Consider the following 144,179-nt stretch of genomic DNA (forward strand, 5'->3'; position numbering starts at 1 on the left):
CTGCTTACTATGAGCTACATAATGAAAAGGCAGCATTATCACAAACAAGGGAAAGTTGTGCTCACCATTAATTTTCAAAACGTTAATCGGGGGTGTAATGAGGCTGTGACCACAAAATTGATACAGACAAAGACAAGAAGTCCTCTAGACTCAACCCATCAACAATATATTTAAGAAAATTTGGACGCCGATTGATTTTAATGTGGAAGTCAAAATTCGCGTTTCATGAATTTCGCAGGTATTTTGCTAATTTTTCAGCGAAGCAAAGTGGACAAATTTGCCCATCACTCATTGTTTGTCCATATATTGCACTTTATTTAAGCTGGCTAACTACATCAAAGTCATCCCTGGCAGCATTTATCCCAATCCCTGTCTCTCCAGGCAAAACTACTGAGAAACTGAAGTTTTCCTTTATTTTAATTTTTATTGTTGAATCATCAGGTAGTGCCCCAGTGGTGTGCTATATGTTTTAAAGCTTGAGAGTATACAAAGTACCTAGAGCAGTAATCCATAACCAGTGGCTTATGAGCAAAATGTTGCTCATCTGCCCCTTGGACCCCTCCTAGGGGCCTCAAAGAAGGTGCTAATTTTTGAAATCCTGGTTTGGTGGACAAGTTTTGGTTGCATAAAAACAGGTGTACTGCAAAACTTAGCCTCATCTAGGCATGCTAGTCTATGTAGGGACTAACAAAACACCAATCACAGCCTTTATTTGGCATCCCAAGGGAGGTTTTTTCATGCTTGTGTTGCTCCTCAACTCTTTTTATATTTGAACATGGCTTATAAGTAATAAAAAATTATGGGGATCCCCAACCTATAGGAAATCAATTCATGAACAAGTACAACATAAAAAATTCATGCCAGAGGTCTACTGGTTGGAACTGAACCCAGTGGTGAAAGCAGAAGTGTTAACCACACTGCCACTTGCCGTTCAGGTTCACCAGCATATGAGCTTGATAGATTATATAGCTTCCTATTAGGCCAACACTGAACCCTGTCTTCTCTAAGGGTAACAAACAGCACAAGTATGAAGCATCAAATTGTACTGGTACTCCAACTGAATAATGCTATAGTTAGCTGCATGGTTTTAAAATGATACCTTATTCAAAAATAATTTCTTTATCAGTCTCATGCTTGTGTATTTATTTTTATATTAGATTTATTCGAAAATGCCTAATTGACTATATTTCGAATTCAGCACTATTGCTTACACATGACTCCTTTGTGAAAGTTCTGTCCTGTGTTACACTTGACATATGGCATACCCTCCAGTGAATAGCAAAAGCTTTAAACAAAGATCCAGCATTACGTATTCAACCAGCAGCTAGCCACTCATCCAAAAATCAATGCTTGCTCATTTACACGTTTACTAGAGTTTTAGTGATTTTATTTTTAAAACAGTCCTTAATAGTTCTCTGTTTTGAAACTTTAGTTTAAACATCTTTTAAGCACTGGAAAAAAAGCCAAATGTATATAGTTTGAGCTGATATTTGCTTGTTTTCCACTCTCCCTTTCTTTCAGTTCTGCAATAAAATTGTCAAGTTTTCTGGTTGCCTACCTGCTGTGTAATATCCCATGTGCAGTTACTGAAATCATTAGTGACATACATTCTGTAAATCTCTTTTACACATTTGCTTTCAATTTGAAGTTTTGCATAATGATCGTTTTCTTAAAATAAAAGCCTATTTGGGAGTGGAAGTCTTTTGTGTCGTTTTTGTCTGCCTCTGTGCCTGAACTGACATCCTGATTCACATCCTTAGTGGTGTCAAGACGTTAGCCGTGAACAATACCTGGATAAGGTAATCCTTGCAATTAAAGCTGTACATAGAGGGGAAAAGCATTTGTTTTAAACGGACACATCTGTAACTAATTTCTTTCTGGATGCTTAAGAAATGAAAGTGGATATTTGAACAGAAAAATACAATTATGTTTTGTGCTAATAGATTAATCTGTACATTTCACACTTTTTTGATTACCAATCTCTCTAGCTATATAAGGCACAATATAAGGCACAAAAAGGACAGTGTTAAGAATCTAAGAACAAATGTGGGGTCATAAAATTAAAAACAACCACACAAATTAGTGGTTACAGTGATTGCAGATATGGAACATAAGGCTTGATAGAGACTGATGATCTATTCACAAATGCCTGCACCTACAGATGTATAGGAGCAGGGGGAATCATAGTTTACAACTATGGTCAAGTGGTGACAGATAGTGATGGGCGAATCTGACCCATTTCGCTTTGCAGAAAATTCATAAGCAGCGAAAAATTCTCCAAATGCATTGAAGTCACAATTTTTTCTCATGCATTGGCGTCCAATGAGCATTTTTTTCGCAGTGAAACCTGGGGGAAAATTTTGCTCATTTCTACAGAGTATCATTTTTGTCTGAGGGAATTCAAGAAAGTGCTGATGCTGATCTCTTGCAGTGCTGGAATCCTACACTCTACTCAACCCACTAGAAGAAGTTGGAATGTTCTTCCATACTTGTGTGGGTTTCTACTGGCTACTTCGTTAACCTCCCACATCCCATAAACAGGAAGGTTTATTGTCAATAATATCCAATATCCTATATAGATTACGGTAACACCACCCTTAGTCTAACCTATCCCCATCCTAATCCATGATAAGCATTGCCACTAACACAAATTGGATGCAATGTTCCTGGTCCGACTGGCGACATTCCAGCTTTCAGAGTAAATATGACACCTGTGCCCAATTCTTCACTGTGCAACTGCATTCATTTTATACATGGGCCACATCAGGAGCATCATCCATTGAGACCTCAGCGGTGCTGGAATTATAGGCACAATACTGCATTGTTGGCAAAAAACATGCAGTTGTATCCAAAATTGCACTTTGCACACTGCAGTTGCAATAAGCAAGGGACCCATTCAGGTCCCTCCCATCAAACGGAACATTTGCACAACTTTTTGAATGAACAAGTGGAAAATTAAAGTGGGTAGTGTAACCACAGGGCTCTGCCTCCCCCCAGCAAAGAAATCCTTGGAAGGGCATGAGCCCCAGTGTGCAAGGAGACCTATCCTGCACCCACGCCCTTTTGGCAGTAGAGTGGCTATTTTGGAAGTAGACACTACAGTCCTGGTCACCCCATTATTTCTAAGTAAAGTGCAGCTTTATACACAAATACCTTTACTTTTTTTTGTACAATGAATGCATTTGTTTTGTGCAACCACAACTGCACATGTGGATTGTAAAGGGCACCTATAATGCTGTCTCTATATATTCCTGAATCTGCCTCATCTTGAGTATACAGTGCAGTTTTGAACCCAGTTGGGTTTATTTTTTCTGGAGAAAGGGAACTTGTGAGGGGACATGATTACTATTTATAAAGATAATATAGACAGAAAGTGGTGAATCTTTTCTCCCATAAAAAAGAATTAAGAACAAGAGACCATCCATTTAGATTTAAGGATCAGAACTTTTGCTTGAAGTTCTTTACAGTGAGAGTAGGGAGGGTGTGAAATGTCCTCACTACAAGCATTTCAAAGGACTAATTGTTTTATGTACTGCCTCTCATAGTTTAACCCTAATCTTTCCCAATATCATGCGTCAAAGCAAATGATATAAACTGTTCAACTAAATACAGATTTTTTTATGGATATTTAGTAAGTATGTAAACCCCTGTTGGATAAAATGTAAGAACAACAGTTATACTATTACAAGTACATTTCGAATAGATTTTAGTAAGTGGCTTAGTCAGTGTTTTTAATCCATTTTTTTTTTAAAATGCTTGATTATATCACATAACATTTTGCAGCAGAAAGGGATTTATATGGTACCAGATATATATATATATATATATATATATATATATATAGACAAATACAAGATTCCTCTGCTCTCAACCCATTATCAATATATTTAAGACAGAGACATTTTGTGCATACTGCTACTGAAAAATGCCTTACCCTTTAAACAAAACAGGGATTGTTTGTCCATATATTGCAATATATTTAAGCTGGCCAACTACGTCAAAGTCATCCCATATCTGGCCAGTCCTATGCTCAATTTTCATCTGATTCATTAAGAATTCTATGGTTTAATTATACATTTTATAAAATATATATATATGCTAATCTGCATTTCCATGCAGTAGTAGTACCATGGCTGGTATGTAGCCAGAGAGGTAGCAGGAAGATTACAATAATGCTTATTTTTAAATTTTTTGGAAAGCAGTTTTTATTCCTTATATGTCTTCCGTATAAATATAAAGCAGAAAACAATATAAAGCAGAAAACAATATAAAGCAAAAAGTGCCCAGTGGTCAACCTTATCCCTTTACTACAATTTGTAGGATAAATGCCAAGGTTGTTACACTTATACAATAAATACAACTAAATACAATTTAGAGTAGATTTTAACCTGCAAATAGAAAGACAAAGTGACACAGATCATAGATTCTGCTATCTGTAACACTTTTTTTAAAGATACTGATCTACTTCTTCTTTGTTACCCGCTCTGAGTAAAAAATAATAGAATGAGAAGGAGTGGCCCAAGGATTGAGCTCATGCTAGGTGTTTAGAACAAAAACAGACATGTGGAAATTTGGTTTCTATTGTCCTGTAGTGATGGACAAATTTATTCGCCAGGCGCGAATTCACAGCGAATTTGCCCGTTTCATTGCAGACGAATAAATTAGTGAATTTGCCGCAAAAATTCACTGGCAAAAATTTGCCGGCGTCACATCTTCCGACACCGGTGCCAATTTAAACGCAGACGACGATAAACGGACGCCCATTGACTTTAATGACTTTTTATGGCAAGGACTTGTCTTGCATCCATATGCTCTCATTACACAGTGAAACTAGTGAAACTGGGATTTGCAATACCAATCCTTGTCTAATCAAAGCCTTAACTCACCTATTTAATCTTTCGCTCTCAACTGGACTGTTTCCTTCTCAACTAATACATGCTCTTGTCACCCCCATTCTGAAAAAAACCCTCTCTTGATCCCTCCAATCTTGACAACCTCCGAACTATCTCTCTGCTACCTTTCATCTCTAAACTACTTGAGCGCCTAGTCTACAACCGACTAACCTCATTCCTCTCTGACAATAACCTGCTGGACCTCCTACAATCTGGTTTTAAGCCACAACACTCCACGAAAACTGCCCTGACTTGACTAACTAATGACCTTTTAACTGCTAAAGCCAACAATAATTTCTCACTACTAATACTGCTTTATCTCTCAGCCGCATTTGACGCTGTAGATCACCCTCTCCTCCTCCAGTCCCTCCATTCGCTTGGCCTTCGTGACACAGCCCTGTCCTGGTTCTCTTCTTACATCACCAATCGTTCCTTCAGTGTCTCCTACAACAGAGTAGCATCTTCTCCCCTACCTCTTTCTGTTGGAGTTCCTCAAGGCTCTGTCCTGGGACCATTACTATTCTCCCTCTATACTTCCTCCCTCTGCAAATTAATCAACTCGTAAGGTTTCCACTACCACCTCTATGCTGACGATACTCAGATCTATCTCTCATCTCCTGATCTCAACCCAGAACTCCTAACTCGCGTCTCCTCCTGCCTGTCTGCTATCTCTACCTGGATGTCGCAACGCTACCTTAAATTAAACCTCTCTAAAACTGAAATGGTTCTCTTTCCTCCAACTAACACCAGTAATATCCCGGAAGTATCCATCATAGATAACAATTCCATTATCACCCCCTCTGCCCAGGCCCGGAGCCTTGGGGTTATCCTAGATTTTGCCCTGTCCTTCACTCCTCATATCCAGTCACTTATTAAATTATGTCATTTCCACCTAAGGAACATATCCAAAATACGATCATTTATCACCCAAAATGCTGCCAAAATTCTTATTCACTCTCTCATCATATCACGTCTAGACTACTGTAACTCTCTTTTTATTGGCCTTCCCCTCCAGAGACTGTCACCTCTCCAGTCCATAATGAACACTGCTGCAAGGCTCATACACCTCAGCAACCGCTCCTCCTCTGCCATGCCACTCTGCCAATCCCTACACTACCTTTCAGAATCAAATTTAAATTAATGACACTGACTTTCAAAGCACTTCATAACTCTGCCCCACCCTACATCTCTGAACTCATCTCTATATACTCACCCAACCGCTTACTACGCTTCTCTACTAACCTGCTACTCAACTCTTCTCTCATTACGTCCTCACATGCTCGCATTCAAGACTTTGCAAGGGCTGCACCTCTCCTCTGCAACTCTCTCCCACGGTCTGTCCGACTTTCTCCCAACCTTTCTGCTTTCAAGAAATCTCTGAAAACGCACTTCTTTCGAGAAGCCTACCCTCACTCTGCTTAACTACCAAACGCAACACCACATACAGTACCACATTTCTCACTTAATTCCACTTAATTCAATCTTGCCCACTCCCACACCTTGTGTATTACTCCCTTCCCTTTAGAGTGTATGCCTATGCATAGGGCCTTCCTCACCTTTTGTACCGATATTGACTGTGATGTATGTAACTCCATATGTTCTATGTATATAATTCATGTGATTTAGTTGTATAATCAAATTTACTTTACAGGGCTCCGCAATGTTGGCACTATATAAATACATGTTAATAATAATAATTTGGACTAATCTTATTGTATGAGTTTATTTTTTCATGTTTTAATAATTTTATTCAATTTGGCATTCATTTGTATTTTGTACAATTTTTTTCAATCAGTGTCTTAATCGGCCACGTAATTAAGTCTATGCACATTGGCCATAAATATGTTCAGAAGGTCCCTGTCATGCAAATGTATGATGTTTTATCTTTGTATCTAAGGATTGGCAGGAGGCTGTAAATGCAAGGTATGTGGGTATTTTTAGAAATTTCATAACACAGCTCATTTTATATACATATTCAATTATTTTGAATTTGCCAGAATATGTACTTTCCTCATAATATTTGCTTTTCTAGAGTTAAAGGGCATTTAAAGTCTAAAATAGAATAAGGCTAGAAATGATGTATTTTTTACTAAATATAAACATGAACTTACTGCACCACAAGCCTAATCAAACAAATAATTTATGCTTTCAAAGTTGGCTACAGGGGGTCACCATCTTGTTACTTTGTTAAACATCTTTGCAAGACTAAGACTGTGCACATGCTCAGTGTGGTCTGGGCTGCTTAGGGATTGTCATAAACAAAGCTGCTTGAGTTCTGCATGGCTGGTAAGTAAGGCGGGGGCTCCCCCTGCTGTTCATAAGTATGATTGTTTCCCTGCTCAGCAGTTAGGGTCCATCTGACAATTCCTATCCACAGCAGTAAATGAAGGGAGAATTTCACTGCATACAGTCAGGTTTCTGATAAAAACGGTACACATTTTTTAATTAAAGTATAATGGAGATAGGCTTCTTTTTCATTAAAGAAAGTAAAAATGGGATTTTATTTTTTTGCCTTGCCTTTACATGCCCTTTAAGTTACTGTTCGGGGCTCTTATGACCATTACATGCTGGCAGTGTTCATTTTGCAGCAGACTTCAGACTTTGTATTATTTGTATGCACTATTTTCATTTGATGTCTCCACATGCCACACACTTTTGTAACACTATGCATATTGGACATGGCATTGCTCAGAGGGCTCTTTGCATTCAAATTTATTTTGTTTGATAAGGACATGTAAGGAAATCCCCATTTTTACAGTTTGGTAATTTAAGTTTGAGTTCATCAGAATGTGCACTATAGAGTTTTCAGGAGAAAACTCGCTCTTGGGGGCATTTTTGGCCTTAAAATATAAAAAAGTACTTAATTCCGGTTTGGCGATTTTGAAAATTCCATATGTTCTACTGTACCATGTGTCTTTCATCTGTAGAAGTCATGAATCTCTATAAAAAAAATTATGTGGTATTAATGGTCACAGGAGGCATGAGGCTTTCCAAGCAGTTGTATTTCCATATATATTATAAAATATGTTTCTGTTTTGCAAAAATGATGAAATTAAAAAAATATATATATACATCCATTTTGCTTAAAAAGCTGAAATACACAAACATTATACAGCATATATTGGGTATGCACAAAAAAAAGGTTGTATAGAAAAAAATCTCTTTTATATAGATTATAGCAATAAAATATACATCAAATTAACTGATATCTTATACAGAACAGTTTACACAGCAGTATTGACAAATATATACATACCACCTACCGTATATACTCGAGTATAAGCCGACCCGAGTATAAGCCGAGGTACCTAATTTTACCTACAAAAACTGGGAAAACTTATTGACTCGAGTATAAGCCTAGGGTGAGAAATGCAGCAGCTACTGGTAAGATTCCCTAAATTTGGCTCTTCTAGCTCAGAGAGCACAATTGTGCCTCTCTGGGCTAGATCTACCTATTCCAGGTAGATCAATGATCTAATGAGCAGTGATAGATCCTCACTCAACCTACAGCTGTGCAATAACGAGCTCACGTGATGCGGCACATGTAGCATGTGATTGTGATTGCCATATAGCACAAAGTATCTCCTGTTGCAGTAGCATTCCATACAGAACATGTCAAAATAATATACAGTAAGTATATTATTTTGACATGTTCTGTATGGAATGCTACTGCAACAGACCACTTTATACTGCACACACCTGCCTTCCTGCTGCCTCTGTATCTGTAACAGTTCCTTATGGTTCTCATTATGCGGTCAGAGGGTTACTGATGGAGCTGCTGACGAAGGGAACTAAAGTAGTTCTTTATGCAATACTGCCCCGGGTACCGGAAATAAACAACTTGTTTTAGACAACACATCAGTTTCCTGACATTAATTACGCCTTCTACAGAACCAATAATCGTCACGTGATAAAGTAACCCAGTAAAGGTTCCGTACCACATAACTTAGTAGACTCACGATTCAATTCCGATTCCCACAATAACCTTGCGCATTCTCCAGAATAGACGGTTGCTAACCTCGCGCATTCTCCCGGTTAGCATGGAACTAAAACGAATACTTCAGCGCATCGAACATAGGAAGAAAACGCTAGTGGGTTTGCGCACAGTCATGACATCACCAGCTTGGGGGCAGGGCAACTTTTCAACCTTGTTCCGGCTCTGCCGGTTCTTGTGGGAGACATCGCTCAGTAGTCTGCGTGCAAGTGGTGGGCAGTGTGGCTGCAGCTAGTGGTGCAGGTAACGTCCCGTGTCGTAGCATTGCTTCATCATGCGCCAGCTGACTTGGCCAATCCTTATGTGCGCAGCCTGCGCAAGCATGGACTGTATATACATTGAGACAGACCATGTTAAAATGTGAGAGGCAGGATAGCATTAGCCCGTCTGCTGATAATTCTGCGCATTGGCTTTATCGCTCGCTTGCAGGAACTGACTCGAGTATAAGCCGAGGTAGACTTTTTCAGCACATTTTGGGTGCTGAAAAACTCGGCTTATACTCGAGTATATACGGTAATTGTAAGTTCAAGCAAAAAAAGAGACAAACCACAAGGGATGGATACACTTGCCAGTGATGAGAATAGCCCAATGTTTCAGCACTATAGCCTTTGAAGAATTCCCCTTTACAAAGGCTATAGTGCCAAAACGTTGGGGCACTTGGTGTCTGTTCTTGGCTTTGGTAGTAATGGCAGGAGATGGACAAAGTGAGCTGTAGGGGTCAGGGCTTGGACAAATAACAACACCATGTAGTTATGTATACATATTTATATATCCTATATCATATCACAGAGATTAAAAAATAAAATAATTTTCTGAGGCACAGGCTGGCTGAGCCTTCTTACCTTCTGTATCTGCCATTATCTGTATGTGATTTGAATGGTTCATATGTACATAATAATAATTATCATCATCATTATCATAAAAAAAATAGTTCAGTTGCAGCCCAATGGAAAACGCTTCCTTTAGCTCAATGCTGATGGGAAAGGATATTGCAGCTGGGGAAGTAGGTCATATAACAAACTGATTGTTTTCACACATTGGGACAGATTCAGTTTCATGAGAAAACGTTATTTTATGGTTCATCACGTAAAAACGTATAGGCAAGATTCAATTTGAGGAGTAAACACTTTTCTCCTTATTCAGTTTCGCATAGACTTCAATCTAGTTTTCATATAATAAACTGCAAGTTTTTCCCATTAGAATTGCATTTTTAGCTACAAAGATAGATAGATAAATAGATACATAGATACATAGATAAATGAAATAACCTGTGTTTCATTTAAGAAATGGAACAAGGCATCTGTACTCTTTTTTTAAAGAAATCTTTCTGTATACAGCAGATGGGCTTTAACTTATCTTCCGTGTTCTAAAAGCCAAAATGCATATGGCTAGAGGTGACCCAAAACCGGTGCATATTATCATTAGATTTTTGGACATCAGCCTTATAGAATGGTGCCAAGTATTTAATCGTTTTCACTTGTGCCAGCCAGGCTATGCAAATACCCATTACGTTCATTTCCTTTTATTTGAAAATATGTTCCAGATTTTAATAGTTGAGCTGAAGGGTTTCAAAATGAATCAGTACAAACAGCTGAAATAAAATACAAACAAAGTTGTATTGTGAATATTTGGGAAATACTCTTTATAAAATACTTTAATAAAATAAAAACGATGGCTAGGTGTAATATTAAAAATAGCCATTAATGTACTAGCTTCAAAGGTTTCAAAGATATTCTAAGATTGTCATAGTCAAATGAAATTTAATTTCAGAGTTTGAGTGCTTTTTCATGCTACTGCCATGGCCCTGCCAATCAACTACTGTAAATTATTAACAAATTTCAGTTTTGACATATTAGAGCATGATGTTTTAAACTTTAATCATTTCAGTGTCTTAAAATTATACCCACAAATATGAATATGGCAAAGAGTCAATATATATCCTAACAACTTTAGATCTAAATAAATTATGAAATTGAGATACACTGGAAAGCAAAGTTCTTACTTTTCCAAAAATGGGCTGTGAAGAGAAAGAATCCCTAGACTATTGTGATGGTTACTAATACTGTATGCTTGAGTATGCAGCATTAAAATATTTTATATTCAGTTATAGTTTTGACTAGAGATCTCCTGCTTCTTTATAAGTCCAGCCATACTACTCTCAGAGCAGAATTTAGTGGACAGATTCAATTCTCATACTTGCCTACTCTGGTTAACCCCTTAGAGTTTGGGCAAAAACAGCAGTAATTAAATCTGCCTATGTTTAATTAAAAGGGTTTGATATTTTCTTGCTACATCTGCCACCAAGTTTTCTATCAAGATTAGGTCCATTTGTAGCATTGTATAACAATTAATGCATCCTCTGTCTCCATGGTCACCAAACAAATCACATCTGCCCAGGGAGAGATTATTTTCCTTTCTAATCAGCACAGGAAGGCCTCCTCCTGTGACACATATGCCCTTTTAAGAAGAGACCTTCCCAGCACAGTTAGTCCTGTGGCCAGACTGGTGAGAAATTGAGTACTGACGAGACTGAAAAGAGCTGCTGCATACACTCAGACACAAAGGGGCAGATGTAAGAAGGGTCGAATATCGAGGGTTAATTAACCCTCGATATTCGACTAGGAACTAAAATCGTTCGACTTCGAATATCGAAGTCGAACGATTTAGCGCAAATCCTGCGATCGAACGATCGAAGGATTATTCGTTCGATCGAACGATTAAATCCTTCGAATCGAACAATTCGAAGGATTTTAATACAACGATCGAAGGAATATCCTTCGATCAAAAAATCTCAGGCAAGCCTATGGGGACCTTCCCCATAGGCTAACATTGACTTCGGTATCTTTTAGCTGCCGAAGTAGGGGGTCGAAGTTTTTCTTAAAGAGACAGTACTTCGACTATCGAATGGTCGAATAGTCGAACGATTTTTAGTTTGAATCGTTCGATTCGAAGTCGAAGTAGTAGTCGAAGGTCGAAGTAGCCCATTCGATGGTCAAAGTAGCCCAAAAAACACTTCGAAACTCGAAGTTTTTTTAATTCGAATCCTTCACTCGAGCTTTGTAAATGTGCCCCAAACTGTTTTAAGTAAAGACAAGTGGTTTACACACCACCTTAACAAACCTTCTTCACCTACATTTTACCCATACTGCCTTTGTGCAGATAGGTAACACATTGTGTTGTACTGGCCAGCTTTTTAGTCTTCTTGGTGGTGCACACTATTTGCCTATATGGTATCTCTTCATTTGTGGACCCTGGATACATTTTAAAAATATGTTCACATTTAGCTTAATAATATAGGTATCTAAAATCTTTTCATAAATTACATTTTGGGATTGAGACTTGGTGTTACATACAATAACCAAATATCCATGATTTGCATCAGTCAAAAGCCTTCACAGTAGAAAAACTCTGTATTGTACTTATTATAGGGTTAATGCAAAACTTCACAGGCATAAAAGGACCATTTACTGTGACCAATAGTGATGAGTAGTGATGAGCAAATTTATTCACCAGCCATGGATTTGTGGCGAAATTCCAAATTTCCCCATATGCAAATTTTTTTGAGAAATTGCGGCAAAAATTTGCCATGAAAAAATTTGCAGAGAAAAAACTGCCATAAGAAAAAACACCTATTGACTTTAATGCATTAGGACAAAAAAGTTGCCATAAGAAAATGCCCATTGACTTTAATGCATTTGAACAAAAAAAGTCACCATAAGAAAAAAATGTCCATTGACTTTAATGCATTTGGACAAAAAAAGTCACCATAAGAAAAAACTCCCTTTGACTTTAATGCATTATGACATAAAAGTCTCCATACGAAAAAATACCCATTGACTTTAATGCTTTTAGACAAAAAAGTCGCCATAAGTAAAAAAGCCCATTGACTTCACTGCGGTTCACACATTTTTTCGCAGTTTCACAGATTTTTTGGTGATGAGCGAGTCTGTCACTTTTGCCAAAAAACTCCCTAAACTCCTAAAACAATTTGTGAAGCTGCAAAAAATTTAGCAAAATGCATTGACGTCAATAGGTGTCAAAATTTCTTTTACCCGCAACAATTTTTTATGCAACTTTTTTTCTCACTCAAAATGTCAATGGGTCAATTTTTGTCTCTGTGACTTTTTTGCCTTGGTGACTTCCTTGTGCATAGAATCCATGTCTGGTGGAAAGAATTCACTCATCACTAGTGACCAACAAGTCACCTTTCACAACTCCAATCTGTTCTAAACGCGGCCGCTAGACTCATTCATTTAGCTCGCCGCTCAACATCAGCTGCTCCCATATGTACAGTATGTCCCTTTACTGGCTCCCAATCTCTTCTAGAATCAAATTCAAATTACTTACACTCACATTCAAGGCCCTTAATAATGAAACCCTCCCTATATTTCATTTCTAATCTCCAAATACACTCCTTCACGAAACCTACGCTCTGCTTCTGATCTTCGCCTCACTTCTCCTCTGATCACTTCTGCACATTCTCATCTATAAGACTTCTCTCGGGCTTCTGCTTTTCTCTGGAACTCGAGCTGTCAGACTTTCTCCTTCTTTCCAAACTTTCAAGCGCTCCTTAAAGACCCACCTGTTTAAAGAGGCTTATTCGATGTACCTTAATTAATCATTGCTGTATCAAAAATGACAAAGTGTTTATATAATCCTAATGTCTCAATTGTACACTAACCTTTTAGTTTGTAAACTCTAATCTCTAGGTCCTTCTAACCCTATGTTTGTTATCCACCATTTATTCCCTGTTTGCTATAACTGCAGTAAAGCACTGTCTATCTTGACAGCGCTATATAAATAAATGATGATGATGATGATGACCAATGCAAAAGTGTAAAACAATAAAAGTGCAAGAGTGCACTAAGATATTCAGATAGACCTTCTGCCCTGAGCTTGGCTACCCACTGTGCCAGATAAAAAAAATCAGCACACGGTGCAGAGTGCTCAATCAGTTGGTACAGGCCATATATGTTCTTAATACTTGCCATAGGATAGACTATACAATTAAGTCTGAATGGCATGCCAGATGGAATACAGGTTGGGAGAAGGATGGGGTTACTGACTTGCAGGGCCGGAACTAGGGGTAGGCAGAGTAGGCACGTGCCTAGGGCGCAAAGCTAGAGGGGCGCCAGGCACGTGTACCTGCTCAGTCGCCTACCCCATGTCAGGTCCCGTCTCTACCCGACTGCCGCTTCTATTCATCGTGGAAATGTGTTTCTGCGCATGCGCGCTAGAACGCAGCTTCGCGCATGCGTGGTGGAACACAGCTTTGCGCATGCGCGGTGGAACACAGCTTCGCGCTGGAGCGCAGTTTTGCACACACTCAGCCGGCGCCGTGGCCGGCCAGGTTGCCTAGGGCACCTGGCCGGGTTGGCCCGGCTCTGCTGACTTGCCTCCATTTCCAGCCGCCCATGGATACTGTGCTGCCAAAGTTAACAATGTATTCATGTAGGAGGTCAGAGGTCCCTGGGCTCTAAAATAAAGCCAATTTATTTTATTCAATAATTTTAATTATTGAAGGTGGAAGATAGAGTTCAGAGTGCAAAAAAATGCACTGTATGTCTGTTTTATGCACTTTGATTGATGTTACCCCATTTGTAAATTAGCCCTAAAGATTGTCTGAGTTCAAAATAGCCTAGTGGTTCTTGCCTGGAAATGTAGGATTTAACAGAAGTTGTTAAAATATTCAAGTTGCTCAATCTTAAAAAATGTCATACTTTTTTACACAGATATATCTTCATTAAAAGTGTCTTAAAAGCATCCTCACTGGTCTCAAAAGAGTTTCTGAGCAAAGGGTAAGTGAACATGGTTCCACGGCTCAGTTGCCCATAATCACATTGTTGCTGGGGGTTTAAAAGTTGTAAATGTTTCGAAAGCTTTTGAATTAAAGGGGACCCATCACCCAAAAAAATATTCAAAATCCTATATTATCACATTAGTCAAGCAAAATGAACTTTAATTACACAATATACATTATTTGAATCTTGTTTCCTTCAGTCTTGAATTCATAATTATAACAAGCAGGCAGGAACCATTTTGTGGACACTGTTATTAAGGCAAGCCTTGCATCATCTCAGAATCTTGTTTGTGCACCAGAATGGGGAACCTGATGTCCATCCCCATACACTGGTTACACAATTAAATGGTGATGAGAACGAGGGAATGTGTGGAGAGCAGGAATGTGTTGACATCTAGGAAGTGCTAAATGGAAAGTGAAAGTAATTTCCTACCCCGCCTCTATGCCTTAGGGCAGACAATATTTGATTGACAGTTGAGATTTTTAAATTATCTAACAATAGCTATGAATGCTTAATAAAAAAATAGAAATTGGATTTCATGTTTAATTTGAAAAGGACTTTTATTATATAGATTTTTGTGTCTGGGTGACAGGTCCACTTTAAAGGGTGAGTGAACAAGCTTTTACTGTACTGTCACACAATATGCACATTGTTGCTAGGGGTTTAATGTTTTTACTTGTACCTTAATATTTATTACACAGTAGGCAGTGTTGGACTTTAAATAAAGGTCCTTGATGGGGCTCATTAATTTATATATTATATTCATAGTTTGGTACTAACACGTTTTTTGTAATGTTTGCTTAAAGAAATGTGCACAGCCTGAACTTACACTCTTACCCTCTAATAGCTACTTTATCTTCTGCATGTAATAATGGCTGTATATGATAAAATAAACAGTTCTTAGACCCTTGTTGATTGAGTCGGAAGAGTCTGTGCAGAGCAGGTACAGTACATTATATCAACAGGATCATTTATGGTTGAAAGGGAAGATGAGATGGTCCCTCCATCACCCCTCCACACTTATCTCTACTGTTTTTAAATGAGTGAGGGAGGACCATCACCATTGCACTCAAAAAAGCCACATTTCCATTAAAAAAATACATGAAAATTTTTCTAATTCGCCACGAGAGGCTTATTTGATGAATAAGAGAACACCAGTTTATAGAAGGTTCACTTTATGAAATTTAATCTAGCATTTCAGTGGTATAAACAAAAACAAAGAAATGAGTAGCAGTTCTTTATTAAATCCCAAATGTGATAAATTAGAAAAATGTATTATTAACTAAATTGAAAACATATATTAATCTATTTAATCTGATTATAAAACTGTGTTTGTTCACTTACTGGTTATGTCTTTTGGGACATATATTTTACCTACAATACCATTTATTAAATAAGTGTCAATAAGGTTATTAAGTGATATACGATTAAAAATTATAGCAGGACAAAATAAATACAAAATAAATATTAGAATTACATAAAGCATGCCATTTAAAATGTAGAAGTACTGCATCAGGATTAAAATTACAAAAAAAAAAGAAAAACAAGGTTTTTAATAATACCTTCCTTCATTCATTCATAGATTTCCTAGTGATCCAACACAGTAGTTTGCTTTCATTATGGAAATATTGATCATATGCATCATTTTAACTATTCGTCCAGCTGTTTAGTCATCCTAAATAGAGTTTGTGAATTTCTTTATGTGTTAAAATGCCTGATTGTATGGTAGAGCTGAGTTAAGTATGTCTCAGTTAGAGTGCTGCATTGTTTGACAGCTGGCAATAGAATTTTAAACACAACAGCTGTTACTCGTGAGCAAAATTACCTTCTCTACTTCATTCTTAAGTTTTTACATATAGAATGCCAAGTATAACTGGATACATATGTGAAATGCTACAATGCAGAAACTCTTGAAAATCTTGTGGTTGGCTTTTGCCACTAAATATACTTGATATGAATAATTTGCAATGCTTTGCATTATAATATTTATACTGTTTATTTTCTCTTAATACTGGGCTGGGGAATGGTGCAAGGTTTTTATAGGCTGATGATACTGTTTGCATCAATACTCAAGCTAATTTTGCTGTCCCCGGGATAATGAATTGATCATAAAATTGTAACACAATATTCAAACAGAAAAAAGAGAATGAAAGCTAAATGTGGAAAAAGAATTAGGTAAAATGCATTTAGCAATTCAGATAAAAGTTGGTAAAAGATAAAGAAGTTATGGACAAAGATATTGGGAAGATACATTTGATACAATTTAATGTTGTGTTTCACTTAAACTGATAACTGAAGAGGAATGTCTTCAGGGGACAATTAAATCTGAATATGGACTAATTCAATAATTTGGGTAAATCATCCTCGAATTGAAGCTAAACAAAAGAATACTTGGACATGGGTAAAGGTAAAGCAGTATGATGTAGATTTGGTAGGTTATAGGAAGTTTGTACAGGTACGGAACCTGTTATCCAGAATGTTCAGGACCTGGAGTTTTGCAGATGGGGGTCTTTATGTAATTTGGCTCTCTTTCTTTAATAAAATGTAATTTGAATACATTTTAAATAAAACCAATAGGATTGTTTTGCCTCTACTAAAAATAAATTATACCTTATCTGGGCTTGTGACAAATATACTTTTTGCTTATTGTTCAAATCACAAAAAAAATATGTTTTTGGTTATTACTAAACAGGGCAAATGGGGAAACTAAAGCTACTCCAAGTTTGTTCCTTATGAAGTAGATACGTTGATTACTAGTACACAGAAAATCCCCCTGAATAATGGACTAAAAAAGTCACAACAATTGGTGAAGGTAGAGACATTTTATCAAATATAATTAGGGATGAGCATCAAAAATGATGCTCATAGACTCCAATGGGTGAAAAATTTGTCATGAGGAGAGAATTTGTCCTGCAATTTGTCACGTTTCAAAAAAATTTTGTCGCCCATAGACTTCAATGCATTCGCCCATCATAATAACTGCTGTTCTTTAAATTGTACTCCTTCAATGTTCTTTTTGAGTACTAGATGTGATAACTGTACTGGTTAGGACCTCTCTGCATAATGTATATATTTTTAGCCATTGCAAGACTTTGGTTTGAGTACAAGCATTTGTAAAAAAGTTCAAGCTACAAAAGCAATTTAAGTAAACACATTTTGCAGTGAATTTATATATCAGGTTGGTCATGCAGTATGTTTTTTTATAGTTTGTCCCATCAGCCTTTATTTCCCATACCTATTGATACCACCCCAACTCCATGCCTATTATTTTTCATCTGACAATTATTTAATTAATATTTTGACATATACATTGATATATAGTGAGGTAAAGGGCAGTTATACCACTACATGAGTTCAATGAAACACACATTTTGCTTTTTGTTCTAAATGTATTGTTTCTTTTTATAATCTAAGTGGTTTAATTTTCCATCTTCCTGCTTCTTGTGAGCAATTGCGGGTAGAGGAAAAGGTATCTAATCAGATTTACAGCGCACCAGTATTTTCCTGCATAATAAAATGATTCATATCAGAAAACCATAGACAAGCACAACAAAGTGGGGAAGAGATTGGGGTTTTCTATTCAGAGCTCATTATATATATTTAAGATAACCCACTTGATTATAGGGTGAGTGAGGAGAGTGAAAAACAAAACAATTATTAATTTGTTAATAAGATAATAAAGTACAATTGAAATAGTATAAGATAAATTAAGTTATTTTTTAAAGGCTCAGAGGTTTAGATGTTTACACCAATACATTATGGTGCAATGGTAATAAAATTAATTTGAGTGAGAAATAAACAAATACTAATTGAAATGAAAAATGTCTAAACCTAAATGATTTTATCTGCTGAAATGGGATATATAATTTGGATTAGAAAAGTTGGAGCCTTGTGTTTTTTGTATAAGGAATCTCAATGATCTCTGATTTCCTAGCATGTGATTGGGAAATAGCATGCTCCTGTACAGAAAGTGCAAGCATGGAGGGGCAGGTTTGCTAAGGAGTGGAATCAATCAATCTATAACTATTCTGGAACTGATGAAAGCAAATAATGAATCAGAATAAGTCATTCTTGGCCTTCTCCTTGGAAAGAACATTCACATTTCTGTTAGATAAACACTGATCATTACTGATAATAATCACATCAAGTGGAAAAAAACAAACAACAATTACCTATAGCATTTAATGGAATTTGGTATCTCAGACCACTCATTATATTGGGGGCCCAAGATAATGATGATCTAAACACTTTGGCAATGATAATTATTAATTTTGTTTAAATCAATCAGATGTTTGTGCATATGCAGCCTAACATTTATAATTGCTGATTACTTGAAAATGTAGTCAGGCAAATCAGCCCTATATTAGTAAATTAGTAAATTAGTATATTAGTAAATTGCAGACTTATTAAAGGTTAAGATGGAAAAAAATTTGGGTTGGTGGTGAAATTCAACTCAATGAACATTCATAACCTTCAGCATTAGGAAAGGTTGCATTCCATAGGAAGATACTGGGGGTTAATTTATAAACACTGCTTTTGAGTAGTAACCCATAACAACCAATCAGTGGCAGGCTTTTTACAGCCAGCTGCAGCTTGAACAGTGGAGCATGCGCACATTGCCTTAGATGCCCCTAACTTGTATGCTGTTTTTTGGGCACCCCGTTCATTACAGTAGATTGGGATCTACCAGTAGAACTTAAGCTGATGACCAGTAGATCTCAAGACATTGCCAAAAAACAGCTTCAATAAGTTACCCTCCTGTTTCACTCTTTTCTTTCAGATGTTTATTACATTAAGATTACATAAGATATGGTTATCTGTTAAATATACAATATTCTGTAAATTTTCTTAAAAGTCAATATAATATTTGAGTAATATTTACCATGAAACAAAATGCTAACAATACTTTTATGGATGTAGATCATAATGGGACAACATCACTAAAGTCGATCTCGCATTAGAAAAGTATGGCCGCTCCTGAATTATTATACTGTATGCTTGGTATAGTCTAACCACTAGTCAATGTAATTGCTGTAAAATACTTTTAATAATTTGAAATTTTTTATTTTTATTTTCAGAAGGCAGATACACTAATCTTTTAACATTGATTCATACTTCCCCAATCCCTGATCAAAATGACCTTACCATTTCAGTCCTAAAATGTCGCATAGTTGAAATATTTGGAAGATGTTAGATCTCAGCTATGCAACTTATAGTTGAAACATTTTGTATGACTGAAAAAGTTCTATGAAAGCTTTTTAAGAAATGGGCTGTGTTAAACCCAAGCATCTGAATAGTTCTCTTACAGGTCACAGATTCCATTCAGTCTTTCGGCATTGTTATTATGTAACATAAATAGATGGGTCTAATTAATATTCTAGACATACCAAGGGAAACATTCTTAAATAAATCTTTCTTTGGTGACTTGATTTTATAGGCAGCATACAATTTTTAAATGTATTTACATTTATAACATATAAAAAGTGAATATTTAACTATTCACATGCAGTTTTCTTTTCATAAAGGAGCTCTAACCTTCCTCCTAAGAAAGTTAAAGTTTAAATAGGGTGTTAGGGAAGACCTAAAGCTGTGAAGAGGTTAAGAAGCAAAGGAAGTCTGGATGAATTTTGTAAATGAAAATCTGTGTTCATCAAAGGATTACATTCATTGTTTCTGCAGATGGCTCTGCAATTCAAGGGTTTCAGAATTGACTGGTAATGACTGGTGTCTACCAACATTGTTAAGTCATTTTCCAAAGGTTCAGGAAGAGATACTGAGGCAGTGAAGCTGAAAGAAAGTAGCTGGATCTGCTATTATGATCATCTTAGAGGAACTATTAAGAACAATATAAACCTACACAGCAGTGCAAATTAAACTGCTTTAAAGGGAAATATCAAAAAAGGAATGTAAGCTTCATCACACTGAAATAGAAAACTTTCAAAACCTAAAAATTCTGTACTATTTCTAAAATATTCAAGTCTATCTTCAATATCCCTTTGTTTCTATTCATTATGCCTTCATGCAGTAGTTGGGTGTCACTGACAATTAGATCCAATATCTTTTAGGGGGAGCTCCCTTTCTTAGCAAATGTATTAGAACTAACTTAAATATCCTACTCCAGCACAAACAAAATAAAATAACTGACTTTGGCACAAAGCCTGAATGTAGAGAAACAATATTTCTGGTGATTAAAAAAAGTAAGCTCTAAAACATCTTTGTAACGGTTGGCACCCTAAATCTAGAACCGATGCCAAGCACCCTGGTCTCGGCTCGTGCTTCTGCCTGTAGCAGCCGCCTTTGGCCTCGGGAGGAGCCATCAGCTACTCAGATGCAGCCAGTTCTTAAAACGAGAGGTGCAAGGTGAGGGGTTCTAAACAGGCTGAGGGGCACAACTGTAAGGCAAAGTCTTTGGGCTGAAGGCCACAATACAAGGTGTTAGGGAGAATCGTAGTCAGATCAGGCCGGGTCAGGGCAGGCGGAGAATAATCGTTGTCAGGCAGGCAAGGGTCAAACCAGGTAGTCAATCAGAGGGTTAAGCAGACTCAGAGTCGGTAATGAGGCAAGGGTCAGGTTTCAGAAGGTAGAATAGTCAAAGCCAGGCAGGGTCAAAAAACAGATATCAAACAGGAACAGGGTCAGAATCAAATAGTTTACGCTCAAAACACCACAAGGATAAACCTATAATGTGCACAGTACTGAAGCCAGAATGAGCCTTATATAGGGGTTTGAATTTCACACCAAAACGTGCCTTTGTGCATCTGCGTCATAATGCCCGCGCGTCCATAAATAGAATGAGATGCGGGCGCAGGCACCCTAGGAATCCAAAATGGAGGAGGAAGTAGAACGGTGTGGTGGGCATCCCCGCCGCACCACTGGACCACCAGGGCAAGTAGTTTTTTTACAATCTTGTAGACAAAATGAACCCAAAGACTTTATTAGAATCAAAATCAGACTCCCAACTCTTGAATGAAGACAAAATGAAGAGAAACAAATGCTGAGAGGGGGCGAAGAGTTACTTGATCAGTAACTTTGGTCAGAAATTGAGTAAACCAATTTTCTGGTGCAAGGAACTTCCTGTGGACCAACACAGGCAAAGTTGCATATATAGGTTTAACATGCTAAGGGAACCCTGGAGTACCACTTTCTTTTTTTTTTTGTTAACATATTTTTATTTGTATTTAAAGTCATGAAAGCAATAAACAGTGCAAATTAAACACTCAACATTGCATAATATCAGAATTACAGAGAGATCTATTTCGTGAGTGTTTTGCGATTTGTATCATAATAAATTATATAGGCAAATATAAAAACCTAACATAAAGAAAAAGAAAAAATTTAACTGAAACATTGCACATTACTTGGATGCTTACAGGGTGGATGCTCGTATCTACAGTTTATGTAAATCGACAATCATTTGTTATTTGTATTGTGGTTCTATAAGGCGAGTGGCAGCTGGGTGTTCCCAATCTAAACTTCTACTAGCGGGCAATGTAGTTCCCACAGGTCCCATGTTGCCCTGTACTGTTCCAATCTGTTATGTAGAGTGGCAATGCCATATTCAAACACTTTATTGGAAATTTCCCTTAGGGTAGGTGCAGCTACAGTTTTCCATTTGCTTGCCACAGCTATCCGTGTTGCTGTGAGAATCTGGTTAACCAGATTTTGGCCAGGTTTTTGTAGATTTTCCATAGGTTTCCCCAAAAACATCGTTGTGGGATCCATTTGAAACTATCGAGAGAAAATTCGGCCTAAGAGGTTTGTTATTTCCATCCATAGGGGCTGGATGAATGGACCGGTGATCCCTGAGCTCCGCAGACTCTCCAACAAGCCGGAGATGAGTCTGGAAAGAGTCTGTGAAGTTTATCTGGAGTGTGGTACCAGAACATCATAATCTTAAAAATGTGTTCCTTTTGCTTGACACACGTGCTCATTCTTCTAGCACTCTCCCAGATTTTAACCCAGTCTGCTTCCGACAGGGAGCACGTGGTAAAACGGAAGTACTGTACCACCTTCTTAAGCCAGGTGTTAATTTTAGGGCTCCATTAGGTCTGTATACACTGTAGTGATAAGCAAAAATTTTCACCAAGTTGTTACGTTAATGCTTTTCAAAAATCACTCCCTTAGTCATAGGCGTACAGACAAAGCAAAAAGTTTATATACAAGATATAACAGCAGCCCCTGCTGGGCTCCCAGTGAAAATACTCTTAAAAGTCTCTGTTTTTTATTATTATTATTATTATTATTATTATTATTATTACAAAGTTCTTACATATACCTTATGAAATAGGAGAATTCACTTGTAAACCATATATTTCATGGGGGGAAAAAAATCAATGACTCATTCAATACATCGTATACCATGGTATGTCCTAACCTAATACTGGATTAATAGCTGACTCACAACATTTCCTAATCATCCCTTCTGGACTAATTATCAACATAAACAGCTAACACTATATGGTCAGTATATTCATCCCCTGTGTGCTGATATGGGGATTTACAGGTACAGGTATAGGATCCCTTATCCGGAAACCCGATATCCAGAAAGCTCCGAATTACGGAATGGCTGTCTCCCATAGACTCCATTTTATCCAAATAATCAAAATTTTTAAAAATGATTTCCTTTTTCTCTGTAATAATAAAACAGTAGCTTGTACTTCATCCCAACTAAGATATAATTAATCCTTATTGGAAGCAAAACCAGCCTATTGGGTTGATTTAATGTTTAAATTAATTTCTAGTAGACTTAAGGCATGAAGACCCAAATTACAGAAAGATCCATTATCCAGAAAACCCCAGGTACCGAGCATTCTGGATAACAGGTCCCATACCTGTACTATCATTCACTGTCAGTAGAAGATTTTATTAATAATAATAATAACAATAATAATAATAATAATAATAATAATAATAAAAAGAGACTTTTTTGAGTTTTTTCACTTCAGCTAATGACTGACAGCAGAGTATATGCCTGTGTGCCATAATACATTGTTTTACATTTGATACTTTTCTAGTATCCCATAGCTAGCAATCAGATGGTAGCATTTACTGGCATTTACGGGTTAACTGTTTGAAAACATCTTGTTGGTTACTATGGTTACTAGCAGGGATGGGCGAATTTGACCAGTTTCGCTTGGCAAAAAATTCGCCGCCGGCGAAATGTTGCAGACGGCCATTAAAGTCTATGGGCGTCAAAAAAAATTTGTCGTGCGGCGAAATTATTTTGTCGCGCGTCTTTTTTTTTTGACGCCCGTCTCCATACAAGTCTATGGGCATCATTTTTTCGGTGAAACGAGGCGAAAAAATTCGCCCATCCCTAGACTAGATGTGGGCAGAGGGTTTTTATGACATTACCCTGTATGTGTCTCTTGTATATTCATTTTTCTTATCAGTAATCCCGGTCATCTGCAAACTCATTTAGTTTAATGTTTTCCACCAAAATGTTTTCTCTGTTTCCAAATTTTCTGCCATATTTCCCTTCTGAGCTTTGATGAATCCCACTGGAACCCTGTTTTGCTTGTAAATTAACCTTCTGTACTCTATTTTAGCTGAATTATTATGCAAGCTACAGTATATCATTCCAATTCCCAATTAGACCATAAAGTACAAATCAAAGAATAAATGTGTACTCAAATTAATTACAGCAGTGGTAAATTGAGTTTCTTGAATAAAACAAACAACAGCTGAAATCGTGTTAAAGGTAACATCCAACCAGATCAAAGCTTGTCTTGTAAAGTAGAAAAGTAGCCTGAAATAATGATTTTACTCCTCACAAAAAACATAAGACAGGAATCAAAAAGAGAAACCAAATATGACCCATTTCGGTGGCGATTGCATTCAGTTGGTTATGACTGTGAGCGTCAGCCTGCAGCTATTTGCTCTATGCTCATGCAAGTAATTAGCAGAATGTTTAATATAATATGGAAGCAATTAGGAGGTGATAACATGCAATTAAGATGTGTTTTTTAGATTAGAGACTTTATAGAGCTCTTTTTCTTAAAAAGATAAAGTGCCTATCTCAAAATGTCAAACAGCAGTGATTTAATCTGAATTATTTTCAATTAATATGCATGTATTCTTGCACTGTGTTCACTGTTGTTATTGACATTGATAAATTAAGCTCATCTTGGCAGAATTTATCCTTGAGTTGTATGTTTTTGAATGTCAGCTCTTTACTACAATTTTTTTTACAGTTGCCCAAGTTGTGTATAATCTTCCATAATAACAATTTCTTCTTTGCTGCAAGGTTTCAGTAACACTAAAGAAAAAGAAAGTATTGTTAATATAATTATATTTAGCGGAACATTTGATACACAATTAAGGACAATGTCACATCGGTTTTTGGATAAAATAACTCAAAACTTTAGCTGATTGTTTCTCATGATTGGCAGTGGGAAGCACAGTTTATGGTACAAATATAATATAAGCAATTCGTCTACTTAAAATAGAGTTCCTACAGGAAATCAAATGCCTCCTTTTTCAAGACTTTTATTCACCACATTTAGGGGGTATTTAATAAAATCAAAATGCCAAAAACTCGAAAAAAATGTAACTATAAAATCCACATTTTTAGTAGAAAAAAAACTTGAATTTTTTAAGTTTTATTGTAAAAAGTCAGAATCTGAAAATCCGCCATCTCAAACCTGCCGAGGTTGTTTATAAGCCAATGGGAGAGGCCCCTATCGTATTTGGAAGTTTCTGTGGTCTGTGCTGGAATTAGCCCAAAAATTTGACTATTTCAGACTTTTCGGGCAAAAATCCCCAAAAAAATCGAGCAATTCTAGAAAAACCTAATACAAATTTGAACTATTTGGGTTTTTGCTCGATTTTATCAAGTTTTCCCCTAATCGGATTAAATTGTGTTTTGTTAATAATGAATAAGGTCAAATTGTGGACTTTTTTATTTTAAAAAAACTGAAAAATGTTATTTGATAAATAACCCCCTTAATGTGCAGCTGCCCATCTTAGCTTGGTACGTGTATGACCAGCTTTAGGTAACATGTAAATGCAATCCTAATGCAATTATTTTATCTATGTGCAAGACTGATTAGAGTGTGTTTGGACTAAGATATATATGTGTGATATAGTATAACACAGAATATTTTAGATTAAATTAAGAAATATTGGGTTATAAAATGTTTTTTCTGTTTAGAGAACTGGCTGAAAGGCAAGTTGCAAAGAGTGGTGGTAAATAAACATTTTCTAGTTGGGTGAGTGTTGTTAGTGGCGTTAGTGTAGTCTTAAATTTTATTACTTCATATTGATCGAAACGGTGGTACGATGATTTATAAATGAGCCCTCACTGTTAGATCATACTTTAGAATAACATCTTTTGATTTAAAGTGCACAAAGCTGCAAGTACTTTGGTGATTGGTTCAGAGCACCCACTGGTATTAAATAAAATCTGTCCAGTTTCACTAAGAAATTCGCAAAACTGCAAAAAAAATTTAGAAACGGAGTTAACAAAAAGCATTGAAGTCAATGGGCGTCAAAATTTTCTCCCCACAACAAATTTTTATGCATGCAACATTTTTTTCTCAAATGCATTAATGTCAACGGACATTTTTCTTTTGGTGACTCTTTTGTCCAAATACATTAAAATCAATGGGCATTTTTCTTATGGCAACATTTTTGTCTTTGCGACAATTTTGTCTTGGTGACTTTTTGTCACAGCGAAATTGCCTGGCGAAAAAATTCACTCATCACTAATATTGTTACATGTTTTTCAATAACCCCACTATTTAGTTGAACCAAGTAACACAGTTCAATAGATATTTTGTGGCAAGATTTCCAAGATATTGGATATTTTTCCTAGGATCTAGTAAATTTCATAACATCAATGGTTAAAAAATAATAGCACTGCTTATGTAAATTTATTGGGCAAATTTGGTAGGCCAAAATCAAGGCAGTACAAGGCAAAATGAACTTCATGGGCTTTATGGGACTACTATGGAGAAGTAATTCTTTGTCAGTTTCAGTAGGGGGTCATTGTTGATTATTTCCTGTTTGAGCACTTGCTCAATGCTGGCTCACAAGGGCTTTGTTTCACATTTGATAGAGAGCAGGTTTGAAATGCAGCATGTGAATATAAAGCCAGCACCAGCACATTTACAGCTAATTCTGCCTATGCCGTTTATTTCATAACACTCCATTATTATATAACTATATTATATAACTATAACTATACAAACTGACAAAAAACTCATACGATGCTTCTACTACTGGCGATTATGCATTTCTCTCTGATTTGAGTTTAGTTGGTGGCTTTATATCAATTTTGCATGCTCCTTATTTAATACAATAATATAAGCAGTGTAGGACATAATGTTGCAAGTTTACATCTTCTATTTTGGTATTTAGCATCCCTTCACTTTGATTCGCTGATTATTTGGCACATGCACCTTAACATGTTTGTATTCAATATGCTTCAAAATACACATGTACTGTATATGTCTCTTTGAATTCCTGTATTTTTCAAATGCAAAGCAAACCTGTACAAATGATTGCATCATTTTTGAACTAAGACTAGCTATAAAATACCTTTCATCTGCCAGTGTAGAATAACAGCCAAATAAAAAAAAATCGTCTCTGAAAACCTTAATTCTAGAAGAAAACCTCTCAATCATACAAAGAGCATTATTGCCGGAGATTAAACTGCTTGATGCTTTGTATTGTTCTTGGTGTAGTCAGGAGGGAATATTAATTGAGATGTGGCCTGTATTACAGTTCACTTTCCATAATGGTTAGCATGTTTCCTGGTGGTCTTGCCAACAGGAATAGAACAAATGAGTCCAATAAGACGGATCATTTTAAACCTCAGTAGTGAGGCTATTGTTCTGTTTTGTAAAAAGGTAATGCTTCGTTGATTTGCTTTATTTCTGTGCTGTTCTGATTTCTTCCCTGCGCACCCTAATCTCTGGCACTTCCTCTCTGAGTCATCAGCAGCTGGACCGGTGGAGACCACAGGAATTGGCTTTTGGTGAAGTGTTCTAATGGAGCTATTACTCAAATTCAAATCTCAAGAACGTTGGCAAGAATCATAAGTCATAATGGGCTGCTTTGCATTAGCATCTCTCTGGAACTAACCAGAAAGAGTAGTTAAATGTGCTATGATAGTGCCATACAGTATATAAATATGCCCCCAGTTTTTTTTAGCACTGACCTCAAATTATGTTTGTTGGAAAAACATGACTTTAAATCCATAAACTCCATGTAATTGCATGGCCTGCATTCTTCTGTTTGGAATTGAATCCAGGAAGAGACTGGCAGACTGAAATAGAAAATCTCCATGTCCTTAAAGAAAGGAGCAGAAAATTATTGTTCTTTTAAGACAAAAGTACACATTTTTTTAGATTAGTTTTGGACCTCCATGGTTATGAAACTGATATACAAATATAAAGTATATATAGCCAATGCATATAATTATTATATGCTAATATAACATTAACATTACAGCAAACTCCCCAGATGAGGACACTGTGACTCAGAGACTGTTTGGGAGGAGTGCCTTTTTATTTAAGAAAATAATAAGCCAAAATAATAAGCCACCCTTTATGTCTGAAAATGCTTTTTATTAGTCTAAGATCTACTAATAATTATCCCTTTGGGAACGCATCAGACACACTGATGAAGGCCTATGTATAGGAAGAAACCATTATTGCAACATTACAACAAAAAAGCTTGCAGACCGATAATATCATGTAAAATAGGTATCAGTCGGCAAGATTTGCTGTTCAAGGAGAGGATGAAATGACATTATCAAGCAGAATAAATCACTCTTTAATATATGAAAGATAATTCCTTTGAACAAAAAGGGACTTACTTCTACCTAGACCAGAATGTCTCTGAAATTATGTGTCTCCGTGGGGTGGCATTGTGGATTTTGTAAGCCCTGTGCATTTGCTGAGCCAGGCATTCATTCAAAATGATTTCTTTAGCATATACAAGTGTTTTCTTCCTCATTTTACTACCACAGAAGTAATTGTTGGGTCTGGGCATAGTGGCTCAAATTAATTTGATCCTCTTCGACCTTTGGTGAAGACATCTATCAAAACCTTAATGTCTCAGCCCAGTGCTTGACAGATCCAAATCTGCAGCCTACCATATATTTGAAAAAAGAACAATAATTACTATCCTTACTGTATTTACTTAGTAAATGATAGTGCTGAATTGCTCATCAGTATGGTTCAGTGCCTAACAGGCACAAAGTAGACAGCCCATGAAGCCTCTCAATCATTTATGCACAAATTATTGTAAATGCAGTCTTTTTTTTTTCTGCTAGGTGAAAATACAAGCCCTTATATTATATTAAAATTAGGTTATATTGTCCTGATAAACATCTTCTATTATTTTAGTTTATAGTGCAGTTAGTACTACAACAGGCAATGTTTTATCATCTTAGATATAACAAAACTGTCAAATCACTTTCACTATAACACTCACTATAAAATACAGTTCCTGCCATGTAATGCAAATAGCAATCCTATGAAATATTTAATAAGAAATAAGACTTGTTAAGCATATAGCCTCAAAGAACACCAGAAAGCAAGGAACATTCTTTGGCAATTGTAGTTAGTATGGTAACCATAAAAAAATATAAATATTAAGAAGCATATTTTATAGTTTGAAGGGTTATATATTTATACACACACTGTATATATACACCACTGCCCAACATCGCCCAGTTAAGGCTTGCATATACTTTCCAGAAAAAAACAGCAACACTGGCATATTCTTGAAAACAAATGGATATATTTATTGAAGCATGAATAGCCAACGCAACGTTTCGGTCCCCATAGGGACCTTTCTCATATATATATATATATATATATATATATATATGTATATATATATATATATATATATATATATATATATATATATGTACTGTATATATATATATATATATATATATATATATATATATATATATATATATATATATATATATACATAAAAATATTATTATTGGGAAAGCATTAGTAGTTCAAGTTCAATTATAATTAAGGTAACACTTCAGGGACCTTTCTCATATATATATATATATATATATATATATATATATATATATATATATATATATATATATATATATATATATATATATATATATATATATATATATATATATATATATATATATATGTACTGTATATATATATATATATATATATATATATATATATATATATATATATATATATATATATATATATATATATATATATATATATATATATACATAAAAATATTATTATTGGGAAAGCATTAGTAGTTCAAGTTCAATTATAATTAAGGTAACACTTCAGGAGTAATTACACACATACTGACTTTATTCATTAGGGTATTTGTGTTTAAACATGCTTCTGCACTTCACGATGGTTTTCCATGTATCCATCCTTCCTCTTCTGATGAATGGTGCCAACTGCACCTATCAATGCTTGAGAACCCCGGAGCTACTACCATCTGGGACCTGCTGGTAGCTCCAGAATTCCCACAGCAGGTTGTGTCAATAGGCATACTAGACTTGTGTCCAGTTAATTGGATTTAAAAGCATACTTTGTAGGTGATGTAACCCTGTTCTGAAAATTCTTGATGCAATTTGCATGCAGTTTGTGTAACAATACAAGCACTGTTGCATCCATTTTGATTCATTGGGCAGTAGCTGATGAAATGCAGAGCATGAAATTATGGGGAAAAAAATGCTACGTTATGGGTAAAAAACATGGCCATATTTTTCCAAAATTTCTGGAGTTGATAAACTTTTATATAAACCTCTTGTCATCAAATAAGAAACTTTCTAAATATAATTAGTTCAAAACTAAAAAGAAAACCTTGAAATAATCATCCTCCCCTCTCAGCAATCTGTATGCTATAGAGACGGTTATTTTGAAAGTCAGTTGACTCTTATACATTGTATAGACAAAGGGAGCCCACGACAATTATGGGGCAGATTCACTAAAGGAAGGCTAACGCTAGCGACAATTCGCCAGCGTTACCGCATATTCGCTAACAGGTGTAGGCATCAATTCGCTTGCGAAATAAACTGTCGCTAGCATTCGTTCGCACTCAGTAACTACCGTATATACTCGAGTATAAGCAGAGTTTTTCAGCACCCAAAATGTGCTGAAAAAGTCTACCTTGGCTTATACTCAGCTAAAAAGTTTCTGCTTACTCACTCCATGCTGCCCATAATTCTCCCCCCTCGTGGCTTGATTCTGCTTCCTTAGCCCTCAGCCCCTCCCCTCTCAGCTCTCGTCACTCAGTACTCACCCTCCTCAGCCCTTCCCCCTTTTTTTCGCATAGTGCGCAGGAGATGTGGGGAAAATGTGTGTGCATTATTTTTAATAGGAGCGCGTGAGAGTTTGGAAGAGGAGCGCTCGAGATAACAGTTGGATGAGGTGTGCGCTCACTCTGTCATACGAGCGCGCGCCTGTACAGGGAGGAGAGGGGCGCGTCTTCTCCCTTTGTGACGTGCCATGCTTCCTTCGTGACGCATAGTTGCGGGAGGGGCTGCAGCTCTGGAGTTTTACTTTTTAAATATGGCAGAAAGAGGCGAAGCGTGGTTCAATCTGTGGAGAAAAGGTAGCGCCAGATCATTGTAATTGTGTAGAGTAATGTGTCCTATGGCTTGCTATGATTAAAAAAAAAGGTTTTTATTTTAAACATGTACTTCTCCTTTAACCCTCCATGCAAGTTTGTGAGCTACCGTTGTCATTTGAGCTTTGAGCACGGAGGGGAAGGGCTGAGGGCTAAGGAAGCAGAATCAAGCAAGGAGGGGGGAGAAGTATGGGCAGCACAGAGGAGTCACTGCATGCTTCAAATCAGTGAGTAAGCAGCAACTTCAAAGCTTTAAATTGGCCATGTCCTAAAATTAATTTCGAACCCCTAGGCTTATACTCGAGTCAATACATTTTCCCAGTTCTCTTAGGTAAATTAGGTACCTCGTCTTATACTCGTGTCAGTTTATACTCGAGTATATATGGTATTTGCCTCGGTCGTAACTAGGCAGATTAAGTAAGGTGAATTTTATTGAACGTTACCTCTTTTGCCAGATTTGACTTTGCCACCTCAGACCAGGCAAAGTGTTTAAAAGAAGCTAGATATTCCTCAATCATCTGTCACTTACATCATATCCTGTGTGCTGAAAATGCATTACAGTTCAAAAAATGCTGGCGACTTTTCCTCTTTTTAAGTGGGATTGGCTGCAAAAGTTCTAACTTACTTATTTGGGTAACCGGTTTTCTCCACACATTTTATAACATATGGAACATTCATTTTACAGTGGGCTCATGTGTAGGGCATTTTATAAATACTCTTGTCTTTATTAAGGTTCCCTGTACATTTTTTTAAAAAAAGTGGTAACTTCAAGCATTTGCACCAACATTTATAATAAAGACCTCCATACTGCAAAAAGCACAAGATCATTAGCGAATTTTTGTTAGTGAATCTACCCCTATGTATTAAAGCTATCAATTAACATCTGACGCTGACTTCTTCATAAAGAGAGACAGATTACTGAAAACTAAATTCGTAAGTTAATTATTTCAGAAATAGTTATTAATTAGTAGTAATTAATATTAAAATATTTAGCAAGCTCCTTACTTCCAAGCCTAATTTTACCTAATATGATGTTTTCCCTATTAGTAAATCAAGCTCTTGGTCTGTTAACAATAAGTTGAGTTTAACATTTTAGTTAATAATTGTCCACTAGGAGATGAGGACAGTCTCAGTGATTATGCATGTATTGTTTCCTGTTATGGTTTAACAGTATTGGTTATGTTTATGTGTCTTGTATTTCAGGCACAGGATTCTCCTCTAATAGATGGCTTTTATTGTAGGATGCAACAGGCTTGAGAAAGCTCAGATTTGTGGAATTGTGTTTAGTGTTTTAATGAAACAGTGAAAATTTTGCAAAGCGCAGTGCAGTCAATGGGCGCAAATTTTTTTTTCTCACTCCAAATGCAAATGTCAATGGGCATTTTTTGTCACAAAAAAATTTTCCATGGTGGATTTTTGCTGCAGTTTCGCAAAAAATTTAAAATTACACTGTGAATCCATGCCTGGTGAAAAAATTCACTCATCACTAATTGTGTTTTAAGTGCCTGTAGGCATGGTAACATTTTAAAAGCTAAGTAGACAATATGAGCCAGGCGACGTGAGTCACCCCTGACTCATATCAGCCTATTTTTAGGAAAACAATTGACATTCTCTGTAACTGTAAGTCTGCAGGTGGGAAAGAAGGCCAGTGTATGATATACTTTTTAGCAGAGAGCTGATCTGAACTGCATGTGCAGCTTCTCTGTAAGTGAGGACACACACCAACTTCTGTGTGAACAGTAACTTGGTTGCTTTATAGAACTCAGCATAAACACTTCAGCATAACATGTGTGCAACAGGAACTTTTCCTAGAGAAGATACACAGGAAGAGGAAGAAGAAAAACGCACAGGGTTACAGGTCAAACATGACATCATATTGCTTAGCAACAATAGACTCCCTGCATTAAGTAACATCCACTGGAACAATCTCTGTATGTTGTTTTCCAACAATACTTGAGTTTCTGCCGACTGTGTTTATATGAAAGCAAGAACATCTTACCTGTAACGCAGGTTATCCCAAACTCAGATAAAACTCCAAGGACAGAGTTGCAGCTCACCCTTCTGCCTATAACGTCAGCCTTTGGTTTCAGGACTAGCCCGCTGCTACTTGGTGTAAGGGCCCGAAGGCACAGTAGGAGTGCGGACCAAGGAGGAGGCAGGTAACAGCCGAGTTCGAGGTAACAGAAGGATAAGGCAATAGAATAGTCGAAGTTCAGGCAAAAGGTTCAGTCCAGGCAGCAAAGGGTCAATCCGAATAACAGGCAAGGTAGGTACACAGGAAATCAGTCAATAATATCACACCCAGGAATTCACGAAGATAAACCTATACTTGGGCAATGTCTGTAATGTCCAGAGGGCTTTATATAGGCCAGGTTTGGCGCCAAAGTTTGGGTGCAATGGCGTCATGACGCTGACGCTCGCGTCCTGGCACTGACGCTCTGACGCCGGCGCCCATTCTGACGCCGGCGCCCATTCCGTCGCCGGCGACCAATCGGCAAGCGGTCATAGTGCTGCGACCAGCAGGATCCACATGGTGGGGCCAGGAGTCGCCATCTTGGACGCCGTCGCCATCTTGGGAAGAAACCTCTATTTCCATTACAGTACCCCCTTCCTTAGGGGGGGCCTCAGGACCGCCATGACTAGGACTGGATGGAAACTGTTTGTGAAATCTTCGGATAAGAAGGGGAGCATGGACGTCCGAACTTTTTACCCAGGAGCACTCCTCAGGACCAAACCCCTTCCACTCAATCAAATACTGTAACACACCCCTGGAAATCCGAGAGTCCAGAATCCTCTTGACTTCAAACTCCTGGTGCCCATCAACAAGAACAGGAATAGGAGAGGAAGAAGAAGAAGAAGAATTTGTTGCAGGCTTGAGGAGAGACACATGGAAGACATTAGGAACCCGCATTTCGGGGGGAAGCTGAAGACGAACCGCCACAGGATTAATAATCTCAATAATAGGAAAAGGACCGATGAACTTGGGGCCAAGTTTGGGGGTAGGGACTCTGAGACGGATGTTTCGTGTAGAAAGCCAGACTTTGTCACCAAGGTTATATTGAGGAGACGAAATTCTTTTCTTGTCAGCGAATTTCTTCTGGGCAAGAGAACTCTTTTCCAAATTAGCCTTAGTGGCGACCCAGATAGCGAGCATGTGAACGGCTTGATCATTGGCTGCAGGAACGTCTGTGAGAAGAAGGTCTTGAGGAAATGCTAGAGGATTCAACCCATAGACACAAAAGAATGGAGATTTCTCAGAAGAAGCGTGCATAGCATTATTGTGAGCAAATTCCGCCCAAGGGAGAAGATCTGCCCAGTCGTCCTGGCACAAAGACACATGGCAACGAAGAAATTGCTCCAAACCTTGGTTGACTCTCTCTGCAGCTCCATTGGATTGAGGGTGGTAGGCAGAGGAAAACTGGAGAGAGATATGAAGTGCTTTACATAAGGATCTCCAAAATTTGGAAACGAATTGGGAACCTCTGTCAGATACCACTTCAGCCGGGAATCCATGAAGGCGAAAGATATGTTGAATAAATAATTTAGAAAGTTCTTGAGCAGAAGGCAGCTTGCGTAGAGGAATGAAATGGGCCATCTTGCTGAATCTATCAATCACGACCCAGATGACCGTTTGACCGAGGGAGACAGGTAAATCCACAATGAAATCCATCGCCAAATGAGTCCATGGACGGGAGGGAATGGGCAAAGGTAGAAGCAATCCCTTAGGAGGAGAGTGACCGGACTTGGAAGTAGCACAAATGGAACAAGAAGAGATAAAGTCTTTGACGTCCTTTCGGAGAGAAGGCCACCATACCAGGCGAGACAGAAGTTCAGTAGTCTTCTTGATTCCAGGGTGGCCGGCCTGTTTGGAATTATGGGACTGAGAAAGGATGGAGTGACGAAGATCTGGAGGAACAAATGTGACACCCAAAGGAGTATCACCAGGAGCAGAGGACTGTGCAGATAACAACTGGGAAGCCATGGTAGGAAATAAGGCAGCAATAATCTTGATGGGAGGCACAATGGGTTCAGGATCTTCGGAACTAGTATCTTCGGGAATGAAGCTTCTAGAAAGAGCGTCTGCTTTCTTATTTCTGGACCCTGGACGAAATGTGATAATGAAGTTGAATTTAGAAAAGAAGAGTGCCCATCTAGCTTGCCTGGGATTAAGACGTTTGAGAGACTGGATGAATTCAAGGTTTTTGTGATCAGTAAAGATAGACACAGGCACAGAAGAACCTTCCAACAAATGTCTCCACTCTTCAAGCGCCAGTTTGACAGCCAACAGTTCACGATTTCCCACGTCATAGTTCTGCTCAGGAGAAGAAAACTTTTTAGAAAAGAAAGCCAAGGATGCAATTTCCCATCGTTAGAAGACCTTTGGGACAAGACAGCTCCGGCCCCGACATCAGATGCATCCACTTCAATGAAAAATGGTAGAAGAGGATCAGGGTGTCTAAGGATTGGAGCCGAAGAAAAAGAATCTTTGAGAATCTTGAAGGCTTCTAAAGCTTGAGGAGTCCAGCATTGAGGTCTTCCACCTTTCCGGATGAGGGACAGGATAGGAGAAATTTTGGACGAGAAGCCCTTGATGAACTGTCTGTAATAATTGGCAAAACCAATGAACCTCTGGATAGCTTTAGTGCTGGTGGGGAGGGGCCAATCCTGGATCGCCGAAACTTTAGCTGGATCCATCTTGAAGCCTTGTTGGGAAATGATGTAACCCAAAAAAGGAATAGAGGAGACTTCGAAGGAGCATTTTTCCAGTTTGGCGAAAAGATTATTTTTTCTTAGACGAGATAAGACTTCCCGCACTTGGATCCGATGTTCGGTAAGGTTTGAAGAAAAAATTAGAATGTCGTCTAAGTACACGACCACACTTAGGCCAAGTAAGTCCCGAAAACATCGTTAACCAGTTCTTGAAAAACCGCAGGAGCGTTACAAAGTCCAAAGGGCATCACGAGATACTCGTAATGCCCATCCCGAGTATTACATGCAGTTTTCCATTCATCTCCCTCTCTGATCCGGATGAGATTATAGGCCCCACGAAGATCTAACTTGGTAAAAATGCTGGCACCCTTGAGCTGGTCAAATAACTCGGAAATGAGGGGAAGAGGGTAGCGGGTTTTCACAGTTATCTTGTTCAATCCCCGATAATTGATGCACGGACGTAAACTGCCATCTTTCATTTCAACGAAGAAGAACCCTGCCCCAGCAGGAGAAGAAGATGGACGAATGAAGCCCCTCAGGAGATTTTCCTGGATGTACTCTTTCATCGCTGCAGTTTCAGATGGAGAGAGCGGATAAGTACGTCCTCAAGGAGGCATAGTACCAGGAAGAAGCTCAATAGGGCAATCATAAGATCGATGAGGAGGTAGAGTTTCGGCAGACTTTTTGTTGAAAACATCAGAGAAATCTTGATAGGTAGGAGGAATTGCGGGATTTGGAACAACAGAAGATACCTTGACCAGGGACTGGGCCGGAAGACAGTTCCGTTGACAAAAGAAGCTCCAGCGAGAAATTTGAGTTGCAGACCAGTCAATGACAGGATTATGGATGGTAATTGCCATCTAATAGCAATCATATCAGCACTTGAAGCACTTTATTAACCTCAATTAATTCTTTGATCAGATTGATTGTGGATGCAAAAGTAACGTACCAGACAACACATTGTATCATAAGGTTATTAATTTGTGTGAAAGTAATTAATTAAGTATTTATTAACCTTTAAGTTATATTAAAATTAATAGAATGAATTATATTGCACTTGCACTTTAATGTAATTTATTTGGTTAAAATTAAGCACTTTACTTTTTAATCAGTGAGTGGTTGCCATTTGACAATCACAAAACACTTAATAGGTAATCTAATAATTGAGGAACCGCTGAACGAGTGAGAGGCAATTGGGGTTCTTTTCTCTCTTCACAGAAAGGATTATGGATGCGCAACCAAGGAAGTCCTAGGACTACAGGAGTCGATGGACAATCAATTAGCAGAGACGAGAGTCTCTCTGTATGCAAGGTGCCCACTTTGAAAGATAACTCCTGAGAAGACTTGAAGATGAAGGCAGAAGAAAGAGGCCGGTCATCAATGGCTAGGACTCGGAGTGGAACTGCCAGACTTTGAAGAGGAATAGAATGACTTTCTGCAAAAGCTTTGTCCAAGAAGTTTCCAGCTGCGCCGGAGTCAAGGAAGGCTTGAGTAGTGATGGTCTTGGAAGCAAACTGGAACTGTACTGGAAGAAGAAAGCGATGAGCAGAGGATTGGGGAAGATGATCAATTCCGCCCAGGTAAGTTTCCCCAAACTTACCTAGGCATTGGCGTTTCCCGACTTCACAGGGCACTCATGGGCAAAGTGGGATTTGCCCCCACAATATAAGCAGAGTCCCGCAGCCCTTCTCCGCAACTTTTCCTGTTCGGAAAGACGAGCACGACCAATCTGCATAGGCTCTTCAGTGGTAGTGGGAGAAGGAACCGGAGCCGAGGAGGAAGATGAGGCAGTGCTGGGAAGAACTGGTCTCTGGAAGCGAGGAGCCAGGGGAGGTTGAAACTTTCTCACTCGTTCTTTAACAACTTGGTGTTCTCTTTGACGAGTATCCACCTTGACTGCCAAGGCCACAAGATCCTCCCAGCGTGTAGGTAACTCTCGTGAGACCAAATCGTCCTTGAGGCGCATGGACAACCCATTGTAGAAGGCAGCATGATAACTGTCGTTGTTCCAGTTGGTCTCGGCAACCAGTGTGCGGAATTCGATAGCATATTCGGGCACAGAACGTGTTCCCTGGAACAGGCGGGAAGAGGCAGACGCTGCCCGGCCGGGAGCATCAAATACGGTGCGCAGATCACGGATAAAGGCCTTTGAGTCATCAATCAGGGGATCCTCTTTCTCCCACAGCGGAGATGCCCATTCCATGGCTTTACCATGTCAAGCGCGTAATGATGTATCCCACCTTGGCACGTTCCGAGACATATTGATGGGGTAGCAGTGTGAACTGGATCTCACATTGATTGATGAACCCTCTACAAGCCTCAGAATCACCACTGAAGAGCGGAGGTGCTGGAATGCGAGGTTCAGAGACATGAACCGGCGCCACTGGAATAGTGGCCGAAGCGGAGGCAGGAACCTGTTCATATACGAATAGTCAGCCAGCACTCACCACTTTGATTTTTGGTTGTAACGACCAGGTGCACGTCAATAGGTGTCCACTTCCACCAGCTTCAATATCCCACAATCACAATAGACAGCACCAGTCTTGAAGATTTGTTTAAAAAAGCCTTTATTGGAACTTCATGGCTTTATCTGAACAAGCGCAACAACGTTTCAAGCCGCATGGCCCTTTATCAAGTTAATGTTTCACACATGGTTACACATTTTTATACTACTATTTTTATACTCCTTCATTACGAGTCATTCCACCCTGTCTCAACAAAAAGGTCATTGCCAAAATCACAATTCCTACGGGTAATAAGGATTGTTTCCAACAGAGATAGACAGAGTGAACGTCTAGAGGAGATGCAGGAGAAATTTATTCAAAGAGGGTATCCGATACCCTTATTAAAACAGCAACGGAAAGAAATTGAGGGGGACCAAAAGGGGTGTGAATATCAGGATAAACCTAACAAAAATAAAACTAAGAGGGTTCCATTTATCTCTAAGTACACATCTTTAAGCAAAGATGTGGCCAAAATTATCAATAGACACTGGAGTTTGCTTAAGGAGGGGATACCGTCTGTGGAATCCTTTCAAGCTTTACCCCTTATGTCATATAAGAAAAATAGGACTCTTGGTTCTATGCTGGTGAGATCGGACCTAGGGGGCAAACAACTGAGGCAAGGTATATTACGCTCAAAAAACAATGGGACTTTCCCGTGCCTTTCTTGTAACTGTTGTTCCAATTGTCAAAGGGAGATAGCGTATATCACCCACGTAAGGGCAACCCCATCAAGATCAGGGGATATTACACTTGTACATCAACTTTTGTAGTGTATATTGTGAAATGCCCCTGCGGGTATTTATATGTAGGACAGGTTAAAGAAAACAGATCAGGCGGTGGCTAGCCACTTTGTGGAAAAAGGTCATGGGGTCCAACAATTAAAGTTCCAAGTTGTGGATAATGTGCCCAAACTCCGGCGGGGAGGGGATAGAAATAAGGAACTGTTAAAGAAAGAAGCTTGGTGGATACGGTGCTTAGAAACCATGGAACCCCATGGCCTAAATCGTGAATACGACTTACACTCTATATTTCGCTAAGTATGTTTTTAACTGGATTTTTATTCATGTTTTTAATATTACAGATTTTTGAACAAGAAAGTAGCAGCATAGATATGGAGAAGGAGACTCCATCGACAAAACAAAATATAGCATGTTTAAAACAATTTTTTGTGATCTGTAGTTTGTGATGTATTTAAGGATTGAGCCACAAGATGGCGCTATACAAAGTAGTATAAAAATGTGTAACCATGTGTGAAACATTAACTTGATAAAGGGCCATGCGGCTTGAAACGTTGTTGCGCTTGTTCAGATAAAGCCATTAAGTTCAAATAAAGGCTTTTTTAAACAAATCTTCAAGACTGGTGCTGTCTATTGTGATTGTGGGAGGCAGGAACCTGAACAGTAGGAGAGAGAGCAGACAATTTCTCCAAAATGGCCTCAAGGGCTTGACCAAAGTGAGTCTGCCGAGCTTCATAGGCCTCCATGCGTGAGGCTATCCCTCGAAAAGCTCTTCCGAAGTCTGGTTGAGCCGAGGCCTCCTCAGATGGGTCCATGGCCCAAGTATAATGTAAGGGCCCGAAGGCACAGTAGGAGTGCGGACCAAGGAGGAGGCAGGTAACAGCCGAGTTCGAGGTACCAGAAGGATAAGGCAATAGAATAGTCGAAGTTCAGGCAAAAGGTTCAGTCCAGGCAGCAAAGGGTCAATCCGAATAACAGGCAAGGTAGGTACACAGGAAATCAGTCAATAATATCACACCCAGGAATTCACGAAGATAAACCTATACTTGGGCAATGTCTGTAATGTCCAGAGGGCTTTATATAGGCCAGGTTTGGCGCCAAAGTTTGGGCGCAATGGCATCATGACGCTGACGCTGGCGTCCTGGCACTGACGCTCTGACGCAGGCGCCCATTCTGACGCTGGCGACCATTCCGTTGCCGGCGACCAATCGGCAAGCGGGAGGATGCAGGCGTCATAGTGCTGCGACCAGCAGGATCCACATGGTGGGGCCAGGAGTCGCCATCTTGGACGCCGTCGCCATCTTGGACGCCGTCGCCATCTTGGGAAGAAACCTCTATTTCCATTACACTTGGATGCCGCCAGGTACGTGAGAGGCCCAAGGAGAGAGTTCTGAGCAAGCAAGGGAACCAAGCCTGGGATTGTAGAATAATCAGGATAGGCAGCAAACTAGACGTAATCAGGGTCAGGCAGGGATAATATAAGAGAAAACGCACCCAGGAACTGTAAAATAAACCTAACTTTGGGCACTGACAATTTTACGATGATGTCACGGCGTCAATGCACATAACCCGGAAGTGCCCGACGTGCGACAACACAGAAGAACAGCGTGCATCGACACGAATGGTGAGGCGGGCGTCCCAGCCACCCTCTAGACCGCCAGTTCTGACATTACCGAATTTAATGAGCAGGTAAAATTGTCTCAAAGTTTCTTAAAACAAATCAGTGTGGTGATGAAGTAACAAAATACATATTTTGCAGAAATACTATTTTTGTAGTTATTTTTTCTCAGCTGGTTCCTCACTTAAAGTACATATACAGCTATGGGATTTATCGGGAAGCCCATTATCCAGAAAGCTCCAAATTATAGAATGCCCATCTCCCATAGACACCATTTTATCCAAATAATCCAAAATTTTAAAATTGATTTCCTTTTTCTCTGTAATAATAAAACAGTAGATTGCACTTGATTCCAACTAAGATATACAGTAATTAATCCTTATTAGAAGCAAAGTCAGCCTATTGGTTTTATTTAATGTTTACATGATTTTCTAATAGTATGGAGATCCAAATTATGAAAAGACCCATTATCTGGAAAGCCCCAGGTCCAGAGCATTCTGGATAACAGGTCCCATACAGTACCTGTACTATACAGCTATTTTTTTCTTCTCTTCATAGTATAATAGACAGTGTACAATATGCCATTAAATGAACAATGCTTCAGCTTTGCACAACAGAAGACCAATTCTGGCAGCCTTAAAAAGCTTCCCTCTGTTGTCCATGTGTGCTTGTGCCCTTCTGTCAAGAACCAAATTATTATTATTTGCCTTGCCAAATTAGAAAACAAACCCCACTGCAACCAGTCAATCCAGCCATATGGGATTTTATTCAAAAGGCTACTAAACACTAAGAAATTGCCTTGTTTGAAAAATGTCTCAGAAGTCTGTGATTTGCTAAAAAACGTAGTTAATTGTGAATTTGCTCAATAACTTACAGAACATTAATGTTTTCTTGACAGAGCTTACAGAAACATGACCCCAGAATTCAGAACCATTACCATAAACATTTCATAGATAATATCAAAGCTGCCATTCAAACAAAGGCATATTGTACCTGAAGGAATAATTAGAGTTAAACTTGAAGCATGCTCCTGTCTAGGAGTTGATCTTTCCTTCCGTTACACCAAGAAATTTTCTTTATACAGTTAAAGGCTTTAGCAACGTATTACAGCAGATGAGTATTAATCAGTCCATGGTTGATATTTATATCCTGCTAAAGAATACAAGAAAAACACTGTACAGCCTTAAAAACATGCTGTATTCCTTTATTGAAGATCCCTTAACATACAGTACAGTATGATTGAGAATGGCTTTCTTAAATTAAAGCTACATAAAACTTAAAATATTCCTTCACTAATTCATTTATATGTTTATAGTACCAACACTTTCTTTTTAGGATAATCCAATGTTTGCTATTGCATGTAATGCATAATAGTTGTCATAAACACGTGATTATTTTGTGTTTTGCATTATTTCCTTACAATAACAAATGTGGTACCTTTCCCAGCAAAAGAAGTCAAGCTCAATTAAAACCACCAATATGGAGGTGCTTTTGTGGTAAAGACTAGGGGGCCGATTCATGAAGCTCGAGTGAAGGATTCGAAGTAAAAAAAACTTCGAATTTCGAAGTGTTTTTTGGGCTACTTCGACCATCGAATGGGCTACTTCGACCTTCGACTACGACTACGACTTCGAATCGAAGGATTCGAACTAAAAATCGTTCGACCATTCGATAGTCGAAGCACTGCCTCTTTAAAAAAAACTTCGACCCCCTACTTCGGCAGCTAAAAGCTACCAAAGTCAATGTTAGCCTATGGGGAAGGTCCCCATAGGCTTGCCTAAGTTTTTTTGATCGAAGGATATTCCTTCGATCGTTGTATTAAAATCCTTCGAATCGTTCAATTCGAAGGATTTAATCGTTCGATCGAAGGAATAATCCTTCGATCGTTCGATCGCAGCATTTGCGCTAAATCCTTCGACTTCGATATTTGAAGTCGAAGGATTTTAGTTCCTAGTCGAATATCGAGGGTTAGTTGTTAATGATGGGTCATGAATTTTTAGGAGCAACTGTTTCTAAAACACCTAGATTAATTTTGGCAATAGTGTTGACAAGATATAATATTTACAATATTGGTTAAATAAATATCAACAATGTTAAGGTGCACAGATAATATGAGGTGGAAATACTGTACTTAAGGTGTAACTTTATGTTTATACAGGAACACAAACTATTAATCACCAAAATCAGTGCATTTATTGTACAACAATCTCTGTTCCACTGATAATACATCACTAGATAGGCATAACATTTTAAACTTTTTGTTTCAGAACCACCATTTTATTATATTATATTTCTATAAAGTCTTCAACTATATTTATTTAAAAGCCAGATGATTATCCTCACTCAATCTTGTCAGTCATTTTTTCCAAATCCTGTACACAGGGTTTCACAGCTTGATAGGCTTCTTGATAGGATTCTTACTATCAAACTAGGTCAATGGTTTGTTCTAAACCCTAATTTGTTTCTCCTGTTTTTGATCTGTAACTGGGTTAATGAGTGCTAGCATGATTGAAGGTCTGACCCAGTGCACATTCTGCCATATGTATGCAGATTTGAACTAGAGATCCAAACTGCTTACCTCTGTGACAGTTGTGAGCAAATTGCCACTTTAGAGGCTCGAGTTAGAGTAATAGAGCAACAAATTTCAACACTGCGGTCGACTGACAATCTTGAAAGGAGTTTTTTGCTTACTGAACAGGACCTAGCTGGTCAGATAGTTCGGGAGGAACAGATGAGCCAGCTAGCTTCAGGAAGACATTAAACTGTTCGGCTGTAGCGATCCGGTCGACAGATGACCCTATCCACTTTCCTAATAGCTGAATCCCTTACAACTATGATCTGCTTAGGCCTGACTCTGCTCTCTACCCACCACTACTAGAGAATCTGGTCTAGATCAGCCCCATCTAGAATTGCCAATCCAGAGTTCACACTCCCATCTTCTTCACACAATCTGGCAAATCTATTGAGATGTATAAACCCCGGAGCAGCCTCCATTTTCCTTTTGCCCACACTAGATTTCTTGGTGACCTGCATAGAACACCCTAAGTGCTGGCATAACATCTAGCATATCTTGGAGTGTCTCAGGAAAGTGCTGAGTACGGTATGCAATGTTTGTCATATGGGTGTCTCAGGTATGCAAAATCACCTTATCAATGTTTAATAATTGTTGTAAATTTTAAACTGATTTAAGCTTCAAACTACGAGGTCTTGTGATCACTAATGGACATTTGAAAATCAATGGACTCAATTGAAGAACCCACTTTTTGGGATCCATGCTGGACAATTTATTCTGTGTTTGGAGCAATTTTGATCTTAACTTTTTTTTAACACTGTTTTATCACAATTGGACTTTAAATTACTGGGATTGAAAGGTCAGATTTTAATATGTAAATTATTTGATTGGTTACTTGTGGGATGGGGGTGGAGCACATGTACACGCCCCATCTCCTCACTTTAAAAGGATTGTTGATGCTGTAACACGGGGCTTGATAAAGGGCCTGGTTGGCTCGAAACGTTGCCTTTTTGTATGCTATGGGCTAAATAAACTCTGCATTTGAGCACTTTTGCAAATTTAACAGTGTGCTGCTGATTTTTTCCATGTATTGATGCGACCCGAGGACAGGATTGGGTCTTCTAGTTCAGCACCTGACACAACAACAGTGTTTTTCTGGGAGGTGAGCGCTCCATTTTTTGTGACTGTATAGACTCCAATGGGCTGAAAAAATTGTCACACCTCACAACATTTTGTTTCGCGTAGAAAAAAATTGTTGCCAATAGACTTCAATGCATTTGGCAAATTTGTTGCGAATCTGACCCGTTTTGCTTCAATTGAAATTCATGAAACAGGTCAGATTCCCCCATTCTCATGAAAGTGACTTCGTGGGAAGTGACCTCAGGGCTGAACCAGCTGAAGAGTAGGGGCGCAATGATGTCAGACCCTGGGTAGGAAGGGGGGAATGAGAGGTGTGCTGTGCTGCACTAAGTACTTCAGAACCACTTAAAACAGTAAGAATCAAAAACAGGGCTGAGTAGACTGGTATTTGTTAACATTTTATGGTGTATCTTAGGAACACAACAAGTAATAAACTATAGAAACACTTAATACATCATAGTTGTCATTTTATCCTACCCCCTACTACACTGCCCACCATTACCCCTGCACTTACACCTCATATGTAACTAAAAGGCAATAAAGCAATCAGTGAACAGGAAGTGTTTCCATCCCAAGAATGGAAAGTGTATTTGGTGGAACCTAAAATATGAAAACTGTAAACCGGACAAATGAGTCTCTCTTTTACCGAGGAATAAGTGAACTCCTAACCATTTCATAAACTGATTGAAGTTTCTAATGTTTTCACTTGTACAGTAACTAGTGATGGGTAAACTTGGGGCATTTCGCTTCGCCGAAAAATTTGCGAATTTCCTGTGAAATTTGCGAAACGGCAAAAAATTCACAAAAAGGCGCTGGCATCTCGTTTTTGAATTTTATTTTTGATGCCGGCAAATTTTCGTGGCGGTTTCACGAATTTATTCACCGGCGGCGAATCGCGGGAATTGGCGCCTGCGGAATAAATTCGACCATCTCTAACAGTAATTGATATTGCAGCATTTACCTTTTAGCAATCATTTATTAAATGAAGCTACTTGGTTAATGCAATGAAAGTTTAGGTGCTTTATATCTGTTTTTTATTTATCCAGGGAAGTTTACATCTGGCCTCAGTTCAATAATATGTGCTCACATTTAATTCTCCGTTGATCAGGTGGGCACCACATTAAAATAAAATGATATTTCCAAGAAATAAAACATTACATTTTACCATATTTACAAAAATTAATACATTAATAAATCAGTAAGCTTCTAATGAAACTTTGATGATTGAAGCAATCCAAAGATTAGTGACATTTATACTATTTATACACATAATAATTCCCATGGATGTCCTAATTAGCTAAGAGAGTGTAAGCAGTAAGGTCATGTTTCTCTTTATATTAACATAAAGTGCAATTAAAGCCCTTGGTTAACCTGATCTATAAACAAGGGGGTTGTACCACAAGGCTGCTGTATAAACCAGGAGGCAAATCAGTCCTACGGCATAAATGTTATAACCCCCTGCAGTCTTGAGCAGCATCTCTCTGTATGTAGATCATGTTAATTCAAGGCTTTAATTGCCCTTTAACCCTCGATATTCCAATTGCATTGCAGTTAAATTCTTCTAAACTCTATTGGAGTTCCACGAATTCCTATTCATGCACTCTATGAGTAATTTTATTGATACAACTACAACTCTACATTTAAATAATAGTATAAATATAATATAACCTCCATACTCTCCTGAATATATATTAAGAAGACAATTAATGGTGGTGTTGTTTTATTTACAACATATGGAAGGAAATACTTCCAAAAGAGCATAATGCAGATTCTACCTTCTTATACAGTAACGGAATTCTGAAAGAGTAAAAGTTTTCATAGGAAAGGCACAGACTGCTTCAGGTTTTTTATTTATATAAAGCGTCTTACTTTGGACACAAGACAAAAGGGCTCATTTACATTTGCAAATTGCGCTTTTCCATGCAGAAACACTTTCATCAAAGGTACTTGTGTCAAAATGCACTATTTGCACCTCCTTATAGCTGTGCTCAGTTCTTCCTGCTTTCAACTGCTGTGCCTATGGACGCACGCAGGGGAACCTGCCACATTCTGACCAGATAGTAGCTCCGAGGATCTCTTCCCAGAATCATGTGCAAACACCAGAAATGATGCCAGGCAGACTTGGAAAATATTCAGTGCAACTGTGCCCGATGTGCAATGAAATACAAGCTTTGACAAATCAGATACAATTGGGGTAGATAAAACACAGTTGCACCAAGTGAGCCCCCCCTTTGTGCCCCAAATGTCACCAGAATTGTAGCTACAAATGCTGCATTGTAGGAAAAGCATAGCAATTGCATTCAAAATTGCACTTTACATACTGCTTCAAGGTAATTAAATACATCCTAAAATATTCCAAGGAAATCTGTTAAGCAAAAAGTTTATTACACAAGCCTTAATGTTATCCAAGGCTTTTTGTGATGGCTTAGCAATTCTAAAAAGTATAAAATTATACAGTAATTATAATTTTAATGTGATAGGCCAGACAATTTAGGAGAAGATTCACTTTACCCTTGGTTAGGTGAAGCCCCTCAACTTATCCCAGGCTACAAAATTGTACATTTTGCAAAACCAACATTGTAGCTTGCACTGATACTGATATCCTCACCCCTTGATATGTTGTCCTATTATGCCAGAAGGGGACCATCCCTCACAGAGGTTTTACTGTAAGCAATGCTTTCCTATGTGAATCATGTTTAAAAAGAAGGAGGAGGAGGAATCGTTTAATCAGCATTATCAGAAAATTACTAACCTGGAGAAAAATTAACAAGGGCATTTAGACATAAAACTTGTTATACTCAACCCTATACTCACCCCTTTCCTTACATCTATGATGTGCAAATATGTGGAAGTATTTACATCTCTGTAAAAATAAATGTTTAGTCATCGAAAATACAAAATTAAATGTTTTGCACAGTATATTAAGCCCAGGAAATGGACATTTCCTGCAATGTACAAAACAGGTATGGGACCTGTTATCCAGAATGCTTGGGACCTGGGGTTTTCCAAATAACAGAGCTTACAGTAGTTTGGATCTTTAAACCTTACGTCTACTAAGAATTCATTTAAACATTAAATAAACCACATACTGTAGGTTTGTTTTGCCTCCAGTAAGGATTAATTATAACTTAGTTTGGATGAATAAAAAATAGTAATTACTTTGATAAAATGGATTCTATGGGAGATGGCCCTTCCATAATTCAGAGCTTTTTGGATAACAGGTTTTCAGATAACAGATCCCATACCTGGATATGAATTTTGGGAAACAATGACATTGTGCTGAATTCCTGAATATTTTTATCTTTATTCATTTTTGCTAAAATAACAAAAATGTTACTGTGTTATGTTTTAATTCACAGCGTAAGCATTTATGGTGATGCTAGCATTCTCCAGATTTCCTTCCATTTCGCCAGCATGTTTTTAAGATTTCATTTTCCAGCTGATTCCAATGAACTACTGAGACTGGATATGCAGAACATATGTGAAATAAATCTTTAATTGCAGATATTTTGCATTTTAAAAAAAGTTGATATCTTGTGATTATGGGATTTTGTATTCTGACAGCAATTTAAAACCATATTTTAATGCTTTGCTTTGACAGTACTGCACTTGTTTCATATCCACAGATGGTTTGGTTAGCCAATAAAAAAGGAGCACATCTGTCTGAAAGGTATCATAAATAGCTGATCAGCAATTACAGTTGTTTATTTATATTTAGAATGCATGCCTAGTAAGTTAGCTTTTCAGAATCTTATTTCTGTACTTTCTGGGAAAACCAGTTCCATGAAGAATCTTTCAGCATTTGCAGTCTGGATAAGGATTACTGTATTTGACTCATTGTGCATCATTTATTAAATGTGACAAATGTCTAAAACATGGCACCAACTATAGTTTACTGTTGCGTGTTATCAATAAGCTGTTACATTGCATTGCCTATACATAGGTTACTATTTGCTTTTTGGGGGGCTTGTTGTGAAACCATAAGCACAAATTTCACTTTGTAAACATCTACTTAGAAAATGTCACTTGACAAATGGTAATATGCAGTAACTGTATATATCCAATACTCACCGTAACAAAAAACTGGCAATGAAATCACAAAAAATGCAGACAAATCAAGTTCACCGACAAGCAGCCTGAAAAGTGATTTGTCTGGCAACCGTAATTGACATAAAGTGATGTAGAACACAGTATGGAAAGTGTAAGCATATAACCTGAGCATTACAGCCACAATTAAAATCTGCAGTTGCTGAACTAACAAAGAAACTTTCTGTGCTGAGCTTTTGCCTACTCACTTTAAAAACTAAATATCTATCTCACTACAGAGCTTAAGAAACAAGTGCTCTAACATGTAACTGCTGTAACAAAGGACTTTTTATATTTAATACAAATAATCTATAATATTTAAGTATCTACAGTATTCTTATATTTATACGGCACTGCTTGTATATACTTTCTAAAATCATACACAAATAGAGCCAGCCAGTAACAATAGAATAACAGAAGGCCAGTATGAAGACAGAAGGGAAGGGATTCTTTGTTTAATGGATATCCTCATTAAATATGTTTTTTACCACTGGAGCTTGTTCTTTCTTATATGAGAGGAGAAGGACTGTAGCAGCAGGTTTGAGAAAGACTGATGTGAAGATCTGTGGGAGTTGGTGAGGCTAGTTAGTTGTCAGGTGCAGTATCCTAGGTGTCATAGGATGAAGAGATGGATATATTTTAAGTTGGTGATTGAGGGAGGAATGAAATTATTGCATAGGGAAAAGTGACCATGGTTTATATGTTATAAGAGAAGGAGAGGAAAGAGACAAAAAGGACTCCCAATCAGCTTTCTGCGTCAACTGGTTTAATAAACATGCTATTTGTTTTAATTGGAGAAGAAGGGCTGCATTCAGATTGAAAGCTGGTCAGTTCAGTTATTGTTAGGTGCGAGTTCAGATGACATTTATTCATTTAGGAAGCTTTGGCAAGTAGGTAATTAAAGATCTGGTAATTCAAGGTTAGTACAGGGATGATATTTAAAGTTAAATGAAGTCATGAGGTTTCCTAAAGACAAAGTATAGAGGGAGAACTACCATGGAATAAGAACAGAACTTCATGGGGGTTAATTACTAAGCTCCGAATACCCGAAATTCCCCGAAATCCGAATAATTTGTGATTTTTTTGTGTTATAATAGGCTTAAAAAAATCACGAATTTTTCGGAATTTATTAAACCCAGAGGGCTAAAAAGCCCTAATATAAAATCACAGCATCTCAAACCTGTCGAGGTTGCATAAAAGTCAATGGGAACAGACCCATTGATTTTTGATTGTGTCGTGGGTTTTGGGCAATTTCACTATGTTTTCGGAGCTTTCGAAAGAAAATTCGGAAAAATTTTGGGTTTTCGGGGAAAATTCATGAAAAAAATTGTGAGATTCTGAGCTTTTCCCGCAAAGGTAATTTTCGGGAAAATGTAATAATAAATAAGCGTGGAAAACCCAAGTGAGTTAGATTGAAGTTTGTAGCAGCCGATATTGAGATAAATTCGGACCTTGATAAATAACCCCCCATGTGTACCCCCACATTGAGGGTGAACTGATGACATTGGTTTTTAGGCAAAGGAAACATGGAAGGATCTGTTAGAAAGATTTGAATCAGGATGCAATTTCATAACAGAGAGGTGGCAGATTTACTAAGCTCGAGTGAATAGTTTGAATACAAAAATATTAGAATTTCAAAGTAATTTTTTGGGTACTTCGACCATCGAATTGGTCAAATTAGATCGAATTGAATTATTCAAACGATTCGAAGTAAAAATCTCTCAACCATTCGATAATCGAAGTACTGTCTCTTTAAAAAATCCTTTGACTTAATACTTCTCCTCCAAATAAAAGCTACCGAATTGAATGTTAGCCTATGGGGACATTGTAGATGTAGATGTTGTTTTGGGCACTTTTATGATCGAATAAAAATCATTCGATCGATCGCTTAAAAGATTCTATCGTTCGATCAAACAATTTTTATTCAATCGTTCGATCAAACCTTTTGCGCTAAAATCCTTCAATTTCGATATTCGAATTCGAAGGATTTTACTTTGAGGGTTGAATTTGAGGGTTTTTTAACCCTCAAAATTCGACCCTTGATAAATCTGCCCCCAAGTGAATGGAAAGGTAGAAGGGTGGGGTCAGTGAGACTGGGGGGCCCATTTACTTAGCTCGAGTGAAGGAATAGAAGAAAAAAACTTTGAATTTCTAATGTTTTTTTTGGCTACTTCGACCATTGAATGGGCTACTTCGACCTTCGACTACGACTTTGACTTCGAATTGAACGATTCGAACTAAAAATCGTTCGACTATTCGACCATTCGATAGTTAAAGTACTGTCTCTTTAAGAAAAAACTTTGACCACCTAGATCGCCACCTAAAAGCTACCGAAGTCAATGTTAGCCTATGGGGAAGATCCCCATAGGCTTTCTAAGTATTTTTTGGTCGAACAAAAATCGTTCGATTGACGGATTAAAATCCTTCGAATCGAACGATTTTTCGCTCGATCGTTCGATCTAATGAATAGCGCTAAACCCTTCGACTTCGATATTCAAAGTCGAGGATTTAACTTTGACAATCGAATATTGAGGGTTAATTAACCTTCGATATTCAACCTTAAGTAAATTTGCCCCTATATGTAGATGATAAATCTAGGAGGATTCAAATATGGATTTGGCAACCTATTGATGCAGTTGAGCACAATTGGCCCTATTTATAAATTGCAGGACAGGGTGCACAGTGCAAAAAACAAGTGTAAGCTAGGGAGCACTGCTAAGCACATAAGTTTAATTAAAAGTTTTTTGTCTGTTGCTTTAATTATGATTTTTGTGCCAATTAGGGTAAACAGCGGTATTGAAGCTACTCCATCTTTAGTTGATAATATAACTACCAGGTTCCATATTGAACCTTGTATACACAAATGTTCAGCATTCATACAAAGCTGCACTACTCCTCCAGCTAGGAAAAATCAGACCATATTTGTCATCCCAGCTTACAGACCCATTCACAGTTCAGACCAGTCGCAAGAGTAGTGAAAACTTGGCCACAATATGCCATACTACCTCTACACGATTGTTTTGACTGCACAAACTTCAAAATACCCACCTATAAATGGATTTGGAAGAGTACACAGCCTCAGTGACTGGCTTCATTGGGAAGTGTATTGAAGATGATGCTGTCTCCAAAAACATTAATCACAAACCCTGGTTTTATACAAGGCTTTGCAACCCAATAAAAGTCAGGGATTTTCTTTCAAGTCAAAAGACTGAGAAGCTTACACTGCAGCTAGAGCCAAACTAGCATGGGCCTTTAAAGAGGCAAAGCAAGCGTATGCAAAGAAAATGAACAACCACTATATGGTCTCAAAAGACACGGCACATGTGATCAGTTTGTCACTAGATGTAAGTTTAGCAACTGTGTTCAGCAACTTCCTTTGGCCTCATATATTGTCTACTGAATTGAACTGAATTGGAAAACATACTGCATTGAGTAAAAACATGGAAGATTGCATCCATTTTTGCACTTAATACAGTACTTATGCCTATTAGTAAATGAATAATAATAAGAAATAAGTAAAATTTTTCACCAGACATGGTTTTATGGCAAAATTCTGCAGCAACATTTTACTGTGCAAAAAACAATTCAATATATTTTGCAAAAAAAAGGCCCATTGACTTAAATTCAAATCTTTCGACAAAGAAAGACAGGACAGATTCACTCATCACTATAAATTAGTTTGGTTCATAGGGTTTATGGTGCAAGCGTGTGTCATCACAACTACGAAGTGTAATGGATTTGTTTCATGAAAGTAAGAGGGAATCTCTGAGAATAGCACGCAAGAGGATTATTCGCTGTACAAGCAGATGGCATATTTGTGGGTGACAATTAAATCTGTGTGCAATATTCACCTTGCTCCCTACATCTATTATGTTACACAGTCTGCACTGTAGGGGGGGTTATTTACTAAACTCCAAATAACCGAAAATCCCAGAAATCCAAAAAATTTGTGATTTTTTTGTGTTATAATAGGCTTTTAAAAAATGTTTTCGGAATTTATTAAACCCCGAAGGCTAAAAAGCCCAAATATAAAAACACGGCATCCCAAACCTGTCGAGGTTGCATAAAAGTCAATGGGAACAGTCTCATGGATTTTTGGTTGTGTCAGGGGTTTCAGGCAATTTCACAATGTTTTCGTAGCTTTCGGGTGAAAACTCCGAAAAAGTTTTCAGGGAAAATTCACGAAAAAAATCTTGAAAATCTGAGCTTTTTCTGCAAAGGTAATTTTCGGGAAAGTGTAATAATAAATAAGCATTAAAAACCCGAGCAGCTTAGATCGGAGTTTGTAGCAGCTGGTATTGAGATAAATTCAGACCTTGATAAATAACCCCCTAGATGTCTTGTATATGTTATGTGTTTACTAAGGCTATAAACATAGATTATTTGCTTTAAATATCAGGCTCAGACATGATTTACTAAAATTCAAGCTGGGAAATCCTAAGAGATTCCCAGAAATTCAGACTTTTGCACATTTATTATGAGAAAATATTCCTGACAAACAAATAGACACTTTTTTTAATGCAGATTCATTTAAATTTAACAGAATGCTCTTATTGCGTGTTAGAGCTCAGACTTAATGCTAAGCTCTAACACCCCTCTGAATTGTTAATTAAGCAAGCAGTCAATTTGACTGCTTAGACAAAAATTATTACCACCTTTTGAAAAATATTGAGCAGTAATAAAGCTGCACTTATGCTGTATGCACCAGTGTATGTGTTAGTGGTACAATGTTCAATTACAAAATAGCGATAGCCCTTTTATTTTATCTGACTGATAGATGTATATAAATAAGTCCGAAAGAAGAAAAATATATTATTATTATAACCCCTTGAAGTTGGATAATCGGTGTATTATAAATATATATTTGAAAGTACATTAACTTGCTCTAATTCTTTTGCATCTCAATTCTATTATATATTAGTCATTTTCATCATATATATATATATATATATATATATATATATATATATATATATATATATATATAGTTACAGATCTTTTTTCATTCAGATCTTGGATCTAAGCTTCAGCAATGCTCACTCATTTAATTATTATTTTGAAACCTATGTGTTATTTTCTTTTTAAAGAAAATCCTTTTCATAAGGATTACCACCTATAAATGAAAAGACTACAGAATATAAAAACCGTGAGTTGAGCTGGCTAGGTTCTGGTTGAATGAAATCTGGGATGAGTGCCAAATTAATAGAATAAAAAAAAATCCTGTTCCTCCTCTAGAATAGCCACAATGTTCATTATTAAGAAAAGCATATGAACCACAGGATTTGATTTTAATAACGCAAATGTCTTCATTAATCTTTGCTTTCTGTTTAGTCTCATTATTGGGTAAATGCAAAGTTAATGCACTACCTATTATTGTAGGATTTTCTTTTAAAGCACTCCTTTCACCTCATCCTGTTTTGTTCATTCAAGGACTATCAGGTGTGTGTGTCATGTTTTTAAAGCAGGTTGTCACTGTCAACAGCTGCCATGTTTTTAAAGACTGAAGTATAAAAATGATAAAGCAAAAAAAAAAATTGAAATTCACATTTTGCAGCTCTTATGTCAAGCAGCCTATTGCTATCACCTGCAAGTGAGCTGATTTTCCTTGATGGCTAAAGGCCTGGATCTAAATCACCAGTGCTGATAGCCTACAAAGCTTTGTATCTGCAGAACAAATACTGGTCTTTGTCCAGCACAAGTTCCTAAACAAACTTAATCTTTCCTGCTCTGTGACAGATGACATTTAGTTGTCCTTGTTACCCTTAAAATGAGTTTTATTGACAATCAGAGAACAAAAAGAAGGCCTTGATAAAGCCCGGTGTTTTATAGTCTTGCTAACAACATCTTAGCTCTTAGTGCAAAGCTAGAGAAAGACTGAAGTTGGCCCCATTTCCCCCTGCTTTGCTATATCACCATGACAACAGATATAGAAATCATTTAGTGACTCCAAGAAAGAAAACACTGTGACACAGTACCCCTTGTATAGCGAATCAAACTAAAGCTTTCATTCAAATGGCTATTCAACTTGGGCATTCATGTAGAGGATGGGGTGGATTTTACACAGGTAACTACAACAGAAAGGCCAGCTCGCACTCCAGCCAGAGCATATGGTAAAGTCTCTGTTTAATTAATGCATCCTCAATGGAATTTATTCATTTTAAATGTGTTTTCTTTTACTTGAAACATCATCAATGTAAAGGTCAACATTAATCAACATCTTGAAACTTTAAAGGACATTAAATAATGATGCTTTCTATTTCTATGGAACAGAATATTTCTCAAGTACTTTTGTTAACTGTGTCAAATGCAAGGAAGATTCTGATAGTGAAAAGACAAACCTAGAGAGGCCTCTACTGGCAGTCTCCTGCATCTTTTACTTTTGTTTTTAAAAACCATGCAGAATTTTTTTTTGTCATTTAGAAGTTAGAAAGTGGTATTTCCATTTTTAGTGTTATAATTTGTAATACATATCCTGTTTATTTCATTTTTTTAAAAAATATATCTCATTTCATGCTTATTTTTTGTCATCTAGTTTACTGATTTCTTAATTATAATATATTATATGTTATATATTATATAAAAAATTATATATATATATATATATATATATATATATATATATATATATATATATATATATATATATATATATATATATATATATATATATATATGATGCTGAGTACAAAGTCAGTGTCTGGAGAGTTTTTGGTTTTTCCTTTGAAGTGTAAAATTAATTTCAGAATTTTTAAAAAAGTTTATAACGTGGAATATATTTTTTATTCCAGAAGTGTTTTTGTATTGGTTATGTTGAAAAATTAATACATCAATTATTACGCAATTGTTTTGCGTTTAAGACAGTAACAGTATAATAGGTACATTTAGTAGGTATGGTAGTCTAGTTACATTTCTCTTTTTATATTTTAAATTGCTTGTATGTAATCATGTTACACAGTGCTGAGAAACATGTTGCAATTTCATGACTTCAAAGGGAATAAAGATGTTCATGCACTTAAGTAAATGAAGAGTCTATCTATCTATCTACAATATATTATTAACCAGTTATATTCTGTTATAAGCATATCAAAATGTACTGTACTTGTGAGACTTAAAAAGATTAATACAGACTCAATTTTCCCCAAAAAAATTAACCCCAAAAACATTGTGTTTTCAAACAAATATATTATATTCTCCAATACATACACTACAATAATGTTAAGGTTTAAATATTGTATTCATGAAACACAGTGTATTTAATTCTCTGAATTCTCTAAAATCCTTGATAATTTTGAGAATTCTCAGCAACTTTTAAAGCTATAAGGATTTTAATTTTTTTTTCATTATTTCATTCAGATCCTCTGGTTTATGGATGAACAATGGTTTTATGTATTTCAATGCAGTCAGAATGGTCTTTCAGATATGGTGTTATTAGAATAATTCCTATTTTTGTTTTGTAGTTTTATATATCCTCTACACTGTTGTGGAAAGCACAATACAAAATACACTACATTTCAAAGATACTCCTGACAAGTTGCAAAAAAATGATACATTAAATGCATTAACATGTGTGTACACATTATGCAAGGTATATACAAATAAGAGCATTTTTATTAGTATTTTAGCTTATGTTTGTAAGTTTTAACTTAAAATATAAAACAGCATGAATGTATGTTTTTCAAGATACAAATGAGTAAACAAATCTAGAACTGTTGCATTTTAGAACACAACCATCTCAAAGATTGTCCCCATAGAGCATTTTAATCACCATCTTGTAGTCTTTATAGCTGAGCCTGCTGAGAGAAATTGGACCTTAGACAGATTCTGAAATAGATAACATACTCTTAATCTTTCTTTTCTGTAAGTTTTACAAAAGATGACTGACTAAAACATAAGTAAACTTTGTAGTGGCAATGGGGGATTGGGCCTGGTGTCATTTGTAATAGCCTGTGCATCATATGTTCCTCCCAATAAATAAAGTCCTTTAGTGAGCAAGATGATCATAGACTTTTAGTAATTTATGGTTTCAAACTGATAAAGACTATGATTCTCCATAAAGAAAAAATAACATTATATTCATTCCAAAGTTTATGAGCAAACTCATAATATTGCAAAAGTATTTGAATGCACCCAGCCAAAATGGAAAACAAATTAACTTATATACAGTCATTACTTAGCTGAAAATAGGAATAGGATACATATATATATCTTTTATGTCCAAAAGCAGACTTATCATACCTATTGGCTGTTGAAAAGTTGGGTTATTTACTTTGATAAAACTAAACCAATAATGTAATATTTAATATTTTACTAAATAAATGTAGTATCTTTAGAATTATTCAGTGCATTAATTTTTGTTTTATTTGCATTGATTTTTTAAATTACCCAGCTGAGATACTTAAATTAGAGTGCTGTACATATCTCTAAAGTACTTCTACAGGCGTTGTTTATTCCATTATCAGGACCTCAGTGAATAAAAAAAGAACATCCCTGAATTATTTTGGTAATGACAGTAAAAATGCAAAAATATGTAATGTAGGGGAAACTGTGTTTACTTGCAAACAAATATGTTATGAATGTACTATATATTTATTTATTAAAATATTCTAATAGTAAGATCATGTACAAACACATGATGAAAAGGAATTAAAAATGGGTCTTTATAAGATGTCTTTGCAAATATCATTGACAAGTTGTATTAATAAATTTACTTTCTTCTAAGGCATTAGAAACTGTTTCATTACTGTATTTCGTACATAAATCAAAAAATATTGAAGGCATAATACCATTTTATTAATTTAAAATATTTCTATCGTCAGTGATACAAGCTTATTTATATACAAAAACTAATTTACTGTTATAATGGATAGCCGTTTCCCTCTAGTGGTGACATAATAGTGGCTCGGCATTTGGTAAAAAAAATATATTTTATTTACAGGTATTTCCTTATAATTTTCTTATTTTCTTACTTTAGTTTAAATAAATATAAGATTAAAATTAAAGAGTACTGGTACTTGCATGCTTTGAAAGAGTGAGGCAGAATAAACTTTTAGACAAAAAGATGAAAACCTTATCACATAGAAAATAATATATTATCAATGAAAATAAACTTGAAGCATTGCACATTTTTAACAGAGTTATAAATGAGGCAGATTCAGTAGTTGGCTTTTGAAAAGGGTAAGTAAAGGAAGGGTAAGGAAAAAATTTAGAAGTGCACTTTTCTGTTGGTGGTGCTTGCCTATTTGCCTTCTTACCTATTTGCCAAATTGAATTGAAATTGAATAGCATGCTAAATGATTTATGTTTGATGGTAATGTACTAAATCAAGTTGTACACCTTTGATAGTAAAAAAACACTTAGTCCAAGTTTACAAAAATGTAACCTTTTTGCAGATGAAACCTAAAATAACTAACAATTTTCAGAAGTGTCTAAAATATTAAATTTTAACCCCATCTAGAAATCAAATCACTATGATAGGGGGTGCCACAAATCTTTTTGCATTAAATAATTTGTTATCACATCCTTAATTCATGATGTTACTATTTTAGTAAGACTGGATTTTGTATTTAAAAAACAAAACTATTGAGTTCTGATTTCTTTTCCCTAAAAAAACAAAGGTATAACACATGACTTGTTATTTGGCACCATAACTCACATTTTAGTACCAATTAATAACGATCTGAATTTAGTATAATAATTGTGACTGTTGACACAATGGTACTATATTATTTTATTGGGTACAATCATTGTTTCTATCACATTTATGCTGTGCATTTTACTTTTTTAATACACTATTTAATATTTATGTCTCCTGCTTAATAAAATATCAATATTAAGTCAATTTTTCATTTCCTTCAATTACTATAATCTCTAATATAATTTCTTAACTGAAACAAAAAAGCAGTTACTTTTTAAAGTTTGAATACTAAAATATTTTTCAGTCATTTAAGGAATAAATTGTGGCCAGTTTATTTTAAAGTTATTTCTAGTGTTGTTGTTGAAAAAGAGACTCTACTAGTTACAAAATGCCCTAATGAAATAAATTGCTAAATATATATTTTTTATTTCTTTTGTATTCAATATCATGAAATGCAGCAATTGTCTCAGATTTGAATTATTATGGTCTTGAATAATGTGATATAGTTTGAACACTGTGGTATGCCAAGAATAAAAACAATATATATGCTACTTATAAATGTGGATAACTAAAAAATATTTTTCTTATAAGTAAACTGCACTGCGCCCTTTTTTGATCAAGTAAGAGCAAGCGCTGGCACTGAAAACAAACACCAGACATGTTACATTTCTATGTATACAATACTAATCCATATAACACACTACAAAATAAAATGAGAAAACGGACAAAATAAATCAATCAGAATAATAAAATAATCAAACTAAACACAGGTTTAAAATATAAAGGTAGATTTCCCTCTGCCAGTCAGCTCTAAAGTATCCTGGTAAATTAAAACTTAAGAGAACTTAAGAAAATAAGAGACAATATTTTTTTCCAGCTTGAAGAAAAAAGTGTTTGTTTATTTCTTAAATACAACAGGTACTTTGAATATGTTTGCATAAGGGTCTGGACCACAGAGATTGTTGTTTTATTCAAGTTTTTGAATCAGGTGACCAGGTCAAAGGCTATTTCCATTCACGTAAACTAATATGCAGAGGCAGAATGGCAGGATAGTCCAAGAATATATTTTTTTAAATTCCTTCATACTGTCAATGACCTGTTTATATTTAAATTATTCATCTAGATAAACAGTTGTGTTTATTTAGTTATTAAACATTTAATTTAGATAAATGTTTTTAAAATGATGTCAAATATGATTCAGACTATACACATTTTCTTAATGTTGAATATGAAAAATCTCCCTTACCCGATTAAACTGTGTTATTGCCTTTCCCTCTCAATGTCAAATTTCAGTCATGATATAAAATATGTAAATATATAAAACAAGCAATTATAAGCCTTTAAAGTGATACCAACTAAATAGATAATCATTGCAGAGTACCATGCTTCCCATCAGTTGGCAGATTATCACCTTGGCTACTTCCCCCCATACTGTTAACTCTTTTAATAATGTTTTCTTGAGTCTTTAAACAAAGAGATTTCAGTACAAAATGCATTGCACCATTTTATGGTGTCAGTTAGTGGGCTCAAGAATGTTTTTTCTTCCTATATCTTATGATGCATGCTTTGTATTATTGTCTAGCTTACAGTTTTATTAGATGTTCTGTGAAATAAGTATGGCAAGCCTATATCATACAAGCTATAATAAATTATCATCTCCCAAACCCCCAGCATCCTTTATGTGATACACCATTCTCAATGTGCAATTAAAATATACAACACTCACGGAAACATGTTCATTATTAAATATTCTCCTGTGAGCATGTAAAGTAGATGTATTGAGCTACACTGTATAATGCCAATTACTGACTTTAATACAAGATAGCAGTTAACTTAAAGGGAAAATATACTCACCTTTTGACATGACCTTATTCAGTTAGGCGTTTGCTGAAAAGTTGCAGTACTGTCAAAAATATATAAATATAAAAATAAATACTGTACATATATTTTTCTACATACCTAAATGAAACCTTGATAGTCTATTTTTGATTCATAAACACCATTTGTTCCATTGTAAAGAGATGGATTCTGGAACTTGAAGTCTCCCTGCTTTCCTTAGTGGGTGGTGCACAGATTATGTTGGACTTCAAGACCCAGAAAGCATCACTTTCAATGGAGCAACATAAAGGAGAGGTTGAATGACTCTGAACCTGTGTGTTTATGTTATATTGATGTATATTTATTTTTGGAAGATTAGACGCTGCTTAAACTGTATAAGCCCATGCCAATAGGGTGGTGTTTTTACCTTAAATCCAATCCAAAATACATCCTAAACTTTATTCAGATTGAACAAAACCAGAGTTAATTGCACTAAGGAGGGTGTATATTGTACAGCTAAGGATTAAAAAATGCAATAGATGAGTACAGGAATAGGCATCAGTTTCTTTCAATAAGAATTTTTTCAAATTAAAACCGTTGTCTGAAAAACACCAGATCTAGAAGGAGAAAGAGCATGAATCCTAATGGATGTTCTGAAAGACTGAAGAGGGTGAATAGTGTAATAACTAGACAATATACAAATATACATGGTATCATGTAGCTACATAAAATGGTTCATTTAGCAAAGAATTGCGGTTAGGTAATTTGAAGTAGAAGTGTGGTTTGGTAGTTTTAAGTAGAAAACACATCTATCCATTTTGATTCTTTTGAATATGTTCTTTTTTAAAACTGAATGGTTATGTTTGCTTTGTGTTTTTGTTGAGGGCTTTTGAGTATTATATGCAGTGTAGCTATAAAAATACTTTGGTCTGTATAAGCCACATAATTTTGGCACTCTAAGAATATGTGAAATCAATTTACATGCTACACTATATGCTATAGCAGAAAGCTTGTAAGAAACAATTATTTGTAATTGTTAATGTTACAGTGTTTTCAATTCTGTGGGATGTCTATTTTGCAAAATACAGGTTGTGGGGGCATATTTGGAATAAATGTGTGTTTGGTTTTGCAATCTAAATTATGCTAATGTCTGAATTGGTGCTTTAGAAATCCTAGTTGGTAGGGTTTTTTCATGCATATAAAATATGTTTACATCATACATTATCAAATGTTTACATCTATATTATGAAAATATATTATTGTATATATTTAGAGTCAAATATCTCGCAACAGAATTAAAATTATACATGAATTCATGCATATTTCAAACAGTTTATTCTTGTATAAAAGAAACAAAATGATATGAGCCATTTTATGAATGTTTTTTATTATAAAGCAGTAAAAATACCAAGAGGCACATTTCAAAGGTAGAATTTCGAATTCATGTGCGTTTCGAATTCATGAGTTTTTTAAACTCCTTTAAATTCAAATATACACAAAATTTGATTGGGGTATTTAATAAAAAAACAATATTTAAAACTGTCACAAATTTTACCAACTTAAAAACTCGAATATAATTTGACTAAACTCGAATCAAGTTTTTTATCCGAAAAAAACTCCAATGTCAGGAAGGCTACTAACATGTCCAAATTGGTCGCTGGACCTCTCCCATTGACTCAGCAGGTTTTAGGTGGGAAATAGTCATATTCCAGTTCTTAAAGGGCCAGAGTATGATACATTTTGAAATTCAAATTAAAACTTGAGTTTGGATAATTCACAATTGAATTTTAGAGTTTTGACCATTAAAAAAATTCAAAAAACGAATTTGAATAAGAATTTTCAATGCGACCATTAATAAATCTGCCCCCTAATGTTTTCTATTGATAATTAAAGAATTCATTCCTTTGTAGAAAAAAAAAACATCTGAAGCAGTGATGGGCGAATTTATTAGACAGGTGCAAATTCCCGCAATTCGCCACTGTCGAATACATTCGCAAAAATTCGCCAGTGAAAATTCACTGGCGTCAAAAAAATTGGACGCCGTAATCTTTTTTTTGACACCGGCGCACAAAAAAACAGATGCCGGCATCCAAAGACGGAAGCTGGTGTAAAAATGGACGCCGGCATCAAAAACGAGACGCCGACGCCATTTCACAAATTCGGGAAATTTGCGAATTTTTCGGCTAAGCAAAATGGCCCAAATTCACCAATCACTAATCGGAAGCCTTGAGCTCTGTTTGCTATTTGCATCGGGATTACGATTTTGAAAATTGTTAGTGTTCAGTACTACCACACAGCTTTAACACCCTATATAGTAAAATGTTGCCTGACTGTTCAGAGTTTTTGATAACTTCACTATCACATAAGCAATGCCCATTTTCTGTTGCTTCTTATGAAAACCTCTGCAAACTCTATACTAGCGTTGGTTATTTGAAATACTGATCAATATTTTGAAATAGTGATCCATATTTTAGGCAAATGGAGCCAATCAAAATCTTATTCGGAGAGAACAGATTCCTGAGAGAGGGATAGTGAAAGTCAACTTGGTTATTTTACAACAAGTATAGAATTAAGCATGAAAAATATGTTAATCCATGCCAATTTTAGTCACCAGATATACCCCATTGGTCATTTAACATGACAAAAATTACCTACCATCCTGTCCAGTTTTAATTGTTTTGACATTTGACTACATGTGGGCACAAAACAAATCAACTTTCTAATGGAACTTAAATAGATATCAAATAGATTCTAATTAGACATAGTAGTTGAACTGATACATCTCATTAACACATGTAGGTAGTTATTTGCCAAAATGAATAAATGGCTCACCCAATAGTATTTGGACAACTGCTAAACCCCTAAATGGTTGAATTGTTATTCATAAGATAACAACTATAATATAATTATGAGTTTCTTTTCCAGGTTGGAACAATACATTTAGAGAAGAAAATATTGTCCAGATTGTTAATCCCTAAAATTGTTGTTAGTGCTCAGCACTGCTGTTGAGTTATGCTAACTACTCATTTTTAAAAATAATATTCTGTGAGAAAAAGAAAAGCATAAAATGCTCATTGACTTCAATGCATTTTGTGTGGGAAAAAATGCTGCAAAAAAAACTGCCATTAACTTCAATCTGTTTGGCAAATTTTTGCAGTTCCTTCATTTTTACAATGTTCTCCACACTGTCCCAGGTGCAGCCTCCCTGAGCCATAGCTTATAGGACTACATAAACCCAGACTCTAGAGCAGGGGTACCCAATTTTTTTTGCCAGTGAGCCACCTTCAAATGTAAAAAGAGTAGGGGAGCAACACAAGCATGAAAAAAGTTTCTGGGTGTGCCAAATAAGGGTTGTGATTGACAATTTGACAATTCAGTAGTCCCTGTGTGGACTGGCTGCCTACAGGAGGCTAAAAAATAAGCACCTGCTTTGAGGCCACTGAGTGCAACATCCAAGTGTTTAGCGAGCAACATGTTGCTCACGAGCCACTTGTTGAGAATCACTGCTCTAGAGCATGAAGTTTAACATTTCACATATTAAAACTACACAAAACATAGGCTAACACATTGTGTGTCCAGAAAAACACAACCACCATGAACCTGTCATCATTAGCAATGTAAACTAGGGATATACTGAATCCGCTATTTTGGAATTCAACTAAATCACAAATTTTTTAATGAAGGATCTGGCCGAATCCTGAACCAAATTCACGCCCTAATTTGCATGTACAGCATATGGGGGAAAAATGTATAATTTCCATGTCCGTGATAAAAAGTCACATGATTTTATGGACTTAGATTTGATTGGGCCAGATACTTGGATTCAGTTGAATTCGAATCCAGCTGCAAATGGCTGAATCTTGTCTGAATCCCGAAGTGAATCCTGGATTCTGTGCATTCCTAACATAAATTCTAATATAAATTTAATTCAGCTAAAAAAAATAACAACGTTCATAAAATATTACAATGAAAACAACTAATTTCATTGTTATAGTACCACCGTTACACAGTACAGCTGAAATGGGGTTTCATCTGATATATATGGATTGAGTTAAAATTAATTTCTTGCACAATTTGTTTATTATTCCCTGATTTAGCTAACTGTATGCTTACATAGAAAAACCTTGTTTGCTGTAACCTGTGGAGGCTTACTTATTAAAGATCAAATTTAGTGGTTTTAAAGGTTTTTACAACCACTCTAAAACCATGATTGTCACTGAATATATGAAAAATTGATGAATGATGCATTAAAAAACACAAACACCTCTAAAAAATTTGTTTTTCAGACAATTCCTAGTGGAGAAAAAGTCTGAATTGATTGAAAGCTGTCCAATAGGATCAGCGCAGCTCTCACTGACTTCTATAGCACCTCAACAACTTTTACTTGCCAAAGTTTTGCCTTAGAGGTTTTTGTGGTTGTTTACGAAATTCGATTGTTAGTAAATGGGCCCCTTAGTTTCAATCAAACTTTTTTTTATCTTTTTTGGTTTATTATTATAGCCATATAGTGTTTAAATACTTAAAGTCTATTTATAACAGAGTTAAATATGTTGCAATATAATAGCTGCCAGATTACATAAATCCCATCTAAGGTTTTACATGCAATGAATAGATAACTGGCCTCCTTTACATTTAGGGGCCGATTCATCAAGCTCGAGTGAAGGATTCGAAGTAAAAAAACTTCGAATTTCGAAGTGTTTTTTGGGCTACTTCGACCATCGAATGGGCTACTTCGACCTTCGACTACGACTACGACTTCGAATCGAAGGATTCGAACTAAAAATCGTTCGACTATTCGACCATTCGATAGTCGAAGTACTGTCTCTTTAAAAAAAACTTCGACCCCCTAGTTCGGCAGATAAAAGCTACCGAAGTCAATGTTAGCCTATGGGGAAGGTCCCCATAGGCTTGCCTGAGTTTTTTTGATCGAAGGATATTCCTTCGATCGTTGGATTAAAATCCTTTGAATCGTTCGATTCGAAGGATTTAATCGTTCGATCGAAGGAATAATCCTTCGATCGTTCGATCGTAGCATTTGCGCTAAATCCTTCGACTTCGATATTCGAAGTCGAAGGATTTCAATTCCTAGTCGAATATCGAGGGTTAATTAACCCTCGATATTCGACCCTTGATGAATCGGCCCCTTAATGATTGAAGCCAATGATGGGCAAATCTGCTGCATTTGGTTTCACCCAATAATTTGACAAACGCGCGGCAAACCAGTTTCTCAAATTTCGTAAATTTGTGAAATTGGTTTGCCGTGCTCTTCAATTTTGTCACGTGTTTTCGACACGTTGTTTCTTGAAGCGTCAGTTTTTTTGCCACTCATTTTGCAGTGTGTCTAAAAAAAGACACTCGCAAAAAAAACAATGCGTGCATCTTTTTTCTAGAAGCATGGCAAAACGAGTGGCCAGGGAGTTGTATGTCCACCAATATCTGGTTTTATCCCTGGGTGGAGGCACTTAACTTATTCAAACCCGCAAATCTCCCACTTAGCGGAGGCTTGGGATCTATCATGTTAGCACCACATTGTGGCCCTGGATATTTCCGCCAAGAAAGGGTTACACTTGTAATGTATGCACAAGATAAAGTACTCAGTGCTTTAAGGTGCCTACCTTAGCCCAGGTATCACATCTAGGGTTTCTTTTGTCCTAACATTGTTTTTTTGTCAATACAATTGCACATTGGAAAATAAACCTAATTAAACTGTTACACAATGGTAATACATTGTCATCTTTTAAGTGATGAAGGAGTCAAAAGTATTTTCACTTAATCAGAATCAGTCATGTTTTTCTACCCAAAGTATTTGGAGGATAAGTATGAGGTTGTTGAAGCTATGGGTCAGAAAACATGTGATTAGTCTTTTAAGCATGTTTCTTATTTTCCTAGAGACCTGTATGTATTGCACAGCATGTACTAGACAGAAGTCTAATGCCCTGCTGAGCCTTATTAATGTTCCTAAAACTATTTTTGCCTCTTACATATAAATGATTTGTGAGGAGTTGCATCATAGTTCATAAATATAAGCTATGTTTATATACACATTTCTGCAGAAATTCACATCATATATATTTAAACAGGATGAAGTTTCCTTTCCTTTTTTGGCTGTAAGAAAAACAATAAAATATATTCAGGGAATGAATAAAATCATTTAAGACATATCTTCACAAGTAAAGCTTTTTATTCCACTTTGGGTTCAAGGAAAGCAAATTAGTTTTGTAATATTACTGAATCATTTGGGTGGGGTGACATTAGTAATATCCATACAGTTTTTCCAGTCTAGTAAGAACAACCCATCCCATATCTTCTTTTAATAACTGAACTGTCTTAGACTAGGACATTTTAACTGCTGATTGCTGATTGGCTGTTACTGAACTACCTCTGTTGTGTATATAATCCCAACAGAATATTTTTTCCGTAAAAAATGCTTCATAGGTCAATATTGGCAACATAAAACAGTCAATAGCATATAACAGAAATAAAACTACTATTTTTAGAGTGCCTTCCTGCTCTATTTTTGTTAAAAAAATATTTTTAAAAGTGCCCTGAGTAACTATTAAATGCTGAAGATGAAGACAGGAACATTGTACTATGGGTTTCAGTGGCTCTTAAAAAAGCATAGATAGATCAATAGATATTTTCAATAAATAGTTTGTTTTGATGATGAAATGCTTCACAAATAAATAGGGCCAGTGCCATAAACTGACATTGAGGCCCTTTCCGTTATCGCCAATGAGGACAAAACACATACCTCCCAACTGTCCCGTTTTAAACAGGACAGTCCCGTTTTTGACAGCTCTATCCCGGCTTGTTACTGAAATATCCCGACTTTCTCTTTCATCTCCTGCACTGAACAGCCAGAAACAGATACAAAGTTTCTAACTTAATTGGCTTTTGGCAGAAAGCCCAGAACAGCCACCAGGTGCACTAAGATACATTTATAACAAATTTTAAATAAATAAGTAATTGTCACAATTAAGATAAAACTCACAGCTTAAAGGGCAATTCACCTTCATTAGCAAAATAACTGAAAAAAACACAGAAATTTGTTCAAACTTTCATAACCTGCCAAATTTTGTAAAATGAACATGGTAATTAGAGCGTGTGACAATAAAAATGGCCATGACAAAAAAATTTCATTGCACTACGTGCACCAACACTTTTTCTCCCTCTTTCTGTATGAAAACATAATATAGTAATCTACACGTCTCAGCATATTTAGCTTAGCATATTCATAAAAGCAAAGCCTTACCTGGTCAGCTGTTCAATAGAACCTTAAATAATGCATACATATTGATGAACTGTCCCCACAAGCCCTTACATTAAAACCAGAGGCATTTTAAACAAAAATAACTATGTTTTTTTTTTTTAAAAAAAAAGGCATACAATTTTTGATTGTACACAATTTTATAAATGCATTTACTACATTTTCAGTTTCCTGTGTTTTACGGACCCTAAACAAATCATGTTAAGTAAAGCAATGACAACTTTTAATCCCAGGCAAACAGACTGCTTCTATGTTTTAAAAACACACCATGGGGCACATTTACTTTGCTCGAGTGAAGGAATAGAATAAAAAAAACTTCGAATTTCGAATGTTTTTTTGGCTACTTCGACCATCGAATTGGCTACTTCGACCTTCGATTCTTCGTTCGATTGGTCGATCAAACTATTTGCGGTAAATCCTTCGACTTCGATATTCGAAGTTGAAGGATTTACATTCGGCAGTCGAATATCGAGGGTTAATTAACCCTCGATGTTCGACCATATGTAAATCTGCCCCCACATGTTTGAATAATTTGCATGATGACTGAGTGTTGAAAAACTCAGCTAGGTGGACTTTTCTGGATTCATTTTGAGTTTTGGGTGCAATGTAGATTACACAAGGCCATGCTTGTGGGTTATAATGGGTTGTGTAACATTATACATTTTTACTGTCAGAACTTTCAATGACCTTCAGGCCTTCAGTGAAAAGGGATATGTAAAAACCTGGAAAATGCTTGAGAGGATTTATAATAAAGAAAAACCACAAGGTAATTCTGCAAGGTGACAATTTACCTAGAAGACCTCTGTGACATAATTCAAGCAGTCTCTCTAACTTCCCATAATCAACCATAATTTGTTACGGCAGGAGCACATTACAATACATTAGAGCCCAACAGTTATTTCCATATCCGTAGACAATGACCCACTGAGTGAATGGGCATCAATGTAGGAGTTCAATCTGTGTGTCAGGGAAACCCACTTGTTACGAGACCAGATAACTCACTGTGTGAGGATGGGGCACCATTTGTCCAAAATGTCACATTATATGAAATAACAGCAAGTATTGTGTGTATCAGTAATAGTACATCAGTCAAAATGTCAACTAACAGGCACCATGAAGAACATCTTAGCCTAGTGATATCTAATCCAAGACCCTTTCAGTGATAGATAACAATGAAGATAGATATCACACAAAGCCCTCAACCTAACGCATGTTAACTCTTACAAATTCAGCACCAAAAACATATATATATATATATATATATATATATATATATATATATATATATATATATATATATATAATTATCATATACTCAGTAGATTACTGAATATGTCTCTACAGTTATCAACCAAATTTATTGTATGCCCATAAAATGTTGATCCATGTTCAAAACCATATCCTTGATAACTCGGCTTCTTGCAATAACAGAGGGACTAAAAAAAGTTGAGACAGTTTTCAAGATCTTCTGAGATCTAAGTAAACATTGTAAACCATTGTAGCCTTTCTCTTCTCATATTCTCTTTCCACTTTATTTTTTACATTTTATCAAATGTTTATCAAAGTTAATTAGACTTCCAGGATAACTAATATTAAGTTTTAAAAATGCATGCAACTATAGTTAACTTGAATGTATTACAAGAATATAGCAAGTGTACAGCGAGATTTATTTCATTATCTTTCTTTACAGTGGCAGGTTAGTTTGATTGAAGGATATTATATAATCTAATTATATAATCTATTCCAAACCCAGATAAGAGCTATGTTTCAAATCCCAATATCACTGCCAAAAGTTATATAACTAAAGAGAACAGTAAAAATTATATATTTACTGTATGTCCTTCACTTGGATACATTTTTATGAATAAATTAATAAAATTCTTAATGTTCCATTAATTTCCATTTTCTCTGTATAATATTCAATTTTTTCAACTAAGCAACCATAAATCCACAATGATGGCAAAACCATCTTACTGTACTGTTTCATATTTAAAACTTAATGGTCTATAAATTACCCTAATATGGAAAAATATGCTGGCTACTAGAACTCATACCTGGATATTTATTTTCTGGACATGTATGAAATCTATTATCTAGAAGCCTGTTATTAAGAAAAATAGCAATTGTGGCATTGTTTAAACACACACTTCTTAGTTATTATAATGGTATTGAATCTGTTATCTCTGTTGGCTGTTTCAATTAAATAAAATATTTAAAGTTTTTTAAAATGTTCCTTTTCTCTTTAATAACGGTACTTTGTACTTGATCCTAACTAAGATATACTTAAGCCTTATTGTAGGCAAAACAATCCTATTGGTTTTAATTATTGTCCTATACCTTTATACTGTATTCGCTTTTTTCTTTATTAAGTAGACAATACATTGTATATGGTGATGAGTTAGTTAGCATAAATTCATAATAATTGCAAAAACATCCTGTTTTTAAATGAACAGTGCTCCAAATTATGGAAAACACAGAATTTGGAAACACCAAATCAAAAAAGCATTCCTGATTCCATAAATGTACTTTCAGACAGGTAAACTATCTTGTAAAATCATTGGCCAGCCAGAATATACAGTAGGATATTAAATATTTATTAAATGTATATGTATTAAACATATGGAATAAAATCTTGAGGAGTCTATTCATCCAAAAAGCAAATGTACTCTTAGGTTGCTAAGCTAACACAACAGTCAATTTCTTCACGGCTCATTTCTTGTTGCTCCATTTATTATAGAAAACTTACGATTTACTTTGGCGGGCAGATTAAACATAACAGGCCAAAAACCACAAAAATGGTTCATCATACTCTATGTTCTATGCTGAACAACAGACAAAAACAGCAACAGTTTCCTCATAAAAGTGTCACTTTTAGAACTGGAAACTGTTTAAATTATGATTGAGGTTCTGCAAAAACAAGCATTCTGAACGGGGTAATATTTTTTATTGGGGCAATCCTTTCCACTTTATTCAATCACTTCCCAATTTGCTGCATCAAAAAAATGTGGGTGCTCGTCAGTCGTGTGCATAAAATTTGTTATGCATCAAAATTATTCAGACGCCCATTAATGCATTTGGACAAAATAGGCGCGCATATAAAAAACGTTGCGGGCCGCGCAAAACGCCCGTGAAAATTCGCCTGAAAAAAATCGTCCAAAAAAATTGAAAAAAAACAGACGCCGGTGTCAAAAAAAGGGAGCGCTGGCATCAAAAACGGGCGCCGGCGTCAAAAACGGGTGCCGATGTCAAAAACGAGACGCCGGCGCCGTTTCGCAAATTTGCAAATTCGCCCATCACTACTGATAATGCATTCAAAATGACTGGCATGATGACATGTGTAAATTCCTACACAGCACCATATGCTGGTTGACACTGATATTGCAGTGAATTTTTTCTGTTCATAAATCCCATGCTTTTCTGTGTAGTGCAATAGCCAAATCTAAATTTATAACCATATGATCTAAGATTATTCTGTAAATTATATCCTTATAAAGGGTTCTTAAAAGTTGTGCATTATAAGAAATAATGTGCTCCCTGTTGTAGATTACAAGAATATTAGAAGTTACTGATCCATGACCTGTATGTGGAATGTGCATGACAAACATAACCCAATGACAGACAGATTTCTATTAAAAATTTGACATTTTACATCCCTAAATAAAATTACTTTTGCTTTCCTTAAAATATTTTTCTGGATTAAAGACAATATGTATAAATTACTCAGCAGCAGCAAATTTTAGACAAATATACTTTGCACACTATAAACATTACATAATTAAATTTAGGAATAAAGAATATATCACCATTCATTTTCACTTCAAATGGCTAATATAGATGTCCGCACTGTGTAAATGAAATTACGACAGGAAATGTTATTAATTTCTTATTGACACAACGCATAACTACGTTGGTGCCTCCCTCTTTTTCCAAAAACATTTTAAGCTAAAATGAGTTTAGCCATAAATATAAATCGTAAATTTCCGAATTAGTAACCTTGCTAGAAAATGATCCAATTTTCACATTTTATTTTGGCAGTAGGTAAATGTTTAATAAAATTATGACATGAACAATAATGTTTTAAAAGAGAATTAATCACTGGATGTAGTTCTAAACCAGGTCAGCTATATTTTCTCAAGACATCATAAGAGCCAGTATATTAATATACCAGATGTTTCAACGTTTTCTTTGGAATCGAATATTGATCAACCCAGGTTGAAATGTTATATGTTAGAAATTGTGGTACAAGCAGCCTTACAATGCCTCTCTGCTGCCTTAACACTGACACAAAAAACAAACCTGCAGTTACAAATATATATATTGCAAAGTCACCTGCTAAATAATAATTAAATCATTGAAAGTCAAGTTTTAATTAATTACTTAGTAATGTTGTATTAAGCTTTCTGCAGAAAAAGCTCTTGAACAGGAGAAGTTAAATATATCTGCAATTCTGTTTACTGGAATCACCGGCAAAATAAGATATTTAATGTTTTGGGCATGCACAATTTACAAAGCAAAAGTGTCTTTTCCAAAAATTGTATTGTTTTGTTCTGACATAGGGGCTAATAAAGGCTTGTTTTTTTTACACAAGAGAAATTTGACAGCATTAACTCTAGATTGCTTTCCCTTTGAGTCCTGGGGCCTTCCTGAACCATCAAAATTCCCCCATTCGAACTGCATCAAAGTGAAGGAAATTCAAGGATCACTAACTTCTCAGATGGTAGCACTTGCCCTAACAACCAAGGTTCAGGAATTCTTTGGAGCAGGCTGAGGTCATTTTTCTCCCCCTTTTTCCTAATGCTTTTCTCTATTAATCAGACCTTGCAGCTCAGATTGGTCTTCAACTTCCTCCCAATCCTTGCTAAGCCTGTCATTTCTATCTATTATTTACTTTAATGGACTTTGGCTGATCCCTTATGAAGCTTTGGATCTGAGAATAATAAGGCTGGAGAGTAACGGGCACAGACATGGGTGTGGGTTTGCCTGCAGATTAACCATGGCAGATGGGCTTTATTTCGGTTTCCTGTGTGCCGAGTGTTGATTGAGAGGGTATAATGAGAGAGGTGGTGTCAGCACAATAGCAGCAACCACTTCATTGCACCTCGCCCCTAAACAACCTCATTTTCCTAAATCTTTGGATTGTGAAATTTTAGGAAGTCAGAGCACAAGAACAAGTACAAAAACAACTGTAAATAACCATGAATGTTAATCCAACATTAATTGGTCCCTTGTTTAATTAGAGGTGCATTCTTCAGTATAATTTTTTTGTATTACGAAGGGATTAATTAGCAAAAAAAAATTCTCAATATTATTTCTTAAAAAATAAATCTAATTATGATTCTTATTAGTTACCGATTTAATGCACATAATTAACATGGTTTACAACAAAAAAAATATATAACCTAATTATTTTAAAATGTTAACAATTTTTTTAAATATTCACTACCACTACTGCTATACATATTTTTATCTAAACATCATGAACGTATATGGATTAAGATAGGACTGATTATTATTATGATAATGTGCATGTTATGATTATAGAAATATTGTTATATATGCTTTCATGCTTCAGAACTAGTGGAAAGATTAGCAGAATATGCTAATTTGTTGAAAGTTAGACAATACTTCCAAAAGCATTTCAGATCTTGCAAAACTGCATGCATTTACAGGGCCAGTCAGTACATACATTAATATCTATTTCATTTAGTTCATACTTATTTTACTTTAAAGCAGAACTAAGAAAGGAGAAATACACAGAGTTTAGAAACAAAATATAATTAAATTTATAAATAAATGAATAATTAAAAAAAAAGTGTTTAACATTTTTATAAGAAAAAAAAAGAAATGTTACTTAATTTGTCTCTTTTACTTATGGATTAAATTCCATCTATTGATTCTTTTCTTTCTTTGGGGATTTCCCCATCTGGCTTAATGCTTTCATCACAGCACTCGTGTGGCTCACAGAAGCATTCTGCAAAGGAACTACTGACACCATAAGAAGACTCCAGGTCAAGTTTGTGTACATGGGTTTAAATTTTTAGTGACAGTCCATCCTCACTGAAGCCTGAAAGTTTCCACACAGTGCTGCACAAGCTAATACCACCAATTATCCATCTCCTTTGAAAACCTTTATCAAGTTTTTCAAAACTTCTTTCATTTCACTGTTGTCATTCGATGAAAAGAAAGCTAACCACCATGTCAAGACAACTCAGCTGCCTAGCAACTACAGGACCACATTTTAATTCCAAGTTGTCCTTGGCATTAACTATTGCAAAAGGACTATGTTAGGCCCGTCAGATGAATTATTTGTTATCTGTGAAGTGCAAATAAAACTGACTTGTTTATAAATGCTCTAGATGGGTCCTATACAGGGATTTACTGCAACATTAATTATATACCTTGCGTTTTAGCAGGATTGATGTCATATCTCTTTATGCTCTATTAAGTCACACAAAAAAAACGTTGCCGTTCTTAAAGTTCAGAACGAGTGTTTTCATCTTCACAGTCTCAGAAACCCATCCTCTACTGCTGGTCCTTTGAAAGAACGTCAGCTAGGTTCAGGTTAGGAAACCAATATTGAATAAAGAAAAAAAAGGGTATTGTTTTATTCTAGTATTAAGACTGTTTTAGCTTCAATTTTCTCATTTCCAATATATAACTGATGTGTAGAAAAAGGGGGAATAGGTACAGCAGGGAATATGACAGCAAATTAATTACATTAATAAAGTTCATATTTACCATAATAACTATACACATTCTCTATTCAAGAACGCCATTATCAAAACGTTTATATCTACTTCTATCCCCAAAGAGTCTAAAAGCAAATGCCATTTACACTTGACACCTTTTGTATTAATAAGCAGATAAACATTTATTTGTACTAGCTATAGGGTTTGTGTGTGATCTAAAAAAAACTAATACAGGCATAGGATCCCTTATCCGGAAACCCGATATCCAGAAAGCTCCGAATTACGGAATGGCTGTCTCCCATAGACTCCATTTTATCCAAATAATCAAAATTTTTAAAAATGATTTCCTTTTTCTCTATAATAATAAAACAGTACCTTGTACTTGATCTAAACTAAGATATAATTAATCCTTATTGGAAGCAAAACCAGCCTATTGGGTTTATTTAATGTTTAAATGATTTTCTAGTAGACTTAAGGCATGAAAACCCAAATTATGGAAAGATCAGTTATCCAGAAAACCCCAGATCCCGAGCATTCTTGATAACAGGTCCCACACCTGTACAGTTAAAATTTAAAGATAATATTTTAAAAAATACTGTTGCCTTTTTAGGTGTCAGATAAGAAAGATATGTTGTCATACTTAAAATGTAATGTAAGTAAGCCTGAATAAGGGAGCACCACCCCTAAATCAAAGAGAAACAGACAAATGGTGTGCAGGGTTATATGGATAAATAGTAGCACAAAAGAGAAAAAGATTAACCCTTAAAGTTGCACCACCCCATCTTTAAATCCGAGGACTCAAGGAACAATAAAACTTAACTTTTAATAAATAAATTAAAACCGTAAGTCCAGAGGAGCGTTTAAAATAAGGTTAGGGACAGGGAGGCAAAGAACCCGAATTCAAATGGGCAAAAAAGTACACAGCATACAGTGGGTGTTTGGGATGTCAAAGAGTAACCCACGAGCCTACAAATGTAAATACTGGTAAGTCACATACAATCATTTAACAGCCATAAGTCGGGGTAAACCTTGTATGATGGCTTTTAGGCCTTAAAATATCCACCACCCCTTCACCCTCAAGCACACCCTCCCATAGCCAAAGAGAGAGAAGCCAGTGTATTATGGCTGTATGTCGATTAAGAATATAAAGTGAATCCAGCACACATAGTTTGCTCAAGGGTTATCACCCAAGTTTAATGTCAAGCCAAACAGAATACAACGTTTCGGGGGCGTACCCCTTCGTCAGGTACGCCCCCGAAACGTTGTATTCTGTTTGGCTTGACATTAAACTTGGGTGATAACCCTTGAGCAAACTACGTGTGCTGGATTCACTTTATATTCTTTCCAATTGTGGAGGTGCCGTCCTCTAATGTTCCAAGCACCGTGAGCATTGATGAGAGGGACCAGGTGTGCAGCTGCATTTCGTTTTTTGTATGTCGATTAACCCTGAATTAAATCAGGTAAATTAAATACATAAACTGCCAACCCTGGCAACGCCTGACGCGCGTTTCACCTGCATATCACAGGCTTTGACAAAGCCTGTGATATGCAGGTGAAACGCGCGTCAGGCGCATTTTAGAATTGTTAGGCAGGGGGGCTGAATCTACAAAGAATCTTTGGGCTACCGCTTCACAGCAGAAACGGGTGGGAAGCTCTGTGGGTGAAGGGGTGGGTTCTCGACGGTGATTTTGTGGCTGGGATAGAATCTTTACCTCCATTCAAATCTAAAACTAATTGAATACGGCTACTTTGGTTGCTTACTTTGGAAAAGGGGAGGGGGCGCTTGAGGGTGAAGGGGTGGTGCACCAGACCTGATTGCGCTTTGTGTTAATCCCTATCTCAGTCTATGGCTTATTAACTGAACTCTGCTGCCTACCAGCACTCGCATGCCAGGGTTGGCAGTTTATGTATTTAATTTACCTGATTTAATTCAGGGTTAATCGACATACAGCCATAATACACTGGCTTCTCTCTCTTTGGCTATGGGAGGGTGTGCTTGAGGGTGAAGGGGTGGTGGATATTTTAAGGCCTAAAAGCCATCATACAAGGTTTACCCCGACTTATGGCTGTTAAATGATTGTATGTGACTTACCAGTATTTACATTTGTAGGCTCGTGGGTTACTCTTTGACATCCCAAACACCCACTGTATGCTGTGTACTTTTTTGCCCATTTGAATTCGGGTTCTTTGCCTCCCTGTCCCTAACCTTATTTTAAACGCTCCTCTGGACTTACGGTTTTAATTTATTTATTAAAAGTTAAGTTTTATTGTTCCTTGAGTCCTCGGATTTAAAGATGGGGTGGTGCAACTTTAAGGGTTAATCTTTTTCTCTTTTGTGCTAATACTTAAAATTTATTCGATATAGTGGCATACCTGCATTATCTTAGACCATCCTTTATCCAGAAACCAATAATCCAGCAAGCTCCAAATTACGGGAAGGCCATCTTCCATAGACTCCATTATAATCAAATATAATAAAACATTTTACTAACTATTTCTGTTTTCTCTGCAGTAATAAAACAGTACCTTGTACTTGATCACAACTAAGATACAATTAATTACAATCTTTAGTATTTAAATTTATTTTTTAGTAGATTTAAGGTATGGATTTATATGGAAATCTGGAATACCCCAGTTCCCATACATTCTGTAATACTTATCCCATACCTGTAGTATGTCGTCATTTAAAAAATTAAACCACTGTTTAACCATTTAAAAAAGATTTTAAAGGAAATGCGTAAGTGAGACAAAATACACCATACATACTCCAGTTTTATTTAACTCTTCAGAATGAAGGATTGCACACTATTTAGTACAAAATATACTTAAACATATTTTTTGCACTAAAAACAGAAATTGTGTTTGGACAGTAAAGAGATCTAATATTAACTTTGGCCATGCAGTATAGCTAAATGATTCACTATTCTATGGACCTGAATTCAATTTATAAAATACATTCATTGAATGCAAGCCTATAGTTGATCAGGAAATGTATTTTGAAAGCAAAGAATAAATCTGATTCATTTGCCCTTTCTTGTGATAAAGGTATAGGATCTGTTTTTGGGAATTACTGGGACCTGGAATTTCATAATTTGCATAACCATTTCTTAAGTCTATTAAAAAACATTTAAACATAAAACACAACACAATTGTTTTGCTAGAAGTAAGGTTTTATGCAGCTTAGATGCCATCAAGTACAAGGTACAGATATGGGACCTGTTATCCAGAATACTCAGGACCTGGGGTTTTCCAGATAAGGGGTCTTTGCATAATTCAGATCTCCATACATCAAGTCTGCTAAAATTTAACAAGTTCAATAGGGTTGTTTACAGAGATAACGGAACATTTTTAAACGTGAAAAATAAGTTATGGGAGTCTATGGGAGATCAACTTTCTGTAATTTCTGAGCTTTCTGGATAATGGATTTCCGGATGTACTGTTTTATTATTGCAAATACAAGGAAAATCATTTACAAAAAAAGAATTCTGTGCTTAAATTTGTATGCTGAAAATATTTTGGAGCTTTCTGGATAATGTGCTTCTGATTAATAGATCCTATACCTGTATTGCATACAGGTATGGGATCTATTATCCAGAATGCTCGGGATTTTCAGGATAAGGGGAAAGTGTAATTAAAAATCTCAAGAGTTCTTTAATATGGCGTTTTTGCAAATATTTAGTGCTGCTCGCAATGTAAAATAATGTGCTGGTTAATATTACATCACTCACTAAGCAAAAGGTTAGCTTTAACACCTGCTCTGAAGTTTCGTTAAATATTTAGTTGAAAAAAAATGCTTTGTGATTGTAAAATTTTATTACATACACTGCGCATGTTCGCATATGCTATTTCTTCTCAGACATTGCGGAAAGTTGTTGAGATCTGTAATCGGTCAAAAAGACAAACATGGTAGCGAACGTTCGCAAACACCTTTGCGCTAACGGAACATATTACATTCCCCCAAATAAGTCTGCAACAAATGTTAACACAAACATTTAAAAGAGTAGTCACAAAGGAAAAAAGATTATAGTTACTGACAATAGTTAGTAAATTCCATTATATATAGATATATACATTGTGTCAATGTATGTGTTTTTGTGTGCATTTCTGTACTTATGTATGTGGATCGGTGTGAACACACACAAATTATAAAAAAAATAAGACTTCTAAATACAAATATGTAACAGCAACAAATCCCTTCAGTATTCCAGTGTTCAAAACTCTGCATCTGAAAAGATGCAACGCAACATAAAAAAAACATTTAGTAAAGAAATATGTCAAACACTAATTCTAAAAAAATAAATATGTGTCTTAGTTTCCCTCCTTTATGCCAACAACTTACAGTGGGATTTTTTTATTTACTGTGGGCATAAATAGAGTCACGTTGACCATAACTTAACACTTGGAGGAGGCTGATATAATTGCCTCGCGAATTTTTTGCCGTTTCGAGAATTTCGCGGGAAATTCAAAATGCCCCAAATTCGCCCATCACTAAATATCACTAATGCTATATTTAATAACCATTATCACCAAAGCAAGGAGGGAAGAATTCATTTAATATTGTAATTTCCCTATAGGTAATTAGGAGAAACAACACATATATTTTATTGTTTTCTTGCATTATATATCCAGCTTGGTGACCTGTTTAAAATCTTTGTCATGAAATTTTAAGTTAATGGATATTGATTTTTTTTTGCAAATGTATCAGATATACAATAGCTTTATTGTATTTTCTGCACATTTTTACTTTTAAAAATACTGCCAAGGGTCTAAAATATATAAGAGAGGTGCATAATGGACAACATAGTTACCTTAAATTACTTCTATGCTGCATTCTTTCCTCTAATGACAGGTTTAGTCTTTACCTGCCAAACTGTATATAATATGTGTTAGAAAGCACATGCTAGAGGCAAGTGAATTGTTTTAAATGTCTGCACATTTATCAATTGTATTTGTCTTTATGTCTCATAAAGCCTTGTGTGTTTGGATGGCCTTGAGTTATGGGCATAGAACATATGTCCTTTCTTGTTAAAACAAATGGTCTTTGTGGATGTACAATGATCTATGAAGGGAAAAGCAGACAACATATAATGCTATAATAAAGACATACGCACATGCCTTGGGTCTTTTCAAAGATCAGAATGGTATGTTTTAAGCATCTATAAGAAAATGAACATATTGCATAGCAACTAAACATTATGTTAACCCTGGAATTTATTGATCACAACAAAAAAAATCAAATAAAGAAAATAAAATGGCTTATGATGTTCTCTTTGAAAACTGAACTATTTTAATACACAGAACTACAAAATCTTTAATTTGTCTTTAATCGCAATATTGGCTCGTGATGAGCGAAACATCCCTATTTCACCAGAAGAAAAAACCAGAAGAAAAAATAGTGAATTGGCAACATTTTGCCAAATGCATTGGAATCAATGGGTGTTTTTTTTCCTTTCTGTTTTTCTTACACCATATGCATTGGAGTCAATGGACTTTTTTCCCCCCTTTTTATTCTGATGAAAAAAATGCATGAAGAAATTCTAATAATACAATTTTTGCCTAGTAAAAGAAAATGCATGTAAAATACTAATACTACCATTGGTGGGTTTTTCTATTTTTCCCAGGATTTATTGTGAAAAGTGTAAAAAAGAAACAGTTCAAGACACTCAGACAAATTGGCACATTTATGTTGTTTCTGAGCATAAAGGGGCAGAAAATGCTTTGAATTGGAATACTTTGACTTCGAATATCGGCGTTTTTTTACATCGAATTTGTCCATTTGCGGTTGGAGTAAAATCGTTCGATTGAATGATGAAATCCTTTGAATCGAACGATTCAAAGGATTTCATCCATCGATCGAACGATTTTTCTTCGACTTCAAAAAACGTGGAAAAATGCTCTAGAAGGTCCCCATAGGCTAACATAGCACTTCGGCAGGTTTAATTTGGCGAAGTATTGAAGTCGAAGTACTTCAATTATCGAATGGTCGAATAGTCTAAGTATTTTTACTTCGAATTCGATGGTCGAAGTATCCAAAAAATTACTTTGAATTTCGAATTTTTTTACTTAGAAAATTCCCTCGAATCCACTTCAACCCTTGATAAATCTGCCCCTATGTCTATAGGTATATATTATTTTTATAGTGAAGCAGAATATACAGAGGCTTCTTTAATACTAATATCTGTGTCAGTAAGTGCTGTAGGAGCTTGCCAGGGAATACCCTTGTATTTCCATTCCTTGCTCCTTCTGTTACACCGCTGATGAGTTGCACATATAACTATAATAACATTATAGTAAGGTGCAAAGTGCAAAAAACAGGTGCAATCTCTGTGGTTGCTGGTGGGCCTTTTCTTCTGTTATAAATACAGGGCCAGTAGGGGAGTTGTACAGGTTCATTTTTTTGCACTTTGCATCTGGATTACATAGAAATATGCAGTTTTCCCCCCTTTCTTATTCAACTACATAACATATCTTTTTCATGCTTTATACAGTACATATGCAAAAGAATCACCCAGGGAAAATGCTGCACAGACTTTCACAATTGTAACATTCTGAACAAAGTGGCATTTGATTTTTTTTTAAACATCTATTTAATGATGTTGGCTTATCAGAATACCACAATTTCTTTGTTTTTATTTTGTTAAACCTGTTGGATTTGATTAACTTCAGGTGATTAAATTCAAAATATACTGTAATAGGGATCATTCACTAATACAAGAGCAATTTTGTATAAGTACAGTAACACTTGGGGCTAATCACAAATATGCTTTTATTCTGAACTTGACCACACCTATTTAATCACTCTGAAAATGTTAGCAGCAACTTGCATCTGTTTTGACACTAGGGGGCAAATTTACTTAAGGTTGAATATCGAGGGTTAATTAACCCTCGATATTCGACTGTCGAAGTTAAATCCTTCGACTTTGAATATCGAAGTCGAAGGATTTAGTGCTATTCGTTCAATCGAACGAAAAATTGTTAAATCCTTCGAATCGTTCGATTTGAAGGATTTTAATTCATCGATCGAACGTTTTTTGTTCGACCAAGAAACTATAGCTAAGCCTATGGGGACCTTCCCCATAGGCTAACATTGACTTTGGTAGCTTTTAGGTGGAGAACTAGGGGGTCGAAGTTTTTTTTTAAAGAGACAGTACTTCAACTATCGAATGGTCGAAAAGTCGAACGATTTTTAGTTCGAATCGTTCGATTCTAAGTCGAAGTCGAAGATCGAAGTAGCCCATTCGATGGTCGAAGTTGCCAAAAAAAAGTAAATAAGCCATTATATACATTTACTTGCCATAAACTTGACCCCCAATGCAATGCTCCAGTGCCAAAAACCAGATATTTCCATTCATGGCCAGCTTAAAAAGCCCAACCTGAAGTTAATTTAGGTCAAAGAATGATTATTTTTTTTAAGAATGTATAAAATTTGTAATAGGTTTATATGGGACAGTTCTTTGTTTTAGCAGCTAATGTAGAGTTTAAAAATGAGGCTATATATTTTTTATGTTTTTATTGAGCTCAGTGAGAAATACAGTGTCTAGTGATGAGACAAAAAAGTCACCATGAGAAAAACGGCCATTGCCTTAAATGCAGTTGTAGAGAGAAAAGTCGGTGTGTGCGTAAAAATTGTTGCAAGTAAAAATGTCCATTGACTTCAATGCATTTTGCAAAATGACAGGCAGTTACTTTCACTTTCCATTCAGCACTTCCTAGATGTCACTGCTCTCCCGTTCTCTTCACAATTTAATTGTGTAGCCAGGGCATGGGGATGGACATCAGGTCCCCCATTCTGGTGCACAAACAAGATTCTGAGATGATACAAGGCTTTCCTTAATAACAGTGTCCACAAAATAGCTCCTGCCTGCTTGTTATAATTATGAATTCCCAGACCGAAGGAAACAAGATTCAAATAATTTATATAGTGTAATTAAAGTATATTTTGCTTGACTAACATGATAAAATAGGATTTGGAATAATTTTTTTGAACACGGGTCCCCTTTAAATCTTTTTCAAGTTTTGAGTGTTAGTTCAATGTATATTCCAATCTTTATTTTTCTATAACATGCTCTGCCAAGCATGTAAGGCAGCCTGCTGATAAACAGTTGGTGGAATATACAGTACGTATGGTTGTTTATTTAAGCAAAAGCTTTTGTTATTCTTGGTTATCATAGTGTGTATAGAGTTTATTTAATAAACTGTTTATAAGGAGGAAAGTGTTGGCAAAGAGTTCTTGCTTCATTGAACCTAGAGCTACCCATCCGAGTAGACTCAATTTCATTATCAATCTTTAAATTGCAACTAAAGCACTGTTATTAACAGTAATTGAAGAAGATATACACCACATTGCAACCTAAAGTAGCAAAGGAACACTGCCCATTTAAAGGTCTATCAATTCTCTAATTAACATGAACATTAAGGGGCATATTTATTATGCTGGGTAAAATGAAATTTGCAGAAAAATAATAAATATGCCCCTAACTGTAGCATTTTATATATGAATTTGATTGTGCCCCCTCCAAAAACAAAATCCCAGTATATACTATATACAGGGTTCTATACTATATACAGGGTATATAAAGGGTTCCTTCTTGCTGGCAATTAGGCAAACCAGGGAAGTGGAAGAGAGACTTGAAGTCCTGGAAATTAATAGCTTGGTGTCTTCATTTAATGCTTACTAAGGTATAAATCTCAGGGAATCCCACTAATATACAGTTAAGTACTATTAACAGATATAGAGTAACAATTGTAAATTTTACTTAGAAATGAGAAAAATGCAATGAGCATTTAATGCTGTAGAATATCACCTGCAATGGGGACATGTGCATGGATTTATTCAGTTATTTTTTATTTATATTCCATACTAGTATGGGACCTGTTATCCGAATGCTCGGGACCTGGGGTTCTTTGGATAATGATCCATTATTTAGATGTTCAAGTCTACAGATAATCTTTAAACATGAAATAAATCTAGTGAACTGGTTTTGCCTCCAAAAAGGATTAATTATATCTTAGTTGGGATCAAGTACAAGGTACTGTTCTATTATTACAGAGAAAAAGGAATTCATTGGTAGAAATTTGGATTATTTGGATAAAATGGAGTCTATGGGAGATGGTCTTTCCGTAATTTGGAACTTGCATAACGGTTTTACATATAATGGATGCTATACCAGTAATAATAATAGTGGTAATACAATTTGCTTAATACAATAAGCATACAATATGCTTATGTAAAACATTCCGGAGCCGGGGCAGGCCGGCCAGTCACCAAAGAAAACCTGGGCGGCCACGGTGCCGGCTAGTCGTGCGCACGCGCAAACTGCTGCTCGCAGTGCGCATGTACAAATTGCTGATCACGTATGAGTGAATTGGTGCATGGAAGTGCAAATACACATCCAAATAGAATAGACAGTCGGAGAGAGGGGACCGGACATAGAGTAGGTGGCAGAGGAGGTAAGTGCATAGAACCATCGAGCTTTTGTGCCCTAGGCACCTGCCTACTCTGCTTACCTCTAGTTCTTGCCCTGAAACATTCATATAAATGCATATTCATTCACCCTGCCTGCATATTAATCTGAATGGACAGAAATAACAATTAAATAATGTCTTTTTAAAACATCCTTGTTCTGCATATTCACATTAATCTATTCTACAGCAAGTAATTGGCACAGGTATAGAATTTACATTATTCTCCATAATTCTTGGGATCTGGGGTTTACTGAATAAGAGATCTTTCTGTGATATGGAGCACGATGACTACGGGGGCTAGTAAAAATTGTTCAAAAACAAACCAATACGATTATTTTGTCATGGATTTAGCTTTTAAAACAAGGTAATGTTTTATTGCAGAGAAAAAAACAAATAGGACTGTTTTGGAAATTACGTTACCATATTAATAAGTTTTATGGATAACAGGTTTCTGTATAATGTATTCAATGCATGTTCTGCGACATATATTCCTAGTTTTGGTAGCATTCTTGAAATATGCGTTACGTCTTTAAACATGGTATGATGATATGATATGATGGTTTGTTTTACAGTACTTATATAGTAAGGGGCATATTTATCAAGGATCGAATTTCGAAGTAAAAAAACTTCGAAACTTGACCATCCAATTTGAGTACTTTGATAGTCAAAGTATTCTTTCCAGTGAAAACGGCCATATTCGATCGAAGTACGATTGAAGAAAAATCGAAACAATTTAAACCTTAGAATCGAACGATTCGAAGGCTTTTTCAAAAAAAAAAACTTTGACTTCTCAAAACTTGCCCAAAAGCCTAGGTTCTAGGAGGTCCCCCATAGGCTAAACAGCAATTCGTCAGGTTTTAGGTGGCGAAGTGTCAAAGTCGAAGTTTTTTTAAAGAGACAGTACTTAGATTTTCGAGTGGTCGAATTTTCAAAGGTTTTTCAATTCGAATCATAGTCGAATTTGGCCTATTCAATGGTCAAAGTACCCAAAAATTACTTTGAAATTCGAAGTATTTTAATTCGAAAATTCACTTCGACCTTTGATAAATCTGCCCCTAACTGTCCCTCATTTGAAAAACCATTGTATTCTACTATGACATTATATAAAGTGATCCACATAGTTAAAGCTATGTTCGTGTGAAATCAATTAAAAGTTGACATCAAAGTTTAGCCTAGCATTGGAGGTGTATGGCATCTGTGGAAACAACAGCAAGTTTCTTTGGCCATTTCCAGGACATCTGTAAGAGTTTATTTTGCCTCTTTGTTTCTGTAGCAAAGATTGAACCTTAGCTGGAGAATCTGTAGGAAAACACAGACATCTAACCTGGGATCATCAGGCCAGCACCTGTTCCTCTGATGTAACAACAAAAGAGAACTTCCCACAGTCTGCGGGTTGTATGTTTTAAGGAGATGATGGATCGGCTCAGCCTGCACTGAAACATGTTTTAATAGGTGCGAGCTCTTTGACGTAAGGCTGTCTTAGCTTGTTTGAATTAGCATGTTCCTTGCAACTAGCCCAATACAACTGAACATTTGAATGCTGCTATGCTTCTCTGCACTATGGCAAGGCTAGCTGATCTTTAAGACATTGGAGACACTTCTAATGCAGCTACAAACTGATTGCATTTCAATTAATCTATATTAACAGTGCAACTCTTACTGCTACATTTTTAGGGTTGTTGTATTTAATCCGATTGCTGCCCTAGGCGCTGGCCCTCCACTAAATCCCTTCCTGATCAGTTCATGCATCAGTTATAGAAGAAGGGGATACCCCCCCCCCCCTCAGCTCCACCTTTAGCTACAAGTGTCCCATTGTAGGACAGGGGGAAGTTTATAAGACGTTTTCCTAATGCAGGTACCCAAGGCCCACCCTCCCTAAAGCTGCTACATTTTGTACAGGCCTTTGGGTGCTTATATAGAAATACAGCCCTGAATGTGCCAATGTAGCCATATACTATGAAGGGAAAAAAAGGAAAAAGACTTCAGGTACAAAATCAAATTCAATTTTAGATTAATACCTTTCATAAGGGTATAAAGTGGTTTGAAAAATTCAGCTTCCAGGCTTCCTGTGATTTCAACTGGGTATTATCTATAAGATACTGTAGCTATTAATGCTATTAATAAAATAATAATCACACTAGTCTGAGGTATGGCTCCTATTATTAGAAGTAATGTGTGGTGTTTAAATTTAGTCCCTCCTGGGACTGCCAACATAGCACATTCCAACCTAACATAGATAATAATTTACATGCATTATGTATGGCCACACTGAAATCAATGCAGTCTGCAGCATGCTTGCAAATTAATTGCTTATTAGCCATGTAGGGTGTGGCTTTGAAAATGTCTTGGTTTAAATAGATAAAATGTCAACCCTGGGATGCCATAGCCTGCCTGTCTCTTCCAATTAACAAATGAGTTCAGCCTAGAATAGTATAAAACATATAACATTTAAAAATTAAATATAGTGTAGTAATTGGTTTTAAACTGTTTATTTTAAAGCACATACATGGCATCTAGCGACTTTTCAATTAATGGGCAAGTGTGGGCTGAATATTTGAATGCATTCTATAATGAATTAGTGCTAGTACTCCAGTTAGTGCGCACGATAACTAACACAGCAACGATTTTAATGTAAAGCAATTATTTGGGAATCATGGAAAAAAAATAAATGCAATTTGGACTAGTCTCAGAGGAGCAATACAACATAAGGGATATTGAGAAATATACAGCAATTTATTGTCATATAAACATCAAATTTACATGTTGGCTTTTTTCACACTAATGGGGGAATTTAATAAAAGTTGCAAAGAGCAAAACAATTTGCACAAATAAGAATTAAAATTTGCAATTTGCAATGTAATATTCTTGCTTAAACTGCTATTGCACTGCGAATTTTAATTGTGCATTGCCCACTTTTAAGAAGTGCTTGAAGGTGTCGTAATCTTTTGGAGCAAACATAACTTTTTCAGTAAGAAGTTTTATTACACTCACTACGCACTGGCACAAATTAAAAAAATTGCAAACCATCCTTCACTGTAGGAAGAGATACAGTTTCCTGGTTCACAAAACCTATATTAAATTTGCACAAAGAAAAATATATTCGCACAAAGGCATAACTTCTCACAACTTTTTTGAGAATATTTCCCCCACTTGGCAGTAAACCCCAACATGTGGCTTAGGGCAGGGATCCCAACCTTTTTTTTCACCTGTGAACCAAATACTAGTGTAAAAAGAACTGGGGAACAACAAAAGTATGAGGAAAGTCCCTGGGAATGCAAAACAAGCGCTGTGGTTGGCTATTTGGAAGCCCATTTGTGGTCTGGCAGCCTACAGGGCCTCTGTTTGGCAGTACCCTGGTTTTTATACAAATCAAAAAAAAGTACCTGCTCTGATGCCACTTTGAGCAACTTCAAAGGGCTGGTGAGCAACATGTTGCTCCTGAGCTACTGGTTTTGGCTCATGTTGATCCTCAACATAGATTTTGCTCCTAACAGCCTTATAGCAAATGATCAGCATTATAGTAGTGATGGACAAATTAAATCACCAGGAGCAAATTTGTGACAAACTTTTAGGTTTCGCCGCCGGGGGAATAAATTAGCCACCGGTCAAAAAATTTTGGATGCTCGTTGGAAAAGTCACTCACGTCAAAACAGTTGCGCATCAACACTATTCAGATGCCCATTGACTTTAACAATGCCGTCAAAATTGTCGCAAATTAATGCAGGCATCAAAATTGTGAAAATGTGAAATCGCAAAGTTCACCAAAAAATCGTGAAATTCAAAATTTTCACGGAAGAAAGTGAAATTCAAACGTTTTAACAAAAAAATCCAGCATTCAAACCTTTTCACGAAAAAATCAAGCAATTCGAAAGTTTTCACGAAAAAATCGTGAAAATCGAAAATTGATGCCGGCGAATTCACCACAAATTCGTGCCAGCCAGATTTATTTGCCCATCACTACTGATGATGCTGAAGGAACACAAACACTTGGGGGCACATTTACTAAGGGTTGAAGTGAATTTTCAAATCCAAAAACTTCGAATTTCGAAGTAATTTTTGGGTACTTCGACCATCAAATAGGCCAAATTCAACTTTGACTTCGATTCAAATTGGAAAAACTTTGAATATTCGACCATTCGAAAATCGAAGTACTGTCTCTTTAAAAAACTTGACACTTCGCCACCTTAAACCTGCTGAATTGCTATGTTAGCCTATGGGGACCTTCTAGAACCTATAGGCAACATTTGGCTAGGTTTTTAGAAGTTTTTTGAAATTCATTAGATCAATTGATTAAATTGTTCGAATCGTTCGAATCGAAGGATTTAAACGATTGATCGAACGATTTTACTTCGATCGCATATAGCCATATTCGATCAAAAAAACGTAGACTTCGAATATTGTACTACTGCAATTCGATGGTCGAATTTCGCAGTTTTTTCACTTTGAAAATTCGACCCTTAGTAAATGTGCTCCCTGAAGTACATTATAAGGCACACAGTTCAGAAGGTGGGAGAAGATAACTCCTCTCTGTTTTGCTCATCTTTCCTTATTATTGTACGGAATTCTGTCTCCCACTGAATTACTAGAACAGTTCTGTTCCAATATTGTTCACAGGAGCTGCTTGTGGGGAAGTTGCCAGTGGGTCTTCCTGTGCCTCAACTTGTTATTTTGGGCTTCATTCTGAAACAGACATCGGGTACAGGTGAAACAGGTTATGCTTTCCTTTGAGCTAACACCATATTGTCTGCCAAAATGTAGGGTAGAAATTATGGCCCTCAAAACAAATATTTACAGCTTAAATTTGTTCCAATGACAAATAAAAACATGGAATATAAAACTTGTAATCCTGGTGAAAAATAAAATAAAATGTTTGTTTTTTTAGCTGGCTTGCATACAGTATGTAAATATCTTTATGTTAACAATCTTGTAAATATTTAGCCCCTGACATAAATTAAATTTTATAATAATGCCCACAATAATGCAATAATAGCACAATATTAACATTTCAAAGATGTTTTGCTATTGATACTGCTGTAGTCTGCCCTTCTCTTGGATCATTCTTGAGTCTAAGTATATATTTGGCTATCAATGTTTACAAAATAAAATAAAGCAGGAAAACACATTCTACTATGGAAAAACAATGGGTCTACTATGGGTCAAATCATTTTTTTGTAAGAAACAAGCACTAATGATATTCATGGATGAAGAATTGTTCTCATGAAAGTGTGAGTTATAAATAGTATAAGTAGAAAGTGTTCTGTTCCAGTCAAGGCTTACCGCTAATTGAACATTTACTTGTAGTGATTAGTGTAGTATTGTGGAGCCTCTCAGCAGTACAGTCATGCAGATATCAAGAGCTATAGTATGAATATTCCTGGAGTTTAGAGATTGACAGAATGAAGGGGTTAGGACATTTTTTGTAATCATGATTCAAGCATAGATTTATAATTAACTCTTGTACTTGTAATTATATATATATATATATATATATATATATATATATATATATATATATATATATATATATATATATATATATATATATATACACAGTGGAGTAACTAGATGTTACAGGGCGCCACAGCAAATTAATTTTAGGCCCCCAACATATCCAGAGGTTGCCCTATTTTACCAATATATGTTAAAATAACCCATTATATGGGCCTCATGGAGCTCAGCCCCCTATACCTCCTGGGCCCCCCTGCAGAGTCTGCTTCCTCTCTTGTTATGCCCCCTGTATATTTATCTATATATATTTTCAGGTTTCCAAAATAGACATTATAGATTGAACTATTTTTTAAGAAAATGTAAAAGGACTTTAGCAATATCTCTCACAGAGAATATGAGGCTGCCACTAAAACAGTAGGTACAGTATGTAAGCAAAAACTGCAGTAATAGCTGATATAGTATATACTATATATACTGTATATACATATATGTAAAACATATGCACAATCTCCTATGGATACATTTAAAAGTATCACTGCACTCATTACATGCTATCAATGTCCCAATTAGTTTATTGGAGTTAATTATTTGCTTCCTTCAGGGCTTTTCACAGAAGAATGAATAAAGACAGCAATCTCTTACTAAGTCAAAGTCATTCATGAATTAGTTACTATAATTCAATGCCTTTGCAGAGATATCGCATAAGTTAGCACATACAATAGTGTCTCGGTTCATTTTTGTCTCTCACGTTGTGGCAGATTAACACAGATTTAGTCTAAACTCAGAGCTGATGCTGTTAGCTACATTGCCATCTGTTTTTAATGAATATATCCAGGATCTTTTTCTCAGCCGCATTTTCATTCCTGCATTTGGACTGTATGTTGATTTTTGGAGTTATCTGCATAATTGCCCAAAGATTTTTTTTTCTGCAAAATTAATATCCTCCTGTGTGTCCTGGTGCTCACAATAAGAGGTTGAAAGAGTTTCTGAAATGAGGTGCCAGACAAATTAAATTTTTTACTTGCGCTATAGAAATGTTTCCAGCATTATTGGTCAGTCCACATTTAAACTTTAACCTGTAGGGGGGCCTTTTTGTGTTGGTTAATGCAGGCGGAAAATGAATCCGAATCACTAATGTGATTAATGATATTTTGACTCAAATGCTTAATTAAACTAATTGACAATCATAGATACATATACTGCATATGAACATAAAGTATGCAATGTAGCACCATGATAAGCGAGTAGACCTGTTATCATTTTGACTAGAAAAATAATATTTTCACTTTATTAACACTAAGAAAATTATAGATTTAATTTTAATAAAGTTGAATAGTAACACAGTAAACAAATCAAACAGTAGAAAATCTACCTTTAGTAAAGTTACTATGTACTGTTTCTATTAAAAATAAATTGCTGCTTAAATTGAACTATTTAAATTCTTTAGACATATATATATATTATAAATAGTGATAGGTGAATTTATTTTGAAATTTTTTATTATTTAAATTTTTTGACTCTGATGACAATTAAAGACGCCCATTGACTTTAATGCGCATCAAATTGACACCATCGTCGGAATTGTTGCCGGCGTTTTTTATGGGAGAAATTCGCCAATCACTAATTGTAAATACATCTTGGACAACTTTTTGAGTGAGGGGGAGGCAAAATGTAGAGTTTGTTAAATCTTCTTATATCCTGTGAGGTTTGATAAAACAAATTACAGAGAGTTTAAAGAAGAGAGAAAGAGCAATACAATTTTTTCCATCACCCTAAAGTCAAACAGAAGATAGCCAGGATGGTCTCAAATCAATCAGTGAGTATTTCACCCACATAAATTAGAAGCTGATTTGCTACAACACTAAAATATAGGTGAAAATGTGCTGGATGTTAGACAAAAAGAAGACTTTGCTTGAGTTTCCTATTTCTAAGTTTATTCATGTGATTGTCCCCAAAGAAAGGTCCTTTTCCTACGCTTCACTTGTTCTTTTTGAAACCCCTATAGGGTGAGAGTCATACAAAGCAACCCAAGAAGGACATGTAATATTATTAGTTACCATGTCAGTGCCATAAAAAAATTTACACCTTCATAGGGGCAAATTCACTAAGATTCGTAGTTGTGCCAGGCGCAACTTCGCCGCACTTCGCCAGGCGTAGTTTCGCCAGCGCTCTGCAAATTCACTAAAATCCGAAGTTGCGCACAGGGGTAGCGTAAGGTTGCAAAGTTGCGATAGCGTTGATTCGCTAAGCGAAGCGAAGTTACGCTAGCGATGGTTAATTTGCATACGGCGCCAAATTCAAATTTCAATGGAGGAATACGTAGAATCCCTACAAATGCCTGGGAAACCTTCAAAACATCAAATAATTTTTTTTTTTTTTGCCCTACACATGTGCCCACTGTATAGTTAAGTTGCCATGAGTTAGGAAATGTAGGGGGGAAGGAGGGGAGCCCCAAAAAAATGTTCAATCTTTTTCAGCCTATCACCCATAATATAGAAAAAACACCAGCATTTTTTGGGACTTAGAAAAAATTTGACCTTTTTTTTAACTACTCTATTGCGCTTCGCCTGGTCTGAGGTGGCGAAGGAAGTCTAGCGTAAAAGGTAGCGTTCAGTACACTGCGCGCGACAATTCGCCAGGCGTAAGGGTGCGAAGTAACACTAGCGAATTAACGCCAGCGTTCGTTAGTGAATTTGCGAAATAATGTAAATGCCCAACGCTAGCGAATTGACACTAGCGTTAGGTGCTTCGGGTCTAAGTGTCTTCCTCTTCTACAGAATTATTCCACCTTCTACTATCACAAGGAGGCCTTTGTCATATATAGGGGGTTATATAATAAAAGGCACAAAAGTTTTCCCAGCAGAAGTAACTCATAGCGACCGATCAGCAGGTAGCACTTACTGGTCACCTGTTAAAAAAAACATCTTATTGGTTGCTATGGGTTACTGCTCCTGGGCAAACCTAGTCATGGTCGGACTGGGGGCCCCGGGGGCCCACCGGGGATGCTGTTCAGGGCCCCTCTCTGTCTCCCTACCGAGTGCTTGTGTGCTATTTTTTCTTTGGTCCGCCGAGGGCAGGCACACGTGCACTATGTTTTTCAGATGTTTGAGACAAGAAGAAGCTGGCAAATTAAAGGATCGCGGTGCAGATCTGGGCCGGCGGGGCCCACTAAGTTTTTTCCCGGCGCCCCGTTGGCCCAGTCCGACCCTAAACCTAGTGCCTTTTATTACAAATGGGGTTTATGTTTTCTCCAGTGAAATGAATATGCTTGTCATGTGCATATGGAAAGGTTTCAGTCCACAAGGGTTCCATGATATTCCGATGACCATTTCAATAAACCCTAAAGCCTCTGTAAATTAAGTACAAAGGGTGGGTATCTACCAAGCCCCTCCAGGAAGAAGGTTAGAACATTACTGTTTCAGTAATCTTGCCAAAATTGTAGCTCTCCCCACTTCCACCCTTTTGAATAGTGTCTAGTAGCTCAGCATTTAAAAAAGGCCAAGAACGAGATGTGGATACATGCCACCATATGTAAGAAAAGGCATAGGTGTAGTAACCTTTAGCAACCAATATTATGCTTGTATTTAAACAGATGACCTGTACCTGGGCAAACTCTGTGTCTTTTACTAAAATAGCTTTTAATTTAGTTTAGTACTGACACAAGGAGCACTGCCTTGGTTGGACACAATGGGTTATGAATGTTTCACCATGATCCCAGAAACAATTTGGGATCCTTTTGCAAAGGGTCTCCTTTACCTCATAACAAGGTTATAGGTAGTGGAATACGTTGCATTAATTGTACTCTTCTTCCAGGACTATCTAGTACAGAAAAAATAGTTTATTTCGTACTAATTGGCCTTAATTTTCAGAAAAATCTTCCAGAATTACTTAATAGTACTGTAAGGCTATAGTAAATGGAGCAGCACCTTTACTCAAAAATCAGCTTTAACGCTATGTTTGATCAAGCTGAGACTTATTACCTCAGTTGTGGGTCCTCGCAGAACTATAATCTTTAGTAATTCACAAGAATAGACACCAGTGGTTCTTATCTTATAACGTAACCAAAACTTATTTATCGAGAACAATCCATAAAGGAGATCACTGAGATAATACAGAGCACAATTATTGAATAGTCGGTATATACTCAAGAACACACAGTTAGCAGAGTATTCCCTTCAACAGAGCAAGTAAGAGGAATATTATCCAGTCCACCCAGAGATTTCCTTGGGGGACTCATCTTTGAGGGGAACTCAAGTAGGGGATTATCTAGCCCAGGGATCCCCAACCTTTTTCACCCGTGAGCAACATTCAGATGTAAAAAGAGTTGGGGAGCAACACAAGCATGAAAAATGTTCCTGGATGGAGCCAAATAAGGGCTGTGATTGGCTATTGGTAGCCCCTATGTGAACTGGCAGACTACATAAGGCTATTTTTAGTGGTACATCTGTTTTTTACGCAATCAAAACCTGCCTCCAAACCAGGAATTAAAAAATAAGCACCTACTTGGAGGCCACCGAGAGCCACCAAGGGTTTGGGGAGCAGCATGTTGCACACGAGCTACTGGTTGGGGATCACTGATCTAGACCCTAGAACCTGTCCACTGGTTCCCCTCTGTATGCAACAATGCCAATGAGAATCGAACTCCCTCTACCACTCCTTGATGGAGTCCAAAAGCTGCTCAGCTAAATAGCCCTGTACCTGACAATCTCTCCTAAAGAGACCTATGATAGGAGATAGCTGCCCATACTAAGTCATGCGCTAGGTGGGGTTCAACTCTCCATTCCCTTCCCTTGGGGAAGCCTCTGATAAAAAGCCCTTAGAGCCTCATGGCTTATCAATATATATCAAAGCACAGTGCAGCCTAGTGGCTAACTAGGGAATTAGGAGCATTACTCCCTGTATAAACTAAGGGGTACATTAGTGGCCAATTTTTAGCGGAAATAAATAGGGAAACTATTTATCAGTACCATACAAAACTAATAGGTAGCGATGGATGAATCTGACCCATTTGGCATCTCTCAAAATTCATGAAGCGACTAAAATTTTCCAAAAAGCATTGAAGTCTATAGGCGACAAAATCTCTTTTGACTTGTGATAAATTGTGCGACAAATTTTTCATAGTATCAGCTAATGTCTGAGACAATGGAATATATTTACTATTCATAGCTGTGTAAAAGATGTAAAAGTTATTTTAAAAATATTTATGAAGCTCTATCACAGTTCTTGCTTGTGAATTAACGCAATGCATATTAATCAGGGAGGTATTGTATTCAAAGAGCTACTTGTCATATTTATAAGGGTATTTATTTAACAGAATAACACTGAAAATAATGCAGTTTTACACCACTCTAGACCCTTAAAAAGCAGAGGCAAACACACACTATATATATATAGATATATATATATATATATATATATATATATATATATATATATATATATATATATATATATATATATATATATATATATAGTCAAATACAAGAGTCCTCTGCACTCAACCCATTATCAATATATTTAAGACAGCGACATTTTGTGCATACTGCTACTGAAAAATGCCTTACCCTTTAAACAGGGATTGTTTGTCCATATATTGCAATATATTTAAGCTGGCCAACTACGTCAAAGTCATCCCATATCTGGCCAGTCCTATGCTTAATTTTATCTGATTCATTAAGAATTCTATTGCTTCATTATACATTTTACAAAGGGACTTGGTTTTACCTGCAACTTAACTTGCTGCTTTCAAAGTAAAACTCCCAAACTTGGTTGCCCTTTTATTAGACACCAGTGGGATCACCTGACTATAGCTGGGAAGGGTGGGAGCTACAACATGGAGCTGGTCACTGCTCCTGTATAAACTATAACAAACAAGGGAAAGTTGTATATATATATATAGGGTTTTAAAGCTAAACACTCAGCCTACATCTTTTTCAGCTACTTCTGTATTGTGATGAACCAAAAACTGGTTGCTGTATTATTTCACTTACTATGTTTTTTCTTCTGGGGCCCAATTATATGTTTACTGTGAAGCAGCGGGTGCCCAGAAAGAGCCTGAAGAGGTCCTTTAACAAATATGCAGAATGTGAAAAATTGTGAACAAAAATAATTTTTCACTTTAAGCAATTAAAATTTGCAAGGTGAGAAATGACTAATGAAGAATATTACACGGAAAATTGATTTTTGAATATGAATATGCTATTCTCATTTACAACCTCTGCTACCTTTTCTCATATAAATATTTTTCACTCTAAATGCAGTGGCTGCAATACAAGCATGGTGAGGATATGAATGGTACTGCTATTACTATGCTTATATCATTTAACATTTGGAATATGAGTGTCACTGAAATACCACTGAAGCTCAGGCTGAATGCAGGATGGATTTAGCTGCAGACCTTGAACTTCCTTCCCTTCCCTCCTTCGGGTTGGCATCCTGCTTACCTGATGCGCTTGACCCTGCTCCTCCCCCGCTGAGCTAACTGTCTGTGCAATGTACATTGAGCTTCATTTTGTCACAAGTTGGGGATTATTTGATCTTTGCCAAGCTCTTTGGACCTTACATGCCCACTACACTTCTGTTTTTGACCAAAACGTGTGGTTGACCTTCACCCACACTTCTGTCTCAATGATCAGTTATTACAAAGTTGCTTATGGCTCTAAGGGGAATGAATAAAGACCTGGAATACTTAGGACCTGGAGATGTCTTTCCCTAGTTTGGAGCTTTATTGATACAGGTACGGGTCCTGTAATCCAGAATGCTCAGGACCTGGGGTGTTCCAGATAATTGATCTTTCTGTAATTTGGATCTTCATAGCTTAAGTCTACTAGATAATCATTTAAACATTAAATTGATCCAATAGAATGGTTTTATTTGAATAAGGATTAAATATATCATAGTTTGAATCAAGTACAAGGTACTATTTATTACTACAGGGAAAAAGTATTTACTTTTTAAAATGTTGGGTTATATAGATAAAATGGAATCTATGGGAGACGTCCTTCCAATAATTGGAGCTTTCTTTACAACAGGTTTCTGTTAAATGTGGTGCAAAAGAATCACTTCATTAGTGTACAACAGTATGAAACCAAATACACAACTTTTTAAATATCGCGACTTATGTAAATTTTTTGGCCTACATGTTTTACACACCTTTATAAATATGATCCACATCTCTCTGGTACTCAGGCATCAAATATAGTGTAATCAGTGTAGAAACTAGGGATGCACCGAATCCAGGATTCGGTTCGGGATTCGGCCAGGATTCGGGCTTTTTCAGGAGGATTTCGGATTCGGACGAATCCTTCTGCCTGGCCGAATTCTTCTGCCTGGCCGAATCTGAATCCTAATTTGCATATGCAAATTAGGGACGGGGAGGGAAATTGTGTGACTTTTGTCACAAAACAAGGAAGTAAAAAATGTTTTCCCCTTCCTACCCCTAATTTGCATATGCAAATTAGGATTCGGAGTCAGTTCGGTATTCGACCAAATCTTTTGTGAAGGATTCGGGGGTTCAGCCGATTCTGTGCATCCCTAGTAGAGACGCACAGTACCTGTAAAATAATTCTATGTAGGGTAGTTAAATAAAGCCATTGATCTATGAAAGTTCATTCAGTAGTTTTTGCTGCAATCTCAGCTTTCTTTAATGAGACTGACAACTGAAACTATGCCCAAACCCATGCAGGGGTTTTACAAGTAATTCATGTCGTTAACAAGGAATCTGACTAGCAGGATGGCTTTCCATTGGCCATGTATTTTTTTTCTTGTCTCTAAAATGTGAATTTGTGATAAATTGTAATTGTCAGATGGATCATTTTGCTTGTTTAACTGTCAAGACATATATCCGTGTTATGAAACTCTAAGAGGACGTTACTGTGTAACTAGTACATGTTTAAATGAATAACCCTTCTTACTACATGTGAATATTCAGATCTCCAAATGCTCAAGTATTTTTCTAATTGGTGCTGACTAAAAAGTACAAAAAAGCAAATGGCATCAAAAACTTCAAAGACTGGTCTTCATTTTATGACCGAAGTTGTTCGGCTCTGTTAAGTCTTTGAAGAAAGCCTCCTGGTGATCAGAAGTCTTTGAAATGATAGAAAACAGACATTTATAATTACATAAAGGTGCAGTGTCCAGCAGAGATGACAGGGGACATTGCTAAGGATATGGAGAAGTCGACATGGGCAAAGGAGAGGCTTAGATGTCAGAATTCACCTGCCTTTTTACCAGGTGATAATGAGGAGAGCAGCTTAATCAATTATGCAAAATTGTTTCTCTTTGTTTGCTTTCTGAACCATACTAACACTTATAAGAGAAAGAAAATATAAATAATGGATGCCCAGCATGTAGTCATCTATCTACAATGAACTATAACTCTCAGCATCCAAGTCCATGCTTTGAAAGATCACAGAGCTTCATGGGCCGCTGGTTTGATCTACTGATTACTGTATATTATACTTTTGTTTTCTTTCTGCCTAATTATACAATGCCTTTCACATACTTTATGACAAGGCTTTTGATGTTTGAGAACAAAAAAAATTACTAGAAACTAAATGTATGTAAGGGTCTAAAGGCCAATGTATTTTTATCTATTATTGATATAGCACCAATATATTCAGCATTCACATCAGTCCCTGCCCCAGTGGAAATTACAATCTAAGGTCTTATAAAATTCACACACACTATGGTCCATTCTATCAGAAGCCTGTAAGGCTACACGAGGAGATTCGGGAAAATCGCCTGGCGACTAATTGCCTCGTCTTTTGAGCGACCGAACTGCCCGAACTGCCTCTGGGTTTTTCCTAATAGGCTACAATGAAAAGTCGCCTGCGCTAATGCACACGCAGCGATGAGTTTTCTATAGTCGCCCGAAGTTGCCTCACTGATTTTTTTCCAGGAAACACCCTAAAAAATTAAAAAGCTCTGCAGTATTTTAAAATGAAGAGAAATGGACGAGCACATCTCTCAGTCAACCTGGTGTAAATATTATCTAAAAGTAGAATAGAATACTCACACACACCACAAATTAAGATTTTTTTTTAGAAACTACATAACACCAATTTTAGATGTTCTGCAATTGCTGTTCAGAGTACAGAAGCTTTCATAAAAACATTTCCACAAATTAGTTTTTTTCTTTTTCCTAAAACATACAGAATGTATGTCAGGAGCGCCGGGCGGCATGTCCCTCCCCGGCGACAACGGATCCAAGATGGCGGCGCCCTTCAGTTCCACGTGGGTAGCGGCGTCGGCGAGATGAGCGCCAAATTCGAATAAAAGGACGCCGGTTCAATTCCCAAGTATAGGATTTGTTTGCTAACGTTCCTGGGTGCTCTATATTTCCTATTTGATTGATTATTGGACTTTGACCCCTGCCTGGACTTTGTTTCTGAAACTATTCTGTCTGCCTTTGAACTCTTGCTTGGACTTGGATACGATTTTGGCTGAACCTTTTTGTACTACGATTTTGGACTTTAACCCTATAGCTTCCTCCTTGGTCCTGACTACTCCCTGCTGAGAGTCGATAGGCCCCCATACAATATACAGACACTAGAGGGGGTCCATTATGCCTCAAGAGGCACAAGAGCCTCCTTGTGTGTTGTGCCTTGCTTTGGATGATAGATGTATAGAAGATTCAAAATACTGATACATGATTGTCATTGATTAATGTAGTTTAATATTTACTATTATTATGTTATTATTTTCAGTATACTGAAAGCATAACTAGAACCTCTCTTTCATGGGCTCCCTCGTCCCTAATTAAAGTAAGCTGTTCTCTATGCCTTGGTGTCCTGGCTTCTCATTCACTGAGGCCTCCTGCCTGAAGATCTCCAACTGAATCCTCCATACTGCCACTCTTTCAGACTTGGGTCAGGACCATTTTTGTCAGTTTTTTTTATCTTCCACTATTAGAACTTCTATTCTTGATCTGAACAATAAAAGATGAAGCAAACTATTTTCTATGGGGGATATGATTAAAGTGGTTAAAAAACAATGTCTTCTTGCAGGGTTAAACTATCTGTCATTATCTTGGTTCTAAAAATGTAGACAGCAACTGTTAGTCCACAAATTCTACATTTTTTATGTTAATAAATTGCAAAGGAGGACAAAGAAATGAACAGAAATGTTTATAACCGAGGAGACAGGGTTGCCCTGTGGACAGATTTACAGTTACAGCTAATCTATTCTGCAGAATAAAGATGGGAGAAATAATAAAGCAGGGTTTAGCAGACAGTCAAAAACTGAATCAAACAACTTGTGGCACATGGGGCATAGTTTCCACTGGCATTTTTTTATCTCGTAAAGAATGGCCGACCGCAGTTATGCAGACTGTCATTTGCATTTTAGTTTGCAGTATCAGGTTTGTTTCTCTGTGATGAGCCTAGGGGGAAGAATGTGTTGCTTAGCAGATAAGCAGAGTAAACATGAGTGGTAACGGATTAACAGAAATTAGAAATACATTTCTAAAATTAATGCAGCAGAATGAGTGAGCAATGAAATAAGGTCTGGACATTTAGTCAAGGATATGAATTAGAGTCCATGACGCTAGCATGATACATGGAAATATGTATAATAGTGATGGGCGAATTCACCAGGTGCAAATTCGCCAATTTGACGTTTCGCAAATTTCGCGGGACAAATTCGCCCATCACTAGTGTATAAGACAATTTCTATTAGCTTAACTCCCCATTGCAAAAAAAGTAATTTGTATACAGGGGCCCAATCCCATACAAGGACAACACTCTCTAACTGTTAAGGATTGGCCATATTAGTATTAATATTTCAATGTTTATATAGGAGCAGCTGAGCAGGAGGAAAGAACATAATGTGACAAGATTCATTTTAGGGTCAGCTCCACATGCATCTCTCACCACCGTTTCAAATTCTTTCAAATTTTCCAGGGTGTCATGCATGCAAAGGGTGCAACAATGAGTTGTAGAGACCTATATTTTTAGTGGTCGAAGTCTGCTGTGGTACATTCCTGTAGTTTTAATCCACCCTGATTTATAATCCATTTCCCCCATTAGAGGCATAATCTTTGATGCAAAATTTAGCAAAAAATGTAATTCATCCCTAAGCAGGAGATCTATTTTCCAATAAAGAGGATCACCACACCAGAGGCCACCCCTTTAGACTAGAGAAAAAAAACTATTATTTGAAGCAGTTCAGGTGGTGCCTCACAGTGAGTAGGGACTGTCCTACCACTGATGTTGTTGGGCACATTCTATTGATACATTTAAATGTGGATTAGATGATTTCTTGAACAAGTATAATATCAATGTCTGTTGTGATACTATTGTAGCGCTATAGTAAACTGCCTCTTATATAGCAGTTATAGCTACTTTCCTTTGTGGACTCTCACCACAGATGAGCTCTCTTTCTCAGGGGCAAGCCCTCGCAACGAGGTGGAGGAAGGATGTAATGCAACTGTAACTCGGTGCAATAGCACAATGATGGGCGCCAGTAGTTCTTTAACCGTAAACCAAAAGAATATTTATTGAACAATAGAGCATGAAGATGATCAGTACAATTATCCACAATGGAGCATCAAATACCACAGCAGCATTAAAGGAGCTTATACTCACAGCACGCATAGGCTGAATCCCCACAGGCCAGGGAATAACAGCAGAGAGTAGTTGCAACAGGTGTGGGTATTAATATATCTTCAGTACTCAGGAACTCCTGGTTGCTCTTAGGGGAAACCTACCATCCCTAATCTCAACACTTTAGTCCCTCTCTGGGTCAGTATTACCCGGGAATCTTAATCCCACTAATCTCCTCGTAGGAGCCTTGAGCTGCTCAACTAGTTAACCTCTCTATCACTCCTAGAGTGATCTATGAACAAGTATAGCTATCTACTTACTAGGATGCTGGGCTCTAGGGTCAGCACTACCCATTCCCTTCCAGCCTGCTTGGTTGGGCTAAAGTAATGGACCTAGAGCACATGGCTCCTAAACCTTTTATACTCTGGCACAGCGCCACTCAGGTCACCGTGTGAATTGCAAGGGTTACATAAGACAGGAGCACAATACCCCTCCCAACTGTATTTTAGGACCCACTTAGGTATCCAAATAGCTAGGGATGGGCCTGTCAATAAAGTGTAAGGGTGTCTAAGATTTTCACATCCCTACATTCTCCCCCTGGTGAATTCCTTCCGTCCCGGCAAGGAACCTTCAAAGAATCAATACTGAAAATATAGCAGTTAAGGCACATCATGCAAGAAACCTTTTCAAAGAACACATTGCATTACTACACCATTACCTTATAACCTCTTCGGGGTAACTCTCCTGAGTAAACCCAGGTACAATGGCATAACTGAAAGAAAACATATCAATAGCACAGTTTCCTTCATGAACAGGTAAACTTTTATTGGTACACCTATAAAAGAACACAAGTTAGAAATACTGCAGTTCAAACACAATCAGTATTCTAGTCCATCAAACATTCGAACCCACAATCCTTTTTGAAAATGCACTTAGGAGAAATTGGATGAACCTACCAACGGACAGGTATTACCTAAAACAGTCCTTGGGCATAACTCCAACTGAAGTAAAACGAAAAACAATCTTCCCCTGTAGAAAGTTCAGTACCTTGAAGGGACAGGAAAATAGGCAGATAGCTCAAAAAAAATAGCTACAAACAAACTCCCAATGGAGTATCAGCAGATTAAATCATGTGAAGAAATCTTGCCTTGGTATCTTCATAGGGGATGTAGTATTTGGGATGGGGTTTGTCCACCCACTGTCCATCTCCCAAATAGACTTCCAAGTTGAAGTACTTGGTGGGGTTATACTTGCCACAGCTTTTCACGGCATTCTTTAAAATGGTGCGGCCATACCACCATTCCCTTTCTATGGAACGCAGATACTGCCAATCCTTCTCTCTCCTCACTTTGTCAGGATTGGTAAGGCAACTGTGGTGCATCTTTTCTTTGCGGAGAATCTCATCTATGAGCCAATTTTCATAAGATGCCGCCACCTTCTCATACACCCACAGTGGTGCATAGGGCATGAAATATCCCCAAGTTCTATGAACATGAAAATTTATCACCCTCTGTACTCTGGATACAGAGGTGAATACATTGGGGTCTGCCCGTCCTGGCAGCACCCAAAAATCTTTTTCCTCCTCAGGGCCAATGATGGGAGGTGCAGTGAAGCTGGAAGGTCTCTCTATAGAAGGTGTTGGCTCAGACACGGCTTCGGGAGTTTCCTCTTCATATTCTTCCCATCCAGGGGCTCTTTTGAGGATGGAGTCATCAGCAACAACAGGAATGATAGCAACCAGTCCTTCCTCCCTCTCTAGGGATATCTTACCCCACTCGTGATGGTACAACTCCGACACGTGAATGCTCTCTCCTGGCTCACTAAGAGTTTGAAACACGGTCACCTTGGGGCACACATTCTTTGTTGGCTCACTAGCCACAGATCGTCGGCTCTGACATCTGACCTGAGCCGGAAGGTCCAATGTGGAAACTCCATCACTGTCCACACTGGCAGAGATCCACTTTTCTAACAGGTCCTCCTCATCCTCCAGGATTGGAGGATCTCGGATGGTTGGTGCAACAGGCGCAATAGTCCCCAACCTGCCAAAAGAAAACTTCCTCCATTCCACATCAGAACTAAGGACTGGAAGTGGTGCAGGAACAGCTAGGGCTGTATAGACAGTCACTGTTAAATCCCCATGAGGTCCCATGCCACTGAGCAATACTTTGCGGGGCAAAGGATCATCTTTGGGGCAAATCGTCACAAGAGGCTCCTGGTCAGTTCCAACATTCTCCTCTGCTGAGGCATGGAACAATTCAGGATTTGAATTCACCTCCCACGAAACATCAGACTCAGCATAGCTAGATATGAACGGCTGAAACATTTCCTCCTCTGAGGATACAAGAGCAGCTTCAGGCCTGCAAGCTGCATCAGGCTCTAACACGTGCCACACCCCTTCTGGAAAGTTCTCTTGGGGTGTGCCAGGGACCCAACAGTCAGGATCCTCAACTGTTAGTAAGGGATCCAAATCTCCCCCTGGTACATCTGAAACTGGGGAAGACACTTTAAGAGGCAAAAGCGCAGGACACGCCAGAATATTTTGTTCACCCTCGGACTTTAGCAAGGGGGTAGTAGGAGTCACATCAGCCGCCCGGCAAGACGGCACTCTTTCGTGACCCGCAGTGGCGATCACAAGTTCCTCTCCCCCTGGTAGAATCAGATCAGTCTGCGAAGCACAATCGCACATGAGCTTAACCTCACTGAGTTTTAAGGCCGGCACTGTTGCAGACACTGAGACAGACTCGGGCATAGACACAAAGTCCATAGCAGGCTCAGGGACCGGTGTAGGGACAGGCTCTGGAGCGGAGTCGGAGACAAGCTTGGGTGCAGCTCCAGATATGGGGCCCGCAGCCGCTGACACCCCGGGGGCACCCTCTATCTCGTTGTAGATGAGAATAGTTTTGCCGCTCACCTTGTCCCGTATCCGGTCCACCAAGGGGGATTGATCAGCCCGCTTGAATGGTCCCATCCACAGATGAGCTTCACACTGGAAACAAACACTCTCCGGATCTTCCAAGGCGTCGGGTGCTTCCAAGTCGCACACTCCACAGCCCGGAATCATGGTTCCCCATTCACTTGGGGTAAAGGTTCCTTGGTATATATACTGCCACTCAGCCTCCACCCGGATAGGAACGGAATCAGCTCTCGCTCGAGGGGGCAAAGACTCCATGGGCAACTCTGGAACACCGGGTTCGGAAATCGGCTCCATAACAGAATTCAGGTCCCGGTCTACTAGCTCCGAAGATCCTAGCAGCATGAACGGCAAACAGGATATCCCAGCCAAGCTATCTTTTAAATTAGGACGTCGCGACATCTCCTCAATAACGCCTCTTAGAGGTGAGTGAGCACGCCCCTTATTTCTTCGCGGGCTTTCCGACTTAACCCCTTCTGGGCAGGTCAAGGACACAGGGTGTGGCGCAGCAGAAAATTTCTTAACAGCCACTTTTCCTGTGCGAGGGGGAATAGGTGGCGGTATAGCAAAACAGCTATCCACCAACGAGTCTTTTTCCTGGGCAATATTAGGACATTCCTCAACGGGCAAACTGTCACTACAGTCCTTGACATCATCAGCTAGGAACGGATTAAGCCCAGGGGTAGACACATTAATCTCATAATCATCAGACACTTTAGTACTGCAGCCCTCTTGTTCTCCCGATAAACTCGAGCAGTTGAAAGAGTCAGTTACACAGTCACTAAAAGGAGCTAGCGGAAACCCAAATGGAGGGAGTGTTGGCGGGCTCTGGTACCGACAAGGGCACCCTTCCTTCTGTACTCCCATCGGATAGACTCTAGAAGGCCAGGTGCTTTTCTGGGGCACTGCAGGAACCCAATATAAGAGCCGAACAAATCCCTTCTTGTCTGAGGGTTCTCTAGCTACATAAGCAAACGCATCAAATATAGAATTTCCCATTAGCGATTGATTCACAACGTCTATGGGACATTTCTCAGGTACATCATCGACCATAAATGTGTATTCAGGATCCGCTCCCATATCCAGGGACCAATCCCACATTGCAGCTTCAGATAGGGGAGCCATAATGTTTAATAAGGACAGAATCAAGCCAACAATATACTTCTCACTGGAATCAGTATGGCAACACTGGGAGAATAAGAACTACAGACTTTCCCCGCAGTAAGGTGCCTTTTTCCTACTGAGTCCGCACACGCAGCGCCTGTCACACTAGGCTGCGTGCAGTATAACAATTAATGGTTACAGTTAACCCTTTAGGGCCCCACGTTGGGCGCCAAAATGTAGCGCTATAGTAAACTGCCTCTTATATAGCAGTTATAGCTACTTTCCTTTGTGGACTCTCACCACAGATGAGCTCTCTTTCTCAGGGGCAAGCCCTCGCAACGAGGTGGAGGAAGGATGTAATGCAACTGTAACTCGGTGCAATAGCACAATGATGGGCGCCAGTAGTTCTTTAACCGTAAACCAAAAGAATATTTATTGAACAATAGAGCATGAAGATGATCAGTACAATTATCCACAATGGAGCATCAAATACCACAGCAGCATTAAAGGAGCTTATACTCACAGCACGCATAGGCTGAATCCCCACAGGCCAGGGAATAACAGCAGAGAGTAGTTGCAACAGGTGTGGGTATTAATATATCTTCAGTACTCAGGAACTCCTGGTTGCTCTTAGGGGAAACCTACCATCCCTAATCTCAACACTTTAGTCCCTCTCTGGGTCAGTATTACCCGGGAATCTTAATCCCACTAATCTCCTCGTAGGAGCCTTGAGCTGCTCAACTAGTTAACCTCTCTATCACTCCTAGAGTGATCTATGAACAAGTATAGCTATCTACTTACTAGGATGCTGGGCTCTAGGGTCAGCACTACCCATTCCCTTCCAGCCTGCTTGGTTGGGCTAAAGTAATGGACCTAGAGCACATGGCTCCTAAACCTTTTATACTCTGGCACAGCGCCACTCAGGTCACCGTGTGAATTGCAAGGGTTACATAAGACAGGAGCACAATACCCCTCCCAACTGTATTTTAGGACCCACTTAGGTATCCAAATAGCTAGGGATGGGCCTGTCAATAAAGTGTAAGGGTGTCTAAGATTTTCACATCCCTACACTATAATCAATATTTTTATATATAATTTATATATATGTGTAGATAGATTGGTGTAATTGAGTGCATACTGTATATGGGAGGAGTTAAAATTTATGGACAACAATGTAACAGTGAATGTTTTTTTTCTTTATGGGCCCTATTAAAATAAAAGCATTGGTTTTTCTCAAAATAAAAACTTTTTGTGAAAAAAGTTTGTTTGACCAAAGTCTCTGAGTATTTTCCCTTTGATTATCCGACCCAACGATCCTCGTTTCTCCTCGAGTACAAAAAACACAGTCCAAATTTTCTTAAAAGGTCAGCGCTAACTAAAAGCTCAGGGAAAAAAAGTATGAAAAAAGAGAGAGATAAAAAACTCTTATAGTGTAGTATTTTGTAGGGAGTTGTAGTTCCACAACCAAAAAAATTCTATTTGGTGCAGTTACCCTTTAAGAATCACCACAGGTGGCTAGTAGATGGGTACTTACAAACGTTCAAAATTATCAAGTGCACATCACGTTTGTTGAATGATGTAAAGTTGCAAAATATTTCTTCTATGCTGGAAGAGGTTAAAAGTGCGCAGAAATAGTGTAAAATCCTTTTTATTAAATATCTAAAAAACCAATCGGTTACACTCACATTTCAGTAGTAAAAACCAGGCATATAGTCACTTTTCCATGTCAGTCCGTGCTGCTGCAAGTCTTTTTTAACAAGTGCTGTTGGGGTCCCGACCAGCGTTTCCTCCAAGATCAGCTTGCTGCTTGATTCCTTTCTGGACACTTGGATGTGACGTCTGCTTACTCTGCCTTGGTTTTTCTCAGCTATCTTGGCAAGCCCCACAATTAACACCTAGGGGCACATTTACTTAGCTCGAGTGAAGGAATAGAATAAAAAATAATTCGAATTTCGAAGTATTTTTTTTTTGGGCACTTCGACCATCGAATTGGCTACTTCGACTTTCGACTTCAACTTCGAATCGAATGATTCAAACTAAAAATCGTTCTACTATTATACTATCATACTATTCGACCATTCGATAGTTGAAGTACTGTCTCTTTAAAAAAACTTCGACCCCCTACTTCGCCACCTAAAACCTACCAAGCATCAATGTTAGCCTACGGGGAAGGTCCCCATAGGCTTTCTAGCCAATTTTTGATCAAAGGAAAATCGTTTGATCAATGGATTAAAACCCTCGATATTCGACCCTAAGTAAATGTGCACCCTAAAGTACTTGATTGTGTAAAAAACAATAAAGTTTTGTACACAATAAAGTACTTTAAACTATGGAGGTGGGCCTCAAAAGTAACAGCACATGGATCTCCACAGTGTCAGATTGAAGGACAATTTCATGAGTTGCCCAAGAAATTGAAATGCATGTAGAATTAGAGCAGTAGGCTAGTAAAAAACTAAAAATAGCTTTCAAGTTCCAAAAAATTTACAATGTCATTGTGGCTAATAGTTGCACAGTTTGCACACAATAAGATCAGGAATATTTTAACACAAAGACAAAAACAATAACAAGCATATTTTATAGTTATTACAATTAACTATAGTAATATAAAAACCACATAAAAAACAACTATTTATATAATTTGAATATCCAATTGAAAATATGCACTGCATATTCTGAACTGCTTACTGTCCGTTTGCAAATTTCCTGTGAAATTAGCGAAATGGCGAAAAATTCAGAAAACGCGAATTTTGATGCCGGCGTCAATTCGTGGGTGTCAAAATCGACGCCGCCTATAAAATCAACACCAGCAACAATTCCAATGATGGAATTGTTGCTGGCGTTGATTTTATCGACGTCAATTTGACGACAATTTTGTCCAATTGCATTAAAGTCAATGGGCATGCATTTAATTGTCGCCGACAATTTCATGAATTTATTTGCAGGTGGTGGAACGAAGAAATTCGCCGCAAATTTGCGCCTGGCAATCAATTTGCCCATCACTACTGTTTACTTCTAGCTCAGCATATGAGGACTTATGTCCACCTATATGAAGTAAAATTGCAGCTGCTTTTACAGTTTACAATTGATTTATCAATTCATTATATTTTCTTTGTTTTAAAGATCTTCGCCCCAGTAAACATATAATTCAGATCATGGAAATATTATGTTATACTCTTATACGATAAATTCCTTCACCACCTAGAATTATTTTTCTATAACAACTGCTACAGATATTATGTCAGCTTTGAGGAAACTTGTTTGCAGTGATGGTCCTGTCCTTTAATGTCCTCATGAATGGCCTGAAGAAGTTTTCCAGATCCTCACTGAAAGTTTAAAATAATAGCCTTAGAAAATGGGGCTTAAAAAAAGAGAGATATGTAACAAATTTGAAATGATGCCAAGTGTTAAATTGCCAATACAAGATGTGAGTGTTTAAAGCATGGCAGTGGTGTATCATAATTCAGCAGTCAGAGATAGGACCTCTCACTGGGAAATAAAGAAAAAAAATCCTCGCACCAGTACCAGAGGAACTCCTCTTGGGAAGACATGTTCCCTGAACCTGGATTCTAGTTAAATATGCCAAACCTGATACTTTTATCTTCAACCCTTGACCCTAACATCTGGAAACCTAGTTAAAGTTAAACAGAAGGACGTTTTCTTTTCTTTTCCAAATACTTTATAATAGAAAAAAAACCAAAAGCAACTACAGTCGGCTCTTTCAGTGCAAGATACTTTTATATATTTGCACTTGGGATGAACTCTGAAATATGAAACATTTGAGCAGGAAATACATACTTTAGAATCTCTTAAGAGGATAAAAAGTTGGTAGGTTTGGCATAATATTCCCAGCTTGTACCAGATAATAGCATAGAATGTGCTCCTAGGGATGTCCAAAGGTCTAATTGCTTTGATGTCTTTGGATGTTCCCATGTAATATCAATCAGCTATGTGGCCAGCAACAACACATGATATAAACATGGAGAAGTATCAAAACATTAAGCCACATAATTAGCATAACTCCTTTCCTTTTCCATACATTTTTATTTGAGGTTGGCTATTTGATTAAATTCTTTATATTGTTCCAGTACATGTTCTTCTATTCACTTATAAAAGTGTTTGTTTACATAAACACCGCCAGACTAGAGCAATATTGTAAAACAAAACATTGCACAAAATGTATATTGCCAAACATTGGTGACATTAGGGCTCAGTTAGAACATGGTGCAACAATGTTTGAATAAAGATAGCCATGTTGCGTAATTGCTGTGTGTGAAATATTTATAGAATAAAAAATGCTACATTATGCAAACCCATATGTAAATTGTCATTATGCCCTTCAAATAGTTTTTGGTGGCAACACATTTTTATAGTCCACAATGGTAGTAATTAAGTAATTCAGGATTTACATATGTGTAACAAAGTACCTCCCTGGTGGTCCAGTAGTGCGGGCGGACGCTCGCCTCGCCGTCTTGCTTTCTCTGGATGGTAACTAGGGCGCGCGCCTCTCCTGTATTTATTAGCGCATGACACCAGCGCGCACTGGCCTGTTTTGACATTGCTTTCTGTCTATGCCTTATACTGTGACCTTCTGCCCAAAAGACTTACTGCTTACCGTCGTGCCCCTTTGTTTGTTCAGAACCCCTCGCTTGGCACCTCTCTTAATAAGACCTGGCGGCATCTGATTAGCCGAGGGCGCCTCCCGAGGTGAAAAGCAGCTGTTAAAGGTGGAAGCAAGAGCCGAGAACAGGGTGCTTAGCATTGGTTCTGAATTTAGGGTTCCGACCGTGACATTATAACGGGCCAGAATGGAAGACGAAGGTCACCCTGCCGCTGCTCCTTCTACCACTGAAGCGCTCCTCGCTGCTCTGCTACAGCGCATGGAAGACCAAGAGTGAAAGCAAGATTATGTAATGCAAGGCTTTCATAGTCCAGTAGTTTCACCTCCTGTTGCCATCCAAGTGGGCCCTCATGCCGTGATGGGTAATATTCATAAACCCCATGAACCCAAAATTTCTTTCCCTGAAAAGTTTAGTGGGGATAGAACCACATTTTTTATCTTTCAGGAGGCATGCAAAATTCTTTCACTCCTTTACTACTGGGGAGGAAAAAGTGACCCTATTACAGGGTGACCCTCAAATTTGGGCCCTAAGATTATCCTCTTCTGATCCTGCCCGTTTTTCCCTTGAAACCTTCTTTAACACCATGACGATACTTTACAATGATCCGGACTGCCGATACCGCGATTCATAAATTACGCCAGGGAAAACGGGATGCAGAGGTGTATTGCACTGAGTTCCGCTGGTGGGCTGTAGAAACTGGTTGGAACGACATGGCTCTTCAGAGCCAATTCCGGATAGAGCTCTCTGACACTGTCAAGGACAGCTTAGTAAACTACCTCTATCTACTAATTTGGATGATCTAATGTCTCTTGCCATCCAAGTAGATAGAAGACAGAGGGAGAGAAGGGGAGCTAACTGGGTTTGCTAATGTTAAACCATCTAACCCCTCTGTGCCTCTACCTCAGGAGGAACCCATGCAATTGGGAATAACTCATCTAACTCCTGAGGCTTGCAGGCAGTCTCAGGGTCTATGTATTTACTGTGGGGAAAAGGGTAATTTTCTTAACCAGTGTCCTAAGAGGCCGGGAAACTTCAAAGCCTAAATGGAGAAGGGGAGCTCCATTTGGGTCGAAAAGTTTCCTGGGTCTACTCCCCCTAGAGGGAGAACTTATCCTCTTTCTTTGCCCGAAGCCCAAGCAATGAAAGTGTACGTCAAAGAAATCCTTGAAAGAGGTTTCATTAGACCCTCTAGTTCACCTGCTGGTGCTGGGTTCTTTTTCGTGGGCAAGAAGGATGGAGGTCTTAGCCCATGTATCGATTATGGGGGTCTTAATAAAATTACCATCAAAAACCGCTATCCCTTTCCACTGATTTCTGAATTATTTGATCAGGTCAAGAATGCTACTATCTATTCCAAACTTGACCTTAGAGGTACATATAACCTCATTCGTATCAGGGAAGGGGATGAGTGGAAAATGGCCTTTAACACCAGGGATAGCCACTACGAATATTTAGTTATGCCTTATAGTCTTTGCAACGCCCCCACAGTGTTCCAGGAATTTGTCAACGACATCTTCCGGGACCTAGACCCTGGTCAAACTGACCAAAAGGGTTAATCGGTCCTTTGAACAATTCTTAAGGTGTTATGTCTCGGACAACCAATACTATTGGCTGAACTATTACCCCTGGGCAGAATTTGCTTACAATAATGCAACCCATGCTTCTACTGGTCAATCTCCATTTTTTATTGTTAATGGTTTACATCCCAAAGCATTTTCTTTTTCTGGTTCATTAGCCTCTGTACCCTCTGTCAATTCTTCTGTCAAACAATTTGCCAAGATCTGGTCCTGGTTGCACGATTCCCTTTCTCCAGCTATGGCCGTTTAAAAAAGGGCAGCTGATAGGTCTCATAGAGAGGCACCCAAATATTAGGTAGGAGACTCAGTATGGTTATCCACAAAAAACATCAAACTTAAGGTTCCTTCACTCAAGTTGGGACCCAGGTTTATTGGTCCATATCACATTACTGGAATAATCAATCCTTCTTCCGTTCGTCTCACACTACCTGATAATTTTTAGATCTCTAATTCTTTTCATGTCTCTATGTTAAAACCAGCCACACAGGTGCGCCAACAGTACTTTCCTCCCCCGGTGTTGGTGGAAGGTCAGCCTGAATTCGTAGTCCAAGAACTCCTTGACTCTCGCCTTGTGCCCGGTATGTTACAGTATTTACTTCATTGGAAGGGTTATGGCCCTGAGGAGAATTCTTGGGTTCCTGTTTGTGATGTTAGGGCTGATCGTCTCAGGAAACAATTCCACCTTAAGTTTCCTGAGAAACCTGGGGGTCCGGTGGCCACTCCTCGACGGGGGGGTAATGTAACGACATACCTCCCTGGTGGTCCATTGGTGAGGCGGGGACACTTGCCTCGCCGCCTTGCTTCCCCTGGATGCGCTTGTAACTAGGGCGCATGCGGTGTGCCTCTCCTTAATTTATTAGCGAAAAATGGCGCGAAAGTTTTAATTATTTAAAGCACCCATGTTCAGTTTTTCACTGCCCGTTATAGGTTTCTTATTCTAAGTTCCTGGGTGCGCTACCTGTCTGGTTTTTCTGTGATCTGATATCCTGTTGTGACCCCTGCCTGCTACTGATGATTCCGATGTGTCCCTTTGTTTGTTCAGAACCCCTCACTTGGCACCTCTCCGATTAGCCGAGGGCTCCTCCCTAGGTGAAAGGTGGCTGTTAAAGGCGTAAGCAAGAGCCGAGAACAGGGTACTTAGCATTGGTTCTGAATTTAGGGTGCCGGCCGTGACAATATGTATATGCATTTTGTTGGGGTTTAGCGTGAATTTACCCCCATTGCTTGCAACCCTCTGTCTTTTCCCTGAGCAATCCCACTTTTTCATGGCCACCTCATCTAATAGAGTCTGCCTGGTTTAGGGGCTTGAAACCGCAGTGAACATCTGGAGAAAAAGAAGAACTCATAGAAGAAGCCTGGATTTAACACCCAAAGATAGGGTGTAAACCACTTCCAACAGAAACTGCCCCTGTAGAGCTGAGCTAGGAATTTTAACCACACAATTTAACTGACCTTCTGCCTCTGAGCTGCAAGACACATTGTAAGTGACTGTTACCACTCTTGAGAGTGTCAGTACTGCAGACAGAGCTGCCTGCAAAGCCAAAGAACATACCAGTAAGCAGACCACCACTAGAAGGATATTGACAGTATTACAAGTGCCCCCTGTAGGAAGACAGGTCTTGTGTTTGCACCTTCTATGTTGTAGCAGCTGCATATATGTACGGAGAGGGACACTGGAAAAGGTGGTATCTATGGGTTTATAACAGCACTTTAGAAGGAACTGTGTCTCTAAATACCCAACCTAGAGTCATTTGTTGAGACTTCATTTTAAGAGACTGGATAGACACTCAATTAGCCTACACCCCATATGCTTTCCATGTGCAGGTATAGTTCTTATTATTTTTCTTAAATAAAGTTTACTGTTTTTATTTTTGTTTAACCAATTAGTCCATCATGGCTTTTTTTCTCAGCCCAACAATGTGTGAGATGTATATACATATTGATGTGAACCAAAAGGACAAAATTTGCAAAATGGAGAAATATTCACGAAACGCATTGAAGTCAATGGGCGTCACAATAATTTTGACGTGCGACAATTTTATGTGTGCGACTATAACCCATCACTAGGGAAAACCATTTCACACGCATGTTTTTCTCTGTATACTGCTACACATATGCCCTACATTGCTAGAGGACTCATCTTTTCAAAAACATCTGTGGTATTTTACATTAGCTCTGGTTGACTGGTAATGGAATCTACTACTCAGTCTATATTGCTGTTTAACCAAAAAGTACTATCTATAGTTTATATATTACTAATAGCTTACTAACACAGGCACAACAAATAATTAATCTTAACACATAATTAAACAATTTTACTATCTGAGTAGTAGTTAAATAAAAATAAACTACAAAAATACAGATTTGAACAAGTTTTTTTTAATATAAAAAATAAAGAACAGCACAACAGTGCCCAAAACTTTAAAATGCTGCTGGAGGATGAGGGTTTCCCCTCAAATTTTGGACAAGGTCCTTGATCTCCTGCAGTGCCCTCATTGTGTGATGCAGCAGGTTGTCCTCTGTTTGGGTCACTGCATCTGCTACCTGTGGCAGCTGGGGAGCCTCTTCGGGAGAGGGAGGCGGAGGTGCCGCAGGACATGCTGCCTCTTCCTCTGTTGCACCATCTGCAGCCGGATCATCTTGGATCATTTCAGCTGTACATTTGTACAGTTTGAATTATACAGGATGAGGTGTGTCATGTAACTACAGGAAAACCAAGGATGACAAGGATGGCAGGTGTGGGGCAGCAACACCATTAAGATTTCTTTTTGAAGCAGATAATCTCCATTTGATTTACTTGTTCTCTGCAGTTATATGACAGTTAATTGTTACTGATATTAAACTTTTCACCTAAACACACTTTTGTTCAAAAAAAGTAAAATAAATAGGAATCAAGTGGCTTTTTTTGTAGTTACGAAGAGAAATCTATTTATTCTGTTTAAATAAATCTACCTTCTACTTCTGCCCTTAGCTGATTCACTAGATCTGGGTGCCTCCTCTTTACACCACTCCACATCCGCTAGATGACAGACAGCCTCAGACAGATGTTGAAAAGCCTCCTCAGCCTGTGCTGTAGCCTCTCCATAATATTTCTCCACAGGGACTATATCCAGAGGGTTCCGGGGGGGATTTTATCATACCACTCCTGGAGCAGATATCTAACAAAAGAAGCCAAGCTGTTCCTCAGTCAGCATGCCAGGACCTGCCATTCTGTCACTGGAAAAGTTTTCCACTCCTACAGGTGTAAGGGCAGGGCATTGGGTTTGTATACTGGTGATGCCCAATTTTGTTGCAGTTATGATGAGTGTGTCACGTGACACGTGTGTGGCGAGTTTGACATGTGCACATCGAGTTTGACGCATGGACGTAGAGTTTGACATGTGGGCGCCTAATTGATGAATTTGCTATTGAACTGAGTAGCACTCAAATCCATTATGCTTTTCTTTTGGTTGCATCTTAAACATAATGCACAACTTCAATACAAGTATAACCCAAAACAACACTAGCAGTAGCTCAAGAAGATTGTTATTTGTATGATGATGAGGCAGCAGGACTGTTGGCAGCACTCGTTTCAGAGACCTCATTCGTGAGGTTGCAGACATCTCAATCAAAAGCAGCACTTAACAAGACTTTGGGTAATAGCGTGACTACATTTGCCAACCATGCTGCAGTATTAGAAGCAACATTATCAATAGCCTTGATAGACCCCAACCTGAAAATTATTTGCCAAAAATGTGACAGTAAAAGAAGTAAAATTATTATGAGCATTTACAGACCCCAACCAGAGGAAATTTGCCCAACATGTGGCAGTATTAGAAGTAAAATTATTAGAAGCCTTGGTAGTAGTGATTGGCAAAAAATCCACAAAAAATTGTGAAATCGGAAAGTTGACAAAAAAATCGTGAAATTTTGACGTTTTCATGAAAAAATCGTGAAATTTGAAGGTTTTCACAAAAAAATCATAAAATTTGAAGGATTTCACAAAAAAATCTTGAAATTTTAAGCTTTTTACTAAAAAATTGTGAAAATCAGAAATTGACACCGGTGGATTTTTACTGGCGAATTTTCGCTGGGGATTCACAAATTTATTTGCTGCCAGTGAAACGTGGAATTTCGCTGCAAATTCGTGCCAGTCAAATTTATTCGCCCGTCACTACTTGGTAGGCCTCAACCAGAAGAAATTTTCCAACTATGCGGCAGTATTAGAAGTAACATTATTAGAAGCCTTGACAGACTCTACAACAGAAGAAATTTGCCAACTATGCGGCAGTAGTAGAAGTAAAATTATTAGGAGCCTTGAAAGACCCCATCCCAAAGAAATTTGACAACTATGTGGCAGTATTGGAAGCAACATTATTAGAATTAGAAGAGGTAAGCTTCAACCAGAAGAAATTTGCCATCTATGCGGCAGTATTAGAAGCAACATTATTAGAAATAGAATTAGAAGAGGTAGGCCCAAACCAGATGAAATTTGCCAACTATGCATCCTTATTGGAAGCAACATTATTAGAATTAGAAGAGGTAGGCCTCAACCGAAAGAAATTTGCCAACTATGAGGTAGTATTGGAAGCAACATTATTAGAAACCTTGACAGACTCCACATCAGAAGAAATTGCCAACTATGTGGCAATAGTAGCAACAGCAGCAGCAGAATAAGAAACAACATTATTATTTGCCTTTGTAGGCCTCAACCAAAAGAAATTTGCCAACAATGTGGCAGTAGTAGCAATAGCAGCAGCAGCAGCAGTGTTAGAAGCAACATTATTATTAGCCATGGTAGGGCTCAACCAGAAGAAGTTTGCCAACAATGCAGCAGTAGTAGCAACAGCAGCAGCTGCAGAATTAAAAGCAACATTATTAGAAGCCTTGACAGACTCCACACCAGAAGAAATTTGCCAACTATGCGACTGTAGTAGCAACAGCAGCAGCTGCAGTATTAGAAGCAACATTATTAGAAGCCTTGACAGACTCCACACCAGAAGAAATTTGCAAACAATGCGGCAGAAGTAGCAAAGCAGCAGTAGTATTGCAGCAGTAGTATTAGAAACAACAATATTATTAGCCTTGGTAGGCCTCAACAGATAAACTCTGTAGTATACAATGGGATTTTTCAGAATTTATCTGTTATCTACTATGTCTCCTATGCTTGAATGGCTGCCCCCATGACTACACAGCAGCTTATTCATATAAGCTATAGTAGAGTTTCTGAGGCAAAAACACAAGTTTACCAGTGCAGGGCAACAATACATTATATCATTTGTTGAAAACATTTTATTTTTTGTGTTATTGTTCCTTTAAGAAGCATAAACTTAAAAAGCAAGAGTGAATCCTATTGTATTTTTAAGACAGCCTTCTTAATATTTCCACACTATGATTTGGTAATCTTGAAATGTGTTATTAAATTGGAAAGCCATGGTAATTATACTATCATCAAGACTACATGCCTTCTCTGTTGTTTAGGATATTGAGCCAGGAAAAGATCCCAATGAGAATCTGTAAAAATTAGCATAGTGGCCGTAATCTGTCACATTCTTATATCAAATAACAAATAACATGCCTGAAGGGCAGCAGTTCGTAGCTTCTAGTTTCATAGTCCTGGTGCAAGAAGTGACTGCACCAAATCAAGATTGTTAGATGACTTAGCAGAACTGGTGGTGGTGTTCTAATGGCCCCCTACTGTGATGAACAAGGGTAATTGTTTGTCAAGGGAAAGAAGACATCTGTAAAGCATCCTCTTCTATCTAAACAGCCAAGTGTAAACACAGAGCGAGACACATTTTTATAGCATCGCAATGTACAAGATGTGCATCTGAATGCTATTCAAAGGCACAAAAGAAACTGAATTGAAACAGTGATTGACTTAAAATTCTAAACACAAACATACTAAGGCCAACTCCTTTTATGTGATTAGAAATGTTACCATAACTAAGCAAATAAATTAAGATTTGAAGAATGTTCCCCTGTGTGGGTTATTTGGGTAATTCTCAGTTCCTGTCACTATTTTCTGTATTTTGCTGCCGGCATTGGCAAGTTACAGCATTATTCAAATGAAACATTACAAAGATATGGGTTTAATTGGATTCAGGAAAATATTGGAAACAAAATGTAATTTTCAAATGCAAAGATGTATATCCACCTGCAATTGCAAATAAATCAGACATGTATACACAGTAAATGAGATTATGATGATGCCTCCTTTATTACAGAAAATACTATATTATTATACAGTATATAATAATTTATGTCACCGTGCCTGAAAATTTAAAGGAAGGATTTTTAAACTGGATATCATTAAAATCTTAGATGCAGGGGTATTTTTAAACAACTAATCACTGTTTTATTTTTCTGTGCTAAAAAATGCACAAAAGCTTTTAGAAGAATGAATTGCTACCAAATGTTTTGAAAAGATAAGATTCATGCTGTCTAAACGTCCATTCTGCCAAAAAGACTATTTTCTATACACTATCTATATTTGATATGAGGATCATCTTGCTTTCATAATACAGTTACACTTAAGATATCTGAGTCCATACTCGATCTACCTCTAAGGCCATTCCTTTGTTTACATAATTCATGATTTGGTCACACCCCCAATACAAGAACAAAATTATCTAAGTCCTTGCCTTGATGTTAACAGATAAGAATAGGTAAAATATTCTTCTGGGTAGATGTTCCTGTGGATGCCTTCTTGTACTGACATCTCATGACAGGGTGTTTCCCATGCATCATGCACCAGCCACATTTACAACATCTCAATTAACTTATAAGTGCAAAGTGAAAACTGTAAGCTCCCGATAGACGCGACGATTCTTCTTGCCGAAAGACAGATTTTAGGGAAGCCCGACCAATCCTTCGAAATTATCGTGCCGATAGTGGGATTCGAACGATCGTACATCTTACGATTTTTCGGCCGACATCTGTCAGGAAATTGATCGGCCAGGTCAAAAAATCTTTGTCGGTCCCAGTGCAATCTATCTATGTTTGCAGGGCCAAGCAGGCAGCTCCCCTTTGTTTTCCTGGCAAATTCGTCTTTTTAGTTGATGGTAAATTCGTACGATCATACGATCGTACGATCGTTCTGAGAAGATCGTGGTCTCACGATCAGGATCTGATCTTTTAAAAATCTCAACATCTATGGCCAGCTTAACACAGCGTATCCCAAACGTCAAAACCCCGGAATTGCCAAACATGGCGCCAAGGACTAAACAACATGCAGAAGAGGATGTGGCGGGCGTTCCTACTGAGAGAGTCAGAAAGAGTAAAACAATTTTGCATAAATAAGAGCAGACGTTAAAATTTTTGGATGGAATATTCTTCAACAGACATTGCATAGAAAAATATATTTGTACAATGTGCACTTTGAAGTAGTGATGGGCGAATTTGGGGCGTTTCGCCAAAAAAATCGTGAATTTCCTGCGAAATTCATGAAACTGCGTCGATTTTTTTGGATGCCGGCGTCCGTTTTTGGTGAAATTGCGCCAGCGTCCAAAAAAATGGACACCGGTGTCCAATAATTTTTGACGCCAGTGAATTTTCACGGCAAATTCCCACGATTCACCACCGCAAATAAATTAGCAAAACCGCTGTGAAAATTCACCAGCGAAAATTCACCAGCGAAAATTCACCAGCGAAAATTCACCAGCGAAAATTCACCAGCGAAAATTCATCTGCGAATTTGCGCCTGCCGAATAAATTCACCCATCACTACTTTTAAGGCATGCTTGAAGGTGAAATAATCTTTTGGATAAAGCAAAACTTTTTCAGTAAGAAGTTTTATTACATACACTGGCGTGAACTATAATATTTACAATTTTTCTTCCAGTGTCAGAAGTGTTTTGGGTTCACAAAAGCTATATCAAATTCATGCAAAAGAAAAAATTTCATGCAGAGATCATAAATATTTGCATCACAATTTTTTTTTACCGTTACCGGCCTTTATTATATGCCTTGTTAAAATGCTTTGTATACAGAAGTTTAAGAATAGTTCTCTTGTTTCTTGTGTAGACTTTCCGGCAAATCTTTACTTCTGATTACTAAGTATATCTTTTGAATAAGAAAATATTTTACATAAAATAACTTGCACTTTGGCTAGGGCCACACGGCGCGATTTTGCCGCGATTCTGCGCTGGGCGAGTTGCGAGTTGCGAGTCGCTGCGTTTTTTAAGCTGAAATAGCTTTGTTAACTTTGGCGCTGGCGTCAATGCAAATCGCGGCGAAATCGCTGCGCTAATTCACACGCGGCGATTCTTTTTCTACTGTCGCCCGGAAACGCCCAGCGAGGCAACTTCGGGCGACAATAGAAAACGAATCGCCGCGTGTGAATTAGCGCAGCGATTTCGCCGCGATTTGCATTGACGCCAGCGCCAAAGTTAACAAAGCTATTTCGGCTTAAAAACCGCAGCGACTCGTAACTCGCAACTCGCCCAGCGCAGAATCGCGGCAAAATCGCGCCGTGTGGCCCTAGCCTTAAGGTTCAGTGCTCTATTAAAGCATTCCAAGCCTTTAAAAATTTTAATTTGCCAGTCACTTTTAGTGACTGAAATAGTGGCACTAATTTGCTGATATCTTTTTGCAAAATCACCTGATTATGTCTAAAATACGGGCTTGTGATAAAAGTACTAGGAAAAAAATGTAAAAGAGAAAGAGACAAAAATCATTACAAATAATTTACAATAAACTCATTACAACCTTAATGACTATACAGGAGTCCTTATATTTTTCCCACCATATGAGAGGGTTTGAAGAATACCTCCATGTGGGCCTACAAGAAGACCATGTGCCTCCAAAACAACAACATACATCCACATTTAGCAGTCTAGCTTTAGAATAACAAATAGAGACTGAATTCAACCGCTATAAAAAACACTTTTGTTTCCCTGTACATGTATCTGTGTCTCAGTAAAATCTTTAAGCAATTTTCAAGCTATATTTTATTCATACTATTTTACTCATACTTGTATAAGTAACACAAAATTACACTGTATAAACCCATGTATTGATTAGAGAACATTTACTAAATAAAATACATGTCGGTAAGCATCTTCATTCAACTAAAGGGCTACTAAACATAAAATAGCTTGGAACAAACTGTCTCAGTTATTATAACACTTCTATGTGCCAATGCTGAAAGATATTGAGATAATAAAGATTTTGACCTTATATATTGCCCTTATATAGAGTGTTAATACTGCCCAACTATCAATGTACCAAAGTCCAAGGGCCAGCCCCTGGTAATGGAGAAGGACTACCAAAATAAGTGGGGCATATCCAATGTCTAGAATCCCCTGCCCAGCTCCATGCTGAGATCTGGAACAGAGATATCGAGAAAGCATGCCATTAGACAGAAATGTCTAGCTGAAGCTGCATTATTATGGCTGCATTTCATTCCACTGAGGCAACCATAAAACATTTTCATGTTTACATGGCTATCTTCCACCAACTCTTTGTCTTAGGGCACAATCACAATTGAGTGATTAACCGTTCTTGGGTGTTCTTCAAGTCAGCATACATGCATAATGGACATGGTTACATTCATGTATCCACCTTACTCAAGAAGAGATCTCTATATTTTGGAATTTACGTATAAGACAGAACTAGGTATCATGCTTAGAGACCTCAGCTCAAATAACTATGTCTTGAACTACAGAAAATAATTATTTTTAGAACCTTCAACATAAGGAGCTGAACCTTCAACATGGGAGAAAAACATATGTCAAAAAAAGATGAAGCAGCAAGGTTTACATACAGTAGAGATGGGGTAAAAGTATATACACATTCCTGTATACTGTATAAAATGCAGGTGATAGGTTGAACCTAGTGATGGGCGAATTTGCGCCGTTTCGCTTTCGCCGAAAAATTAGCGAATTTCGCACGAAATTCGCGAAACTGCGAAAAATTCGCGAAACGGCGCCGGCGTCTCGTTTTTGACGCCGGCGCCCATTTTTTACGCCGGCGCCCGTCCGTTTTTCGGAAAAAAATTTTTTTGACGTCGGCGAATTTTTACCGCAAATTTTCGCGGGCGTTTCACGAATTTATTCGCTCGGCGCGAATCGCGCAAATTCGCCGCGAATTCGCGCCTGGCGAATAAATTCGCCCATCACTAGTTGAACCCAATTGATAATCATGTGACTACAGAGCAGGCCAATTGTAAGCAGCAAAGCAATACATTGTGGTTCAGTTACACCCTCCTAGTTTAAATCTTGCAATCATAATAAAGTACCTTCTGTGCTATTTTTGAGTAGAAAGTCAGAAAAGAAGAGTCTAATTTTATGTGCCTAGGAGTAGCTGCCTAAGCTGCAGGCAATACCAACGCTGCTATTACTGGGGAGTAAAAGCTCTGCATAATTAACAAACATCATCAGCGTTACAGTTCCTGTGGAACGTAGTAAGTTCATTGCCTGAAGGCTGCTTCCATCTTAGTAAGTCTGTTTATCCTGTCCAAGATTAGATTACTTTAATTATTATGAAAAAGACTGCTAAAATCGTACAGCCTAATTATGCAAATGTGCCTAAATGTTCACAAAAGTAATTTATTTATTTGGAGATAAATGAATCTGTTGTGTCATAAAACAGATTGAGCCCTGGCAGTGCATAAGTGAGGTTGTTCACCCTAAAGCAACTCTTCTTCCACAAACATTGCTTGAATCCCTGGAAGACAACATTTATAAATACATAAACTCTTTCTATTAGTGTATGTTGTTTAACTAAATGACAGTCATCCCACACTGAAATCTTTATGGGATTTAACACTCAAGATGTATCTGAAGAAGAATTGTTCATTAAAATCCTAACACAGCCCTGCAAGACCCATTATGTGCACCTGTTTTTATTTAGGTAGTTGTATATTTCCACTTCTTCAACATAACAGAATAGAATCCATGACTAACACAGGCAGTGTTCTGTTTTATAGCTGGCAGGGTACATTAAATGGAGAAGCAGCAGACACTCTACTTTTCTTTCATTCTCACCACCTTTACGGTTATCACTAGGAAACAACTGATTCTTCCATCACACCATAAGGGCTTCTGATATGCTGACAAATTAATGTATGGATGTAGGCAGAAGTGATGTACCGTGGGGCAAGTAAACTACACCAGATGTTTCAAAGAAATAAATCTATCCATTTTTTTCCTAGTAGGTGTTGTTTATCTTTTAAATGTATAAACACCAAAGAGATTGCTTTAGTGTGAAAGAAAGCGGCTTTGATTTTTTTTACAATCTATTTGAGTTTTTTTGGAGGGTGGAAATATCCAATTACTTTTACCAGGACTGATACATATAGCCGATAATCACATCATACAACGTCTATTTCTAAAGACTTTATGGCTGGATACATACAGATGAGCCTGATAGGCATGTCACTTCTTGGTTTGTATCCATTTTTTACATTGATTCCCCGGAGCTTTGAAAAGCTATACTGCACAGCTTGTGCAGCTGTCTGGGACAAAGAAGAAGAAAATCAGTGGACCAACTCGTAGGCAGCTGTTTCAGAAGCTCATTCCCAAATTCTGAGTTTAAAGCTGGTTGTGCTTCTATATTAAAGGGATCCTGTCATCGGAAAACATGTTTTTTTCAAAACGCATCAGTTAATAGTGCTACTCCAGCAGAATTCTGCACTGAGATCCATTTCTCAAAAGAGCAAACAGATTTTTTTTATATTCAATTTTAAAATCTGACATGGGATAAGACATTTTGTCAATTTCCCAGCTGCCCCTGGTCATGTGACTTGTGCCTGCACTTTAGGAGAGAAATGCTTTCTGGCAGGCTGCTGTTTTTCCTTCTCAATGTAACTGAATGTGTCTCCATGAGACATGGGTTTTTACTATTGAGTGTTGTTCTTAGATCTACCAGGCAGCTGTTATCTTGTGTTAGGGAGCTGCTATGTGGTTACCTTCCCATTGTTATTTTGTTTGGCTGCTGGGGGGGAAAGGGAGGGGGGTGATATCACTCCAACTTGCAGTACAGCAGTAAAGAGTGATTGAAATTTATCAGAGCACAAGTCACGTGACTTGGGGCAGCTGGGAAATTGACAATATGTCTAGCCCCATGTCAGATTTCAAAATTAAATATAAAAAAATCTGTTTGCTCTTTTGAGAAATGGATTTCAGTGCAGAATTCTGCTGGAGCAGCACTATTAACTGATTCATTTTGAAAAAAATGTTTTTCCCATGACAGTATCCCTTTAAATAAAATAATAATAGTTATGGCTGCTGCTGTTGAAAGCCTATTTCATGTTAGTAATGGAAAAAATGTTGTGAAAATTTTATGCTAGATAAGGTTTATCAACAAATTACTTAAATTTTCCATGGTGAAAATTTTCAGGAAATATTCACCATGTATGAGCAACACAACACCCATAGACCTCCAATGTATTTTGCACAAAAAACTTGCTGTGAAAAAATGGACATAAGGGGTTATGTAATAAAAGGTACTAAGTTTGCCCAGGGCTGTAACCCATAGCAACTAATCAGCAAGTAGCATTTATTGGTCATCTGTTTAAAAGCAAACATCTTATTGGTTGCTATGGTATGCCTTTTATAGCATATGGGGATAGACTCCAATTTATTTTGCTTGGAAAAAAGTCAACATGGAAAAGTTGCCCCAAAAATGCCTATAGACTTCAATGTGTTTTGCAAATTTTCCAACAGTTTTGAGACTTTTTTTACAGAGACAGATTCAGTCATCATTAGCAAATGATTTTTTTTAATTCATAAAAGGAACTTTTTGAAACACAATTTTCCCTTCAGCACAACATGAAATGAGAAACACATCTCACATTTATATTGTTTTTTGTTTTTTTTTTTAATTTTTTTCCCATCTATACTCCAGTTTCCTGCCTTACTCCATAACTAGTGATGGTCGAATTTATTTGCCAGGTGTGAATTCACTGTGAATTTCAAGGTTTCATTGGCGTCAAAAAACATTGATGTTGGCGATGGGATCGACGCCGACGACAATTCAGACGTCAACTTTGATGCCAGCGCCCATTTTGACGTCGCCGTTTTGCGAATTTTTTGCCCGTTTCACGAATTTTTAGGGAAATTTGCGCAATTCGCGGCAAAGCGAAAATTCAAGGGGACAAATTCACCCATCACTATCCATAACACATCTGGAAAGTGAATTGGTGCCTCATGATATTGATGCTAATCAGTGGCGGAACTACCGGGGGAGCAGGGGGTGTGAGCAGGCCAGGGCCGCTGAAAATGCGGCCAAATGGGCCGTACGGAGGGGGCGGGGCCCGGCTGTGCGTAACGCACCAGGGCCCGCCCCCTCTAGGATCGCTACTGATGCTAATTTTTGTTTGTATGCATTTTACTGGGCCCTCAATTGGATATTCCACTGGGGCAGGAACTGATGTGAATGAACAAACTCTGTAAAACTCTGCCTAAATAAAGCATGGTAATAATTAGATCTTCTTTAAATATATGTTTATTTAGATTTCAGCTATTTCAACCAAATCATTGCAAACTATAGGGGGAATGTAATATGTTTGTAAAAATGTTTGCAAAGACCATTGCGAATGTTAGCGACCATGTTTGAGTCCTTTTTTCAACCAAATGGCATTTATGAACATTCACAGTATATGTAATTACATTTAGCAATCACAAAGCATATTTTGCAACAAAATATTTTGAACTTTGTCCATTATTTGGCTCATGTGACAAATTTGCTTTGGTTTACTTTGTTTGTCTGCACCGTGAATCATAGATCCCAGGGAGGTGGTCCTTATTTTTAAAAATGGCAATTCTATTCAAGGCCGGATTAACACAGTGCAGGGGCGTAACTATAGAGGAAGCAGACCCTGCGGCTGCAGGGGGGCCCAGGAGGTATAGGGGCCCCATGAGGCCCTAATTCATTTACAATTTCAATAAATATTGGAGAAACAAGTCAACCTCTAAACATTTTGGGGGTCTGAAAAATAATTTGCTGTGGGGCCCAGTAATATCTAGTTACGCCACTGACACAGTGGGCACCCCTAGGCCCGCTGACGTTGGTCGCCCCTGTCCCCTCCCTTTTATTCACGCAAATTTTCATCATCGGAACCGAAGCAATGGGGATTAGCGCACAGGAAATAAAAGACGATCGTATCTCCTGAGAATCCTCAGTGTTTCTGAACCAATGTGGGTGTGGTTGGGCAGCATGCAGCCCCATAAAATCCTGCCAACCTAGGCCCAGGCCTTGGTGGGCTTTCCACAAATCCAGGCCTGATTCTATTTAGGATTAACCAATGGCACATACTACTAAAAAATTTATTATTATGAAAATAGTTTATTTACATAAGCAGGGATTTACATATGTAATATATTTTAAAGAGACCTACATTGTTCAGAGGTATATTTTTCCTTTAAAGGCTTTGGTGCGTCCCAACCACTTGCTACATGAAGCTTTGCAACTGTATGCATCTTAGAATCAAATTGTGTAACAGAAAGGAAGAATAAATGCCCTTATTAATTAAACCAGAATGTGTGGAGATCTACAAACCACCGAAAGACATAAATTGTCAGAAAATGTCTGCATCTGAAGGTCAAAACAAATATTATTTTGCAGGTCACTGAAATGCTTAAATTAATTTTAGTCTGAATTATTGTGGTTTGCAAATCCAAAACTGATGTTAGAGTGATTTTAAGAATTACTTAGGGGCAGATTTATCAAAGGTCGAGGTGAATTTTCAAATGAAATAAAATCTAATTGCAAGCTATTTTTTGTGTACTTCGACTAGGGAATAGTCCAAATATCCAAATTTATTATGTACTGTCTCTTTAAAAAATCGACTTCGACCATTCACCATCTAAAACCTGCTGAATTGCTGTTTTAGCCTATGGGGGACCTCCTAGAAAATATTCAGAGTCAATTGATGGACTTTGAGGAAAACTTTGAATACAATTCGAACAAATACGCTATTCCTTCGATTTGTACGATTCGAATTCGGCCAAATACAGACATATTGAATTGAAAAAGGACCTATTCAACCAAAGAAAACCTTCGACTTAATTTCGGTTGGTCTTTTCGAATTTCAAAGTTTTTTCAATTCAATTCATAATTCAACCCTTGATAAATATGCCCCTTAATGTTTTGAAAACAGTATCTGACTACCCAGTTGATTGCCCAGTTAGAATACACATGCAGCAAATGCAGTTATCACAGGCCAGACCCACAATGTTTTCATTTCCTTAAACATAGTTGTTGAACCCAATGTAGAATTTTCCACATAAGGAAAGAAGTGTGGAAGCTTTCCACACTCACATTATCAATATTTATAGACCTGAATTTAAAGTAGAGCTAAACCTTAAAAACAAACATGGATAAAATTGTCTTATTTTTTATACTAAAACTACTGCACCAGCCTAAGGTTTCAGCATCTCAATAGCAGAAATGATCCAGGCCTAAAAAGTTGTGCGCAGGAGATCACCATCTTGGATTTTTTTAGTGACACTTCAAATACTCATCAGTTGCTGAAAAACTAAGCATAGGGGTTATCGTCAATCATCAAAGTAAAAGAGTGGCTCACATGTCACATGAGCTGCCACCACATGGCTGACTATTAAATTCTGATTTTGTTGTTAAATTCTGAGTTGAATGTAATGACATGATCTGAATAAATTATTTATCTGCCTTTTTTTTATTTTATATATACAGTATATTGTAAGTTGATCCTAAGCTCAGTAAGTGACAGCAGCACAGAGCATGTGCAGTGAATCAGCAGAAAAGAAGATGGGGAGCTACTGGGGCATCTTTGGAAGCACAGATCTTTACTGATCAGTGATGGGCGAATTTGCGGCGTTTCGCGCCTGGCGAACAAATCTCGGCCATCACTATTACTGATAATAAATAACACTTGGGTGAGTACAGAACCCTAAAACATAATGTGCAGCTCTTCTACCATACTTTTTTTTTTTTTAAAGGAACAGTATATACCTGAAAACACTTTTGGTAAAAGAATAGTAAATAGAACTTGTGCTGAAAATGTTTTTTTGCCATTATAAAGCACTATTAGCAATTGGAAGGTTTTCACAGAACCCTCTCCCCCTCTCTCATTATAAACAGGGCAATTTGTCCAGGGCTCTGTTAAACAACAAATCAACACCTTCCCTAAGGTACAGCCTTAAAGCATCTCATTATCAGAAGACTTCTCAGGGCACTAATCTGATGAAGTGCCAGAGAGAGGCATGACATGCGTCAGGTGACTACACATGTCATTAAGCAGGAAATACATCTGTAACTGATGCCTGTTTGTTATTTTAATAGTACAAAATAAAGTCTATTTATTGATTTTAACTCCTGTTTGCGGAATGCTTTTCTCACCCACTAAACCCTGTAATTATGACATTGACTGGAATGGAGACCAGAAAGAGGAAATGCCTGTGCAATGTGGACCGATGAGTCACTGTCTGGATGTGAACATGTTTTCATTTGTTTATTTATCATACTGTTCAAAAAGTGGAGTGAAACATTACCGACGAGGGAGGGAATACTATACTTTTAAGCTTTTGTTCTCCATTATGTATGATGCCACAGGAATCACTTAACCAGAGTCTTCATAGGGACTATTTACTAGTGATGGGCAAATTTGTCCCATTTTGCTTAGCCACAAATTTCGCAAATTTCCTGAAAAATTCGTGAAATGGGTGAAAAACTCGCGAAATGTAGATTCTGACGCCGGGAACATTTCACCAGTTTCAAAATGGGTGCTGGCGTCAAAGTTGACAAGGCGCCCATTGAAGTCAATGGGCATCTGGTAATCGTCGCCGGAGTCTGAATTGACGATGGCGGAGATTCCGTCGCCAGCATCAAAGGTTTTTTTAGTGGCAAATTTGAGAATTTATTTGCCGCCGGCAAAACGCGAGAAATTTGCCGCAAATTTGCGCCTGGCGAATAGATTCGCCCATCACTACTATTTACACAATACAATGCACTACAGCTGAAAAGTCAGTACAGGTAATGAGACAGATTAGTGCTGGTGGATTGAGCTCTCTGTCACTGTCCTGGATGTGAGAAAATGTGGTGCAGCTTCGTGAGCCAAGGAGAAAAGGCATAAACTGTGAGTAAAATATTTGTAGTTAATGGATTGAGTGACCTTCACAGCTGTTGAGGAAAAGAGTCGATTTTCTAAGAATTCAGACTGCCATTGAACCAGCCTGCTGGTTTTGTTTCATTTGCTTGTTTGGAAAAGGGTCCCATCTTGTGTCCCGTCTTACTATGAATAAACTACAGGCCACAGAACTGCTTAAAGTTAGGTGTGGCTGGTGTAGTAGGTGTAGCTATCTCTCTTCCTAAACTGAACACATATATTGCAATAATAGAAAACTCTGTGTATAAAAAATATAGACAACGTGACATTTCAGTTTCCACTGGGCCTTGAGAAAGGTCCCACTGGGGAATGAAACATCACATTGGCTATATTTTTAATACACACTGTTTGATAATATAAAATCCTGGAGTTGCTTGTCTTTATTGCAATATATGTATATTAACCTCCCCCCTTTTAAACTCACACAACAATACATGAATTACATTATTTTATGCTATAAATCCTTAATCCTTAATGTGATATAGGTTGAAAGAAAACATATCTCCAGCCAATCTGCCCAGAGTGCATTCAGGTGTATTTCTAGGTACATTTTGCTGTAAACCTCTAAATATTGCTTGGAAAGAACTAATATTGTGCTTCTGGGAATTCACTTTCCAGCCAACATTGTTATTTAAGATCTCATATGCGCATAAATACCAAGACACTGACAAACTCTCCGATCTTCCTTGAATTCAAAGAGTTATTGACTTAAACAAGCATGTGCTGTAACGAAGTGCAATTGAGGTGATTTAAGCGAGATCAAGTGCCCAATCAGTTTTCCAGATTTAGTTGCTCTGCGACTTAAGCTTTCTGCTTCCAGAAAATTATCAGTGACACCAAAATGTGTTGTCAAGAAATTTTATGGCAATAATTATAAGGAATGTCCATTTGAACCCATTGAGCTTTCGCAGGTTTTATTATACCCAGTAGAGATTCCTGTAGGAGATCGCAATATTTATGTTAGCAATATATGCGAGAATGGAGAACATAAAATTAAATGGCCACATATAAATGTCAGTTACATATGTGACTAGAGTTTCGCTACGCGCTTTGGTGAATGCTCAATTGTCCACAATCAGTGAGCATTTTAATCACACATTTTCTTGCTGCCTTTTTAATATCGGCCTCAAAATTCCAGCAACACAGTTCCCTGTGAAATGCAAAATGAAAAGTAACAGTACAATCCTTATAAAAGGGCTCACTAAAGTCGACAGTACATATTGTTTGCAGTTGTTTTATGAGAGGCATTAGAGTTACTAGAATAACATTTCACCATTACCAACTGCTGGGAGAGAAGTCATTAAGATATTTGGCAAGTCAAAGCAATTTTTCACGAGCGCTAAACTATTGGACCTGAGAAGAAATCCAAACAACGGAACTAGTAGTTTGACTGCAATAGCATTTGAAGTCATTTTTTTCTCAAATCATTTATATTATAGAATAACATAAAAGCATTGAAATTGCTAAGAAAAAATGTAAATCGTTTTTTTTTATGCACAGGGCAATATTAAAATATTAATAAAAAAGAGTGTGGAGGTTAAGTAACAAAAGTGCTTTGAATTCATAGAATTTTTTATTGTTGGATGTTTACACTCAAAAACTGTTATTTTTGAATAATGCATGGGGGAATGTAATAAAAGTCTGCAATGAAAAACTATTTGCAATGTGCAAATGTGCAATGTGTTTTTTAAACATTACACCCTAAGGGGAAAATTTACTTACCCCAGAAATTGCGACCAGCGATGGCTTAGCTGACTTCGCAACACTTCGCCATGCATAGATTCGCCAGGACAATGATAAGCGAAGTTGCGTTAGCGTTGGCTAATTTGCATATGGCAGGAAGTTCATCATCATTTATTTATATAGCGCTGTCAAGATACGCAGTGCTTTACTGCAGTTATAGCAAACAGGGAATAAATGGTGGATAACAGACAAGGATTACAGAGTACAATAGGGTTAGAAGGACCTAGAGATTAGAGTTTACAAACTAAAAGGTTAGGGTACAATTGAGACATTAGGATTGTATAAACACTTTGTCATTTTTGATACAGCAATGATTAATTAAGGTACATCGAATAGGCCTCTTTAAACAGATGGGTCTTTAAGGAGCGCTTGAAAGTTTGGAAGGAAGGAGAAAGTCTGACAGCTCAGGGCAGAGAGTTCCAGAGAAAAGCAGAAGCCCGAGAGAAGTCTTATAGACGAGAATGGGCAGAAGTGACCAGAGGAGAAGTGAGGCGAAGATCAGAAGCAGAGCGTAGGTTTCGTGAAGGAGTGTATTTGGAGATTAGAGATGAAATATAGGGAGGGGTTTCATTATTAAGGGCCTTGAATGTGAGTGTTAGTAATTTGAATTTGATTCTAGAAGAGATTGGGAGCCAGTGAAGGGACATACATATGGGAGCAGCTGATGTTGAGCGGCGAGCTAGATGAATGAGTCTAGCGGCCGCGTTTAGAACAGATTGGAGTTGTGAAAGGTGATTTGTTGGAATACCTGTGAGGAGTAAGTTGCAGTAATCAAGGCGGGAGATGATGAGAAGTTAAAGTTAAATGGATGTATATGTTGCAGCCAATACATTACACTACAGAAGCCCAGGGAACCTTAATAAAATAAAATAAAGTTGTTATATTGCCCTACACATGAGCCCAGTGTATAGTTTATGTGCCATATGTTAGGAAATGTAGTGGGGAAGCCGGTTACCCCAAAAAAAATTTACACTCTTTTTCAGCCTATCACGCAGTAAAAAGTAAAAGACGCCAGCGTTTTTTGGGACTCAACTATTTATTGACCAAGTCCTATCTACTCTATTGCACTTCCCCTGGTCTGAGCTGACAAAGGCAAATCTGGCGCAAGAGATAATGTTCAGTCAAATCTCAATCTTAGTGAATTAGCGTAGTTACGTTCGTTCGCCAGAGCGCAACTTCGCCTGGCGTTAGGGTGTGAAGTTCTACTAGAGTCTATCTCCTTCGCTAACGAAGTTACTCCAGCGTCCATTAGTAAATCAGTGAAGTTGCGAAATAACGTCACACTGGCGAATTTTCGCCAGCGTTAGTCACTTCGCCCTTTAGTAAATTTCCCCCTAAATGGAAATACAAATGATATTGAAAGCAGTGCCTATCTGACTGTTTACAAAATTTGCATTGATGGTTCAGAATCTTTAGTAAGAACTAGAGAACAGAAAGGTAGAACAAAACTGCTTTCAATTGCTATTTTTTGCAATTAATTAATTGCAATTGCTTTCCATTGACATTTTGTATTTATTGGAAACTTCAGGCTCATTTACTTACCCTGGGGCAAAGAGCTCTAAGGGGCACAAGATCATATTCCTTAATGATCACTTACAGAGCACTTGTGCCTCCCAGGGTTACCGGGTTTTGGGGGGGGGGGGGCTCAAGTGTTCTGTAAGTGAGCACTAAAAAAACACACTCTTGTGCCCCTGGGGTTGCTTGTCCCTGCACTCAATGCTAGATCCAAAATCTGGCACTCATAAGGAGTCAGGAGTTTTAGCTAAGCCCTGTTCTTACGCTTTGCCTTAGGTTATCTCCCTATTTGCCTTCCTCAACCCTCCCCTCTGCAATACAGCCCTGACTAATGTAACCAGTACAGAGGAGCTACAAGTCTCTGTGCTCCAAAACAGGGCACAGAAGCCTTCAGCAAGATACACAATGTACGGCGAGCCTGCAAAGTGATCAAAAATGGCCAATTGCAGCCTTTTGCACTTTGAGGACTGTATCCTGCATTATAAATGACCCCAATTGTCTCATATTATGTAATAAACAGTTATTGGTTGCACATCCCCTTTATCTCCAAACATCTGTATAACGATTGCTCTATATTATTCCGTATCCCTATGCTATTGCTCGAATAACATTAGTTTAATAAAGGATATTTAACCAGCACAGAATCTTTTTTATGCACAATAACTGTACCTTGCCAACCAACATCACTAGGTCTTTCATGCAAATTAATTATATAAGTAAAGAGATCATGGAAGAGAAAACAGATATATCATTATAATCATGGAGATAGCATGGGATGGGAACAAGCTTGCAACTTAGTAGTCGTATGGACTTCCAGGAATATGTAAATGTCTGATGAATATTTAAATCTGCAATTTACTAAGTCTCTTCAGTCTCAAAGGGGGGGCATTTCATTTAAAAGCCACAGCATTGTAGAGACATCTGCTGGTGAAATAGAAATGTATAAAGGAAAAAAAGAAGAAAGTATATATTCACAATTGTAAATATTTAGCCTTTGCTCTTTAATACTGTACATTTATATAAAATATTAAAGACAATTTATTAGCAGAAACATTTGCCGTTTGTCCTGCATTTACACATCTGGCACTTTTATTAGAATTTTTTTTTTTACCAAATGAATGTGTAAATCTAGTCTATACAGTAGTATCTGTGTATATGTTATATTCATGTTTATTACATATGTGGGCCTCCATGAGTAGGGATGTAGCGAACGTCGGAAAAAAAGTTCGCGAACATATTCGCGAACTTGCGCAAAAATGCGAGCGGTTCGCGAACGGTTCGCGAACCCCATAGACTTCAATGGGAAGGCGAACTTTAACATCTAGAAAAGACATTTCTGGCCAGAAAAATGATTTTAAAGTTGTTTAAAGGGTGCAACGACCTGGACAGTGGCATGCCAGAGGGGGATCAAGGGCAAAAATGTATCTGAAAAATCTGCCTGTGTGTGCTTGGAAGAGATAGTGTAGGGGGAGAGCTGTTAGTGATTTCAGGGACAGATGATAGTAAGCTTGCTGGCTAGTAATCTGCTTGATACTGCTCTGTATTGGAGGGACAGAAGTCTGCAGGGATTTGAGGGACATTTTAGCTTAGGTAGCTTTGCTGGCTAGTAATCTACTGTTCTCTTTAAACAACTGCCATACGTTGACCTTGTAGGCATTGTTTGCCCAGTTTTTTTGGACGCAGCCACTGAAGCACAGTTGCCAGAAAAAATATGCCATATAAATGCTGAAAATAGTAATTTTTCGCCATACGTTGACCTTGTAGACATTGTTTGCCCAGTTTTTTTGGACGCAGCCACTGAAGCACAGTTGCCAGAAAAATTATGCCATATAAATGCTGAAAATATAAATTTTTTTGGTTGCAGCCACTGAAGCACAGAGGCCAGAAAAATTATGCCATATAAATGCAGAAAATATGCATTTTTTGGTCGCAGCCACTGAAGCACAGTTGCCAGAAAAAATATGCCATATAAATGCTGAAAATAGTCATTTTTTGCCATATACGTTGAGTCAACGTATGGCAAAAAATTACTATTTTCAGCATTTATATGGCATATTTTTTCTGGCCTCTGTGCTTCAGTGGCTGCGGCCAAAAAAACTGGGCAAACAATGCCTACAAGGCCAACGTATACACTACTACAGCGGTGGATACGGATTACGTAAAATATATTATGGCTGCTTGAAAAAAGTGACTCCGGTGTTTTTTCTGGAGACGGTAATATTATGGATATTTAGACAGAATGTGAACAAGGTCACACAGCTCGATGGCGGGTTGAAGAAAACAGTGTGCAAATAATGCCTACAGGGCAAATAATGCCTAAAAGGTCAACTTATACACTACTACAGCGGTAGTAAAATAAAAAAAAGTAAAATAAAAAAAAATGAATATTAAAAAAAAAAATTAAAGTTGGTGCTGCTGAACTACTAGGAGCAGCAGATTAGCACACCAGTCCCACTCCCCAACACTGCTAGACTAATAGCACTGGGCTCTTATAGTAGTAGTAGTAGTAGTAGTAGTAAAACAACAAAAAAATAAATAAAAGCAGTCCTTACAAGGACTACTGTTATTGCAGCAGTCAGCAGATGAGATCAGAAGCAGGACAGCTGCCCACTGCAGCTACATACAGAGCACTGCAGTAGAAGGTAGATTACTAGCCAGCAAAGCTACCTAAGCTTAAATGTCCCTCAAACCCCTGCAGACTTCTGTCCCTCCAATAACAGAGCAGTATCAAAACGATTACTAGCCAGCAAACTTTCAACTGTCCCTGAAATCACTAACAGGCAGCAGCTCTCTCCCTACACTATCTCTTCAGCACACACAGGCAGAGTGAAAAAACGCTGCAGGGCTTCGGTTTTTATAGGGAAGGGGAGTGGTCCAGGGAGAGCTTCCTGATTGGCTGCCATGTACCTGCTGGTCTGGGGTGAGAGGGCAAAAAAAAGCGCCAACAATGGCGAACCCAAAATGGCGAACGTCGCGCGACGTTCGCGAACTTCCGGCGAGCGCGAACACCCGATGTTCGCGCGAACAAGTTCGCCGGCGAACAGTTCGCGACATCTCTATCCATGAGTTGGCTGAACACTTTTTAGTAAACCGATCTCTAATTTAAAGAAGGCTCCCTACACAATTTACTTAATCCTGACTGAGTGGCAGTAGTTATCTCCTCATCTGTCTCCACTACCAGACTCCTGACATTTACATTTATAAGACAAGCTGTAAAAGAGTCTGAGATGGCTCATATCAGGCTTTTCAACTGATCAGGTGTCTCCAGGCTGGGAATTCCTAAGCTGGAAACCTGCATGTGTTCTAACAACCAGTACCTGTCATAAAGGCATGTGAAAAGATTGAATATATAATGAATACAAATAATGTTTGATTTAAAAGGGAACTATCGCAAAAATTAAAATTTAATATAAGATTCCTCACACTGAAGAGAAACTCAGAAACTCTCTAAATACAATCAATTAAAAACCCTTCATTGTTTCTGAAATAATCAAGTTTATATTCACTATTCCTCTCTCAGCATTTGTCTTATTTCAGTATGATGAAGCTTATATTCAATTTTCATTTTGCGATAGTTCCCCTTTATATAGATAGTTCCCCTTTAATAAACTGGGCTGTTGAGTAATACTCCAATAATATGGAATGCCACAACATCACTATCATGTTGTTAGGTGGGCCTAGGTATATGTTTGCTGCAATGTCCTACTGACTAGTTCTCTGATACAATGGAATGGTACAATGCCTTTGAACAGATGGGCAGGTCTGTAATTTTGCAAATAAATTGTAAGGTGTAGATTAGTGATCTTGAAAATCCCAGGTATGTGCTTCCAGGCAGATTTCCCTTAATGCAGTAATATAATGTCATTTGTCAAATGGGCTGGCCTGATATTATGGGGTAAAAGGATCAACGATTAAGCTGAACACATTTGAAACCCCCTAGGTACAACCTACTGCTGAATAGTTCTCTGATAATGTGTAATGGTGCAGTCTTATTGGTCAGATATGTAGGTGGCTGTATTATTGGTAGGCATTTTCTATTTTTCTCAACTAAAAAATAGTTTCTGACCTACCAACATAAAGGATATTTTGTTGCATTTAGTCGTACCTTATAGCCAAAATCCAGATCAATTTGTGGGCCACTTTAGGTAGGGGACCAAAATTTTACCAATAAAAAAATAGTCAGTTACGTCCTTTCAAATAAGAGTATAGTCTAAGGCAATTGTAGGCAGTGAACTGATGTTTTGCAAACTAAGTAATTGCTAACCCCCTCCAAGATTAGTGGATTGCCTATAAAAAGTTGTGTTGCATCTAATGATGGACTCATTTTGCAGCGAAACTGAGATGAAATGCATTGAAGTCTATGGACCCCATTTTTTTTGATGTGCAAGAAATTGCGAGATGCACAACAAATTATGGGCATTATTTTTGCGGCGAAAAATTTTGTTCATCACTAATTGCATCTTGTGTCCAAATGAATATGTGGTAATATGAAACAACTCTGCAGATGAATAGCACAATAGCACTGCATATTTCAGACCCCATGGGTCCTTCCTCTAATGCAGTTTTTTGGGTCCTAGATATACCAACCATTGCACACGAGGGGGGGGCGAGTTTTTTTAAACAAAACTAGTTGTTGACCTCCTCCTGGATGAGAGAATTGTCCCCAAATACATAAAGCAAAAACAAACAAATAAACAACAAACAAAAAATATGATATATCCTGAACCATAGACTAACTATAGAAGAGCCAATGGTAATAGTTCTCACGATCCAGTAACTTGTTACAACTCACAGTCATTGCACTTATCATGATTTCTCTTATGATCTGTGGCTTTAATGAGCAAAATAAAATTTGATTTAGTTATAAAATGGGTTGCTTCTGTAACACCTATTTGGGCTGCATAGCACACAAATAGTTAAACTGTCCAGCTAGCAGTAGAAGCATGGGTTACACGCGACTTCACACAACAGGGTCAGGGCCTTCGCCATGTGGAAGTGTTCCCTCTATGGTGTAGTGCAACTACATCCCCCAGGCTACTGTGCATACAACAAAAGATGGGCGCCAGGAGGTTCTTGCAGTAAAACAGAAACGGTTTATTAACTATGCACGAGGCAAGTGACCACAGGTTTAGTACTCACGCAGGAGCTGAGGCAATAGCACATTTCTCACACAGAGCTGCAGGCATTAGGCATTTCTCACAGAGGAAAGATCCCCATTAGGCATTTGCAGTATTCACACACATTCCCTCCTGGAAGTTGTCAGGAAAGCAGCTTCTACCCTACAGTCCCTCTTCACTGAGGTCCCTGACTGGAGGCAACACACAGAGCCTCTGGGAAGCTACTCCCTTACTGCAAATCCTTGTTGGAGCTTCAGCTGCTCTTTCTCTCTCACCTCTCTGCCTTTCTCTCCTAGAGAGACTATGACAAGTCTGCCCTAGTGTAACTATTCCTCATTCACGGGGTTACCTGGTCCCCGACTTCTTCTCCAAAGCACATGGGCCTTTCTGGGCCTAGCTGTGCCCAGGCTCCCCTGAGCACACCCAGCTGGATCACCATCCACAGGCCAAAGAGGAAGTGGCCACTCCCTACACACACTATATAGCAGTGTAGCAGGGGAGTGTCATTCTCTCCTGGCAGATCACTCTAAGAAAAAGGTGGGGGCCTTAAAGCTGCAGGGCAGATTACCCAGTAGGGGTCCCTACACTTCTACAAAACAAACAACATGTTTTTAAAATATGTTATTTGCCATGCTTTATTCAGGATTGAATTGTTTGAATAATAGGTAACAGAATGTCCCTACATGACAATAAAGATGGCTTGTTGTTCAACCCACATCATCAAAGTTAGCAACATAATTCCCCTCCAATAAACCAAGTTCTTTGTCAAACAAAAATTGTTAAACTTTTTTCCAAATGTTGCCCCTTGGGGGCCATATATACATAACTTGTATGCGGCCCCAAAATTTCTGATGGCATCCCTGCCTTACCTATTACTGTCAAATTTCTCCTGTATGTGTATTAGAAAAACCTGTTACTCATCCTGAATGTGATTCTGAAGTGCATTTGTCAGTTTGAAATGCATCTCAATGTGACATTTCCCATATTCTGAAAAGAAACTGATTACTGATTTTGATCTTTATTTGTGTCATTTTAGGAAAATCAACTGTTTGAGAGTTTTCCATGCATGAAAGGATGTCTATGCTATGCAGTAAAAATTGCCCTTGTTCATTTTTATATACAATTTGGCAATTTCACCAATTTGTTTTTCAATGAAAGCAAAGTCACCCTTAGAGTAATTTATTTTCCATGAACAGTGAGATTTAAAAGAAGATACATCTATGTATATAGACATTAATCTGCCATAGTACTCTACAGTGTACAAAAATGATGTGATGGTTAACAATGCAGCAGTCAAAGGCAAATTTGGCTAAAGGTGACCATACACCGGTCCATAAGAGCTGCTTCCATTCCAACTAAACAGTTTATTCACTTGTGTATATGGCCTTTCCAACTGCCTGGCCAAGCAATATCTGACTGAATATTGGCTAAAGGTTTAAATGACCTCATCAGAGCATTCATGCAGTCCTCTCCTAAAGGGTCTCTGTAGGCCCCATTATGATCTAATTGTTGGCCAAAGATCAGATCATCCCCATTTTGCACAACTTCACATGTATGCTGGAATTAGCATAGTACATCATGACCATACAATTGTGTGTATTATATGATCATCTGTACTTGAAGAGATGGAAACCTCACCACAACACACAAACAGCTATAAATAAATAGGCTTATGCCATTATGTTCTGTTTGCTATTGCTTACATCCTAACATGTCTTCCTGAGGCCTACAGTTGTATGCTTGAACACCTAAGCTCACATTGGAGAAGTAATATATGACTGAAAGCTTGGAAGATACGTTTCTAGCTAATTTTAATCTTCACAAGGAATTGGTAAAAGTGGCCTGAAAGTGGAAAGGCGTGATAGGTATTATGGATTAACAACCAAAAAAAACACATTTTATGGTTGGCTAAATCAAATATTAACACTTCATGGTGGGATTTTACATCTGAGTGTGAACTTCTGAAGGACGAAAGAGGATACAGCAATGATCTCAGACAGCATTAAATTACACCTCATCTAGTTCTGAGAAACACAATAATTTCTTCTTCAGTGGGAAACATTTTGAGCAGATGGAAAGAATATCAATGGGTACAAGAACAGCACACCAATTTGCAAACTCCCATATGGGCCACCTTATGGGCCAATGGGCCAATAATGAAATTAAAGGGAGGGAGAGTAGAAATGACAACCTACATAGCTAGAGAAAGAAAATAAAAATAGTTGGATTATATCTCTTGTGATTACATATAATAATGTATTATGACCGCTGAGAGACATAATTGAAACTTACAACCCACACATCTTCCCATTGCCCCCATCATAACATATAAATAGCCATAAACCTTTTTGGAAGCTGTTGAACAAAAACAAGTTACATGCTACAAAAGTACTACATTATAAATGGACTATTCATCTGCAAACTGATATGTGAAGAATACTTTATGCAATACAGAAATGTTATAATCTGATCTGTAATCTGATCTGTGACTACAGATTCACCAGCTGGCCAGATAATGCACATATTCTTCAGAGGGAATTTTTTTTTTTTTTTTAAATTACATCACTTTGTAAACTCCCATAAAGTGTTCTTAATAGCAAGGTCAATTAAACGACATAGGTGTCCACAACAGGTAAAAATCTGTCATAAACAATATTTTTTGTCTTCCGCTACTGTCACAATAAACAGGAATAACCCCCGACACATCATGGTTAAAGATTATTTTGGGAATATTTAGGCCCCTGCTTCAGACTTGGAATATCTGTATTTATCAATGGCTAACACAGTGCACTCTGGTATTATAAAACTATTTGGTCTTAGGTTTATCAGTGTAACTATACATATGACCACATACACCTTTCATAACAAATAAGCTTGTATAGATTAAATTTATCAAATAACAGTAGCAAAATAGAAACATTCTATAATGAAATCATGTGAAACCTCAACCCCACCCCAAACACTAGTAAAACAAAGCTCAGATTAACCAGTTAGTTATAAATTGTGTAAATCCATATGTACCATAGAGCATTTATATTGTCTACAGATAATTATAAATACTTGGTATCCATTTTCAAACAAATTAAAGGAACTTACTGCTTACATCAGTGGCACCTTGTTCCCTTTCTATTTACCGTTTTGCAGTATCCTGCTGGGGTATTTTCCGAAAAACAATTTCAGGTCCCTTAAAGCTATTTTTAGAATACAACACACAGGGGAAAGAGCAGGTTGTTAGCTATAATGTTAACCCACTTATAATGAACCAGCACAACTTCTCTCTCTGTCTCGTTTTCAGAAATCCTTTAATTTCAATCAACATAGTTTTATTTTGCTAGTATCCAACTGCAAGTGGTCACCAAGTTGCATAATTCGATGTGGAAAAGTGTCATGACCACATTTCCTTCAAACATGTGCCTGGATAAGTATTTAGGACATTAAGCTTCTGTTCTAACTTACCTCAATGCCAAAGTGTGCCCATCAGGAGAAATAATGGTGTGAATATAAACAGCCCCACTATAAGCAATCATAAATGAAAGGTGTCTGTGTACCTTCTACACTAGATAATTCTGAATATTGAATGGCAATATATATATATATATATATATATATATATATATATATATATATATATATATATATATATATATATATATATATACAGTATATATATTTATATATATATATATATATATATATATATATATATATATATATATATATATATATATAATTCAGTAAGCAGGACCCGCACTCGTTCATATTCAGTGAAATAAAAGTGTCTTTATTCACAGGTTAATTTTCCAACGTTTCGGTCCTCACTGGGACCTTTTTCAAGGTCCCAGTGAGGACCGAAACGTTGGAAAATTAACCTGTGAATAAAGACACTTTTATTTCACTGAATATGAACGAGTGCGGGTCCTGCTTACTGAATTGTATTACACTTTGACCAACGCACCACCATCGATTGAAACGAATCCGGAAGGAGTGCGTTCACTGAACCGACAGAATATATATATATATATATATATATATATATATATATATATATATATATATATATATATATATATATATATATATATATATATATAGATTTGCTCATAAGGATCCGCACACCAAAATTATTTCATCAAAATTCAGTGCTTTATTCGGTACATAGATCCGACGTTTCGGCCCACATTAGGGCCTTTTTCAAAAAAAGAAAAAGGCCCTAATGTGGGCCGAAACGTCGGATCCATGTACCGAATAAAGCACTGAATTTTGATGAAATAATTTTGGTGTGCGGATCCTTATGAGCAAATCTACATATGAATTTTTGGACCCTGCACCCACAAGAATTACACTAAGTCCGGTCTACAGAGTGCGGTCGTTTCACACATATTATATATATATATATATATTCTGAAAACTGTCATATTATAACAGGTTTTTATGGGATATGTTTTTTTATATGAAGTTGGAGAATATTGGAAATCCTCCCTTAAAATCCCAGCAAATGTGGAATAAAAACTTTTATTTATTTTTTCTGATAAATATATATATTGATATATGTGCCTATATTATATTCTTAATATGATTATACAATCAGTAAATTCACAATGGCCAAAGTATGCTGAATTTCACGACATGTTTGCTCAGCCCCGTTTGTGACCTTTTAATGCAGTTTCACATTCTGTCAGAGGGGCTCTATTATTTATGCTTGCTTAAAAGAAAGGGAATATTTAATACTATTTAATATGTTTTCCCACATTAATTTTGTATATGTAGGGGACTGAAATAGTTAGTCCATTTATTGTGCAAAATCCCCTAAAGTTTGGCCCCTAATGGGCCCCTTAATTTATGGAGGGACTAATGCTTCTCTTCCTGGGAAAAAGCATGACCCTTAGTTTCCCTTAGTTTTAGCTTGGTTCAGGGCTATTTATCTGAGCAGTTTTGGGCTCCACCAAAGTGTATTAGAGGGGCTAGGTCCCCAGCGCCATTGTTGCCTAGAGAGGGAACCAGTGTGCAGGTTCTAGTAGATAAACAATTCCCTGCCTGGGTTACACTCAAAAAGGAGTCCCAAGAGAAAGAGATGTAACTCTAGAGGACTGGATGATATTCCTCTTTACATGCTCTGCTCTCCATGCTAATCTGGAGTATTTCTTGTTTATTCAATGACTGTGCCCTGTATTTTCTCAGTGATCTCTTTTTGTGGATTGTTCTCAATAAATAAGTTCTGGTTAAGTTATAAAAACCTCTGGTGCCCATTTTTGGTGAATTACTAAAGATTACAGTTTTACAAAACCCTGCCCACACCAGAGTCCCATCCAGAGTAAACATAGGGTAACGTTTTAAGTAAAGGTGCCACTCCATTTACTATATAACCTTACATTACATATAATATCTGAATTTTTCTATAAAGAACTACAGAATTGTTTTTTAATGTCTTTCTGTGCCTGGTTTTTTAAAAGTATGTATTTCCATTATTTTTTAAAGTGTTTTTGAATTTCCTTTCCACTACGTCCTATATCAAAATCTAACATTGCTGATACATTACCGGTGAATTTGTAATACAGGCCCAGTCCCTGGCTAGTAAAAAGAACTAATGTAAAAAAAGGTTTAAAAAAATTTAGGGTGGCCAGTTATCAAGAATTTTTATTTTCACAGTCAATTTGCAGTTATTTTCTTTATTTTAAATATGATGCCTGAGCCCTTATGTATTATATTATATTGTTTTGTTTACTAGTACCTGCATAAACTACTTTAACGTATGAACAATGAAAATTATAAATCTAAGAATCCACTAGCAATTACCAAGTGTTTATACCATTAGTGTTCTTGCCAATGAACAAAGTACAAAAGTGTTTTAAATTATTTACTTTTCTAAAGGAGCACAAATGTTCTTCAGCCAATTACAATGAGATATTGACTTGAAATGAACCATTCACATTGTGCTTATACCTCCACACTTAAAATAAGTAATGCTATTAATGGCTCCTGTACTTATTGTTACTAATTATATTGCTATGAACTAAGGATGTTAAAAATAGCAATTGCTATCAGCTACCAATTAATGCATAATGAGAGCACATAAACCAGGCATTGTAATAAATTTCAGAATTATTGTGCGCTGTTGGGGTAATCACCAAAATGTGTGTGATTAAACACAAGAGAAAGGTGATGATTGAATGCATATTACTTCTACTACAGTATAAAGGGATTTGGAAACTGATGTTTTGGGGTTCACTGTAATTGCCAGTCTCTCTATATGAATTAGAGAATTGATTGCAACTGAATTGCATAATTGGCTTTAAGTCTAAATTTGTCTAAAACCACTTTTGATTCAGTGTATAAGCAGTGCAAGCAATGGTAAATTCTTTCCAAGGACATTAAATCACATGTTCTTTATGTACAACTATATTCTGGCCAAAAAGTATATACAGCAAAAAAAATGTGGGCAACAATCTAGGTATAATTTTAATGGAGCTGAAATACACCGTTCAAGTAAAATAAATGCAAAATTGAGAACACTGACATGCATCAATAGGACTGCTGTTAATGACACCATGTGCTATAAGGCATTCATTTACACAATAAGGCAGTGAGACAAATGTGTGCCGCAACTTTTCTCATTTCATATTGGTGCATCATTCTCAACTTATGGATGCAACTTAGTGGACATCTTCCATTATACTTGAATTATGGGGAGAAATGCTGTATTGTGGATAAAAAAAAACATGGCTATGTGGCCCTGTCACTATGGTCTTGTATTGACGTAGGTTCCCATTGGGTGCTCACCTCCCTCCTAATCTCCCACCAGTGAAACCGAATACGCTCAGCCAGCTGGTCTATTCTTAATGCTCAACCAATAAGAAAAGCTTTGCAGAATCTGCCCTGCCCTTAAATTAGCCTGCCAAACTACTTGGCAGTATGGATGGACTTAGCTCTAGGGCACTTCCTCTGTGTCCCTTAAGTTCATGCTTTTTACCTTGTTACATCAAACAAATGTCTTTGGGTAGCCCCTCCTTTCCTTTGACCAGTTAAGGGTGATCAACTCCCCCTAGCTGACATTGGGTAACCTTCTTCTGCTAGAACTGTTCCTTACAATGGGGTTTCTCTGGGCCCTCTATTGACTGACAACAAAAAGTAACTGAGTTTAACCATAAAAGAAGTATCATTATGGGATACGTTATCCGGAAACTCATTATCCAAAAAGCTCAGAATTACTGGGGGGCCATTTCACATAGATATCATTTTAATCAATGAATTACCATTTCTAAAATATGATATGGTTGATGCATGGTGTTGGAAGTGTCATGATAAGGGGCTGCTTTTCCTCAGCAAGGTCTAGAGTCTAGACATCTCGTTACACAGAGGAAAGAAAAGATGATGCATAATACAAGGAAACAGTGCAAGAAAATCTAAATTTGCTAAAAACAAAAAAACAAGTCTTTGGCAAATAGGCAACTTTCAGCAGGACAATGATCCCAAACATAAAACAAAAGTAACAATGGTGTGACTTAAGAACAAAGGCGAATGTTCTACAATGGCTCAGTCCAATCTCAATCCAGTGTAGAATTGTTGACATTATTTGAAAACTGGGGTGCACAGACTAAAGCTGGCCATACACGCAAAGATCATCGTACGAGGATTCGTCCGTTTTTTGGAACGTGTGTCGAGAGTCCCGACATTTTTCGTCCGGCGGAGATCAGTCGTTTGGTCGATCGGACAGGTTAGAAAATTTCTGTCGGCTGCGGGTAATATCTCTGCATGTATTGCCGATCGTACGATTTTCAGTGGGAGACTGTCACTAGCTTTGTCTATCGTACGATTGCTGTCAGGGGCAGAACATCGGCTGATTTGTTCTTTAACTACTTTATTTGGTCGGAATGGTAAGACTTTGATCTGAATGGTTAGTGGCAGGTCGGGAGATGGGAAAGTCCAATCGTACATTGATTCATACGATCGGATCTTTGCGTCTGTGGCCAGCTTAAAGGTCTAAAAAACACCTTTAAAAAAAAATAAAAACACTAAAAAAACGACTTTTTAAAATACGAATGAAAATTAAAAGTTACCTATAGGCCAAGTT

Source organism: Xenopus laevis, chromosome 5S, assembly GCF_017654675.1.
Source record: "Xenopus laevis strain J_2021 chromosome 5S, Xenopus_laevis_v10.1, whole genome shotgun sequence".
NCBI lineage: Eukaryota > Metazoa > Chordata > Amphibia > Anura > Pipidae > Xenopus > Xenopus laevis.